Here is a 121,896-nt window from a genome sequence, read left to right as displayed (position 1 = left end):
TGTCTCTCATATGGGAGTAATCACTACAATACAGTGTAGAGATGCATTTTGAGACACAGGCAGTGATATGCTGGTAAACTGATGCTCAAAAGCAAGCAAACAAACAAAACCCCCCTGATTTGTCATTTGCTGATTTCCATGGTGGTGTAAATAGTCCCATCACAGCTGATTTCAAGTTACCAATGGTTTAAAAACGGACTTGTAATATTCCTGAATATTAAACAGCTTTTCAAAGCTGGAATGAGCTGGCTCTAGCCTATCACTGAAAGAGAGGTCAGCATGGGTGCAATGAGAACCCAGGAAAGAACAATTAGTTCATCCTGGGAGAGCTCAGCAAAGGCTTCCTGGAGGAGGTGACACTTGATTTGTGTTTTGAAGGTTGGGTATGTTGGCTCAGGCCCTTCGCCTCCAAAGCGGCTAACACAGCCCTGCTGCCAGTAGCCCATGTTCAAATGTGCCTGGCTCCTCTACTCAGCTAGCTCATCTCTGCTTGCCCGGGAGTTATCACCTGACGTAGTCCAATCCTCAGAAAATCCTTCCATGAGCCTGGTATCCTACTGGTTTGCTTCGAATGCAGCAGAGTAAGACAGAAGTTAGTCAAGGGAGAAAGGGAAGCGTTTTCCAAACAGAGGAACAATTTATGCAGTTCAGCATTTCGGTAAATCTAGAAGTATATAGGAGGCAGTGGGAGGAGATTAGCTCCTGACAGGCTTTGTTCGATATGCTGATTCACACCATAGGGTGGGTGGCAGAGGGAAAGGGAAAGGAATTGATTACTTTTCCTGCATAATAATTCCTGCATAATTCACAGCTGGTAATTGTGGGGTTTTGTTTTTGTTGGTTTCATTTTTTTGGTATGGGATCATTTGATTAATATCTATCTCTTCCAAGAGACCATCAACTCCACAAGGGCAGGGACTGCCTTGTTCACTATTATTTTCTCAGTACTCAGCACAAAGCCTGGTATATAGCATCAACCAAATACATCTTGCTGAATGACTGAATCATCTGGGGAATGTTTAAAACATGCCGATATCCACCTACCCTGAAATAAGATCTGCTATAAATCTCTCTTCTCTGAACCTCCGAACCACAACATGTGTAAGGATGGAGAGTAAGTAGTGGGGCTGGTGTCCATATTTTGTAAAAACCACTTAGGAGGTTCACTTCCATTTCTCTTCCCAAAGCCAATCAAGTGGATCCTTTAAATGCTTTAACCAAAAGTGTGATATGATTAATTTTTGCTGGCTGCATAACTAGGCCTGATGGCAGTAGGGAGGACTCAGAGGTGCTGAAGTGCTGGGACCAGTAAGGAAGCCCACGCTGTGACCAGGTAAGAAATGAGACGGGTCTGATTTAAATCTCTGGCAGTGGTGTGAAGAGGGAGCAGATTCAAGAGATACTCAGGACATAGAATCTACACAATTTGGTGCCCATTTGGACATAAGTGGATGAAGGAGTGAGACAGAGGGAGGAATCTAGGTTGAAGGTTGGAGTGAATATTAGTGAATAGGGAGGAGGGAAGAGTCTCTTTGAAATTGCTACATTTGAGATGCCTGTGGGACATGAAGGGACACTTAAATATTAGTGTTCTCCAAGAATTCTTGTGAACACTAATATTTAAGAAGCAGGTTAGAAAAAGAATTGTTGAAGGAGACTGAGAAGAATGACCGGAGAGGAAGAAGGAAAACCTGAATAGTGTCAGAAAATAAGTGATAATGTCCAACAGCGTCAAATGGTGCCTAAATCTTAAGTTAGATGACATGAGTGATGGCAACAAGACCACTTTCTGTGGGGGCAGAAGCTGCCGGATAGAGGACGAAGGAACCGGAGACAGCGAGTTTAGACTAATTTTTTCAAGAAACTTATCTGTGGAAAGAGGAGGGATGGTATGATCGAGCTGTATGTGAGGAGATTTGAGCCCGTTTACAGCTAAGACGTAGGGGAAGGGTTGAGCAGACAGGATCGCAAACATCTGCCCTCTCGCGCCATTTTGACTGCCTCCTCCTCCCACGTGACCGGGAGGCGGCCCGCGGAGGCCGGCCTCGCGGAAACTACAGCCCCCAGAAGGCCCCGCGGCGCTGGGGTGGGGCGGAGCCGAGGCCTGGCGCGCGCCCCGACGGCGCGAGCGGAAGAGCTGGAACTTTGAGGAGGCGGCGGATGCGGGGAGCGACTGTGCCGCCGGTAAAGATCCTCTCCGCGTCCTTGTCCCTCCCTCTCGCCGCACCCCAGGCTGGGGCTCGTTGCTTCCACTTCTCTCTCCACACTTGGCACAAGCTTTCTTTCCCGTTTGTTTGTTATCGGTGTTTTTCTCAAGTGAGGCGTGGGGCCGGCCCCCTCCTGGGGCGGAGGTTACTGGGAAGCTCCCGTCCTTCGACCCCAGCGGGCCCTGGGTTGCTGGGGACCCTCTCAAGGCCCTTTTTACTTCCCAGGGCTGCGTGCTCGCTTGGGGCCCTCTCCCCAGTTACTGTCTGCGGAGGGGCCGTTCCTTTCCTGGTTTCAACAGGTACTGAGCGGGGACGTGGCGACCCCTTTCTCTCCCCAGGGGTACGGGGCTGTGGACGGCGGGGGCAGCCCGAGACGACCCCGGGGCTGCCGGCGATTTCTCTGGAGCGAGTCTGCTGCACTGCCAGGGAGCCCCGGGCTGTCGGCTGGGAGTGAGCGGTCTAGTAGAGAGGGTGTACTTCCTGGTTTTCTTGGGCCGCCCTCGGAAAACTCCAGGTCCGATTTTTAAAGTTTTCTTTATCAGTAAAGCCTCCTCTCAGGGTTGAGTAGGGAAGAAGCACGGGATTTGGAATCTGATGTGCTGGGAGGCGTTTCGGGTATGTCACTTGCTGGATCTGTGGTCCTTTGTAGCACATTTACCGCAGCCTCGTTTTCCCAGTCCGAAAAATGGGGGTAATCGTCTTTGGCCTGCCTGCCTTCCGGTGTTATGGGGTTCAGCAGAAGTGACATGTGCGAGAAAGCACGTTTCAAATACAGCAAGCTCACTATCTTTCTGTCTACACACACACACACTCTCTCTCTTTCGCTCGCTCCCCTCTTGCTTTGTTATAGCCGTCCTTTCCTCAGTGCTACACAGGTACGAGTATCCCAGAGAGCGCTTAATGTTCCTCACTTGCGCTAAGCTGATGCCTGTCTCTAGATGGTCTGCTGTCTCTTCCCCGTTTTCAGATACTGCTTGTGCTAAACCTAGCTCTGATTCTAATACGGTACCACTATCCTGTGTATACTAGCTGAAACAAGAACTATTGGGGTTATTTTCACCTCCCTAGGTATGTGTGTTCGGAGTCTGTGTTACCTAACAGTTAGAATTCAGAATCTAAACAGCCAATATTCCAGTCTAGTTTTTATTCTGGCTGTTCAGCTCTGAGACTCCAAGCAGGTGGCTTTTTGTGGTATTTTTCCCCTTGTAGAGAGAGAGGATTTTACAAACAACTTTTTGTGGGTTTGGAGGTATCGTAATGAGGTAATCTTGTATTTATTCTGCAATCATTGGTTGAAGAATACCTGAATGTGGTTCTAAAAACAAAGAGGATGGCAGTACAGTGACTTAGTTGAATATACAAAGTTGAACAAATTTGAGTTCAAATCCCAGTGCTGTGACTTCTAGTTTATGACTTTTGGCAAATTATTTCTCCTCTCTAAGCCTGTCTTACTAATTTCTAAAATGGAGATGATAGCATTTACCTCACAAGGTGTCTGTCTATAAGGATTAAACGAGATGTGAATATAAAGTAGTGTTGGAGTGAGTATGTGCTCATTATTTTGTTGCTGTTGTAATTGATGACTATGATGATGGTAAAAAATGACGATGATAATTTTAGGTAAAGTATTTTCTTGAGATTCCATTTCTTTTTTGTTGTTGTTTGTAAAATGAGGATAGTTATCCTTAACTGATAAACTTTAAAAAAAAAGCTGTAAATAGAAGTGCTCAGATTGCAGGGTTGTTGTTTTTAAATTTTTTTTAAGCAATTGCATTTTATCTAAAGATTATATTAGGCTATTTTTTACTTTTAGAGGTTTCCAAAATGCTCTTGTTGTTGGGGTGTGCTGTTGGACTGCTGCTTCATTTATAACCCATAATAAGAATGCAGTTTTCTGTCTGTACATTGGAGCTTGTAGCAGAACAATTATCTGTGTTTATGACTTAGATATTGACTATTTACTAGGACAGAGTTGTTTTTTTTTTTTTTTACATCTTTATTGGAGTATAATTGCTTTACAGTGTTGTGTTTCTGCTGTACAACAAAGTGAATCAGCTATACATATACATACATCCCCTCCCTCTTGAACCTCCCTCCCACCCTCCCTATCCCACCCCTCTAGGTGGTCATAAAGCATCGAGCTGATCTCCCTGTGCTATGTGGCTGCTTCCCACTAGCTATCTGTTTTACATTTGGTAGTGTATGTATGTCCATGTCACTCTCTCACTTCGTCTTAGCTCCCACCCCCACCTTGTCCTCAAGTTCGTTCTCTACATCTGCGTCTTTATTCCTGCCCTGCCCCTAGGTTCATCAGTACCATTTTTTTAGATTCCATATATATGCGTTAGCATACGGTATTTGTTTTTCTCTTTCTGACTTATTCACTTTGTATGACAGACTCTAGGTCCATCCACCTCACTACAAATAACTCAGTTTTGTTTCTTTTTATGGCTGAGTAATATTCCATTGTATATATGTGCCACATCTTCTTTATCCATTCATCTGTCGATGGGCACTTAGGTGGCTTCCATGTCCTGGCTATTGTAAATAGAGCTGCAGTGAACATTTTGGTACATGACTCTTTTTGAATTATGGTTTTCTCAGGGTATATGCCCAGTAGTGGGATTGCTGGGTCATACGGTAGTTCTATTTTTAGTTGTTTAAGGAACCTCCATACTCCATAGTGGCTGTATCAATTTACATTCCCACCAACAGTGCAGGAGGGTTCCCTTTTCTCCACACCCTCTCCAGCATTTATTGTTGGTAGATTTTTTGATGCTGGCCATTCTGACTGGTGTGAGGTGATACCTCATTGTGGTTTTGATTTGCATTTCTCTAATGATTAATGGTGTTGAGCATCTTTTCATGTGTTTGTTGGCAGCCTGTGTGTCTTTGGAGAAATGTCTATTTAGGTCTTCTGCCCATTTTTGGATTGGGTTGTTTGTTTTTTTGATATTGAGCTGCATGAGCTGCTTGTATATTTTGGAGATTAATCCTTTGTCAGTTGTTTCATTTGCAAATATCTTCTCCCATTCTGAGGGTTGTCTTTGTCTTGTTTATGGTTTCCTTTGCTGTGCATAAGTTTCATTAGGTCCCATTTGTTTATTTTTGTTTTTATTTCCATTACTCTAGGAGGTGGATCAAAAAAGATCTTTCTGTGATTTATGTAGGACAGAGTTTTACAGAGCATTTTTTGTTGGTTCCCCATCCTCCCCACCTTTCTTTTTTTTAAAGCCAGAGTATTTGACTGTAAAAGTTCATTCTAGGGGGTAGTGTCCAGAAGATTTGGTGACCGTCATTTTTGAAAGTGGAAACACTTAGTGACAGGTGCTGATGGTGGCACTGGTGTGTGTGTGTATCTGTAAGGAGTGAGAGTTCAGAGAAACCAAGGAGGAATGCCTAATAGAGAAAACTGATGTGTTGGTCAAAGCAAAGTCTTAGAGTTAAGAATTGAAATGTTTACTTTTCATTCCTTCAGATGCTGTGTTGACTACAAGATGTCTGCAGATGCAAATGTTTCCTTTACTGTCTTTCTTGATGTGGTTTTCCCTGGCTCTGCTTTGCCAGTTTCATCCTGACATATAGTTAAGAATCAGCAAGATAACTATTTTTTTTTACTACAGACTTGTGTATAAACTATGACAGTAGAGAGTCATTTCCATTAAAATCTACTTTGTGTGCAATAATGTGTTATTTTTTCCTTTATGTTTTAAACATTTTTGTTCTTGATTGGTTTTTACTTGAGTTTTTGGAAGGTAGACCCATTTTCAGGCTTAGTGAAAGATCGTATTATTATTATTACTATATTTAATTTTATTATTATATTTTTTCTTATACTCATGAATTTTGATGATACATATATATTCATTCCCAAAATGCTTCACATGATCACTGTATTTTTTTGTTAGTCAAGGTTAAGTTTGTTGACTGTGACCATTGAACCCTGAAAAACAGCAAAATTAATTGGCTAATATTTTTGAATCTGTGACCCTGTCCTCATTAGCTCCATAAGCTCAGTGTTCACAAAATATCTCACCAGAATGAATGATAAGACTGGTATATTGTTGATTTGGCACCTGTGCACTCATTAGATATCGTAGAAGTAAATGAACTAGTGGCAGCAGTAAAAGTATATATTTTTAATTATAAACCTATAATACAAGAGTAGCCGTCACACTATGTATAAAACTGGTGACCTGTAGGATGATCTTTGACAATCACTAACCTGAACTATAATTTAGACGTTTCTTTTAGTTGTTGAAGTGTACTGGTTGCAGGCTTCCCACCCACAGGAGAAGTGAGAAGAAATGGAACTAGGCTGTTCATGTCTTGAAAGAGAACCCTACTTCTACTGTGCCACCCACCGAAAATGTGCTCTTACCTAGTGGGGAAAAACATTTAGAGTTTTCTGTTAATGAGCCCAGTAGGATGGATGAAGCCCTGGTAACTCCTAAGAGCTTATTGAATTACAGAGAAATTCCAGTTGTCAGAGGTTTAGATAGGAGAGAAGTTATAGGGTATTGCTTTGCAGAGGTAAGCCTGCATTTGAAGAGGATTTTCTCCTCTCAGTAAAAACATGGACCAGTTTCTCCCAGTTTGTGGTGTGTATTTTTCACGATCTCATGCTAGCCTTCTGTCTAGTTTTTCATTCTTCCAGTTTGCTCTTCAGTTTCATTACTATCTATTGTCCCTCTTGTATCTCTTTTTTTTTTTTTAAGTCAAACATGGCTGGTTTTGGACTAGGGATAAAAACAGACAAGCAGAGAAGCACTGTTGGAAACAGCAGATTCTGGTGTCTAGTATTCTGAGGTTCCCAAATAACACGGGTTAACCTGTGCATATGATAATGGATTTCTGGAATGGGCAAGTGGCTGACAGTTCATGACTGTTTAACCTGGTGCAGAGGCAAAAATATGGGCAAATGGTGTGTGGTGCTCCTTAATATCAGGTTTGCCTCTAAGGAAAAAATATGTGTAGTGTTAATACTGGCTTGCATCTGGGCTGTTTCAAGTTCTTTGCCATGGAATACCAGAAGAGTATTAAAGAAAGAAGGGAAGCACTTGGATTTAAATCTTCATCTCTCAAATTTATACCAATAATCCTGTTTGTTTTTCTTTATCATCTGTAAAATAGAGTTAATAATATCAAGCCTGCTTATTTATAAAGATTAGAGGGAAAAGTTAACAAGAATTTCTTGGAAATTGGGTAACTATAGGGGAGAGACTTATAGAAAGGCAGAGTCTGAGAGGGGAAAACACACACACTGGGGTGGGTCACTTAGGGAGAGATAGAAAGAGGAATACACACACACCAAAGGCAGAGAGTTAGGGTCAGTCAGAGATAGAGAGGGGACATTGGAAACACAGAGGGACAGTCAGACTGAGGCATTTAGAGTTAGAAAGAAGGGTAATCAGAGATGTAGAGAGAAGGGCTGACTTAGAAATGACAGGTGGATGCAGGGAGGGAGCTGGAGAAAGAGAGACTGTGAGGGGGAACAACCAGGAGGGCATGACCAAGAGATGGGAGCTTATTGAGTTAGTTTTTGTCTGTTATTTGGGGAGATCTTGTAGACATTTGTAATTAGCCAGGAAAGGGAAGAAATGCAGATATTAATAGTAAATCAAGAAACATGTTTATGCAGTTTTTATTACACTAAAATTTTCCCTTAAACACTAACTTTATTTTGCATATTAAACATATAAACACCAAGCCAACTTTTGTTACAGGCTTGTTGACTACTTACTTGACCCCTTCATAGTATAGTTTAAACACATTTTAAAAAATGAAATAAAATGGTTATTTTCTTTTTTAGAAATATTTCTTCTTAAAAATATCTAATATATGCTTACTGTAGAAAACTTGGGAGATACAGAAAAATTTAAAGAACAACAAAACTCATAATCTCGCAATCTAAGCAACACACAATGAGGCCTGCATTTTTCATGTTTACTTACAGTCTTTTTTTTTTTAGGTATTTATTAAAGCTCTTCTTCTTTCCTAACAGAACCAAAAAGCTGTTTATAAGTCCAAAATCATTTTTTAAAAATTAATTAATTAATTAATTAATTTTTGGCTTCGTTGGGTCTTCATTGCTGCATGTGGGCTTTCTCTAGTTGTGGCGAGCAGGGGCTACTCTTCATTGCGGGCTTCTCATTGTGGTGGCTTCTCGTTGCAGAGCACGGGCTCTAGGCGCATGGGCCTCAGTAGTCGTGGCACGCGGGCTCAGTAGTTGTGGCACACAGGCTTAGTTGCTCCGTGGCATGTGGGATCTTCCCGGACCAGGGCTCGAACCCGTGTTCCCTGCATTGGCAGGTGGATTCTTAACCACTGTGCCACCAGGGAAGTCCCCCAAATCATTTTTAAATTAACTGTTTGTGGTGGAGTTAACTTTATATTCCTATTTTGGCACTTAGGTACTTCCATAAACTATAGTATTTGTATACCTATTTTTATTTCCTACCTCCCTAGGTTAGATTAATAACTAGGCTATCTGTTATTCATATTTGTGTTTTAGACTAACGAAGTGTCTTACATATAGTAAGTACTCAATATATTTGAGATGAATTGTTAAGTTCTCTAATTAGAAACTTTCCTATTTAAATAGTTCTGTCCAATTTCTCATCGGCAGACTGGATCTTCCTTAATGTTGAGAAAAGCTTGATTTTAGGCTGTGTGTGTGTGTGTGTGTGTGTGTGTGTGTTTAATATGAAGTTACTGAACTAGGAAAGGGGTGCTTTTTCCGGTCAGCTTTCGTTATGTAGCAAGCTACTCTGAAATTTAGTGATGTATCAATAAAACAGCCTTTTATTATGCTATGGATTCTGCCAGAATTCAGACAGGGCAGTGTGGAGATGGCTTGAACCTTAGCTAGAAAGGCTTGAAAGCTGGTGGTAATTTTGTGGCTGGAAACTAGAATCTGGAGCCTTCTCCACTCATGAGCCTCATGATTGAAGTTGACTGTCCCCTGGAACACTTACATATGGTCTCTCCACATAGACTTAATTGGGCTTCTTCACAGCATGGTGGCTGTGAAATTTTTGACATTGAGTTGTACGAGTTTTTCATATATTTTAGATATTAACTCCTTATCGAACATATCATTTGCAAATATCTTCTCCCATTCAGTAGGTTGTCTTTTCATTTTGCTGATGCTTTGCAAAAGCTTTGCAAAAGCTTTTGAGTTTGATGTAGTCCCATTTGTTTATTTTTGGTTTTGTTGTCCTTGCGCAAGGAAACAGATCCAAAAAAATATTGCTAAGACTGATGGCAGAGAGCATGCTGCCTGTGTTTTCTTCTAGCAGTTTTATGGTTCAGGTCTTACATTTAAGACTTTAATCCATTTTGAGTTTATTTTTGTATTTGGTGTAAGAAAGAGGTCAAGTTATATTCTTTTGCATGTTGGTGTCCAGTTTTCCCAACATCGTTTATTAAAGAGACTATATTTTCCCCACTGTGTATTCTTGCCTCCAGTGTCATAGAGTAATTGACCGTATAAGTGTGGGTTTATTTCTGGGCTCTCAATTTTGTTACATAGTCCGGTCAATCTTTGCAATTCTTCCCATTCTACTAGATGAACTGTATGTTGAGGAATGCAAAATATAGCAGTATCTATTTGAGGTTATTAGGGCTTCAAGCAAGAGGAGGATCTTGAAGGAAGTGATAGAATGACAAATTGACTTGAGAGGACAGAAGAAAATTCCACATAGGGTGATGAGACGTTAGAAGCCAAAAAGTACAATATATGTGAACTGAATGAGACAAAAAGGGTATTTTAAAAATATTGCACAAATGGAAGGTTTGATTTTACTGATGATGATGAGTAGTAAAGAGATGTGATTTGTCAGGCTTACATGTCTGTGGGGGTAGTGAAGAATTAATGGGAAGCTTTGAAGGCTAGGCTGAAGAACTTAGATTTGATCCTATAGATGATGGTATTTTTGTTGAAAGTCATATGATGAAAACAGTATTTGAGAAAGGTTGTCCTGGTAGCTTTGTGGGATAACGTCAAGCAGGGAGTGGCTGTAGGGTATCTCAATAGGACAATCATGGAATAATATGGAAATAGAAAACATGATAGCTCTTGTGAAGGAAGAGCAGTAAGAATGGGGTTAGAAAAGCTGAAAGAGTCGGAATACCTCAAAGTTTTGAGCCTGACAAATCAAGTGTATCGTGGTGTCTTTTTTTTTTTTTTTTGCGTTATGCGGGCCTCTCACGGTTGTGGCCTCTCCTGTTGCAGAGCACAGGCTCCGGACGCGCAGTCTCAGCGGCCATGGGTCATGGGCCCAGCCGCTCTGCAGCATGTGGGATCCTCCCGGACCGGGGCACGAACCTGTGTACCCTGAATTGGCAGGCGGACTCCCTACCACCGCACCACCAGGGAAGCCCCAAAATTACCAGTAGATAAAGATGTTATGGACATGAAGTCTTTTTTTTTTTTTTTTTTTTTTTTTTGCGTTATGCGGGCCTCTCACTGTTGTGGCCTCTCCCGTTGCGGAGCACAGGCTCCGGACGCGCAGGCTCAGCGGCCATGGCTCATGGGCCTAGCCGCTCTGCGGCATGTGGGATCCTCCCAGACCGGGGCACGAACCCGTTTCCCCTGCATCGGCAGGCGGACTCTCAACCACTGCGCCACCAGGGAAGCCCCAGGTGTCTTTTTTTTTAAGATCTGTTTTGATGTGGACCATTTTTAAAGTCTTTATTGAATTCGCTTCTGGTTTTTAATGTTTGGTTTCTTGGCCTCGAGGCATGCGGGATCCTAGCTCCCTGACCAGGGATTGAATGTGCACCCCCCCTGCATTGGAAGGTGAAGTCCCAACCACTGGACCACCAGGGAAGTCCCTATTGTGGTGTCTTGATAATGACATTATCTGAGAAAGGATCTCAGATAGGTCTAGGGAGAAAGATAATGAGTTCAACTGCTAATACAAGTTTTAGGTATTGGATAATTTGAGTGGCAGTTGAAAAAATCTGGTGCTTTAAAAATAAAGAACTTAATAATATAAATGAATGCTGTCCCTTTGAAAGTAATCCATTTTTAAGACCATGCATTTATTTTAGCAAATAAATATTCTTTGGAATTTGTCTTTTGGAACTGCTTTCAGAACCAATAGAACCATATAAGAAAACCAGTCTCATTACTTTATGGTCATATCTTTTGTGCCCAAGAGTATTATCTTGCTTGATCACTCATCTTATCTACCATTTTTATTTCTAAGTGATATTTGACGGTTCCTAAAAGTTAATCTGCAGAGACATGAAATTTATTACCATGGTGAATATTTAAATAACTATCATCGTTGCTGAGGACAACCTTAAAAAGCTGTGACAGCATCCTTAGAAAAGGTGGTAGTGCATGCTGGTTAAGAGGGTGGGTTCTGGAAGCCTAGATTTGAATGATCTCTTTAGTACATTAGTTCTGTGTATTGAGTAAGTTACTTAACTTGTCTGGGTCTCAAGTTTCCTCATTTTTATGATGAGGATGGTGATAATATGCCCTACTTCATAGGATTATTGTGAGGGTTGGCTCTTAGAACAATGCCTGGCAAATATTAAAAGCTCAGTAAATATTAGCTGTTTATTACCATCACAACAACTACCACTACTGCTACCACCACCACTTTGGCTATTTATCTTTTTTGTTTTAAAAATCACTTGTGTTCCTGTTTAATTATGTCTTGTACAAATGGAATGATAGACAGCTGGAGATAAAAGTAGACCTCAAATAAATGATCAGACATATAGTGATGAAGTTTTATAGAATGTTTGACCTAGAACTTAGTGGGAGGAGAGCAGAAAAGACCAAGGATGGAATATTGGGGAATATTCATAGTAACGGAGTGGGAGGCAGAAAATGAGCCGGCAGAAGGGCAGTGGAAGATTGTTTAGAGAACAAAAGAAAACAAGGAGTGTACATTAGTATAGAAGTTATATTAATTAGGATTAGATTTGTTTGCAACCAAATAACAGAGACTTAAGCATGATAGATTTCATTTCTCTCGATGTCATGAATTCCAGAAGTAGTCTAGGACTGTTGTGGTTTATCATGGTGTCATGTTGTTGCTCCACTGTGCATGGATTCACTTGATGGTCTAAGATGGCTATTGGAGTTCCAGCCTTTTCATCCACGTTCGAACCAACAGAAAGGAGGAAGATAAGAACATATCTCCCTCCCTTTAAGGATACTTCCTAAAAGTTATATATACCACTTTTGCTCATATTCCATTGGTCACATAGCCACATCTTCCTGCAGGAGAGGTTGGGAAATGTAAACTATTTTGAATGGTCAGTGCCTGGGAAGAAAAAACAGGAACAATAAGGATAATCCAAGGGTAGCTAGATGAGGACTATCAGGTAGATAACAGAGTTAATTGTCTTTAGGATAGTTTAATTCATTATTGGTAATCCTTGATAAGAGTTTCAGTACTTGGCGAAACTATGAGTATGAAACTACTCTTATCAAATTGCATCAACAGTACTTTATTTTTAGGGTATAATCCCTTCATGAATCCTTACTTCATTAGGATTATCAGTCTCTTATAACGAAAAAGATTATGGGTATGTATATATACGTGTGACATAGACATATATATTATATATATAATGTATATATCGTCTCGCTTAACATTAGTGTTTGCCAGAATTTCTTCATATGGCAGCAGCATGCAGTAAAATTGATGATAATTAAGCCTCTGATATCTTTCTTTAGTTGTTTTCAGCTTCTAATTTACCTAGCCTTCTATCCACTCTCCAATTTGGTTGTTTTGGGCCACTGTTTTTAATCTGTCTCTGTCCTTTTATATTACCACTCTCTCTCACTGCTGTTAATACTTCCCAAAATAGATAAATGAGCATATTTAATTAAATGTGTTATTTGCACTGTCCTGATCATTAATCAATTTGTAAGTAAGGTCGGACCTACAATCTTCCTAGTATTACCATGACTGAATTCTCTATCCACTAAATTGGTAATTATTTGCTTTAGAGTTTTTTTTTTTATTTTTAAAGCTTCCATATTTTGTATGTTTATGTTCTTTTAGTGTTGGAAATATGAAGGTCTTCTAACAAAAAGGGGACTATGTTTTCCCTAGGATTTTTGTCCCTTTCAATTGAAAATGTTTTATTTATATATTTTTGAACGATGAACAATATATTTAAGATAAGAAATTCATATGTTGCTATTTATATTTTGTCAACAGACATATAGTTTAAAATAGATATAGTTTAAAAAGGGTTTGTAACAAAATATAGTGAATAGTTACCGTGTCATTCCTGCCCACTCTCTCTAGTCCTCTCCCTAAAGGTAAACACTTTCAATTCCTTAAGCTGTTCCTTCTGGCATTTACAAATCTCCGTGTTTTAAAATAATATGTGTGTAATGCTGTCTTTTGATTCACCAATTTATTCATTATATGTTGTGTTTCTGTTATGATAAAGTTTTATTGTTCTTATAAATTTATTTATTTATTTATTTATGGCTGCATTGGGTCTTCGTTGCTGCGAGCGGGGGTTACTCTTCGTTGCGGTGCAGTGACTTCTCTTGTTGCGGAGCACGGGCTCTAGGCATGCGGGCTTCAGTAGTTGTGGCACGCAGGCTCAGTAGTTGTGGCTCACGGGCTCTAGAGCGCAGATACAGTAGTTGTGACGCACGGGCTTAGGTGCTCCGTGACATGTGGGTTCTTCCCAGACCAGGGCTCGAGCCCGTGTCCCCTGCCTTGGCAGGCGGATTCTTAATCACTGTGCCACCAGGGAAGCCCAGTTTTATTGTTCTTAAACCACAATCACCACTGCTACTCCTCCCCTGGCCTCGCAGTTTCTGTTACAATATTTGGTTAAATCAAATAGTTAATGTTGTGTTTACATTATGTCTGTGCAAATTTTATTTGCTTATAGTGTCTTAAATAGTGGCCTCTAAGTGCAGTTTTCCACAAGGTCAGTAACAGTAATCTGTCATTTCAAATTTTCTTTCTTTTTTAAAAAAATTCTTGGAAATTTCTCTTCTGGAGACTTTCTTTGTCCTCCTGTCTGAGCCTACTCTTTGGGCCTGCTGCACAGCTCTTTTCCTGGGATGATTTTCCTTTGTTGTCATCCTTAGACTTTTCTCTGTTTTGGATATGATTCCCAATATTGTTGGAACTCTTATCTTCTTCATTCTTCATTTACCCTCTTGCTTGAGTGGAGCACATCCTCTAGTAGTTGTGTTGTATTAAAAAGATGGTACTATGGCGGAGAGCCTGGGGATGACTGCCTTCAACATGCCTGTCTCTGTCCCAAAGCTTTAATCTGAAATGGTTGCATTCTACTTCTAGTTCACAGTTAGCATCCTGGAATTCCCATTCACCAATATTCCTTCACTTCTCTCTTGTGTTGGATATCCTGTTTTCCATATCCCGTGTCTTTCTTTGTTTTGATTTATGTATTTGATTTATGTGCCAGGTACTGTGCTAACATCTTTCTTCTGTTTAATTCATGTTGACATTATTTCACACTACAGAAAATTACAAGAATGAACAAAAAATTTACCCAGATACCCCAAATGTTGCCACTTTACTGTATTTCCTTTCTCTGTCTCTTCCCCCCAACCTGCAATATTTGTTTCTTGAACTGTTTGAGAGTAAGGTACAGATCTATTCCCCTGTATACTTAAATACTTCAGAGTGCATTTTCTAAAAACAAGGACATTCTTGTATGAATGCACAGTACAGTTGTCAAATCAGGAAATTAACATTGATTTAATATTATTATGAAGTCCACAGACTTTTTCACATTTCACTCATTGTCCCAATAATGTACTGTTTTATAGCAGAAGGAAATTCTGGCTCATGAAGTGTATTCAGTTGTCATGTCTCTTTAGTTTCCTTTAATCTGGAACATTTCCTCAGTCTTTGTTTTTGCATGAGATTGACATTTTTGAAGAGTACAGGCCAGTTAATTTGTAAAATGCTTGTAATTTGGGTATATCTGCTGTTTTCTCATTTCTGGCACGAGTACCACAGGAGTAATGTTATGCTCCTCAGGGCATCATGTCAGGAGGCACAGGATGTTGAAATATTAGTAATGTGATCTTGGATCACTTCATTAAGGTAGTATCTGCCAGGTTTTCCACTATTTTTCCTTTTATAATTTTTCTTGGTGGTAAAATATACATAACAAAATTTTATCACTTTAACATTTTTTTAATTTATTATTTTTTTAACATCTTTATTGGAGTATAATTGCTTTACAATGGTGTGTTAGTTTCTGCTTTATAACAAAGTGAATCAGTTATACATATACACACGTTCCCACATCTCTTCCCTCTTACGTCTCCCTCCCTCCCACCCTCCCTATCCCACCCCTCTAGGTGGTCACAAAGCACCGAGCTGATCTCCCTGTGCTATGCGGCTGCTTCCCACTAGCCATCTATTCTACGTTTGGTAGTGTATATATGTCCATGCCACTCTCTCACTTTGTCACAGCTTACCCTTCCCCCTCCCCACATCCTCAAGTCCATTCTCTAGTAGGTCTGCGTCTCCATTTCCATCTTACCCCTAGATTCTTCATGACCTTTTTTTTTTTTCTTAGATCCCATATATATGTGTTAGCATACGGTATTTGTTTTTCTCTTTCTGACTTACTTCACTATGTATGACTGACTTTAGGTCCATCTACCTCTCTACAAATAACTCAATTTCGTTTCTTTTTATGGCTGAGTAATATTCCATTGTATATATGTGCCACATCTTCTTTATCCATTCATCTGTCGATAGACACTTAGGTTGCTTCCGTCTCCTGGCTATTGTAAATAGAGCTGCAATGAACATTTTGGTACATGACTCTTTTTGAATTATGGTTTTCTCTGGGTATATGCCCAGTAGTGGGATTGCTGGGTCATATGGTAGTTCTATTTGTAGTTTTTTAAGGAACCTCCATACTGTTCTCCATAGTGGCTGTATCAATTTACATTCCCACCAACAGTACAAGAGTGTTCCATTTTCTCCACACCCTCTCCAGCATTTATTGTTTCTAGATTTTTTGATGATGGCCATTCTGACCGGTGTGAGATGATATCTCATTGTAGTTTTGACTTGCATTTCTATAATGATTAATGATGTTGAGCGTTCTTTCATGTGTTTGTTGGCAATCTGTATATCTTCTTTGGAGAAATGTCTATTTAGGTCTTCAGCCCATTTTTGGATTGGGTTGTTTGTTTTTTTGATATTGAGCTGCATGAGCTGCTTGTAAATTTTGGAGATTAATCCTTTGTCATTTGCTTCATTTGCAAATATTTTCTCCCATTCTGAGGGTTGTCTTTTGGTCTCGTTTATGGTTTCCTTTGCTGTGCAAAAGCTTTTAAGTTTCATTAGGTCCCATTTGTTTATTTTTGTTTTTATTTCCCTTTCTCTAGGAGGTGGGTCAAAAAGGAGCTTGCTGTGATTTATGTCCTAGAGTGTCTGCCTATGTTTTCCTCTAAGAGTTTGGTACTGGCACAAAAACAGAAATATAGATCAATGGAACAGGATAGAAAGCCCAGAGACAAACCCACGCACATATGGTCACCTTATTTTTGATAAAGGAGGCAAGAATATACAGTGGAGAAAAGACAGCCTCTTCAATAAGTGGTGCTGGGAAAACTGGACAGGTACCTGTAAAAGTATGAGATTAGAACACTCCCTAACACCATACACAAAAATAAGCTCAAAATGGATTAAAGACCGAAATGTAAGGCCAGAAACTATCACTTTAACCAGTTTTAAGTATACAGTTCAGTGGGATTAAGTGCATTGACATTTTGTTTGTAATTTTGAGGCATCTTTGCAAAAATACTTTGAGATTTTATAAATATCCTGTTACTCCTTGAACTTTTACTCACTAACTTTAGTATCCATTGGTGATTTCTGCCTGAATCATTTTCATGATGGTTCCTAAATGGCGATTTTCTAATTCCATCATGTCTAATACACTTATTTATAATACTTTATTTCATTATTTATTTTGACGCTGTTCCTGATTTGGCCAGTGGGAGCCCCATTCAGGCTGATTCCTGTCTCCTTTTGCCTTGCCCTTGTCATTCTTGGAGCACTTCCTCACTTTTTACTACAAGATGTTCTAGGCTTATCTTGCACTCTTCCAGCCTGAGTCCTGCAATAAGTTATTTCCTCAAAGAGCTCTGGTTTGTTTTAGTAGAGAATGGCTCTATAAGCCAGGTACTGGACTCTAGATGTCCATTGACAGTGCTGCTGGGTGTCAGTATCATTGCCTTTAGGCCCTTTCAGTAGACATCTAGGAAATAGAAATATGTGATATGTGTGTGTGTCCACTCACGCTCATATACATCTTCATCTGTCTACTGAAAGCAATGAGTTTATATTGATACCTCTGATTCCATTCCAACACTACAGGGTTTATTCATTCTGTATTTATAACTCCCTGTTCCAAAAGTGAGAAACCTGCCCCCATTATTCATGTTTTTACTTATTGGCCTAATCCTGGAATACCAGAAAATAGTTTAAGAATTGCTAGCTCATACCACTACTTAAAAGACACCTAGTAAGTAGAGTTCAATATTTGTTTATAGTTTTTTCCTGTACCCTATGGGCATATAGTCTAAATCTCCACTGGCCAATAAAGTAGCCACTAACCACATGAATTGAGATGTGTTGTGAGTGTGAACTATACACAGTTTGTAAAGTTAGTATGAAATAAGAAATGTGAAATACCTCATTAATATTTAAATAATATGGTGGTTATATGTTGAAATATTTTAGATATGTTAGGTAAAATAAATTTATAAAATTAATTTTACCTATTTTTATTTTAATGTGGCTACTAGAAAATATTAAATTTCATATGTGGCATCCATTGTCTCACTGTTGGACATCACTGAGCAAGAAACCATGTTCAGAAGTTACTTGGATTAGTTTTCTCTCCCCAACATTCTTCCTATAACGTGGTTATGTTAGTTATTTGAAATACAGTTCATTTCTATTGTATTCTAAGTTTTTCTCCCCATCCTAATTGATCTTATTTATTTTTGAGCATGTGAAACATTAATATGGTTCCAAAAGTCAGAATTGTATTAAAATATATGTATATATATACTCAAAGCATTGTCACCCATTTCTTCTTCCTTTTCACCCTGTTTCCACCCATCCTCTATAGGTAACCAATCTTATCTTTCTCTGAATTATCCTTCTTGTGTGTTTTTCCCCCAGGAATGAGGAGATACACGTTTATTTTCTTATTTCTTAACTTTTTACACAAAATTTAGCATACTATGGATAGTCTTTTGTACTTTGCTTTTTTAATTTAACGTTTCACTTAAATATATTTTGGTATCCATTCCATATCAATTTGTAGAGCTTGCCCTCCCTCCCTCCCTCCCTTTGTCTTTTCCTCCCTCTTAGGGTTGCATAGTACTCTATTGTGAGGATGTTAACCATTCTCTATGGCCGTTTCCAGTATTTTGAATTTATAAACATTGCTGCAGTACTAACCTTGTTTATATATATTTTTGTACATTGGAAATGTATGTTTGGGTAAATCCCTAAAATAGGAGAGTTGGGTCAAAAGTTTAAAAGCAAATATAGTTTTCTTAAGTATTGCTAAATCCCTTTCTGTAGGGGTTGTACGAATTTGAATTCCCACCAGCAGTGCATGAGTTTTCCCACAGCCTCATCGTCAGAGTATGTTGGTATGCTTTTAAATTTTTGCTAACCTGTTTATAGTTCGAGATAGTATCTCGATACAGTTTTAATATTCACTTAGTAGTAGTTAATGATCTTTTCATAGAATATATAAAGGCCATTTTAATATCTTTTTGTGTGAATTGTCTTGTATTTTTAAATTCATTTTTCTATCAGGTTTTTGACGTTTTCTCCCTCAATTTTTAAGTGTCTTTAAAAATATATATATATATAAATAAATATATATATATTAGGTATATTAGCTGTTTATAGTGATATATGTTGCACATATTTTTCTCCCAGTTTGTCAGTTGTCTTTTACTGTGTGTGTGTGTCTGTGTCTGTGTGTCTGTGCATCTGTGCATGTGTTTGAGCTTTTATGTGGTCCAATTTTTCAGTCTTTTGTTGCATCTGAATTTTGGGTTATAATTAGAAAACCTTTCCCTTTACCCAGGGTAAAGAGGAATTCACACACGTTTTCTTCTAGTACTTGTATGGTTTTAGTTGTTACATTTGGATCCCTGATTCATTTGGAATTATTCTAATGCATAATGTATGAGTTACTAATCTTTTTCTAGATGCTAATTACTTGTTTCAACATATTTTCTTTAAAAAGTACAATCTTGCCCAATATCTTGAAATGCCACCTTTATCCTATATTAAGTTTCCATTGAGTTTATTTCTGGACTTCTGTTCTTTTATACCAGTTTGTTTATTCCTGCATCATTATCACACTTTTAATTATAGAGGCTTGATAGTATATCAAGGGCCAGCTTTAAAATTTTTTATGTTTTATTGGCTATTCTTACAAGTTTATTTTTCTGTTGAATTTTAGTATCAGCTGTCTGTCTCTGTAAAAAAGCTTGCTCATATTGAGATTTTTATTGGGATTACATTACATTTATAAATTAATTTAGGAAGAACTGACATCTTTATGATGTTGAGTTTTCCATCCAAGAATGAGGAATATCTTTCCATTTGTTCAAATCTACTTTTTGTCTTTCAGGAATGTTTTAAAGTTTTCTTTATATTGTTTTTGAACACTTCTTGTCAAATTCTCCATTTCTTAAAAACTTATTAATATGGTTTGTAGATTTTTATGCCAATATTTGTAGAACTACATTATTCTTTTATTTTAAATAAATTTATTTTACTTATTTTATTTTTGGCTGTGTTGGGTCTTTGTTGCTGCACGCGGGCTTTTCTCTGGTTGCGGCGAGTGGGGGCTACTCTTCGTTGTGGTGTGCAGGCTTCTCATTGTGGTGGCTTCTCTTGTTGGGAGCACAGGCTCTAGGCGCACGGGTTTCAATAGTTGTGGCACACGGGCTTAGTTGTTCAGCGGCATGTGAGATCTTCCCGGACCAGGGCTTGAATCCGTGTCTCCTGCATTGGCAGGCGGATTCTTAACCATTGCGCCACCAGGGAAGCCCCACGTTATTCTTTTTAATGTCTGTATTGTTTTCCATAGTATAAATGTACCATAATTTAACCTGGCCCATATAGATGGACATTAAAGTTATTTATAATTTTTCACTATTATAAATAGTTGTGGAATAAGTATCCTGTAGAAATCCAGTTATTTCCTTATGACACATTCTTTGAAGGAGAATTGCCTGGTCCAAAGGTCCTTTGATATATAAAAGATTTTGAAATATTGTTAAAATGCTTTCTACATTAATAAAATGTGTACCTCCATGAACAGTGTGGAGTCCTGTTTAGTCTGTACTTACCAAAACAGGACCTTATTGCTCTTTTTTTCATCTTTACCAGTTTGATGGGTAAAATAATATATTTATTTTGGATTTCTTTGCTAACTGATGTGATTTATTTTTTCTTTGCTAACTGATAAGTTTTATTTTTTATTCATCCATCCAGCCATCCACTCAAAATATTGTTTGTTTTTTTTGTTTTGTTTTGTTTTTTTTGCGGTATGTGTGCCTCTCACTGTTGTGACCTCTCCTGTTGCGGAGCACAGGCTCCGGACGCGCAGGCTCAGCGGCCACGGCTCACGGGCCCAGCCGCTCCACGGCATGTGGGATCTTCCCGGACCGGGGCACGAACCCGTGTCCCCTGCATCGGCAGGCGGACTCTCAACCACTGCGCCACCAGGGAAGCCCCACTCAGCATATTCTTATTGAACATCCACCATGTGCCATCCTAAAAGTTAGAACTATAGTAATGACTAGAAGTTGAACATCTTTTTGTGTTTTGATCATTTGTATTATTTTCTTATCTCTCTCTCTCTTTTTTTGATGGCAGTTAGATGTTTTGTCCCCCTCAGACTAGTTCTCAGAGGACTGAGAATGAGAGAAGATGACATTTCCTTATTCTGTTTTGTTGTTGAGCTTCTAAAAATTGTGTGTTTATTTTCAATGCACTTTCTATGGTAAATCATTGTGTTAAACTGTTAGTATTCATGAAATGAGATCATGAAAGTTAAATGCACAGACAGGTGTCAAAGAAGTGATAACTGCATATTTTTATAAAAATAATTTTTATTACTGTTATTTTCCAGGTGAGGCTGCTATCTGTCAGAAGGGAACTTTTTGTACCATTTGCCTCAGACACGGTCTATCTGCACGTTCTAGAGTTTTATTATTCAAAAAATAAATGTCACTTATTTGGTAAGTCAGTTAACTATACTTATGTATATTTTAGAAATATTGTTTATTTACTCTGTTTGCTTATATTTTGTTTTTTAAGTGTCATTTTATTTTGTAACTCTCATGTAAAACAAGTTTGAAAGTGGCAATATCCTGAAAGGCGTTCGGGGTCTTTTGAAGATTTTCTTGCTTCTATTTACTGTCTTTCTTAAATTTTGGTTTTGTTGTAGAGAGAACAGGGGCTGGTTAAATATTGGAATTATTTCTCAAAGTTGAATTACTATCTTTGCTCTTTTCAGTCTCTTTCTACTGTAAGAACTGAGAATTAACATCCTTCCTGTCCAGCTCTAGCTTCCCTGTAGTTCAGTTAGGGAGCAGCAAAGATGCAGTTTTATTGTAGAGGTTTGATGAACTGATTCGGGAAGACTAGATGGGCAATTAAATCCTCAGTACAGCATAATAAAGCAGAATGAGTAATGCTATCAAAGAACTTAGAAATGAAAACTAATTAGATAACTAGTAAAACTGATTTTAATTTTTAAAATATTACTCTATAGGTGTTTATTTTTAATTAATTCCTTTTATCTAAGAAGACTTAAGTTGATATGACCTGCTGTTTTGCGAGAGGTTTTTCTTCCCCACATCCTCTGATGATCTTTTCAGTCTGTTCCAGCTTCTGACTCTCATGTGTAGCCAGTGGCAACCGGGAAGCTGATATATAGGATGAAGGATTTTTCAGAGGGTCAGGCACAGCAACTGTCAGAAGATGACTGTACTTGTGTGCTGCTGAAGCACATGGCAAAGAATTGGATGGAAACTATAGTGAAACGACACTGGTGATTTCCAGAATTTCCTTTTAATGTTAATATTGAGAGCTGAGCTTAAAACAAAGTACTGTCAGATAAAATTTAAGGATGAGGAGCCATAGGCACAGAAAAAAGGGGAAGGAAGATTCTCCTTTGATATGTTTTTTGGTAGCCTCTTTGCTTCTGTTAGCATTGGAAAGCTGACTTCAGATGTTCCTAGATGATGTGCATGGCTCGTGTGAGTAGAGGCATGGGATTTTATCGTACCTGACTCTGAAACGGCCCAGATCTCAGAGCAAACCAAGTGAGTTTTAATCTTGGTTATTTAAAATCTCCTTGTACCTGTCTTATTGAGAGTATTATTTTTTTTTAAGAAGAAACTAATTTGCAACTGGCTATAAAGAGCGACATTGTGTCCGGGCAAATGCTGTCCTAACACACTGCGCTGTCCCACAGGGGTAATTCTCAAGTCCCCAAACACAGTGCTGACAATCTGTGGCAGCCTGTGAATTGTTGGGCAGCAGTTGGGGAGGATGGACAGCAGAGTGAGGTGGTCGTGTGCAAGTTACAGAGGAGATGGGAAGGGGGAGAAATGAGAGAAGAGCAGAGCATCTCAGGTTCTGTGGGCAATTAGAATGGTAGCTATTCTCCTTGTTAGCTCTGCTGATACAATTGTGAAACGAACAGCTGGAGTTGGTTTTGGTGGGGTAGAAGTAGTGTGTTTTACTTTTCCTTTCAAGCTGTTATTGTTTCATTCTGTCTTCAAAACTGTAAGGTTAGATGTTCTGTTGATGAGAGTAGGGATTGGATGGATTGAAAAGTTTTGAAGAGACTAGAAATATCACTTCATGCTGGAAAATGAAACTATAAAAGTCAGTGTAATGGGGATGGGTCTTATCTTTTCTAGGAACTGTTACAATGGTAGTAAGGCCAGTTACCATATTTAGATCCAGAATGACTGGGCTTTTATCTCAGACAAATGTATATCCTGTTACTTATTTGTTTATTAGATTTTATACACATATACATATATCACCAGCTATTTGTTTCAGAAACACTTGGCCAACTATAGGAGTCTTCATCAGGTATCAAGGCATGAGTTTCTGGGTATTATTTGGATTGTGGAGTAGAATATAATGTGGGGCAGGCTTTGGTTCAGTTCTTTCTCTGGTTCTGAGAATGGCTATACAAAATAAGTGTATTTGATTGCTCCCCTAGATGTAATGTTTGTTACTGAGTATGGGATTAGACTTGGGGCACATTGTTTTGGAGCCCATCCCTCCTGTTCATCCTGTTTCTGGGTTTTGGTTAAATGTTACACTTGCTCATTGATACCATCGGGTTAAGCAAGCATAAGAGAAATGTCAGTGTTAACATTGTGTGCTGTCTCATCACATTTACCTGATGGTACCTATTAAAAAAGATGACAGGGTAAATGAATGGGCAGATGGTGTAAGGGAAGGTATGGAGAACTAGAGACACAGTAATAGTATCACTTCTCAGGAATTGTCTGTATGGTCTAGACTTGAGTCTCCATTGCTTGGGGTACTGAATGTCTAAACCTAGTGTTGAAGGCCCTCCAGGCTGAAAACAATCTTTCTGGCAGAATGTTCCACACTTTCCTATATTGAACCTTGGCTCTAGTAGTTTCTGTAGCTGTCTCCAAAATAATGCTTTTTTTAAAAAAATTTATTTTTTTGATTTATTTATGTTTGGCTGCGTTGGGTCTTCATTGCTGCACGTAGGCTTTCTCTAGTTGCCGCAAGCGGGGGCTACTCTTTGTTGCGGTGTGCAGACTTCTCATTGCAGTGGCTTCTCTTGTTGTGGAGCACGGGCTCTAGGTGCGTGGGCTTCAGTAGTTGTGGCACGCAGGCTCAGTAGTTGTGGCACACAGGCTTAGTTGCTCAGCGGCATGTGGGATCTTCCCAGACCAGGGCTCAAACCCGTGTGCCCTGCATTGGCAGGTGGATTCTTAACCACTGTGTTACCAGGGAAGTCCCAAAATAATGCTTTTTGCTTACTGCGTCTTCAAATTGTTCAGGCTATTCCTTTTACTTGGAATATCTCCCTTCAATTCTCAGTCTACCTACCAGCTTCCAGTTCCTCCTACCTTATGACATCTTCTTCAGCTATTCCAGGCCCTAAGTGATAGCTCTCTTTTTATCATTTACAACTTTTCTCTTTGTTTGGCAATTATATACTACCTTAAAACAACTTTTTTTGTTTTTCTAAAATTTCTTATCTTCCCAATTAAGTAGAGATAACTTAAAGAGGAGGCTACATTATTCATGTGGTTCAAACCATGTTCTTACCTGTGGTCCAACTTTACAGTTTCCACTGTCCCAGCATAGGTCTCAGTACAATATGTGCACTTAATAAATATTTGTTTGCTGCAAGAAAATACCATCACCTATTGTTAGCTTTTACCAACCTTTAACATTTATCTTGCTTTTTGTATCATAAAAATAATAGATTAGAATAGGATTTAGTACCTGAGCCATGTTTGTTCAGTAGATTATTCTACTTTGAAAACCTTTTGTAGCACTCTGTACAGTCTTCCTGATCCTTAAAGGGGCAGTTCTCTGAAGATATCACTGTATTCTAAGATAATTGTTTGTTATTCTTGAAACTCTAATTAGTAAACTTTCAATCTGCGTATAAGAGAAGCTTTTATTAATTATCTGATGTTTTCTTTGCCTGCTTTAAAATGAAGCTTGCTTCTTTTGGTGTCTCAGTTTCTTAGCCACATTTGGCTTTCACACTTGGTACTGTAGCTACAAAGAGGAAGGAGACATAGAGTTGTTGTAACTATATCTCTAACATAAGTACTCCATCTCCTTTACAATTATTCTCTTTTGTTATTATTGCACTTTGGTATTTCTGTTTTTTAAAACTGTGCTATGCTTTGTTTTACCCCATTTTTTAGAAGGCATGTATTCTAGTCTACTGTAGTAGTTAAGTGCAGGGACTTCGAAATTCTAACCAACACTTGGAAGCTGTGTGATCTTAAGTAAGTTTCAGATTTCTCATCTGTAAAATTGAGAAAATAATAGCTACCTCTTAGTATGTACTTGGGGTCAAATGAGATAACATATATAAGACACTTAGCACAGATTAAACCTAGTAGTCTCTACTTTCAAAATTTACTTAATGGTTTATTAGCTTTAGTTTGTGAATCCTAAAGGGGAAAAAAAATCAAGCTTAATGTATGTCAGGTTTGAGGCACAGCCCTGAAAGCCTTATTCATTTCAACTCTTTTATTGTCAAGTATAGGATATCAATGCAACCCAGGATAGACCCAGGAGAGGAACTAATTTCAAATAAGTCTAGAAGGACAGACCAACCTCCAGATGTATAGTGAGGGAAAGAAATTTTAGGAGGGAGTTTTCCTCTCTCCTCCCTACCACCAGGTATATATACAGAGCAGGTAGCAGACTTTTCTCTCTACATTTCTGTTACATATTATATTGCTGTTGTTCAGTTATATTAAAGCTTTGATCTGACTACCTTTTGAGGTGGTCAACAGTAGGTGCAAACATTAAATTTGGAACAGTTAAGTTGGTGAACCATGGGGTTACCACATCAGTGGAGTGTGAAAGAGACTAAGTTGCGGACTGTTTCCCAGCCTGTAAAGCATGAAATCAGTTGGTGCCAATGCATGGCGACTGTGGCCAGTGGAGTGTAAAATAAGTTGGGAGCGTGAATTGTGTTATGTTGTAAGAAAAACCTTTTCATGCCATAGTTTGTTTACATATTTTGGGGCCCTCAAGATCCCGTTGGAATCATCTATCCAGACAATCATCTTTCATTGTCTTGATACTCAGATTTTTTGTGAAATGTTTCTTCCAGTTATGCAAGCTATATTCTTTGTTCAACTGCATGCACAGAGGCGAAGGCTGTAAATGTCTGAAGCAGACTAATATTAAAATACTGTAACTGTTATATTCTGTTTAAGATGACATCTGAAAATACCTTCTGCAGCAGGTATTTTATGTACAAGTTTCTTTTCTTTTTAGATTCAGATTTGAAAGTGCACTCTATATTCTGCTTTGAAGGCTTCTGCAGTCTAGGAACTGTGTCATCAGTTTCACTGGTCATTGTTCCCATGTTCCCATGTGCCTCTGGAGAAAGGGAAGAATGTAGAGAAGGGTAACGTTTTCAAATGGTCAGGGGAGTTGGCAGGAAGAAGTATAGAGATTATTCTTACGGGGAATAGAAGAGAGGGAATTCCTCTCCTGACACCTGGTGAGGTTCTTCACCATATGGCTTTGAGGATGAGGCAAGGTGAATGAGGAAGTTTCAGAGATAGTAGTAGATTATTATTGTCAGCACTTTTAAGTCTGGAAGGTTATTGGGAGTAGTCATGCCATGAAAGCATTAATCTTTCATTCTTATCCTAGTTGATTTTCCTGTTTTACTGCAGCAGTCTTTGAGCTCTCTTTGGTTGCTATGCATTTATACAGATTCTAAGCAAATTGTTGATATTTATGAAATTAATAGATGATTGTAAGAGATCATCTTGCTGAATATCAGGCAGTCTAGTGTAGTAGTTAAAAGCAGGGACTTTGAAATCCTAACCAACTATGAAGCTTATGTGATCTTGAGTTAGAAGATCACTTAGAAGCTATGTGATCTTGAGTTATTTAAGCTTCAGATTTCTCATTTGTAAAATTGAGGTAATAATATTTACCTCATAGTATTATAGTTGGAATCAAATGAGAAATTAGATATATGAAATATGTAGCACGGTCCCTGTCATATCTAAGTCCTCATTGAATGGTAGGTAGCTGTTTAATTTTTCTTTCTCTTCCTCTGCTACTACTGTTGGTACTACTTTGCCACTACTTCACTTTTGCTTGTAGAGCCTACACCTTAATGGAACAGAAAACGTAATTAGATGTGATTCACAGCAGCAGATTTTGAAAAATATGTCACTGTTCTCTTGCTTAATCTATTACTTAATAGATCTTTCTTAACCAAATAGAAACTCTATAAAAAGACTTTTTAGTGAAAGGAAAGGATCTTTGTGTTGGCTTGAGATAGCCTTGTAAAAAAATTGATTATTCTAAAGTGTATTTGGTTAATGCAAATAAAACAGCTTTTCTATGAACTTAGGGAGTATATGGAAATAAAGTAAGAGTTTAAGGAATTGTCATTCCTTATTATTCACCTAGCACCAGTTATTTTTTCTGAGGAGTTGCCTTTTTTTGAATTCCTAGGAGAAATGTTTTGTCTGGTCCTAAGAATAGTTGTAGTAGAGTTCTTGTCCAATGTTCGAGGACATTTTTGTGGGAATGGGAGGGAAAAGTCATCCTGATCATTTACTAATGAAGATGTGCCTTAGTGTGAATAATATATTTGGTTTTGATGTGTATTATGTGTTTATTTTTTTTGTATTTTGATGTGTATTATGTGATTATTTTTGCAGCACAATTGACTTCCTGATTAAACTTTGCTCAGCTAGTATATCCTGAGTATATATACTAGGTGGAAAACCGGTTAAGGCAGCTATGATGGTGATAAAACTACTTAGTTTAGTTGATGGGAGATCTGGGTTCTGGTCTCACTTACCACTCAAACAGCTACAAGTCTTAAGTAAATTCCTCAAACAGTTTCCTCATCTTTAAAATGAGGAGGTTATAGGACATGATTTTCCAAGGTCTTTTTCAGCTAGCTGTAAGGTATAAAGATCTGTATGGAGTAGCTTGACAATCAGGAAATGCAGCAGTGACACATTTTCACCAACAGAGGGTGAAGTCCAATCAGTCAGCTTGTGCTCTGTATTTGACCAGTATGTGACAACCTTGGAAATTAAGAGGACACATTGCTCCTCTATCCATTTAATTTAAGTTGTGGAGCTTCTTGCTGTTACGATTCTACTTGAATTTGACATCTTTCTGCTTTTTTTCTTTTCAACCTTCTAGGTAAAGAAGGGAGAAGAGAAAGGTAGCGGTTTCTAGTTGTCAGGGATTCATCTAATTTTGTTCTCTAAGGTAGAGAGTGAGTCTCAGATGACCCATTGGCAACTTTGATGGGAAGCACAATAGTATGAGTGGCTAAATTTAAATTACTTGTAGACACCTTCCTCCCCACAAACACACAGGCACACATACAAGTGACATTCAGTCCTTATTACCCTCACTCCCTCTGAAATCCCAAGGATGAAAGTGGGATGTCTGAGAAATATAATAAAGTAAGCACAATACTTTTAATTGAAATCTGGGTTCCAGTTTTGCTTTGCTACTTAGTATCTATCTAACCATGCACATTACAAGCTCAGATCCTCAATTTCTTTATTTGAATTCTGACCTATACAATCTTTTTCAATAATGTAATTTAAGATTCTGTAAAAATTCTTTAATGTTTATGTGAAGGACACTGCTATTCTTTTTTTTTTTAAACATCTTTATTGGAGTATAATTGCTTTACAATGGTGTGTTAGTTTCTGCTTTATAACAAAGTGAATCAGTTATACATATACATATGTTCCCATATCTCTTCCCTCTTGTGTCTCCCTCCCTCCCACCCAACACTGCTATTCTTGATAAGACATTATAATTAAGCAATATCTTATAAAAATAGCACATGATTTTTTTCTTTTTCTTTTTGCTAGGAATAGAACTATAGGTGTTGTTAAGGCACAAATATTAAAGTATTAAACTAAACTACCATTATGGCAAGAAGAACGACAATTGCCACTCCACTGAGACATTTTTCTAACCCCCAAAACAAATACAAACAAATTCTCTGAACATTGGCTCAGAGTGGCAGTGAGTCAGTCAAGAAGGGCAGGACCAGGAGCCAAGCCAAGCTGATATGGGGTATAGTTGATAGTGAAGCATTTAGAGAAGTCATCTGGGGATGAGTGAGCTTAGAAAGAGAGGGCATGTGGGGTCTAGGAATCTATATCACAAAGCTGGATTCAGAGTCCATTTCTTTAACCACATGAATGGAAGTAACTTTGATATAGAGTCCAGTTGTATGAGTCTGAGGGCACAGGATAACATGGAAGGAACAAAGAGGGCATGTAGTCCAAATAAACAAGCTGAGATAAGTGTCTAGAAGGTGACAGACAAGTGGATGTAAAAGTGTGCTTGTGAAAACAGGCAAGGATTAGTACTTATGATTTGATATGTACACAAGAGAGTAGAAGCCAGCCAGGCGAGCTAGATAGAAACAGCATTTTAGGATTATGTGCAGAAGACAAAATTTTAATCTATCCTGGTTTTAATCACCCTCCTTGATGTTGGTAGTCATGCCAACTTGGTATATCCAGGGCACCACACGTTTGAGGCTAGCGATTACATATCATTGACAAACTCTGCGTGGTTTGTATGCTTCTAATAGCTTCACACTCCAGTGGATATGCATAGTCACAGATCTGTTCACTACAACTGCAGAATTCATTTCACAGAACTGGCTAGTAAAAAATTTGGCAGGCAAGTTAGCTTTTCAAGTGCTCCTAGGAATGGAGCCCAGCTGTTGGGCTTTGAGCTGTTGGAATTCATTGGGTTAGCAGCTAGAAAGAATGGACTGTAACATTTTCAGCCTAGTTCCTGACAGCAAAGCAGAGGTGTTAGAATTTCTGTTCTAAAGGTTTACACTGTAAGTAACTTAACCTTATTGCGTGTCTTAATATTCCTGGGCTTCTGACCGTTGAAATATGGCTTGGATCGATGGTGGTTTGGAGAAAGTAGAAAGAGGGCTATCCATCATTCAGAGGCTTCATAGAAGCTGCCTGATAATGCTGCTTTCACCAAGCAGCCATCTGTCCATCCATCCATCAGTAGGATGAAATGAGATTTAGCGGAACAGGCAGCCGTAACTCTGAGACACTTTCTAACCAACGCTTGCAGCCCTGGCCTTAGTCTGACCACAGAGCACCGCGCTGGGGTCTGGCGGGATGTGACAGCAAGTGCAGTCACATTCCCGCCACTGCCAGCCTAGAGTGTGTTCAGTACGAGGCTGAGCACAGCCGAATCTCCCATACAAATTTGACTAAACTTTGGGTGACGAGCAAACAGTAATTCTCTTTCAGGTCCATTCTGTTTTACAAGTTGAGCAGACTCTTTTGATGGAGAATGTTTTGTTTGACTTGGAGAAGAAATAGAATTAAGAGCTGATTTAATTCTCTGGAATCCTACCACACAGTTTAGCCTTTAACCCATGTCGTATATTGGCAGGCGGCTTTGTAAATGCTAATGAATCAGGAAGATCACCTTTTTCTCAATTGTAAACACTGTGGGTACTTCTGCTGGCAATTCTCAGTTCGTCATGGTAATGAAGGATGAGGCTAAATTAAATTCAGGGATAATTCAATGATTTTATTTTATACAGATTCTTTTTCCTCTAAAATTGAAATTTTTACCTAGGTTGTTAGAGAGCAGAAATTGCTTATTTCTCTCTACTCTGTATTAGTGGTGCCAATATGAAAGAAAGGAAAATGTGGACAGGAAAAAGGGTAAAAGATTAGAAGCAAGAACCTGGATTACCCCTAAAATAGATAATCAGACTCTGAGTATTGAATGTTAACTGTTATCTTCCTGCTTTTCCAGTGCACTGAGATTTCTGAGAGCCTCTTGGTCAGTATAGCTCTGTGCTCATGTTACCTATCCTGGTGACTTCCCTAGCCATGGCCACGTTCCTTGACTGTTTTCTTGCAGTGGTCACTTTAGACCTCAGCTCTTGCCCTTTGTTCTGAAGGCTTGCTTTTCATTTTAGATTGGGGGAGGGGTCGAGGGAGCCTAATGTACCGGAGATGCCTCGGAAATGAGAGCCTTGGATGAGTTCCTGGGCCTATTGATCCACCGGCAGTTTATGCATCCTGACATTCATAATCTCAGTAGGCTGCTGATGTTCCTGATTAATGGGCCCAGGGGCTGTCCATCCGTCACTTCACATTAATTACCGAAGAGGTGTTTTTCCAGTGATTTACCTGACAGCGGGCTGTGATAAATACCCCTAAGCAGAGTGGGCAGTAATTTATCACAGGGCCACCCCCCCCACCCCCACTTACCCTTCCACCTAACCACGGGACAGCATTGGGACCTGACCAAAGAGTGCCCCCTCCCCATAAGCTATCTATCTCCATAATTGCTTGTGGATGCATATTTATTGGGGCATGGGAGCTGGCAGATAGCATTCTAGAATTTGTGCTAAAGATGATGAAAAATAAATCTTCCTAGTAGGAAGAGTAGTAACTGGTATGTTTTTTCATGGGGCAGAGAAATATATATAAGCTGCCTTTCTGTTACTTTTAAGAAATCTGATGGAAATATTGCCTGCCCTACTGTGCATGTCCTGTAGTAATTGCTCTGTGAGCTTTAAAGAGGGGAGAAAGCACAGTTTTGTCTTTTTGATGTTTGTAGTCTGTTCAGGGAGAATCTGAAGAAATATGAGAAATTAGAGAACATTTCAAGGCACTAATATAATCTTGGGGGGATTGGGATAGAACTCCAGGGTTCCATTTCCTACTTTGTGGCCTTAGAAAGTGAAATTTAGTTAAATATTTAAATATCTGAGCGTTTTCCATGTGTCAGACATTGTATTCAACTCTGAAAATATGAAGATGAATGTGATATAGCAGCAGACCTCAGGGAGCAAAGTCTAGTGCCCCCAGCTTTAGTCTCTCAAGCTATAAAGTAAGCTTTTCCAGAACGTTGTGTAAGTATTTTAAATTAATTTAAAATTAATCTGAAATTAAAGGGATTTAAAATTAATTTAAAATTAACTTCCACATTAATTTTTTTTTCTAAATATTTGTTGAGTACCTTTTGTGTTCCTGAGGATACAAGAAGCATTTGAGAAACAGTATCTGCCCTCAAGAAACTATTATAGAGTATGAGAATGACATTCATAAGTAAAACAGGAATATAAGGTTGTTTATAATGACAAATGAATACCATAGGTAATGAATGTGCATGAATTCACAGAAGGGTGAAATCAGCGTGTCTTCAAATAAAGATGTAAGTCTTTTGAATGACTAGTAACTAGGAGTGTTTAAGCTGAGATAATTCATGGAGGATATTTCAGAATTTGGAATGAACAGATCATGAGGCCATTTGGTACAGAATGGAGGATTTGTGTCTGAGAGTGGAAGAAATATGACTGGAACAGCAGATTGACACCAAATCATGGAGAGCCTTGAATGCCGGCTAAGTTTAGTGACTCTAGTGAATCACTAAGGTTTTTGAGCAAGGAATTATGAAAAAAGGTGTTTTAGAAAAAATTATTATATATTCATGTGCCAATGTCATTTGGAATTGCCAGAGTATCTTAGAATACACCCTTCTTTTCTAAGGTTGTTCAGAATCAGAATATCCAGATTTATATAGCTCCCTGAATGCAATGCAAAGAATTGTGTTTTGGTTATATATGGAGTAAATAATAGACAGTCAAAGGAGACCAAGTTTTACAGTTTTTACTCATGCAAAGTTGAGAAGACAATGGAAGTTTTAAGTAATGACTGCACAATTAAATTAGAAAAGACTGTAGCCTGAAATCCTGAGCGAAATTGATCTTTAGTCATGCTAATATAACATCATTGAGGCTGCACTGCTTACTGACTGTATAAAATAGGTATATTTTAAAGGCAAGAATCAAAAATTAAAGAGTCAGTGGGGTCAGCTATGTTTTGGTAGGAATTTCTAGAGAATGTGATTATTTTTCATTTAAAAAATTAAGATATAATTTATATGAAGTTCACTTTTCTTAGAGTACATTCTGTGAATTTTGACAAAAGCATAGTCATATAACTCCCACACAGTTAATATACAGAACAGTTCATCGATCCAAAAAATTCCCTTGTGCCCCTTTGTAGTCAACCCCTTACTTGAACCTGAGCTTCTGGCAACTGCAGATACATTTTCTGTCCTTAAAGTTTTGCCTTTTCCAGAAGTCATATAAATGGAATTGTATTTCCCTACTGATATATATGATGTTGAGCATTTTTTGATCTTTATATCTTCTTTGGTGAAGTATTGTTCAAATTGTTGTTTGTGGGCTTCCCTGGTGGCGCAGTGGTTGGGAGTCCACCTGCCAATGCCGGGGACACGGGTTCGTGCCCCGGTCCGGGAAGATCCCACATGCCGCGGAGCGTCTGGGCCCGTGAGCCATGGCCGCTGAGCCTGCACGTCCGGAGCCTGTGCTCCACAATGGGGAGGCCACAGCAGTGAGAGGCCCGCGTGCTGCAGAAAAAAAAAAAAAAAAAAATTAACAAATTGTTGTTTGTTTTTGGATATTATGTTTTAAGAGTTCAGTATGTATTCTGGATAAAAGTTCTTTCTCGTTTATGCAGTTTGCAAATACTTTCTCTCCGTTTGTGGTTTGTCTTTTCATTCTCTTTTAACAGTGTCTTTGAAGAGCAGAAGGTCTTAATTTCTCTGAAGTCCAGTTTATTGATTAATTTTTTAAATGTTATGAATTATGCTTGTGTTGTATTTAAGAAATCTTTGCTGAACCCAGAGTCACAGAGATTTTTTCTCCCATATTTTCTTCTAGTAGTGTTATAGTTTTAGGTTTTTATTTTGTTTGTTTTGTTCATTTGTTGTTTTTTTTTTTCCCGTGCCCCGGTCCGGGAAGAACCCACATGTCGCGGAGCGGCTGAGCCCATGAGCCATGGCCGCTGAGCCTGCGCGTCCGGAGCCTGTGCTCTGCAACGGGAGAGGCCGCAACAGTGAGAGGCCCGCATACTGGGAAAAAAAAAAATACTATATAGGCATTTGTTTGTGTTGGTTTACCTTGGGGTAGCGTAAGGATAGGGAAAACTAGGCAGATTAAAGAGATAAGCAGGTATGAAGATCAGTGGAATTTGTCGATTGAATGTAGAGGGTGAGGGCAAGGGAAGACTTGAAGTGTATCCATAAGTCTTGATATGTTTTTGCAGAACCTCCAAATCTTCTTCCTCTTTTGAGAGGGAGAGTAGAAGAAAAGATCCTTGGTTTGCTTTAATAAATACCACCATTCATGGCCCATGCATGATTCCACATTCATTGAGATTTTGGGTGAAAGTAAGTCAGAAAAGGGGAAAAGGAAAATATCTAAATCATATCTAAGTCATGACAAATAAAATTTTCTTCCCTGGTCGTTTTTGAGTGTTGAGAAAAAGAGAAGCAGTTTGATACCTTCAATTTTGATGTTTAGCCTGTTGGCATATAAACAAATAAAATCTGCAAACTGGCTTTCTTGTTCTTTTGGAACAAAAATAGCATACAATTGATCTTCTCAAAGAGCTGGTCCATGCAGAGAGAAACTTACTGTATTTAATCACATAATTTCCTTGTTTTTCCCAGACGTTTTTACTCAGCATTTATTGTGGTAGATATTTTAGAAACTGTGTTAGAGAGTTCAAGTCTTCTAAGACTCCAGAGTTATCTAAGGTAGTGACCAGCACCACTAATAGCTGTGGCAAGTTTTATACAGAACAGTGTGTGGGTGCCAACAGTGTTTTCCTGGTATAGGAGGGACAAAGTCTAATTTTCAGAGAAGGGAAAGTTAATGATAAACAGCACCCCTGTGATTCAAGATTTCAGTGGTTAAGGTGGGACGGTATTTGTGGAGCTCATAAAGGTAAACAATTTTACTTCTCAAAGTGATGAAGTTAACAGTAACCATGGTATGTTAGCACAGTGTTAAAGTTAGGCATGTATGATTCAGAAAATTCAGAGTTGTTTTGTTGAGGATATACTATGGGAGGCATAGTTGGAAGCAGTCAAAACTTGGTTTCACTTATGGCTCCTACATGCTAGTTGTGTGACCTACAGGTTTAGTTACCTTATCTGTGAAATGGTAATAATAACTATACATACCTCAAGGAGTTGTTATGATGGTTAAGTGAGATAATATATGAGCACTTAGCACAGTGCTTCCACTCATTGACTTCTTTAGTGCAGGACAAATACTCTGTAGTTTTTAAGATCCAATATACTATAAGATTTTTTATAATCTCAGAAATATTCATAGTCTTAGTGCTTTCCAGTATTTCTTGTGATTGGGATATGTCTCTGTATCTACCTGTAAAAATGGGTAATACTTAAAAATGTAGAGCATCATTTCTTTAATGGTGGCAGGACATTGTGGTTTTCAAGAGTGAACCAGGTACAGGGGACAGGCCTTTAATCTGGCTATAGTTTGATTTTGCTCTCACCATTAGTTTGCACATAAGGCTTCTTTCTGTAAATATATTTATATCATGTGTCACATATACAAGTTAAGAAGGGTCTATATTAGTAGGAAAATAACTAATGAGTTGAATTAAAAAAAAAAAACACAACGGTAAACAATTCTTAACTTTGATCAAGAATACACATACCTTTCATCTATTCACAGTCTCAAGTTAAGGAGAAATATCTGAGTTGATATTACTTTGTGTTAGGAACATTTGTTTTTATCCTCATTTTTTACCAAACATTTATTGAATGCCATCCATGTGCGAGGAATGGTGTTGTGCATTGAGGATTTAAAAATGATAAGGCATTTCTTACTTTCAAGGAGTTCAAGGTATAATTGGAGTCAGACAAGCTAACAGTTTGGTATGACAGTAGGGAGTTGAAAATACCTAACCCATATTTTCTCAAAGAATATTTATTGAAATCTACAGCATGCAGCAGGCATTCAGAGATCATTTAGGGCTGTATCTCAAAAGGAACAGTCCAAAACGATCCTAGGCAAGTAGGTCTTCAAATGGCAATGGGCAGTATTGGGGTTGGATTCACTATAGGACAGGCACAGTGTAATCCTAGACAAGGTTAGACCCCTGAAAACTTCCTGATCAGTTTTGTTGACCCACTGGTGTTCGTCTGGCTTTTCACTTCCATGGCTCCATTATGTCTTTTGGAGTAGCTTTTGAAGAGAAAGGAGGGTGGTTAAGGTTTCTCATTTCTGAGACATCAACTGATTGATACAGTTATTCCTAATATTTTTCTTTCCCAGAGCACTGTAAGATATTAAAGTGGAGGGCATTAAACACTGTTGTATTCATATTGCCGTAAGGCAGTTATGAGCACAAACGCTGGAGTTATATTATCTAGATTAGAATCAGGCACTTTCTAGGTCCTTGGCCTTTGACGTATTATTTAACATCCTATGCCTCCTTTTCTCATCTGTAGAATTGGACTGGTAATAATCTCACTTTGTAGGGTTGTTGGGAGGCTTCAGTGAGGGTGTTAACTATTTCGAATGTCATCAAGTAAGCTACATAAGATTTGGTAAGTGGCCAAAATAGGTATCATAAAGTTCATATATTAAAGTTCATAAACTTTGCTCAAATAAGAAGCATCTCAGATCCTTACTGAGAAGCCTTTTTATTCTTATTTTGTATATAATTTGAACACGCTGGAATTTACAGTACCTGTTAGATTCAAAAAAATAAAAATGCTTAGAGTGGCAAGAAGTGACAGGTGGTGAAGAGACAGAGACAATAAAAATCCTGTACTCTGCTAAAATATAGTAAACTGAGGTCATAATATAGTTGTGTTGTCTGTGAGGTGAGAACACATTCTTTCACAATGAATAAGGCCTTGATGTGTCACTCAACAAGTGGCCAGTTTAGCAGTTTGAATAGGGCTGTTTGACTCCTCATTTGCTTCCCATTAGTGAATCTGTTTACCTTTGAGTAAGGGCCTCTAAGTGAATGTTTACCTGATTTAAAACCTTTTTTCTCTTCAGTCCAGGTATGTTAAAGAGAAGGCCTAGATTCACTAATGTCACACATTATTGTCTTTATTCTGTTAATTTAAATCACAGCATATATTTTATAAACCTGGTTTGAATGGAAGAATAAACCAGGTGGATGTAGAAATTATTTTGTGTTTTCAAGTGTGAAATATGTCATTGTATTAACTAGTGCAAGTGCATTTATGGAAGGATACATTAAGAAAACTACAGCAGAATCAATTGTGGTTCATTAACAGATTTTATAGTTTTAAAAATATGAAACCATTTCTTTGCTGTCCAAGTATAATTTATCATGTTATTATATCACACACAAGTGTCTCTTTGTTGTGTTTGGATCAGGTTTTGTTTTTTGTTTTTTAAGTGAAGCCCTTTTGCAAAGGGAGGACATTTCTTGGTTTCTTGTTTGTAGAAATGTGCTTGACACTGGGAGTGCTGGAACTTGAAAGTATGCAAAGATTGGGTATATCCCTCATTTTATTATTTTACTAAAGACTTCTGGTCAGGTGATATAATCTGCTAATTTTTCACTCATATTTTACTTTTTCTTTTATCTTGCTCCACAACCAAAATTGCAAATCAGTTGAAATAGAGCATGTTTTCTATCCCTGCTGTGAAAATTTCTGACATTGAATATGCTGTTTTAGAATAGTTTTTCAATCAAGTGAAACAACTTAGTGAATAAATTGATTTTAAGTTATAAGAATCTAAATATTTTTTTAATTAAAAAAGTGAAATGGAATAGATTTTAAAAAATAAGAGCAGTGCGGGAACAGTCATTGACAGGAAGACACTGGAACTCACCAAAAAAGATACCCCACATGCAAAGACAAAGGAGAAGCTGCAATGAGATGGTAGGAGGGGCGCTATCACAATAAAATCAAATCCCATAACTGCTGGGTGGGTGACTCACAAACGGGAGAACATTTATACCACAGAAGTCCACCCACTGGAGTGAAGGTTCTGAGCCACATGTCAGGTGTCCCAACCTGGGGGTCTGGCAACGGGAGGAGGAATTCATAGAGAATCAGACTTTGAAGGCTAGCAGGATTTCACTGCAGGACTTTGGCAGGACTGGGGGAAACAGAGACTCCACTCTTGGAGGGCACACACAAAGTAGTGGTCTCCTATCGGGACCCAGGGGAAGGAGCAGTGACCCCATAGGAGACTGAACCAGACCTACTTGCTAGTGTTGGAGGGCCTTTTGCAGAGGCGGGGGGCAGCTGTGGCTCACCAAGGGACAAGGACACTGGCAGCAGAAGTTTTGGGAAGTACTCCTTGGCATGAGCCCTCCCAGAGTCTGCCATTAGCCCCACCAAAGAGCCCGGGTAGGCTCCAGTGTTGGGTCGCCTAAGGCCAAACGAGCAACAGGGAGGGAGCCCAGCCCCACCCATCAGCAGAGAAGCAGATTAAAGTTTTACTGAGCTCTGCCCACCAGAGCAACAGCCAGCTCTACCTACCACCAGTCCCTGCCATCAGGAAACTTGCATAAGCCTCTTAGATAGCCTCATCCACCAGAGGGCAGACAGCAGAAGCAAGAAGAACTACAATCCTGGAGCCTGTGGAACAGAAAACACATTTACAGAAAGATAGACAAGATGAAAAGGCAGAGGGCTATGTACCAGATGAAGGAACAAGATAGAACCCCAGAAAAACAACTAAATGTAATGGAGATAGGTAATCTTCCAGAAAAAGAATTCAGAATAATGATAGTGAAGATGATCCAGGGCCTCAGAAAAAGAATGGAGGCAAAGATCAAGAAGATGCAAGAAATGTTTAACAAAGACCTAGAAGAATTAAAGAACAAACAAACAGAGATGAACAATACAATAACTGAAATGAAAACTACACTAGAAGGAATCAATAGCAGAATAACTGAGGCAGAAGAACGGATAAGTGACCTGGAAGAGAGAATGGTGGAATTCACTGCTGTGGAACAGAATAAAGAAAAAAGAATGAAAAGAAATGAAGACAGCCTAAGAGACCTCTGGAACAACATTAAACGCAACAACATTTGCATTATAGGGGTCCCAGAAGGAGAGGAGAGGGAGAAAGGACCCAAGAAAATATTTGAAGAGATTATAGTTGAAAACTTCCCTAACATGGGAAAGGAAATAGCCACCCAAGTCCAGGAAGTGCAGAGAGTCCCATACAGGATAAACCCAAGGAGAAACATACTAAGACACATAGTAATCAAATTGACAAAACTTAAGGACAAAGAAAAATTATTGAAAGCAGCAAGGGAAAAATGACAAATAACATACAAGGGAACTCCCATAAGGTTAACAACTGATTTCTCAGCAGAAACTCTACAAGCCAGAAGGGAGTGGCATGATATACTTAAAGTGATGAAAGGGAAGAACCTACAACCAAGATTACTCTACCCAGCAAGGATCTTATTCAGATTCGATGGAGAAATCAAAAGCTTTACAGACAAGAAAAAGCTAAGAGAATTCAGCTCTACAACAAATGCTTAAGGAACTTCTCTAAGTGGGAAACACAGAGAAGAAAAGGACCTACGAAAACGCAAAACAATTAAGAAAATGGTCATAGGAACATATGTATCAATAATTACCTTAAACGTGAATGGATAAATGCTCCAACCAAAAGACACAGGCTTGCTGAATGGATACAGAAAGAAGACACATATATATGCTGTCTGCAAGAGACCCACTTCAGACCTAGGGACACGTACAGACTGAAAGTGAGGGGATGGAAAAAGAAATTCCATGCAAATGGAAATCTAAAGAAAGCTGGAGTATCAATACTCATATCAGATAAAATAGACTTTAAAATGAAGAATGCTACAAGAGACAAGGAAGGACACTATGTAATGATCAATGGATCAATCCAAGAAGAAGATATAGCAATTATAAATATGTATACACCCAACATAGGAGCACCTCAATACATAAGGCAACTGCTAACAGCTCTAAGAGAGGAAATCGACAGTAACACAGTAATAGTGGGGGACTTTAACACCTCACTTACACCAATGGACATATCATCCAGACAGAAAATTAATAAGGAAACACAAGCTTTAAATGAGACAATAGACCAGATAGATTTAACTGATATTTATAGGACATTCCATCCCAAAACAGCAGATTACACTTTCTTCTCAAATGCGCACGGAACATTCTCCAGGATGGATCACATCTTGGGTCACAAATCAAGCCTCAGTAAATTTAAGAAAATTGAAATCATATCAAGCATCTCTTCTGACCACAACGCTATGAGATTAGAAATGAATTACATGGAAAAAAACGAACAAAACACAAACACACAGATGCTAAACAATACGTTACTAAATAGCCAAGAGATCACTGAAGAAATCAAAGAGGAAATCAAAAAATACTTAGAGACAAATGACAATGAAAGCGCAATGATCCAAAACCTATGGGATGCAGCAAAAGCAGTTCTAAGAGGGAAGTTTATAGCTCTACAAGCCTATCTCAAGAAACAAGAAAAATCTCAAATAAACAATCTATCCTTACACCTTAAAGGAACTAGAGAAAGAAGAACAAACAAAACCCAAAGTTAGCAGAAGGAAAGAAATCATAAAGAACAGAGCAGAAAAATGAAATAGAAACAAATAAAACAGTAGCAAAGATCAATAAAACTAAAAGCTGGTTCTCTGAGAAGGTAAACAAAATTGATAAACCATTAGCCAGATTCATCAAGAAAAAGAAGGAGAGGACTCAGATCAATAAAATTAGAAATGAAAAAGGAGAAGTTACAACAGACACCGCAGAAATACAAAGCATCCTAAGAGACTACTACAGGCAACTCTATGCCAATAAAATGGACAACCTGGAGGAAACGGACAAATTCTTAGAAAGGTATAACCTTCCAAGACTGAACCAGGAAGAAATAGAAAAAATGAACAGACCAATCGCAAGTAATGAAATTGAAACTGTGATTAAAAGTCTTCCAGCAAACAAAAGCCCAGGACCATATGGCTTCACAGGTGAATTCTATCAAACATTTAGAGAAGAGCTAACACCCATCCTTCTCAAACTCTTCCAAAAAATTGCAGTAAGGAACACTCCCAAACTCATACTATGAGTCCACCATCCCCCTGATACCAAAACCAGACAAAGGTACTACAAAAAAAGAAAATTACAGACCAATATCACTGATGAATATAGATGCAAAAATCCTCAACAGAATACTAGCAAACAGAATCCAACAACACGTTAAAAGGATCATACACCATGATCAAGTGGGATTTACCCCAGGGATGCAAGGATTCTTCAATATATGCAAATCAATCAATGTGATACACCACATTAACAAATTGAAGAGTAAAAACCATATGATCATCTCAGTAGATGCAGAAAAAGCTTTTGACAAAATTCAACACCCATTTATGATAAAAACTCTCCAGAAAGTGGGCACAGAGGGAACCTACCTCAACATCATAAAGGCCATATACGACAAACCCACAGCAAACATCATTTTCAATGGTGAAAAACTGAAAGCATTTCCTCTGAGATCAGGAACAAGACAAGGATGTCCACTCTCACCACTGTTATTCAACATAGTTTTGGAAGTCCTAGCCCTGGCAATCAGGGAAGAAAAAGAAATAAAAGGAATACAAATTGCAAAAGAAGAAGGAAAACTGTCACTGTTTGCAGATGACATGATATTATACATAGAGAATCCTAAAGATGCCACCAGAAAACTACTAGAGCTAATCAATGAGTTTGGTAAACTTGCGGAATACAAAATTAATGCACAGAAATCTCTTGCATTCTTATACACTAATGATGAAAAATCTGTAAGAGAAATTAAGGAAACACTCCCATTTACCATTGCAACAAAAAGAATAAAATACCTAGGAATAAACCTACCTAGGGAGACAAAAGACCTGTATGCAGAGAACTATAAGACTCTGATGAAAGAAATTAAAGATGATACCAACAGATGGAGAGATATACCATGTTCTTGGATTGGAAGAATCAATATTGTGAAAGGACTGTACTATCCAAAGCAATCTAGTGAATCAGTGCAATCCCTATCAAGTTACCAATGGCCTTTTTTACAGAACTAGAACAAAGAAATCTTAAAATTTGTATGGAGACACAAAAGACCCCGAATAGCCAAAGCAGTCTTGAGGGAAAAAAACGGAGCTGGAGGAATCAGACTCCCTGACTTCATACTATACTACAAAGCTACAGTCATCAAGACAATATGGTACTGGCACAAAAACAGAAATATAGATCAATGGAACAGGATAGAAAACCCAGAGATAAACCCACACACCTATGGTCAATTAATCTATGACAAAGGAGGCAAGGATATACAATGGAGAAAAGACAGTCTCTTCCATAAGTGGTGCTGGGAAAACTGGACAGCTACATGTAAAAGAATGAAATTAGAGCACTCCCTAACACCATACACAAAAATAAACTCAAAATGGATTAGAGACCTAAATGTAAGACCGGGCAGTATAAAACTCTTAGAGGAAAACATAGGAAGAACACTCTGACATAAATCACAGCAAGATCTTTTTTGATCCATCTCCTAGAGTAATGGAAATAAAAACAAAAATAAACAAATGAGAACTAATGAAACTTAAAAGCTTTTGCACAGCAAAGGAAACCATAAACAAGATGAAAAGACAACCCTGAGAATGGGAGAAAATATTTGCAAATGAATCATCAAAGGATTAATCTCCAAAATATATAAACAGCTCATGCAGCTCAATATTAAAAAAACAACCCAATCCAAAAATGGGCAGAAGACCTAAATAGACATTTCTCCAAAGAAGACTTTTCTCCAAAGAAGACATCCAGATGGCCAAGAAGCACATGAAAAGCTGCTCAACATCACTAATTATTAGAGAAATGCAAACCAAAGCTACAATGAGGTATCACCTCACACCAGTTAGAATGGGCATCATCAGAAAATCTACAAACAGCAAATGCTGGAGAGGGTGTGGAGAAAAGGGAACCCTCTTGCCCTGTTGGTGGGAATGTAAATTGATACAGCCACTATTTAGAACAGTATGGATGTTCCTTAAAGAACTAAAAATAGAATTACCATATGACCCAGCAATCCCACTACTGGGCATATACCCAGAGAAAACAATAATTCAAAAAGACACATGCACCCCAATGTTCATTGCAGCACTATTTACAATAGCCAGGTCATGGGTCGACCTAAACGTCCATGGATAGATGAATGGCTAAAGAAGTTGTGGTACATATATACAATGGAATATTACTCAGCCATAAAAAGGAACGAAATTGGATCATTTGTAGAGACGTGGATGCATCTAGATACTATCATACAGAGTGAAGTTAAGTCAGAAAGAGAAAAACAAATATCGTATATTAACGCATATATGTGGAACCTAGAAAATGGTACAGATGAACCGGTTTGCAGAGCAGAAATTGAGACAGATGTAGAGAACAAACGTATGGACACCAAGGAGGGAAAGCGGCCAGGGATAGGGGTTGTGGTGTGATGAATTGGGACATTGGGATTGACATGTATACACTGATGTGTATAAAATGGATGACTAATAAGAAAATAAATAAGTAAATAAATAAACATTAAAAAAATAAGAGCAGTGCGAACAGTAGGGGTAAATATGTATTTTATGAAACTTTTTTCAGTCACGTATAAATATGTGAATCTGTGTACTGTGTCATGATGTGAAATGTTTTTAACTGGAGTGCAGAAAAAAGTTTAAAAAAACTGGCTCAGAAAGTCTTTCTATACAGGAATCTGTGCTCACAGCCGATCAGTTTCATTCACAAAGCTTTTTAAAAAATATAAAAATATCCAGAAGCATATAGTAAGGTGTTTATAGTGGTTATCTCTGTAAAGTGAGAACACAGATTTTTTTAAAATTTATTTTTAGGTTTATTGCATGATGCTTTTGTATTAAGCGGAAAAAAATCACTTTTTTTGGTTAGCTTTACACTTCATTAAATTTTTTCTTAAAACTAGATTTCCCCTCTTTTATAGACCTTTGAGCCATCTATTATCCTTTAAGAAAGGGTTGCCTGTTTAAGGAAATCCCATTTTTTCCTACCTGGAGTCTTCAGGCCATAGTGTCCAAGTAAAAGAACTTTGTAATCCAGTTTTGTCAGCAGAACACTGAACACTCTCTAAAAGTTTGTAAATGAATATTTACTGCTACATTCATAAGATTACCCATACTCCAAAAATGTATGTATGTGTATAGTGGCCATTGCTAAAGAAGCAGAATTCATTTGTTTGTGTTTCTTAGATTGAATTCAGATGCCTGAAGGACTGATTTTCAGTAGGCTTTAATAAATCCTGAAATTTGCTAAGGCAAAAATAACTTTAAAGGGCTTCCCTGATGGCGCAGTTGTTGAGAGTCCGCCTGCCGATGCAGGGGACACAGTATCGTGCCCCGGTCCGGGAGGATCCCACATGCCGTGGAGCGGCTGGGCCCATGGGCCATGGCCGCTGAGCCTGTGCTCTGCAACGGGAGCGGCCACAACAGTGAGAGGCCCGCATACCACAAAAAAAAAAAAAAAAAAAAAAACTTTAAAGAAAGATGTTGAGTATGTAAGCTTAATTTATATATGAAATACTGAGGCTCAAGGTACCTTAACTGTCCTGAGGTGAATATTTGAGCAATTCAGAGTATCATATTCTATTTAATACTCCCCTTGTGTTTCTAATAATATGACAAAGCTGGTATTGATAGAATTTCTAATCTTATAATTGCCAACTTTTTGTTACAGGATTTAAAAACTATTGTAAATATGCCTTTATTACAGTTAAACTCCGCATCTCCTATTTTCATCATCAGTTTCTCCCTTCCTATTGGGTCATTCTTCCTCACCTCATTCCAGTGAGGTGTTTATCTCCCCAGCTCCACTGAAACTATTCCAGTGTCACCAGCAACCTCTATCCTGTCAAATCCAATAGAAAATTCTCAGTTCTTACTACTTGACTTTTCAACATTTAATGCAAATGATTACTCTTGCCTTTTAAAGAAATTTCCTTCATTTGGTTTCTGGGATACTACATGCTTCTGTTTTCTTCCTATTTTCTTCCTCCATCTCCTGTGCTTGGCTGCATCTCCCCTTCCTGACCTCTAGAGTTGTAGTTCCCCCATGACTCAATTCCCCCAGCCTTTTCTCTCTCTGTCACTCCCTGGGTAGTTTTATTTCTGTTCTTGGCTTGAATCTTTATGGTGATGACTTCCAAATTTTTATCTCCAATTCTTACACCTCCCCTGAGCTTCAGACTTATATTTCCAGTTGCTTCCTTAACAACTGTACAATGTCCAACAGGCATTCAAATTTAAAGTGTCCATGTCACAACTCCTGATTCCTCTTTTCTTATTTCCTTCCCCAGTCTTCCCTATCTTAGTAAATTTAACCGTCATCACCCAGGTTGATCAGACCGAAACTCTCAAAGTGACTCCTCTCTTCCCGTTACATCCCATAGAACCATACCACCAAGTTTTTGTTAGCTTTGCCTTCAGAATATATGATTAATCCAACCTTTTCTTGTGACCTCCTTTGTTACTACTCTAGACTTGCTGCATGTCTATTGTTAGACTTGCAGATTTTCCTCCTCATTTCTTATCCGTTATTGTCAATTCCTCACATTTTTGCTAGAATGATCTTTAGCAAAGGTTAAGTGAGATCTTGTCATTCTCTTGCTGAAACCTTGCAGTGATTTCCCCACACATTCAAAATAAAATCCAAAGACCTTGTCTTGGCCTGCAGGTCCCTGTTTGTTCTGGCCCTTAGCTGTCTTACCAACTTCGGTGCCCCTTTTTACTCTGTTACCGCACTTGTTTCCCGTTATTCCGGGAACATTTCAAGCTTGACCTGCCTCATAGCTTTTGTACTTGCTCTTCTTTTTTTCCTGGAATTCTCTTTTCCAGATAATTTCTGTGACTCACTGATTCAACTCAAGTATAAACTCAGGTATTAAATCCTCAGAGTGGTCTTCCCCACTTTTCCATATGGTCTTCCCTTCTAAAGTAGCCACACACCCATCACTCTGTATTCTTGTCCCTCCTTCATTTCACTCCACCACATTTACCACTGTCAAACATTATAATATATATTTAAATGCTTATTTTTTATCTCCACCATTACAGTGTAAGCTCCATGAGGCCAGACTTTGTTTTGTTCATTGCTGTGTTCCCAGTGTCTAAGAGGGGACTTAGCACATACTAGGTATTCAATAAATGTTTGTGGAGTGAATGGGACCCCAAATCTCAACTGGGGGTTGGGAGAGCATCACCTATTGAGAAGTCTTACTTGCCATGTTTTAACAGATAGTATTTATTTAGTGCCAAATGCAGTGCTATGAGACAAAAAGACACTAACCCTACACTGAAGGAACTTACTATTTAGAAGAGAGCCAGACATGCAAACACATACCTGTAAAGCAATATGATAATTGTTTTAATGAAGGTATTTGTAACGATATGTAGTGGGAACTTATGGGCAGGACCGTAGTATATCAGGGAGTCAGTGATGAAATTATAGAGGAGGTGACCTTTAAGGTGAGATTTGAAGGGCAGGTATGAGAGTATCAGGCAGACATCAGACTGAGAAAATAATGTGTGTTAAATCACAGAGATGTGAGAAGGCAGCTGGGCATGTTTCTAGTACTATCAGGAGTTGGAATCAGTGGACTCTAAAGTCTGATATTAGGAGCGGCTGGAGTTGAGACAGCCCGCTGAGGGCAGCTAGGCAGTTTTAGTGTGGCAATGGAGCTAGATCATGTAGGGCCAAATCTGCTATGCAAGATACTTTATGTACGTGATAAAGAGCCACTGAAGAATTTTGAACAAGGAAATGACCAAATCTGACTTGTATTTTAGAAAATCATGGGAAGCAGTATAGAAGTAGAATGAACAGGGCTTGTTAATTGATTGAAATGTCATAGATAATGACTTCCAGGTTTCTGGCTTGAACTGCTGGGTTGATAGTGATACCATTCACCAGACTATGAAATTAGGGAGGGAAGGACAGTGAATCTTCTGAGGGGATGCCTAGAAGTTAAAAGTGTATAATTATATTTTAGTGCTCAGAAATCTATTGGTTTACGTGTGTCACTTAATATATTTTGTATATTACATTTAATTATAAACGTACTAAATCTGCTTTTAGGATACTTTTATTCCTTTACAGATGCACATATATGCTACCGAACTGAAGGATGTTGGCGTTTCTTAGTTTTGCCCGCTTCTAAGTAGACCAGTGAGAATGTGAATGCTCTTGATAGTCCAGTAAAACAAAGGCAGTTGTTAAATGATTCTAAATCTAAGGCCCTGCACAGTTTTAAACATATATGAAAAAATGCTCCTAAATTTGTTGAGGGTAGATTTCACCACATGGGAATGTCCAATCAGTCTTATTTTCTGATTTATGAAATATAAGTAGACTTTACTTCTTTTGATGCTTTATTTTTTTTATCATTATGAAATTTGGGAAAATTAAATTGTTTGTACCGAGATAAGCTTATCTATACATTCATGTTTTAGTTGATTCCTTGGTTTGGTACATTCCCTTTTTGCTGAAAGTGAAAAAATCTGAAACAGGCAAGACACAAGAGGAAAAGCCAGACTGTGTTCTTGTGGCATTAAGGACGTGGCAAGATCTTAGACTAGTGCAACGGTTCCATTAGAAATATAACACAGACCAAAAATATGAGCCACGTATGTAATTTTAAATTCTCTAGTAGCCATATTAAAAAATATAAAAATAAACAGATGGAATTACTTTCAATGTGTTTTATTTATTAATCCATTATATACAAAATAGTATTATTAAACATATAATCAATTTAAGAATATTAATGAGGCATTTTACTTTTTATTTGCTATACCAAATCATTGAAATCCAGAGATATTTTACAAGCACAGCACATCTTAATTTAGACTGGCCACTTTTCAAGTGCTCAGTAACTGCATGTGGATAGTGGCTAGTGTATTGGACAATGTAGTTCTAGATTATTCTTAGACCAAAAAGTAGAGGTTGCTCAGCATTCTGCAACATTTGTGAGATTATCTTTCCAATGTCAAGTAATTTCTGTGCTGTTTGTTTTATTATTCTATGAAGTATATTAAAGAGTTGCCCTTTTCTCCATTCATCATTTTCCTACTTATAGTAATTTTGTCCAATAAAGATCTGTTTGTCAGTTTTCATTACCTTTGCTTTCTCCTACACCAATTTATGGTAATGGCCTCTTATACTAAAGCAATAGCATATCTTTAAATTTTAGTGATTTTGTTTTTAATTACAAAAATAACTACATTTATTGTAACAAATTCAAACAAACTGAGGTAAATGTATAAAAAGATAGTAATTCTTAATTCTTTTCCCTCTCTCATTTTCTGCCCTCCCAGATGTAACCACTGTTAACAGTTTAGATGATAGCCTTTCTCCCCTTAGGAATATATATTTATGAGAAAACTTTGTTAAATGAGAAAATTGGTACTTTGAAAATATGTCTTAAAGTGGACCTATTTAAAATGGAGACTAAAGTTTCATAATTATTAATGAAAAAAAACCTGTTAGGTTTTTTCTTTCTGACATGAAAATGTTTATTTTACCACATATTTAATAAAATTGAGGTTGTAATTGTGCTATATATATATGCTATATATATACATATGCTTTATATATATATATGCTTTATATATATATTATATTTATACATATAATATATATATAAATATAACAGATATAATATATATATTATATTTATATTATATTTATATATATTATATTATATATATGCTTTATATATATATATATAAATGCTTTCTTTGTATAATTTTTTTCACTAAAATTGTGTGATAGTCTGATAGCATCCTTTACTTTGATTTTCTTAGTATTTATCATACAGATTAGACAAGAGCTTCAGTTTTACCAAAACTGTTGAGAGCTTTAACAGTTTCTCAAGAGATTTTTCTTTAGCCCTTGACATTTCCTTTCTTGATTCCTGTCCTGTCATCATCCTTGTTAGATTTTCCCTTCTTCAGTTGTTCACTGGTTTGATTCTGCCAGAACTTCATTCCCCAAGGGTTTTGCTCTGAGATGAGTACTTCCTTCAGTGTTTTTATAGACTTCATGAAATCCTGCATTCTTTTCAACATTTGTATTTTCACTTTACAATTGAATTGCATTGTGTTTACTTTGTATTATTGGATGCTTACAACATTAGACTATTAGTGAGAGATTGATGGGCAAGGCCAGGATATATAGTTGCAGTAGATGTTAGTGTCAAGTAGAAATGGATTTTATATGTGATCAAGGCACATTTTGAATATTATTGTATTATAAGGACTTTTGATTCCTTGTGTAAACTTGTAACTTAAGGAACTCAACTGCCTATTTAAATAATAGCTAACTTTTATTGAGACTTTTAACATGACTAGCAAGTTTCTATATGTGCATCATTTAATTAATCTGTTCAATGTGTCTATGATATAGGTCTGTTGTTATCCTCATTTTATACTTTGAGTAAACTAAGGCTTAAAGTGGTAACTTCTGCCACAATAAAATTAAGTAATTTGTCTGATATAAGGGCTAGTCAAACGTTGGGCTGGGAACCATAGCGTATACTTGATGGTACACTTTTGTGCAAAAACAAACAAACAAAAAAAATGAATTGGATTGTAATTTTCTTGTTTCAGTTAGTATTATGTTTTGGATATCAACCCATTATGTGGATGGGCTGTAATTTTAAGACAGTTCCCCTATTTAGATTTTCTTTACAGTTTTTATTTATTTTTTATTTTACTAATGTTGACGTTCTTGGTAACTAAGAGGCTTGGATTTTAATAGCCATGTGGGAAATAAGAGTGGAGGCATTGGCCTGAGAGAGATGAGTTGGAACTGAGTTCACCACTTAAAGCCTTAAATCTCAAAGTGTTATACCCTCATTCAAAGAGTAGACTAGGGAAAAAAAATTATTCAGAGTTACAGAAAGAAAATAAGGACGCTTGTCTGTTCTCACCTGGATTCTGAGTGAGGGGGGAATGTTTCCTGAGATTGTATAGCTACTGTTTTACTCTCATCTGGGTTTGTGTTTCATATTTATATTTACTGTATCATTCAGAAAACTTCAAACTTAAAAATTCACATTAATGAAGAATCACTGTATAGAGGAATACTTATAGTCTGGCTGTATGGAATTCCCACTGATAAAGGCGCATTGATGCTGAACTCACTACCCAAAGTTACAGCACCGCCACCACCAACAAAAGAAGACAGTGCTTTAAGTAAAAGTCAGAGACGCAAGAGACAGCAGAGTTAAATCCTCAGGAACTTCACAAAGTAGAACTATTGAATAATAAATATTTAATATTAAATAATTAAAACCAATTAAAAATTAATTTAAAAGTAAATGCCACAGTTATAATAATGAACATTAAATAATAAAATAGAAATGTTAAAAATGATTAAAGATAAAAGAAGAAAACAAATAGAAGAACAACAAAACTATCAAAAACATAAGGCCAGGGAGAACAGAGGCAGGGTGGAGGATAAATAGGACTTCTATAATAAAACTTTAGTCATTAAAATTTTTAAAAAAAACTGATTGGATAAGATAGAATGCAAAATAGACAAATGTGAAGAGAAAACTAGTGGTTTAGAAGATGGATCTGAAGATACTGCCCTGAATAAATAGAACTGGTAAAATTCAAAAGCATAGTGTTATCCCAGTAGAAAAATAATACAAAACACAAACTAAAACACATAGTACACACTTGAGAACACCATACACATAATAGAATATCTTGAGAATCATCAGAGAGGAAAGAGAGACCACTTAAAAATCAGTGACAAACTGACAACAGATTTCTTAACAGTAACAGTAGAAGTCAAAATCCATTAAAGAATGGGAGCAATGTAAAGATATTTTCAGACAAAAACTAAGAGTATATATGAAGGGATTGTAAAATAAAACCATTGTACAGTTGTCTAGGAGACAGATACAAATAATGATCAACTTGAGATATTTAGACAAGTACTCATGTTATTGATAAAATGATAAAGAACAGACTAGGAATATAGTATAGAGCTTTCTGAGCAGTAGAAGAACTCCATCAACCTGAAAGAAAGCAGGAAAAGAAGAAAACTACAAAAAATAGGATAAATGGAAAGGAAGCACAAAATAAAAAGGTAGAAATACTTCCAGATGTATCTATTATCACAATAATGTTAATTGACTAAATTTGACAGTTTGACATTGACAGAATGTCAAATTTGATTGACAATTTGACAGACATTAAATAATTCATAACTTGATTGTATACTGTTTGCAAGAGATACCTGAAACATGATGACACAGAAAGTCTGAAAGTAAAAGGATAAGAAGAGATACCTAACTAAGTAATATAGTTGCTATAGCTATATTACTTTCAGACAAAATAGACTTTTGGGTCGTTCCCCCCCAACCCCGCCAATAGAAGGGATCCCCTTTAGGGTCACCAGTAGAAGGGATCACTTCATAATGGCAAAAGTAACAATTTACCAGGAAGACAGAACAATCCTAAATGTAAGTATCTGATAACATTACTTTGACAAATTATATAAAAATAAATATACAAACGTAGAGAAATCAATAAATCCACAAACACAGTGGGTATTTTATCCATACTTTGCAGTGATTAAGCACAGACAGTAAATAGTATGATTTGAACAATACTTTAATAAACTTGATTTTATGAATACACATACACAGAACCCCAAAATTTAGCTGTTATACATTATTTTTAGGCACAGATGAGACAGTTACCAAAATTGACCATTTACTAGACCATGAAACAAAATCAACACATTTTGAAGACTTGATCTCATTTATACCACAGTGTAATTAAGTTGGAAGTCAATTTAAAAGTAATTAAAAATACATATATACATTTGGCAGACACTTCTAAATAACTTATGAGATGAAGAAAGCATGGAAATATGTATTTTCATTATCATGTCATTGCAAAAATCAATGTGAGATGACTATGAGATCTGAAAAGGCTTAGACACAGTGACTAACCAAGTAGCAGTGAATTCCTGTAGTGCCCATGTTAAAATACTATTTTTCACTAAAGTGAACTAGGGCTTCTTGAAAAAAGTGGCTGATTCCAGCTCTGGTCTAGTATGACAAGCTGTCATACTACAAAGCAAGGAACTATCAAGGATAACTTGGGCTTGTGTAGAAACGACCTTGAAGGGGCTGCCATTGGCCAAAGATAGTTTGAGCTTCAAGAGGAATAATTATTGCACTGGATTGAAACAAAATAAGTGAAAATCTGTGAGGTTTTTTGGTTTTGTTAAAATCAACAACAACAACAAAATGTTGGTCATGGAACCAATTCATTTAGAAACTGGTAAATAAATAATCAAATATTCTGTCTTATCTATATAAACTGTACCTCAGAATCACAAAATAGTTGATGAGGGAAAGTTTACTGTAAAAGAATTCCAGCTAATAAATGCACAATGAATGTCAGAATTAGAATGTCATCATTTTGCAAACCCTGATGAAATAGTGTATCTTGGCAGTATTCCTCTAAAGCTATTAAAACCACTGGGTAAAAGACTGAGAGGGAACTTTATAGTGGGCGGTTCAGGCTGATGGACCTGAACCCACTGATCAATGTGTATTATTACAAAAAGGAAATAATCAGACATTATTGCTATCTGATGTGATGCAGTAGGAAGTTCATAGCACCATATATGACATATTCTTGCTATAAAATAATTAAACCCCAATTTTATCAAGACTCTAGATCAACCACTACTTTTTAGGAAGCACAGAGATTATATATAAAAACTTATTAATGCTAAAGAGTACAATGAGCAAACTCGAGAATGTGGGAGATTCTAAAGGACATATAACCCAGTTTCTTTAACAAATGAATGGCAAGATGGGAAAACAAAAACAAAGCCAGTGCGACAGGCACCTATGAAAGACCAGTGCGGTGTGTAGATCTTTTTGGATACTGATTTTAACAAAACGGCCAGTGGTGGTGTATTGGAGCATCTCCTACTGGTGTAAGAGCTAACTGTTTAGGAATTTTTCAAACTGATTATTAAACCTATCCATTATTAAAAATTAAATTATAGCTCATTATTAAATAAGTGACATTTATAAAAAGTTAATAAATATTTAAAATTCATCACTTCCTAATTATTTCATTTTACTATGATCTGTGCTCTTGAAGTTATTTATGTATAGTGTACCTTTATGGTTGAAATACTGTGTCATGGTAGGCTACTGTGTGTCCTTTTCCTAACTCCAGGTTCATTGATAACACCACATTGGTAGCTTGAAATTAGCCACGGTAGGAATATTTACATCACAGAGATCAGCAAATGCCATAAATCACGGTTTGATTTATTGCTTATTGATTGTCTAGACTTAAAGTGATGGAGAAATGGTAATAATGCTGACTTACAAAAGTGCTATGTCTTTAGCTATTTATTATATTGTGCATAGCTCAAAAAATTGAGAATATATTCTTTCATTCAAAAATGATTATCCACTTCCATAAAGAAGTCACATCACTCACACTGGTGACATCATTGATGTAAGTGAAAATAATACTCCAAACTACACTTGGAAAGCCAGTTGCTAAACATTTACCAGCACAGTGCTGGATGGGCATAATTGAATTCAGTGCTTTGGTAAGAAATAGATAATACTCTAAATTTATTATACTGTTATTCAGCTTTTGAAATAACCATGATGACATGTAGACATTAACTAAGAAAAAAAGAAGGTAGAGTTTTAAAAGCCATTTGCTGTAGCACAAAATAATTTTAAATTTGAAGCCTTTGATATATGTCTGTTGTGTATGACAAATAGAATCATAGAGTTTGAAGAACACTTAAAATTAATCCAGACCAATCTGCCTTACAGATAGAAATTCTTTCTCTAGTATTAGTCCATTGTCTAGATTGTATTTAAATTATTCTAGAGACAGAATACCTGATAATGGCGTTGGAGAACTCTAAAAGTAGAGTTCTTTTTTATATTGAGGTAAACTTTGTTTTCTTTTAATTTCTACCAGTTGGTTCTGGTAACTGACTTCTGAAGAAATATGGAACCAACCAATCCCGTAGAGCAACCAATCTTCACGTATAAAGGTAGCTGGGATGTTTCCATTTAGACCTTTTTGGGTAAGGAGTATACCTTTAGTTCCTTTAACCATACCTTGTGTTGTATATTTTCTAGACTTTGTAATCTAAGACTGTTGCCTTTCTAAACATCCACATCACTATCTTTTGGCTTTTATTGACTTTGTAGATGAAGTAAAAGCCTTCAGATCTTTTTTTTTTTTTTCTGTACAAATTATATATTTTATTCTGTGTTGCTTGATTCTTTTTTTTTTTTTCTGTTAACCCAAAGCAGGTCTTTGTATTTATTCATTCCTAGTCTTCATATTGCTTTCAGCACAGCATTCCAGATTATAGAAATGATATTAAATTGTAATTTAATCATTTTTGTTATTTATTAATCCTGTCGATTTTGTGTCGGTTCACATTCGATAAACACTGTGTTCATTGTTTGCATCCAAATTATTGTTTAAAATGTTGAATTTTAAAGGGCAATGGGAACATAGTTCTCCGTTACATAACCCTCTCTAAATTTGCTTCTACCCATTATCATTACTTTTTATTGTGAGTCCACCTACCAGTTCTTAGTAGCCCATATTTTACCATCTTACAGTTCATCATGATATATTTTGTCAGGTGTTTTGCTACCTGAGATCAAGATACATTGTGTCTATGGCATCCCCTCCAATGAAATATACTTTAGTACTCCTATTTTGAAAAATAGACGTTTTAAAAAGATTTGGCATGGCTAAATGTTGAAGTCATATTCTTCCACAAATGGAAAGATAGAAAAGCCATGCAGAATGATGAGCTAGATAATAATTAAGACATCAAAAGAGAAAAGGAACAGGTGGATCACTGGAGACACTTGATGATCAGGGCCATGGTATATCCCTGGGCTGAAAAGAAAATTGCCTGGCCATGAAAGTGGAGCTTCTTCACTGAGGAAGTATTCTGATCAGGTGAAATTTTAGGGATCTGTAATAGAGTGGACAGGATTTGTTAGCCTTTCCCTCTTACTGTCTTTTTCCTTTGAAAGGTATGTGGTGAAATATTAACAGTGGGTGCTTCTGAGTGTATATGGGTGTTTCTTTGCTATGTGTAGGACCTTCTTATTCTCTTTGCTCTGGGCAAACTAGTATGTACTTCACAGTGTTATTTTGAAGATGAAAAGAATAACTCAGTATGAGATTGTCTAGTGCATTTCCTCATATTTTGTAGATAGTAAATAAAGTTTTATTTAACCTTTGTTAAATTTTTTCTCCTTGTTAAATTCCATCGACCAACCATGGTAGAGATTGTCAGGGAGTTACCAGTGAGTTGTCCCATCACATTCCTTGGCCTCCACCCTCCTTTATCCTACCCAGACCCATTTTATTGCTACTAGAAGGAAGAAAAATTTATAGTAGGTCACTTGATTAAATAGTGTTAATAGAATGATGACTTTCTCTTTCCCACTACCTGTTTCTTTCCTAAAAATCATAGTGCACAAGCAGCATCTTCTAGAAAGCAGTCCATGATTAGTTGTCTCATTTTCTAGCCCACATTCAAGTTACTCTCATTCATATGTTACTCTTAAAATCATACTTATGTATATATATTTATGTTGAACAAATGTGCTTTTAGGGGTTCTCCTTGAATGTATTCTTCAGTGTAAATTTTGAGCTCCTAAGATGGTTGTGTTTTATGAGTACCTGATAGCCTGTAATCACTTTTCTCATCTGTTTTAATTCAGCTGAAGACAAGGCTACTTGTTAAAAAGTAGAGAGAACTTGGAAGGTAGAGGAAAGAGGCTATATGGATAAAATTCATGGGCTCATGAGTTATTTTGGAATTTACTCTGCTTAGTTGCTTACCTGATTGCATTAATTATTTTATGGCAGGTTTTACTTTTTTTTAACTTAAGGGTTTCTATAGGATGGATTAGTAGGCCCTCTACCTAGTCTTTTAAAATCTCTTGGCTCAATACATTGTAATTAGTTTTTGGTAATTGAATCTTTCTCTCTTTTTTCTTGCAGATTGAGGGGGTGCCATGCAGCGAGAAGCAGAGAGATGCAGAGTTCGAGTCAGGAGGCCTGACATGGCACTTTATGTACCCAAAGCTCGAAGGGGCATAGTAGTGCACAAATCAGGTGATGAGGGAAAAAGCTGTGGTCCACCTAACTCCGTGGTAAAAGAAGAACAAAAGGACGATTCTTTCTCTCAAAAGGGGATCATTAGAGACAAGCGTGAGGCTCAAAGACTAAGTATTAATCCAGATAAAAAGGAACACAATCATAGGGAAGGAAAGAAATCTTCAACAAAATTTAAGAAAGATGTGTGGCTTCAAGAAAGAAATAAAGATAGTGTTTGTACTAAGAGGGCAACCACAGAATCCAAAAAAGTATTATCCCAAGGACATCAGCAAAGAGTCCCAAATCCTGGGATTATACCTATCATACCTTTACAAAGACATTTTAAACCAAAGAAGGTAGAGTGTTTGGAGGTTGAAACCAGAGATGTGACAGAACAGGATGGGTTGCTTCAATCTCAGTCTTGTTCAGAAATCAGTAAGGCTCAGGTTCCAAACAAACCATTCCAAAATGTGGAATTCTGTGATTTCAATAGGCATGAACTAAATGGGGAAACATTTGAAGATAGAAATTTGGAAAGCAGAATGGAAACTGATGCCAGGGTTGCAGAGATACTATCCCAATTTCCTGGAGATTTTAGTTCTGTGGTGAAACCTGAGAGTATGATTGCACCAGTAAAACCAAGCTCTGATTCTGGAATTGTACAACAAGGCATGCAGACATCGGGTGGAATGCTGAAGCGCAGCAACGGAGGCATCACCACTGATTCTGTTCCTGGAAGTCCAGTTGGTATCATTGATCAGACTTGCATAGACTTGGATGCTGAGAATGTTGGCGATACAGCCAACAGTACAGATTTCATCTTGGGTCAGAAAGGTATAGATTCCATTCCTGAGACTATGGGTCACATCTCTCATCAGATGACTACAGTCAGCAAATTAGAGAGCATAAATGGCATTTTTGATCCAACAATGATTAGAGAGTGTGAGGAGAATGACAGCACTGCTGATGAGTTATGTGTAAAGTGTGAATCTTCTGATACAGCTGTCCTTGCTCATGAAACATATACAAATAATGGATCTAAGAGTGTAGGTGACATTACCAATAAGACATGTATGATGGACATTACAGATATCATATCTGATCAAATAACTGTAGTTGCTGTTAGAGTAGCTCATGAGGCCTGTAGCAACACAAGTAGTTTCTCAGACTATTTCGAAATAAGTGCAGATACATCCCCTCTTCATGTAGCTAAAAGGGGGAATGACACTGAACATTTCAGCAACCTGACTGCTTGCTCAGATATTTATGCTGAGAGTGTTTCATCTAGTTTCACAGAGTCAACAGGAAAGTTGATAGAGAGCTTGTCAGATTGTGCTTCCTCCTTACCTGTAAAGAAGATTGCTGGTAGTAATTGTAACACTTTTTTGGACTCTGAACTCAGTATGTTAAGTGGGACAAAAGTATTTTCAGACAGTGCTTTGGGCAGTGATCAAGATTGTACTGGTGATATAACAGAGGCATTGCAGGAACTTAAAACTGCTGAAGAGTTCAAAACAAAAGAAGAAGATGGCTCAGAGACTACAGAATTTGGTGTAACCTTTCCTGATATAGAATCAGTGTCTGTGGAAACATCCATGGAATCGAAAGCAACTGATATGTCTCACACAGAAGCAAGTGCTGCTACTGAGGAGAGCTGGGAGTCTATGTTTAATGATGATGGTGACTGCCTGGACCCACGTCTTCTACAAGAGGTATGTTTTAGTGGAAACTGGTTGGCTCTTAGGTGGTTCATCAATTCATAGGACCTAGGATTTTAGGGGTAATTTTGATAGACATATTTATACATTCACACACATTACATCCAATGTAACAGTTTTGCAAGAAACTGTTAGGTTGGCCAAAAAGTTCGTTTGGGTCTTTCCATAATATCTTACGGAAAAACCTGAACGAACTTTTTGGCCAACCCAGTAATAGGATTGTAGATTGAGAAAAGAATATCTGATAGATCTTTAAGAAACAAAGCATACAGTGTTGAACTATATCTATTATAGCCAAATCCTGAGAGATCTTACTGAATAGGTTAAAGATGAATTTAATGGATTCTGGCTAACTGTTGAGAAGATACAGAGGGAAACTTCTTCCAAAGGGCTTTTCTGTGTTGACAAGATGTATTTCACACTGGCCTATTTGAGGGGAGAAGAATAATTTATTATTCATATTTATTTTATTTTTCCAGCAGATGTTGGAATGATGTTAGACACTATAGAGGGAAGGGAAGGGTGTAATAAAGGAAGGTATGATTGTTTTTTTAAGGAGTTTGTGCTGAGTTGAAGAGTAAATGATTGTTGAATATGCTGGCTAGTTAGAGTTCATAAATACAAAATGTTGGATTTGAAGGCATCTTAGAAATTATTTAGTTCAATTTTTTTCATTTTCTTAGTTTAGACATTCCCTCTTCCAGCATTTAAATTCCTTACCATAAATAAGAATCATTGGTTTTGAATAGTAGAATCATTCCCCCTTTTATTCCTTACACCTTTGCCCAGAAGGGGAAAAAATGATTTTCCCTATAAAATCTCCAGTTTTGTAAATGGGGAAATTGAAGGTTAATGGTTGTATCTTTAAGACAAGCGGAATCAGTATTTCAATCTACTTCTGTCTTAATCCAGTTTATATGTTCTTTCTACCAGACCACTTCCTCCCCTATAAAATAGTTTTGTTTGAGTGACTCCATAGAGCCTTTTAAATACTAAGTGATGAGTCTTTTGATTCTGAGAGTTGAACCAGAAGTACAGAAAAATGTTCACAAGCATGTATAAAAGAGACACGTGAGACTGAAGAGGGCAGCGCATTGGACAGAATTGACTTTCCAGTACCATGCACTTCCTCCTTATTCTTAGGAGGTGTTTGCATGCACATTTGTACCACAGTTAGTACTTCTTATGGGCGAGTCAGGAAACAGCAGGTCTTAAACATTTCTTAAAAGAATATAGAGCAGAAGGCACCTACAAATTAACATTCATGAATCCTTTGAAATTGCATGCAGACTTTTGTAGGTAAGTGCAGTTTTTCATAACTTTTATCGGATTCTCAAAGGTGATAGTTCCCCAAAGTATGGTCCCTGGACCAGCAGCATAAGCAGCACCTGGGAACTTGTTAGAAATGCAGACTCTTCAGCCAGGCTGTCTTTATGTTTATGAGACTGTCAAGTGATTCTGATGCACATAAAGTGAGAATCACAGCTCAAAGACAACATACAAACTTAAATTATATCAAGATGTGAGTGTGGTAACCAGAAGTGGCTGTCAGCTCATAATCAGAAAGCAAAACACTGTTCAGCAGAGGTTTTAGACCCAAATCAGGCTAAGATGTACTAATAATATGGTAAGTTAGGTGAATATAGAGAAGTTAATAAGGATCCAGACATTGGGAGAAGGCCTTAGTCTGGGGAAGGAAGCAGTGTTCTTAGGAGTTGGCAAAGGGACTGCTTAAGGGGGTAGGAGAGCACAGGTGTACGTGGGAGAGAAGAAACAGCTTCCTACAAAAGAAGGGCATGGGACACAGAGCCTTTTGTACATGGTAGACCTAGTAAATATTTACTGAATGGATGTAGGCAGTAGGGCAGAGTTGCTTTCTGCCTTTTTAGGTTAGCCTCCAGGAGCTTTCAAAACATCATTGCTGCCGGAACTTGGATTCTGTGTGGTAGGTTAGGGATATGGCTTCTGTATTGGCGGGAGGGAGGTTTAGGTGTGCAACTCTGTTGTTCAGCTCTTAACACTGTTTAGGTGCAAAAGAATTTAGGCAACTGAGTCTTTTGAGAAGCATAGTAATATAGCCAGAGGACACTAGCCTGACCTAAAGCTGGGAATGGCAGGAAAACGGAGCAGGTAGTGTTTTAAGCTGAAGACAGCCAGTGCCTGGGTATTGCGTTTGTATATCTTCTGAGGTGTTTGGTAGAGATTGGAGTCTGTGTGGAGGCATGAGGATAGAAGAGAGCAAGAAAGAAGTTGGATTGAGAATGCAAGTAATGGATCCAACTCCAAGCTATTGCCTCCTGTGCTCTGGGTTTTAGAAGATGTAATAATAATAATGTTATTAAAAGATGTCACAAATCCAAGAACATTAATAGCTTTGGTGACTATTACTCCTAATTTATTATTTATACTGTTCCAAATGTACGTTATTAAAGGCTAAACCAGAGTGTCTGTCTACCTTGAAAACTTTCCAACCAAAGATTTTTGGCTCTTTTCCCAGCTGGCCTGTTTCTTTGTTGACAATGGCTAGCCATACAGGTATGCCTAGTACTTCTAATAGGCAGGGAAGCATGCTCTAGAGCAGGGTGTGGTAGCCATTGGCATGTGAAGCAGTTTCCTGTGACATTTGAACTTCTGAAACTGCCTGAAGGGTTTAGGTCATTGTTGAGCTCCCAGAACTGCAACTCTTGATGAGTCTCCAAAGATTACACATCTCCTAAAACCGTGGTATGGGATGCCCAGAAATTGAAGTTGATAATTGATAAAGAAAAGGATGTTGGCATGACTTCTTTTAACCCTTTGAGATCTTGGTACCAGCACACAGGAATTATTGTTGTCTAGATAAAACTTCCTCTGCTGCCTCCTGTACTGATCAGCAAACCTATTGGTAGGAGGGTTAGTAAGATACCAGCAGCATAACATTGATGTTGATAGACACTGACATCTGGTCCCTTCACTGGCCATTTCTGGTCCTGATGTGTGTTTTTAGATAGCGGTAAATATTTAGGTAGGAGTTTCCTTTTGTTATAGAAGGTTGCTAACAAGGTATGACCATGGAAAAGAGAAAAGGAACACCATTCATTCCCAAACCATCTTCCTTCTGTGTGTGCCTACTCATGTTCATACTTCATCAGTGGTATCTTTCCATCTGGTCTTCCCAATCATGCTGGGAAGACGAGGAAATCCAGATATGTCTCCTCGGCTTTCTCAGTCTTCCTCTTGACTAAAATTTAATCTGCCACAGTGTTTTCACTGTTCAGTCTGGATAGCATCTTCCCAAGAATGCCAGCATCAGTTTGCCATATTAACCTTTCTGTACTGTCTAAATAGGAGCCAAGTCCAAGTTGGTTCAGGATATTCACTTGGTCCCTGCCCATATATTCGTGTACCGTATGTTACTATTCATTAGAGGAAACTGGAGCTCTCAAATTTGTCCTCTGGCACTGGGGTCAGTAAGTGATCATCTGACATGCTTCATTATTGTAGCTTTCTTTTTTCTTCCTTTGGTTCTCCTTTTCTGCATTCTTATTCACTTTTGCCCTTTCTTCTCTTTTACTGTACCTTAATCCAAAGCTATGGCCATGGCTTTCTCTCATTGATGATAATCAGTGATATTGAGATGTTGCTGATACCTATTCTAGAGAAATATTTTTTTTAAGATTTATTTATTATTTATTTATTTTTGGCTGCGTCAGGTCTTAGTTGCAGCACGTGGGATATTCATTGAGGCATGCAGGCTCTTTCCTTGTGGTGCGTGGGCTCTTCGTTGCGGGCTGTGAGCTTCTCTCTAGTTGTGGCATGTGGGTTTTCTCTTCTCTAGTTGTGGCACGCAGGCTCCAGGGTGCATGTGCTCTGTAGTTTGTGGCACGCAGATTCCAGAGCGAGTGGGCTCTGAACTTTGCGGCATGTGGGCTCTAGTTGTGGCACGCGGGCTTAGTAGTTGTGGCACGCGGGCTTAGTTGCCCGGCGGCATGTGGGATCTTAGTTCCCTGACCAGGGATTGAACCCGCATCGAACCTGCATTATAAGGTGGATTCTTTACCACTGGACCACCAGGGAAGTCCCTAGAGAAATCTTTAGATGGCACCTTGAATGGCATTCTACTCATTCCGTGTTAATAAATTTTATGAAGTCAAAGTTTGCATTTCTGGCCTTGGTTTCTTGATAAGGTCAGTGGAGGCATAGCCTAGATATATTAGATAATTTTATTTGCAGATAGGAAACACCACTGAAGACATTATCTACTCTTATATTTAATGTATAAAATGTTATGTAAAGCAACTATACTCTAATGAAAATTAATTTTAAAAAAAGTTGGAGTTTAAAAGTCTGAATGTATCCTTCTGCTGTTGTAAAGGATTTATGCCCAAAGCAGTATAGAAAAGGGATGAAAGCCATAACTTATGCTGTATATTATACACTGTAGTTTTATTATCTTTTAAGGGAACTCTTTTTGGATGTGTTAGAACTTAGGTCATGAAAAATTTGAAAAGGCTTGAAATACTTTTAAAAAAATAGTGTTATTTCCCTATTTGCCAAAGATAGGAAGTTAAATGGGTGAAACATTTTAATTCTAGCTTTTGATTTATTCACAGTACCATGGACAAACATGAAAAATTTATTTTCTTCAGTTTCTACTGAAGAGTAGAAACTGAGTTAGTAAGCAGTTAAGTAGCTACAGGGTAATAGTGGAAGAGAAAATAGAAACAAAAGGTTTGAATAACCTAACCTACATAATTGAGAATTAGCTATATGGGTTAATTCTGTAAGTAATTATGTAAATAGACATGGTGATATTTGAAGCAACCGCAGTAATGTTATACCATTAACTCCTGGTCAAGTCTCTGTTGTCCATGTCCCTGTAACCCCCTGATATCCCTAATATTTAAATTTGTTATAGCCACAACTATAGTTTAAAATGGTTTATTACGTTTAATTAAAAGTACCTGGGGCTTCCCTGGTGGCGCAGTGGTTGAGAGTCCGCCTGCCAATGCAGAGGACGCGGGTTCGTGCCCGGTCCGGGAAGATCCCACATGCCGCAGAGCGGCTGGGCCCGTGAGCCATGGCCGCTGAGCCTGCGCATCTGGAGCCCGTGCTCCCCGACAGGAGAGGCCACAACAGTGAGGGGCCCGCGTACCGCAAAAAAAAAAAAAAAGTACCTACAGAAGTGTTCTTATTCCTACCTTCCAAGATCAGAGGCAGGATTATAACATAGGCCTTGAACAATAAGGACTAAGACCTGGAACTTTAACCTGTCTAAGAGAGAAAACTGTACGTCTTTTTTAAAAAAGTGGAATGTTAGCATTGAAAGGGACCTGTAACATAATGTTTTATGTTTACCTCTTGCTTTATAGCTAAGGCAAGTAAGGCCCAGAAAGGTTGTTACTGACCTAGCTAAGGTTAGTGCCAGAGTTGGCACTAGAATCCCAGTCTCCTGGTTTCTAACCCTGGGCTTTTTCCATGACAGTAAGCCTTTGCCTCTACCTAAAGCTCTCAGCCAATCAACAGACATTGTACAACCGTACTGTGCCCAGCTCTGATATTGGTGATATGAGGGATAAAAGAGAAGGATAAGAATGTTTAAGGAGTTTATAGTCTTGTGGAGCTGATGAAACTTATTCTCAGAAATGTCTGGAAAAAAATAAAGAAGTATTCTATCTCATTGAATTGAAAATGCTGTTGATTGTGAAATATATCATTATTTTATGTATCACTAAGAAAGAAATTAAACTTTTACACAATGCTTACCCTTTAGAATTTTAATTTTATACATATGGAAAGAGCTCTTAATTAGACATAAATTTTTTATCACATGTCATCTCTTACATAAAGAAAATGTAGGTGAAATAAATTGGTTCTCATTTCCTAAAACTTTGTGTTTATAGTCCAACTCTTTCTAATGATTTCTTTTTTTTTGGAATTAGAACCCAACTGTTCCTTTTTCTTCCTTTTTTTTTAAATTTAATTTTATTTATTTTTTTTGGCTGCGTCGGGTGTTAGTTGCAGCACGTGAGATCTCCATTTGAGGCATGCAGGATCTTTCGTTGTGGAGCATGGGCTTCTCTTTAGTTGTGATGTGCAGGTTTTCTCTTCGCTACTTGTGGCGTGCAGGCTCCAGGGCACGTGGGCTCTGTAGTTTGTGGCACCTGGGCTCTCTAGTTGAGGCACGTGAGCTCAGAAGTTGTGGCGTGCAGGCTTAGCTGCCCCATGGCAGGTGGGAACCTAGTTCCCCAACCAGGGATCGAACCCATGTCCCCTGCATTGGAAGGTGGATTCTTTACCACTGGAACACCAGGGAAGTCCTAATAATTTTTTGACTCAGTCATTGATACTGATGTCTTTCCATCCTGTTACCATCTTCTGTTCCATCAACAACTTTGATGATACAGCATTTCTTAAAAGAATACATAAAAGAAGCAAAAATCATTGTTGCTGGATTCTTAAGCCAGCTTTGCACTTATATAGGGCTATTCTTATATTCAGATTTTCTTCCACCCTGCTGACCACCCTTTCTGCAAATTTTGGTACTGGTGCTTTTGGTGCTCATTCATATTCAGACAAGCAGTGACAATATGCATGATTAAGATGCATACTGGTGTTGGAGATGTTAAAATGTGCATCTTAGAACTGATGAAATACGGTATATATCCAACTGCCAAGGGTTATGATATGGTAGTATAGGGAATGGAGAAACCATCAAAATAGAGTCAATAGGGAACGCTTCAAGAGGAGATGAAGATTGAAGCTGGTGTTAAAAGAGAAGGATCAGGAGCAGACAAGGCATTCCAGGCTGTGAGAGCTTGTAAAAAATATGGAACGTTCCCAGGCTTAGGTCCTGAATTTGTCACTATCAGAAGTTTAGATGATCTCTTTTGAAATTTTGTTTTTGTTGTTGTTGTTTTCCTTTTATAATTTATTAAATTGGATTTTCTGCATGATTTATGTAGCCAGAACAATTAAAGTTTATTGGCAAAGGGAAATAAAAAAAGTGTCATTTTCCCCCAAAATTTCAGAATGCCATCCAGAATCATTTAAAAAATATGTATTTCATAAATCAAATTCTTATTGATGGGGGCTCTATGTAGAATCAGTCTCGATAAGCATGCATTTGGACAAAGTAATTAACTTGGGGCATGTGCATTTTATTCATTCCACAAGTATTTTTTGAACGCCTAGTTTGTGCAAGGTAACGTGTGCAGGGGGGGAATATAGGGATAAATATGACACATCCCTTGTAGTTGAATTATAGAATCAGAATATTGATGAGGAGACTGAAACTCCAGCCTTTCTTTCCAGCCTTACTCCCTGTATTAGTTTGCTAAGGCTGCCAGAGCATAGTACCCTAGACTGACTATGGCAAAGTACCACATAAATTTGTTTTCTCACAATTCTGGAGGCTAGAAGTCCAAGATCAAGGTGGCAGCAAGGGTTAGATTCTTCTGAGGCCTCTCTCCTTGGTTTGTAGATGGCCATCTTCTCCCTGTGTCTTTACATGGTCTTCCCTCTGTGTCTGTGTCCAAATTTCCTCTTTTTGTAAAGATACCACTCAGATTAGGGTCTACCCTATTTTAACTTAATACCTGTTTAAAGGCATTATCTCTAAATACAGTCATTTTCTAAGGTACTGGGGTTTATGGCTTTAACTCATGAATTTTGAGAGGACACAATTAAGCCCATAGCACTCCCCCAAGCCCTCACATTATTTAGTGTAACCACACTGAACTGTTTAATGAATACCACACTCCTTGCATGCCTTTGCACACTTCTGCCTATGGTACTTTTCTCTGTATAATTTCTTTACTTGGGCAGTGAACGAAACAAAGTTCCTTCCCCTCTATCCACTGGTAATACCTTCTTCATTCTTATAACTTTATTACATATTAAAATTCTTTGTTCAAGTTCTTTCTCTAATGTTATGTTCAATGTACATTAAATGTTGGTTAGGTGGTCAGGTTGAAGTTGGAGGAAGAGACAGGTCTTATTAATATAGGGTGTTATACAGTGAGTACTGTAAAAGTAGTGCAGATGAGGTAAACACTGTAGAAGTCTAGAGGAAGAGTCAGATTATACATGTGACCAAAAATAATGTGATCAAAGCAATAGGCAGGAAGAAGCAAGATGTGTTTAGGCATAGTATTACTCTTTGGTTGGAATGTAGCATATTTTAAGGGATGACATGACATAAAGCTAGAAATGTATATATTTTAGTACACTATTAATGAGGTAATAAATTACCACAAACTACTGTCTTAAAACAACACAAATTTGTCTTTTACAGTTCTGTAGGTAGAAGTCCAAAATGGGTCTCACTGGACTAAAATTAGGGTATTGGTAGGATTGTGATCCTTTCTGAAGACTCTAGGGGAGAACCCATTTTCTTACCTTTTTCAGCTTCTCCTACACGCTGCCCACATTCCTTGGCTCATGGCCCCCTTCCGTTTTCAAAGCCAGCAGTGGCCAGCCAAGTCTTTCTCATATTGCCTCACTCTGACACACTGACTCTTCTGAAACAATTTGCTTTTAAGGACCCTTGTGATTATATTGGGCCCACCTAGATAATCCAGCATTATCTCTCTATTTTACAGTCATCTGATTAGCATCTTTAATTCCACCTGCTACCTTAATTCTCCTTTGCCATGTATCATGTTCATAAGTTGAGGGAATTAGGACATGGACATCTTTGAGAGGCTGTCATTCTGCCAACCACAGGTAGGTTGGGTCCAGGTTATGAGCTTTAAATACAGCCATTGAAGATTTTTAATCAAAGGAATGTCATGATCAAAGCAGTATTTTGGGAAGTTTAATCTATAAGCTATATGGTGTCTCGAATATAGGACTGGAAAGAAATCAGCACCCCTGAGTTCTTTTCAGCTTTGCCATTGATCCTCCCTCCATCCCTCCTTTCCTCCCAGAACTGCTTGTATCCATAAATCCTTAATCAGAGGGAATTAGTTGTCCTGAACATTGATATAGTCACCGTTTCTGATTCTGTTCACTGTAAGGCCATTTCATCATGTTACGGAAGGAATACTAGACTAGCGGTCAGGACCTGAGTTATGATTCAAACTTTATCAGTAATTTGATTTGTAACCTTAGGGATGTCCTTTAGTCTCTCTGTGATGTAATTTTCCATCCTTATAATTGGGATAACAGTAGCAGCTGATCTAACATGCCCATCTGACAGATATAAATATAACTTTATCCCAAAATAATGTAGCATATATTTATTTTTTGTTTGTAGAGAGTAACTTGTGACTTCAGAACTTTTTGTTTTTCCTTTTGTATCTTGAAGAACCTAGTATCAAACAAAAAATAAAAAGCTCAGTGATCCATGCCTAGTTGACCTTCTGCTCTCTGCACCCTTTTTGTCCCCTTCTACAAATAGGAATCAGGCAATTATGTCATAGCAAGTCAGGTACTTTTTTTTTTTTAACATGTTTTTTGGAGTGTAATTGCTTTACAATGGTGTGTTAGTTTCTGCTGTTATCACAAAGTGAATCAGCTATACGTATACATATATCCCCATATCCCCTCCCTCTTGCATCTCCCTCCCACCCTCCCTATCCCACCCCCTAGGTGGTCACAAAGCACCAAGCTGATCTCCCTGTGCTATGCGGCTGCTTCCCACTAGCTATCTATTTTACATTTGATAGTATTTATAAGTCCATGCCACTCTCTCACTTCATCCCAGCTTACCCTTCCCCCTCCCCTTGTCCTCAAGTCCATTCTCTAGGTCTGCATCTTTATTCCTGTCCTGCCCCTAGGTTCATCAGAACCATTTGTTTTTTGGTTTTTTTTTTTAGATTCCATATGTATGTGTTAGCATACAGTATTTCTTTTTCTCTTTCTGACTTACTTCACTCTGTATGACAGACTCTAGGTCCATCCACCTCACTACAAATAACTCAATTTTGTTTCTTTTTATGGCTGAGTAATATTCCATTGTATATATGTGCCACATCTTCTTTAACCATTCATCTGTCGGTGGACACTTAGGTTGCTTCCATGTCCTGGCTATTGTAAATAGTGCTGCAATGAACGTTGTGGTACATGTATCTTTTTGAATTATGGTTTTCTCAGGGTATATATGCACAGTAGTGGGATTACTGGGTCATATGGTAGTTCTATTTTTAGTTTAAGGAACCTCCATACTGTTCTCCATAGTGGCTGTATCAATTTACATTCCCACCAACAGTGCAGGAGGGTTCCCTTTTCTCCACACTCTCTCCAGCATTTATTGTTTGTAGATTTTTTGATGCTGGCCATTCTGACTGGTGTGAGGTGATACCTCATTGTGGTTTTCATGTACATTTCTCTAATTCCTCCTGTGTGTCTTTGGAGAAATGTCTATTTAGGTCTTCCACCCATTTTTTGATTGGGTTGTTTGTTTTTTTGATATTGAGCTGCATGAGCTGCTTGTATATTTTGGAGATTAATCCTTTGTCAGTTGCTTCATTTGCAAATATTTTCTCCCATTCTTTTTTTTTTGATAAATTTGTTTATTTTATTTTATTTATTTTATTTATTGCTGCATTGGATCTTCATTGCTGCATCTGGGCTTTCTCTAGTTACGATGAGCTGGGGCTACTCTTCGTTGTGGTGTGCAGGCTTCTCATTGTGGTGACTTCTCTTGTTGAGAGCACTGGCTCTAGGCACGCAGGCTTCAGTAGTTGTGGTGCAGGGGCTTAGTTGCTCCGCAGCATGTGGGATCTTCCCAGACCAAGGCTCGAACCTGTGTCCCCTGCATTGACAGGCGGATTCTTAACCACTGTGCTACAGTCTTTTCGTCTCGTTTGTGGTTTCCTTTGCTGTGCAAAAGCTTTTAGGTTTAATTAAGTCCCATTTGTGTACTTTTGTTTTATTTCTATTTCTCTAGGAGGTGGGTCAAAAAGGATCTTGCTGTGATTTATGTCAAAGAGTGTTCTGCCTATGTTTTCCTCTGAGAGTTTTATAGTGTCTGGCCTTACGTTTAGGTCTTTAATCCATTTTGAGTTTATTTTTGTGTATTGCTTTAGGGAGTGTACTAATTTCATTCTTTTATGTGTAGCTGTCCAGTTTTCCCAGCACCACTTATTGAAGAGGCTGTCTTTTCTCCATTGAATATTCTTGCCTCCTTTATCAAAGATAAGGTGACTGTATGAGTGTGGGTTTATCTCTGGGCTTTCTATCCTATTCCATTGATCTATATTTCTGTTTTTGTGCCAGTACCATACTGTCTTGATTACTGTAGCTTTGTAGTATAGTCTGAAGTCAGGGAGCCTGATTCTTCCAGCTCTGTTTTTCGTTCTCAATATTGCTTTGGCTATTCGGGATCTTTTGTGTTTCCATACAAATTGTGAAATTTTTTGTTCTAGTTCTGTGAAAAACGCCATTGGTAGTTTGATGGGGATTGCATTGAATCTGTAGATTGCTTTGGGTAGTATAGTCATTTTCACAATGTTGATTCTTCCAATCCAAGGACATGGTATATCTCTCCGTCTGTCAGTATCATCTTTAATTTCTTTCATCAGTGTCTTATAGTTTTCTGCATACAGGTCTTTTGTCTCCTTAGGTAGGTTTATTCCTAGGTATTTTATTCTTTTTGCTGCAATGGTAAATGGGAGTGTTTCAGATTTTTCATCTATTCCTATTCATTAGTGTATAGGAATGCAAGAGATTTCTGTGCATTAATTTTGTATCCTGCTACAAATTCATTGATTAGCTCTAGTAGTTTTCTGGTAGCATCTATAGTATCTTGTCATCTGAAAACAGTGACAGTTTTACCACTTTTCCGATTTGGATTCCTTTTATTTCTTTTTCTTCTCTGATTGCCGTGGCTAAAACTTCCAAAACTATGTTGAATAATAGTGGTGAGAGTGGGCAACCTTGCCTTGTTCCCAATCTTACTGGAAATGGTTTCAGTTTTTCACCATTGAGAACAATGTTGGCTGTGGGTTTGTCATATGTGGCCTTTATTATGTTGAGGTAAGTTCCCTCTATGCCTACTTTCTGGAGGGGTTTTATCATAAATGGGTGTTGAATTTTGTTGAAAGCTTTTTCTGCAGCTATTGAGATGATCATATGGTTTTTCTCCTTCAATTTGTTAATATGGTTTATCACATTGATTGATTTGCGTATATTGAAGAATCCTTGCATTCCTGGGATAAACCCCACTTGATCATGGTGTATGATCCTTTTAATGTGCTGCTGGATTCTGTTTGCTAGTATTTTTTTAAGGATTTTTTGCATCTATGTTCATCAGTGATATTGGCCTGTAGTTTCCTTTTTTTGTGACATCTTTGTCTGCTTTTGGTATCAGGGTGGTGGTGGCCTCACAGACTGAGTTTGGGAGTGTTCCTCCCTCTGCTATATTTTGGAAGAGTTTGAGAAGGATAGGTGTTAGCTCTTCTCTAAATGTTTGATAGAATTTGCCTGTGAAACCATCTGGTCCTGGGCTTTTGTTTGTTGGAAGATGTTTAATCACAGTTTCAATTTCAGTGCTTGTGATTCGTCTGTTCATTTTTCTATTTCTTCCTGGTTCAGTCTCGGAAGGTTGTGCTTTTCTAAGAATTTGTCCATTTCTTCCAGGTTGTCCACTTTATTGGCATATAGTTGCTTGTAGTAACCTCTCATGACCCTTTGTATTTCTGCAGTGTCAGTTGTGACTTCTCCTTTTTCATTCTAATTCTGTTAATTTGAGTCTTCTCCCTTTTTTTCTTGATGAGTCTGGCTAATGGTTTATCAGTTTTGTTTATCTTCTCAAAGAACCAGCTTTTAATTTTATTCATCTTTGCTGTCGTTTCCTTCATTTCTTTTTCATTTATTTCTGATCTGATCTTTATGATTTCTTTCCTTCTGCTAACTTTGGGGGTTTTTTTGTTCTTCTTTCTCTAATTGTTTTAGGTGTAAGGTTAGGTTGTTTATTTGAGATTTTTCTTGTTTCTTGAGGTAGGATCGTATTGCTGTAAACTTCCCTCTTAGAACTGCTTTTGCTGCATCCCATAGATTTTGGGTCATCGTGTTTTCATTGTCATTTGTTTCTAGGTATTTTTTGGTTTCCTCTTTGATTTCTTCAGTGATCTCTTGGTTATTTAGTAGCATATTGTTTAGCCTCCATGTGTTTGTATTTTTTACAGTTTTTTTTCTGTAATTGATATCTAGTCTCATAGTGTTGTGGTTGGCAAAGATACTTGATACAATTTCAGTTTTCTTAAATTTACCAAAGCTTGATTTGTGGCCCAAGATATGATCTATCCTGAAGAATGTTGCATGAGCACTTGAGAAGAAAGTGTATTCTGTTGTTTTTGGATGAAATGTCCTATAAATATCAATTATGTCCATCTTGTTTAATGTGTTATTTAAAGCTTGTGTTTCCTTTTTTATTTTCATTTTGGATGATTTGTTTATTGGTGAAAGTGGGGTGTTAAAGTCCCCTACTATGATTGTGTTATTGTCGATTTCCCCTTTTATGGCTGTTAGCATTTGCCTTATGTATTGAGGTGCTCCTATGTTGGGTGCATAAATATTTACAATTGTTATATCTTCTTGAATTGATCCCTTGATCATTAGGTAGTGTCCTTCTTTGTCTCCTGTAATAGTCTTTATTTTAAAGTCTATTTTGTCTGATAGGAGAATTGCTACTCCAACTTTCTTTTGATTTCCATTTGCATGGAATATCTTTTTCCATCCCCTCATTTTCAGTCTGTATGTGTCCCTAGCTCTGAAGCGGTACTGTTTTTTAGACTTGTTTTCAAGAGCAGGTTACTAGGCTTATAAGAGTCTTAAAACCCTCACTTTGGGAAGATAATTTAATTTAGTTGATTTTGTGGAAGCTGGTTCTACATATGAAGGACTACTCAGATTTCACTTATGCTTTATAAACAGCAAGCAGGCCCTTGGTAAAAATCATAAAATATTTGTGATTCATAACTCAAAATTATTTGCTGAGTTGTTTGCAAACTTTCCTTTCCTGTGGACTGTAATAGATTAGAATGAATCAAATTGTAAACCTTTCCCCTCTATTGTTGCTCTATCAAACATTTATTAGCCATATGAAAGAAAAATATATGAAGGTTGGTCATAAAATATGAAGGTTTCACATTGACAGTTGTGACAAGTATTGTCTCAATACATGTGACTCTTAACAGTAAATGTTTCAGTTGTCTACAGTAGAAATATGCAAACTACAAATGTGAGCCATGTATATAATTTAAAATTTCTATGAGCCACATTTAAAAAGGTAAAAATAAACAGGTAAAGTCAAGAACGTATTTTTAATATATCCAAAATATCATTTCAACATGTAATCAATATAAGAAATTATTAGTGAGATCTTTTATTTTTTGTATTAAGTCTTTGAAATTTGATGTGTATTTTATACATAAAACACATCTCAATTCAGACTAGCCATGTTTCTAGTACTCAGTAACCACATGTGGCTGGCAGCTACTGTGTTGGACAGTACAGGTCTACTGCAAAAAAGTCATTGCATCAAATCTTAGGGCCTTTCCTGAAATACATCTGTATTACTGTGTCTAACCCCTGTCTGATAGTGGTCTCTACCCTACCCGCCCCCACTCCCCTCTCACAATCATGCTCTGATCCTCACTTTATACCATATTGTCTTCTCTTAGGCATTTCCCCCTTCTGTGCCACATATTCCTTTCTCTTTACCCTGTCAAGGCCCCCTTGAATGTTTTGTTGAAATTCTCAGGAGAAAACACCATTAATAGTATGGCCTGCTACCTCTCAGCCTACCTCCCCCCAAAATGTGTTGCCAGTAGACATGAAAGCTGATTCCAACAATATCAGTACCATGGGAGTATGAAACAAAGTTCTCCTCTTAAGAAAAGTTAGGAGTCCCTGATAATAGTGGAGTCTTGAGTGTTATAGGAAAAACTAGTCAGGAGTATGTTACTTGTAGGCTTTATATCTATTTTCCCATGAAATGTAGAGTAGGAATTGTGTGTTTTGCTATTATTTACACTTTGCATTTAATCAGTACCAGAAGCTGAAGTGTTTAATAATTACCTCAAAAATGGGATGTAAGTATACAAGTTCAAATTTGCTGACCAGATTAGAGCAAAGGGCCATAATCAAATTTCCTTGCCAGACTATCCTGCCTCTCTTTTTTCTTCCTCTTTATAATCAGTTCTTATAGTTCCAAGATATTTGTAGTTAGGCATTGTTTACCTCTCACAATGCATTATTTAGCCCCAATTTATAAATGCATGGACATGCAGTGGTTTGTTTGGTTTGGTTTTTGCAAAGTAACTCAAAAAGTCCATGCCAGAAATTCAAAAATGAAGCAAATAGTTCCAAGGACAGTAGCATTAAAAAGTTAGAAATAAATTTAACAAAAGAAGTGTAAAACTTGTACCCTGAAACTACAACACATTTTTGGAAGAAATTAAAGAAGACCTAAATAAACATCCCATGTTTATCTTCTTTAATATTGTTAAGATACTACCCAAAGTGATTAACACATCCAGCTCAATCCCAGCTGTCCTGTATTTTTTGCAGAAATTGACAAAATGATCCTCTAATTCATTTGGAAATGCAAGGGACTCAGAATAGCCAAAATGATTTTGAAAAAGAACAAAGTAGGAAGACTCAAACTTCCTGATTTCAAAACTTATAAAACAACAGTAATCAAGACAGTGTGGCACTGGCATAAGGATGGACTTGCAAGTAATTGCAGATTACCCTCCTTTCTGGGGCTCTGAGTTATTCTAAACTGATACACCAGTCCACTGTAGGCTTTTAAGGATTTGTTAAACATTTAGCTGGTATCTTCTTGCCCACTCATGTGGTGGCCACTTCTTCCCATGATCTGCCAGAGGCAAAAAAGTTTATATATTCTGTTTCTCTTCGGAGGGACATGTCATCCTGTGGATTTCAATTTTCTTGTGTACTCTGTGTTGCATACTCAGCTGTATGGTAAACTCAAGAAAAGTTATGATTTTATAGGTCAGTTGGTCTTTTCTCATTGTTACGGTGTGAGGAATATTCTCTTCCTGATTTCTACATCCTAAGCAGGGTAGAAATAACATGGTGCTTGGCCTATAATAGATTTAGCACCTAGTTAAAATATGTTTAAATTGGGTTGAAATTGAATTCTTACTTAGGTGACACGTAGTGTGCTAACACTTACTGCATCATCTCATTTAATCTGCACACCATAGAATAGTAGAATTTTAAGTATTCTTCATTACTATTAATTCCTGTATTAACCTGCTTTATGGAAATTCCTTTAGGTAGCTCTCATGCTAGGGAACTTAAATATAATTATTTGTGCCACTTACATTTGTCATAACAAATTTCTTTGTAAGCTACTGTCAACGAAAGGTAGACTAACAAAGTGTTTTTATTCTTAAAAATTTTGTTTTGTTTTTGTTCACTTTCAGAAACAAAACTATGGGTCTGATCAATAAGTTCAAATAAAACAAATGTTATTAATTCATCTCTTCAGCTATTTTCTGAAATTCATTTTCTAAGATGTGTTGTTCATAACTCACCACATTAATCAAAGTATTCCACATGTATAATATAAGCTGGGTGATAGAGCCCAGTCATTACTGTGTTCATGAACAGAGACAAATGATAAAGGTTAAGGAATAGGAACATGGAGACAAAAAGGATTGTTTATATATGGGAGGATATTTTACAATGCTCTGGCTTGATGTAACAGTCACATATATGCTTCCTCCTCTCTAGTTATCAGGGAATATGAAGAATAGAGAAAGCATCCAAGAACCTATATTTGATTATTACAACCATGAAGTTCCTGATATTGACCTCAGTGATTGTGAATTCCCACATGTCATTGAAATTTATGACTTCCCCCAAGAATTTCGTACTGAAGATCTTCTACGGATTTTCTGCACTTATCAGTAAGTACTTGCAAATGATTGGGGATGTTAGGGAAGGTGGAATGAAGTTTTCTTAAAATGTCTTCTGAAAGATCATCTTTTTTGTTTTTCTATTCCCGGCGTTTCCTTTAGCATCAAGTTTGTTTATTGTCTTTTCCAAGTCCGTTAGAAATCCGTATCAAACCACTCTTCTTCTCAGTTCCTTTAAAAAATGCTAAATAGTCTTTCTAGACCCCATTTTAGCATTTAAGAAGAATGTCATCAATAATGACTTTGGAATCTGTCTTCATGGTACATTTAGTCCATTTATATTTATTGTAATTATTGATATATTTGGATGTATGCCTGCCATCTTTTTTTGTGTGTTTACTTGTCCCATATTTTTCTCTTTTCTCTTGCCTTCTTTTGGATTGATGAGGTATTTTTTTCACCTTCCATATTTTTGGGAAATGATCCTGTTTCTATTGTTTGGTGGTTACTTTAGAAATTATAAAATGCCTGCTTAATTTATCAATGGCTAAAGTTAATATTTTTACACTCTTTCCAAACATTCTAAGGGTTTTAAACTCCATTCCCCAATTCCATTCCAGTGTCTCCCGAACCTCCAACTAATATGCTATTGTGATTTAGTATTTTGAATCTTTTTTTCTTTTTAAATTCCATTTGATGTTACATTATTATTTTATATTATCAGCATTCAGATTCATCCACTTTCTGTATTCTTCATTTATACCTTCTTGTGTCTTATACCTTTCATCTGAAATCTTTTTCCTCTTGAATGAAACATGTTCTTTAGTATTTAATTTAGTAACAGTCTGCTGGTAACACACTTAGTTGGGTTTTGTTGTCATCATCGTCGTTGTTTCTTAATGGCTTTATTTCAACTTCATTCTTGAAAGACATTTTTGCTGGGTAGAGAATCTTAGGTTGGTAATTGTTTTTCTCAGAAACTTGAAAATTTTATTCTGCTTTCTCCTGGCTTTCTTAGTGTAGGATGAGAAGCCAGCTGAAAATCTGACTATTGCTTCTGAGAGTAATCTGTCTTTTCTCTTTGGGTGCTCTTAATGTTTTGTCTTTGGTATTGTGCATTTTCAGTATGATGTGGCTTTGTGTTTCTTTTGTTATTATTATTATTGAGCTTGTATTTTTCATTGGTTTTGGAGAAGACTAGACATTCTCTCTTCAAATATTGCCTCTGTACTAGTCTCTTTTATATTCTCTAAGATGCCAGTTAAAAGTAGATTAAACCTTCTCACTTAATCCTCGTGTTATCTCTTTCATATTTTCCATTTCTTTGTCTCCATTACATGCTGAGTAATTTTTTTAGCTCTAATTTCTGCTTTCTGATTTCTTCAGCTGTGTTTAATTTGCTGTTAAATCTGTCCATTGAATTTTTAAATTTCATTTTATGTTTCTCATTTTTCAAAGTTCTCTATTTTTCAAATCTGCATGGTCATTAGTTTCTTTTTTTTCTCCAAATATTTTCAAGAAGTATATTGAACATAGACCTTCTGTAGTCTATGTCTGGTAATTTCTTTACCTGAAGTCCTTTTAATTCTCTTTCTGCAAATTCTCACTCATAGTGCCTTGCTTCTTTTTTGGAGGTTTAGTTACTTTTTTAAAAAACTGTACAGCTGACCATTTCCTTTGGAATTTTACTTATGAGAATTGAGGCTTACAGTAAAAGAAGAGGATATCTCTTGAGAGGATATGTGTTTTCTTCTGCCAGGCACCAGGGGCCCTAACAGTCCAAAAGAGCTGTAAATTAAATTATTGATTTGAGGTTATTCTGACCACCGAGATAGAAATAGTCAAGTAGAGAATGATAAAAAAATGATTGTTATATGTCTCAACCAGTTTATTTTAAGACATATAAATGTCCATTTACTTGCCAGTCTTTGATGTGGTGCCAAGGCCTTTTTTTTTTTTAAGTAACTAGTCTGTTGATGGCAGACTATCTTCTATTGAGTTCTTATATGTCACCCTGATATCACCTGTGTCTTCCAGCAAGAACTTTAATGTCCCTTCAGAGTCACCTGAGTGCAAATTCCTTATAGGTTAAAATGTTTTCTCTCTCTCTCTCTTCGTAAAATTTTTTTTTGGCTGTGCCGCATGGCTTCCAGGGTCTTAGTTCCCTGACCAGGGATTGAACCCAGGCCACAGCAGTGAAAGTGCCAGGTCCTAACCATTGGACCACCAGGGAATTCCCTCTCTCTCTCTCTCTCTCTCTTTTTTTTTTTTTTTTTTTTTAGCTCTTTTGCCCAAACATAATTGATAATAGCTGTTTCGGTTTTTTTAGTGACTTTATCTTTCTCTAGTCTTCCAAACCATAGACACAACTTTTCTTTTTCACACTCATATTTCATCGTTTTAATTTTATTTAATAAATTAAATTATGTAGTGAAAATGTAAATTAAAACTGATATAAGTGGGTTTGAGAATAATTGCACTACCTCTTATATATGTATGTAATTCATACATATGTATGAGAAGGTAAAAGAGTCAGAAGTATACCTCTGTATCTTTAGCTTATAAGAAAAAATAAGCTTCAGGAATAAAGACGTAATCCCCAAAATAAGTTATTAAGAAAAAGATTTTCAGGGTCTGGAAGAAAGTCATTACCAAGAAGGGATTATACTTTAATGCTCCAATCCTGACATTAACAATGAACCAGATCTAACAATGAACCAGGTCTGTTGTCTGATACACAAATTTAAAGTTAAAATTCAATTCATGTACATCTTGAATTAGGGTATAGCTCCCAAATTTTCCTTAAGGGTTAGATAGTAATTATTTTAGGCAACTCTGCCATCGTTGCACAAAAGTAGCCATAGACAACAGGTGTGGCTACAGACAATGAGTGTGGCTGTATCCATTGAAACTTTATGTACAAAAACAAGCACCCTGTTTTTTTGTAAAACTCTAGAACAGGCAAAACTAGCAGCCAGGTATCTCACTTAAATTTTGTTGGTTGAGGGGACAGGAGTAGCACTTATCAGTTATGTAACTAAAAGAGAGGAGGAGTGACTAGATCATGGAGGACAGTTAACACTCTCTGCCATAGATCTTACACTAAACATATAGTGTAGATCAGTCAGTCTAATTCATTACAATTATGTTAAGACTCGGTATCAGGGTCTGTTCCAGATAAAGTGCATAATAGGTTTTAAAAAGCAGTCAATGAGATTAAATCCAAAATTAGAACTACCTTAGGTTGTCATTAATAATGATGACTTTTAAGACCAAGAATTGATTTTGTTGATGTCTGGAATTTCCTGAAGATTAGTTATTTCTTAAGAATTATTAACTTCCCTTGCTTTGTTTCTTCCTAATCTTACCTGCAGATCATTTTTCTATGAAACAGGAAAACATTCTCAAAAGGGGGAAGCATTTTAAAGGGTTATGAAATTCTGAAGTCTAAAAGGCCCTCCAGAGCCCGTCTAAGTTTTTCTCTTTCTTTTGTCAACTATCTTATAATATAGACTTCCACTGTTGAACTTTCTCATAGTCTTCAACCCCTGTGGTCATTTTATGCGATGGTCAAACTGACCCTTACATTCAGGAAATTGTCTAACTAACCTTCAAAGCCTCTTTATTCCTTTTTCCTTCAAAGGAAATTTTTTCTTGACTAGTTGTTAAAGAGGGAAGATATTTTAGCAGTTGCCTTTTTTTTTTCTTTATAGTGCTTTATAAAAAAAAGAAAAGGTCATGGTGCAAAAGCGTATAATAATAATGCCTGTTGAGTCAAACACCAGAGTCAACTTCATATTTTAATCACATCTTCATCAATATTAATCATCTTCCTGATGAATATTGCTATTAATAATAAAAATAATGGGCACTATTCATTTATTAGATGTCCACTAAGTGCTCAACACTGTGCCCTTTACCTTGTCATGGATGATCCCACTTCCGTTTTCACAGCAACTCTGTTATGAAGGAACTGTACCCATTTCTACAGATGAGCAGACCTAGCTTACAGAGAGATTAAACCTGCCCATGGTCTGAAGGGGGCAGAACCTGAGTTTCCCTTTCTTACTTCACTTCTACAACTGGAAAGAAAGAATAGGTCAGCCTCTCTGATTAGAGTTGTCCCTTTTCTCCCTTATTTGATTGATTGATTGATTGATTGATTTTGCTTTGAATGACCTGTCTCCCTCTTCCTCTCTGTCCTTGAGCCTACATTTGCATTAAATCCAGGTGACCTTCCCTGCCTACCTCCTCCTCTAATATTCTTCTACCCCTCCTATGCTTCCTGTTCCACCTCTTCTAGTTCCAGTCCCCTAAAAACATCTCTTGTAAATAGTGTGATAAATACTTTACCTCCCCAGGGAACACGTGAGGATTAATTAGTTGATGTCTGTAAACTGGCTTACAATGTAAAATGCTCCCAGGTAGTTCTTTATGATGGTATTATTGCTTTTAAAGTTCAGTGGCTTCTTCTGTACCCCAAGCCATTTTGTGTGTCATTATCCCCATTCCACCTGTGTGCTTGTTGAGTGTTTCTATCTCATTATGAAATGCTTTATGAGACTCTATTTGAAAGATGTTTTTTAAAAGTAAATTTTATTTTAAGGAATAAAATTCTGTTCTTTTGTTGCAGAAAGAAAGGATTTGATATTAAATGGGTGGATGATACACACGCCCTAGGAGTATTCTCCAGTCCGATTACAGGTATTCACCCAATGGATTTCAGTGTGCTTGTTGTCCATTTTCTCCTACTTTCTCTTACAAGTAGTCTCCTAAGGACTACTTGTCCTTATTTGCTTTCTGTTCCAGCCACCTGACATTTTATTCAGTTAATACAGATAATTGGCAGGTAGAGGTTTTTGAGGCATGTTACTTTGGTACCCATTTGCTCCGCCTCTCCCTTTTTATCCTAATCCAGTGGTATTTGGAGAGAGAGCTCCTTCCAAGGTTATTTGCTGCATAGCTGTCAGTTATGATAGTGCATAGACAGATTATAGGTAAAGATTTAAGAAGCCAGTATGACTAAATCTTAAAGTATTTTTGATTCTACCCCCCTCCCCGACAAATGAATTTGCAGTAGCCCTTTAACCTGTCCAGTGAGCATTTGTAATACCTACTTTCTGAATATATGATTTGGCCTTTTCACTTATATCATTGGCCTCATGATAGATCTGATGCAGAGGCATTCAAAGAAATTAGAGATGTTGATTCCTGTCTGAATCACCTAAAATAGGGGTCTGCAAACTTATTCTGTAAAGAGCCAGATAGTAGATATTTTAGGGTATAAGGTTTCTGTCACTACTTAACTCTTGTGTTGTAGCCAGAAAGCATCCCTAGACAGTATGCAAATGAATGAGCATGGCTCTGTTTCAGTAAAACTTTACAGAAACAGGTGGTTGGCTGGATTTGGTCACAAAGCCATAGTTTACTGATCCCTGTTCTAAAATAATCACTGCCGTTTTGTTCCTTACGGATTTTCTAGAGCTTACCATTTCTTTTGCTCATGATGAAAAATAAAGCATAACATCTAGGAAATACTTTTAAGAACTAGCCTTAAATATTTTTTTGCATCACTCTTCTTCATGTCTTCTACTTCTTTATATTTATTCTCTTAACAGCTCGTGATGCTCTGGGTAGTAAACATACCATGGTGAAGATCCGGCCCTTGTCGCAGGCCACGAGAGCAGCCAAGGCCAAAGCTAGAGCTTATGCTGGTAAGCCTGTAATCTCAGGAGCTTTTTCTTGTTGATAGTGGTGATATTGTTTTTTCCAGCACTTGTATAGCATCCAGAGTTCTAAGGACATATCACTTTTATTTTTAGTGTTAAAGGAAATATTATTTTAAGGAGAAAAGGCTGTGTTGGAAGTATAGCACTGGAGTAGCCACTTGGAGAGAGTGGGAGATACTAACTGCAAGCAATGCAGCAACCATTTTCTGATGACATCCTTATCTAGTTTACCTCTGTGTTTAGCTGTTTGATAGAGTCACTATAAGAAATTGTTAATATAGATAATGAAGGCAGGGTTGTTTGTGCTTTGCCATGTTAATTTCCTCTGCTCTTCATCTATCAGGCTTGTATTAATTACTGCTGATACAGCCCTTGTTAGTCTATTTGGTATGTTAGTTACTGAGTTAAATCACTTGGAGCTAGAGTGCTTTCTCTTCCTTACTCCCTCCTGCTCCCTCCGTTTCTCCCATTCAGAGTTTCTCCAGCCAGCAAAGGAGCGTCCTGAGACTTCAGCAGCCCTAGCCAGAAGGTTAGTCATCAGTGCCCTTGGGGTTCGAAGTAAGCAGAGCAAAACCGAACGGGAAGCAGAACTTAAGAAACTGCAAGAAGCCCGCGGTGAGTTGAAGTTGATGGTGTTTTCTTTAGTCCCTTTAGAGTTCACTATAAGGCATGTGTTAAAAAAAAAAAAGAATGAAGCCCATTCCATTTCGGCATTTCCATTTCCTAGAAGCCTCCTACATATATTGAAATTGTTTTCATGCCTTATATTTAGGAGGAAGACATTTTAGAATTTGTCTGCCTGTTCCACACCAAGGCATCTTAATCCATGTTCCTACTGTTGTTTTCCAAGAGATAGGTTCAGTCCTTTTAGCTTATCCGTGGCTATTTCTATAGTTCTTGCTCCCGACTCTCAGAAAAATATTCCTATGAAGACATAATAGTCTCCCAGGCAGAAAACATTATTTGCTGTGGTTTTACTGGGCCATGATTGCCATGATATTATCAGATGGTTTAGATCTTAGATAGAAGACAAATTAAGGAGAAGGCAGCATCTGACATTGATAATAACTGTAGAAGGTAATTTTTTCTTTAAAGACAGTCCTGAGTGGCTCCATTAGAGCACATCTAGGTTAGCCTAATCTTCTGATTATTTTCCAGTACTTAAGAGTCCTCAGAATATTTCAACTGATCCACAAGCAGGGTTTTTCTTTCCCTATAGTTTGTAGTTGAGGTTAAATGTCTCTCTCCCCTTTATAGGCTGTTGACTTGTACGTAAAGGCTTGGGACTCCGGTTAGCACTTAAGTGCTTTTTATCAACCTTCAGGCTTTAGACAGTCTGATTGCCTTAGCCCTCGATCTGTGGAATCTGTGAAGACAATTTATTCTGAAAATTCCACTTACCGAAAAGTAACTTCATTTTTCCATTAAACGAATGGAAGTTTCAAACTCCTTGTTTATTGCCGGTCTAACAAGGCCATTAATACTTCCTGTCCACTCTGCTTTGGTGATAGCAGGCAGCTTGCAGACTCTCAGCTGCACTGGCCAGATAACCAGTGACAGAGGGTGTCATGGCAGGTGCTAGAGTTTCAGAGTTGAACCCAACTAATTTTTGAAACCTTAATGATTATAATGAGGCAGTTTTGATTTTTTCCATGCATTCTTGACTCAAAGGCTTCCTACAGACTATAGAAACAGGGGAAGATTCCTCTGGTTTTTATATATGGCACTGTCAGAGCTAGATTAAAGTAGAATGCGCAGTGTCCTAATTAATTAACCCTTTATTAATTGGTTATCTCTGAGGAAAATGATTTCTCTGTGATAACCACAGTTATCTCAGAAAATCAATAGAGGGTAATAGCAATGGTATCTATAAAAGGAGATGTGATTCTTTTTGCAATGTTTCCTGCTTCCCTATGTGTGTAATATCACTTGTATTTCTACAGGTCCTGCAATAATAGTTTTGTATGGCTATCACCTGAGTATCCCCCTCTGTTTCTCTGTAGGCACATCAGCATACTACTGTTCCCCTTGAATTTGTTTTAAATGCTCAGCTATGCAAAGGACATTTCAGTGATGAAATTAAAAATGAGGCTGTTGGCTAAGTGGGTACCCTGTTACTTACTTTTTTAAAGAAGGCGTTTAGTTGTGAATAGAGACCCACGGTGGTAAGTTTCTCCTATCCATTGGTCCTGAATCTTTACAGGTTATAGAGGACTCTTCCTTTATTATGTTTCAGAACTCTCCCATTCTTTATATCTGAGAAAATGCGTATGGAAAAATTCCTGATATAGCTTTCTGGCTTCTTTATGCATTGAGCATATACTCTTGTAATTGCGTGGAGCCCAAGACTTCTCACTTAAAGATTTTTTTCTGTGGAAATTAAAAGTACTGTTTAGGTATTAAACAGAACAGATACTTCTGTTCCAGTTCTTCTTCCACTGGAGGGAAAGGGGTCAGTACAGCATAGGAAATAACATTATAGACTCTGGAATCAGACTGCCTGGGTCTACATCTAAACTGCCATTTACTGGCTATGTCACCTTAGGCAAATTACCAGTTGGGTAATTACTCTCTGGAGGCCTCTGTTTCCTCATCCATAAAATGGGAATCAAGTGAGATAATCCACAAAAGATACTTAGTCATCTTTAAAAACGATAGGAACACTCTCCCTCCTGTTTCTCTAGGCCTATAATAAGTGTGTGATAAATATGAGCTGCTGCTGTTTTTAGTAATAGTAGCAAAATATCATTTTATGGTGAGTCCAGCACAGATTCCAGTACGTATTTTTTTCTTGTCATTACTCTTTTTATTTTCAATTGCCTGTGATACACTATCAACTACATTTGGAATTCACTGTGTACCTACCCTGTGCAAGGCATTGTGCTCCCTAATTAGGAAAGTTAGAGAAACAGCAAGATGTTGTTCCTCTCCATAAGACTTGCAGTCTGGTGGGGATATCTGCCTTGAGTAAGAAAGAAAATATGAACCTAATATTTTAAGCAGTTGTTTCTCCTCTCTCTTCAGTTCTGAAGATTTTAAGATTAAAAGCCACATAGAGGTTTTTGCAATTAAAAGGATTGGAAGGCAATTCCTGGCAATATCACATGTTATGATAACTCTGGATGGGGATGGTATTATCTCCAGTTTAGAGCTGGCCCAGAGAGGTGAAGTAGCTGATCTAAGGTCACCCAACTGGTAAATTGAAAGGAGACATTTGAACCTAGGCCTCTCTAATTAAAACCCTTGTTCCTTTTATAATAGTGTAATCCCTTTTGAAGGAGTTTTGGGGTAATTAACATTTTTTTCCAAAAAAAAAAATTAAAACATTTTAAGGTCTTCAGAAAATAAAATATGACAGGCTTCTTTTTAGTTATCCTTTCCAATGGTTAGAGCTTTTACTGTCAGAAAATTCTTCCATAGGTCTAACTTAAATCTGTACAATAGTTTAAAACAGTTTCCTCTTCTTTTTTATTTAGTAGAAATTCAGGAACATCTGGACATCATTCTGTTCTAACAGCCTTTAACTGTAAAGATCAGGGCAGATCATTTAGGAGTGAGAGGATCTGGGCTATAATAGAGTTTTTGCCGTTAACTAGCTATATGGCCATGGGCAATTTTCTTATACTTCTCTGTGCCCCAGTTTCCAACAAAGTGAAAGCAATGCCTGACTTACCTAACCATGGAGAATTTTTTGAGCAACATAAGTTAACATGTATAAAAATGTTTAAAAGGTGCTTTACGTATTTAGAATACTATTATTTATGTGACTCTTGGGAAATTAGTATTCATTATAATAATATAAGCCAGTAATGACAAATGTGTACTGTGTACTGTTGCTCCCCATTCATTATCCATGACAGACAGTGCTAATCAGTCATGACCTCTTGGTGAGTTTTGACTTGACCGTAGCCAATAGATCAGAATTAGCATAGAAATCGAAATTGAAATCTTTGTGCCATCCTGATATAGGTACTTTTATTAATAATACTATAGAATAATTTCCTAGCCTTTCTTTTTCCCACTTCAAGAGTTCTGCTGTCTGGCACAGTGCCTAGTTCATAAAGAGATACTCAGTGTGCATATTCATTGACTGAATACATGAATGACATTTGTTACTCTAATTTTTCTTCATATGTCTTATTTCACTCATGATTCTACTCTGAACCCTTTCAAGTCCTCCATGATTTTCTTTATAAAATCCAGAGTTGAACATTACATATGGAACCCTTCTAATTGATGAATTTGGAATTTGGGATTTTGAGGTATAAATACTTTCCTGATAACTTCCTTTACCCTACTTTGGTCTTCTTATCCTTTTATTGAGAAGTCTTTGTCTTAATCCTTAAAAAGGAGATTAAGAAATTAAAGCTACTCTGGGGAGAATCGAGAAAAAGGAAGTACTCAAATCATTTTAAGCAAATCATATTTTATATATCTGGAAAATAAGAACTTTAGACACAAGTCCCTGAGTGTGAGGAACAGATAGATCTTTTAGTCTAGCAGAGCGCATGACAGATTAGAACTATACTAAGAGTGGGAAATGAAAACATAAATCGTCCTTGAGTACTTTGTATTTGACTTAATCACGTTTTAAATCAAGGATTCACACTAAATGATAAAACCACATTTTAAAGACCAGACTCAGGAATACGTGTAAAATTTCCCCATGTTCCACTTATCAGAACATTTGATTCCCACCTAAAGTTGGAATCAAAGTTTTCAGAATAAGCCACTCTCATTTTCAAAGCCTGCCATAATTTTATTTCATAACTTTGTTCCATTTTATTCTTGGGGGGTATATGATTAATTGGCTGGTTCTAAAAGGCCATCTTTTGGGTCATAGGCCTGAGAGGCAGAGTTAGGTAAACAATAATTTGATCCCTTAGTTTGATTAATGAAATCACTGAGAACTTAAAAGTAAAATCATCTCTATAGGATACTTAGTCAACTGTAATAAAAATTTAATCACAGTCAGCTGCCTTCTGAAATCCTTTTTAGGAATTCCATTATTCTGCCTTCAAGAACAGTGCTGCGTTGCTGACTCATAATCTAGGTCTTACGGCATTTTCTTGGTGTCTTTTCTCCCTGGACGTGAAGTTCCCTTCATTTCTAACCACATTTCCTTTCATTTTAATCTGACCTTTTTCTGTGGAATGCAGTATTTATCCAATATTTTTGGTGTCACCTGCTGTTTAGTAAACTCACGTCTCTGGCCTATATCAGAGATGAAAATGTTTATGGACTGACTGACCATTTCACCAATTATTGCTAAGTAAATAACACGTGTTATACTTAATACATTGATAATCATTCCACCCTCTAGAGTTAAATGCTCCCTTAACACTTACGTGAGCCAGACTATTTTTTCCCAGTATATTAATGATTAATACATACTTGGTAAGCCTGAAATCTAAAACGAAGAGGTCATTTATGTTACCTCTCCTTGATCTACCAGGTCTGTCAATCCATAAAAGAAGGCAGTTAGATTAGTTTGACCAGACTTGTACTTCAAGTCTTCAGGTTGATTATTACTCTGTAGGTGGCTACAAGTGGATTTTGTGATGATTTTTCTTCATTATTTTCTTAGGTGTAGAAGTAAATTTTGAAGGTTTTAATTTCCATCCCTTTTCTTTATTTTTGTAAACACGACACCAAACTGGCCCCTTTTTCATCTTTAGCACTTTCTGTTCCCTCAGTGAGAAGTCAACTCATTTAATGTAATCGTTTCTGCCAATTTATTTATTATACTGAGAAATAAAAGTCTTCAGGGCCAGCTTACGTTAGTGCTTTAGGTTAGTCATTTCATGCTAACACTATATTCTTCTTTAGTTCCTTGCCCTTATGGCTGCTGTTGGGCTTTCTCTTACTTTTTTTAATTGGTGGAGTTAAAGTTAATAGGAGCTTTTTTAATACAGTCTATCAGCTATTACCTACTTTCTTTTCTCTTTGATAAAGTGGAAACATGTTTATTCTTTATCTTTCGCAAAATACTTTTTTTCCCCCACATTTGTTCCTTTTCTGTGTAAATATTTTCAGATCCTCTCTTCAGAGGTCAGGACAGTAGAAAGTATGCTGATTTAAGAATTAAGGACCTGGGTTCCAGCTTCAGGTTTTCACTGATTATGTAATCGTAGGCAAGTTACTTAACACCTCCAAGCTTCCATTTTTTCTTTTAAGATGAAGAAAATATTTTTAGGTCTCATCCTAACCTGTATTTCTGTATTCTGTTCATGTTCTATATTTATAAATTTAAGCCTCACATTTTCACTATTTCTTTGTGCTTCTCAGTTTGTCTCTCTATTCTTGCTGACTTTATCATATGGTTTACCACCAGAATTTCCTCTTATATTTACATATATTTGGTAATACAGATCTACAGTCTTTTGTTGGAAAGCATTAGTGTAGGAAATGTTTCAGAATTCTAAACTTTTCCAATTTTAGAAAAATAATATATTAATACATGTTTCATAACACCAAAATCGAACACATTAGCATTAATATTTCTGTGGCCTTATGTCCTTTCAGGTTATATTTACCACCAAAGGAGTTTTGACCCCAAACTTTTTAAAAAACAAAAAACTTTTTTTTCAGTGCTACTTCGATTTTGAAATCGTGGATTATGGACCAGTCATTCGTTTTTCTACTGCTCCTGGATTTCTTTTCCTAAAGCTTTCCATATTGCCTCTCTGGTTTAAGTTTCTGAGTTTATTGAAAAATCTGAGTTCTAATAATTCACTTTTCTAGTTTCTTCACTTTTTCTTGGAACCCAGGACCACTTTTTGATTGTTTTCATCCAAGGTTGCCTTTGCCTTTAGATCCTCTCCTAACTTTTCTCTGAATCAGAGCCACAGTCAGCCTTCCTAAGAAATCCCAGAATCCTTTAGACAAGCCAGTTATCCTTCGTGCTATCTCCCTGGAGAACCTCAACCCAATTTAAGCCTGCCTTAAAGCTGAGTCACATGACACTGAGCCTTCAGTTTGGAATTTACTGACCCCCATTTTCTGCCTCTTGTAACTTTGCTGCTATTTTCAGATAATGCCACAAGATGGTGCCCAAATAGCAGCAAATTTCTCTTTCTCACATTTCCAAGTGCCAGTTAGCTTCCTTATCAAGTTCTTTGCCCTTAAAGTTGAGTCAAATACAGTATAGGAATTCCGTAAGGGATTCTGCTGATTTGGAAAGATATGTCAGAATAGCAAGAATTAACTCTAAACTCACCTTGATTTCTGTAATCCCCCTGGTTCATGACTTGCAAAATCTCTTAGTCGAAATAATTGCCCTTGGAAGGAAGCACTTAGGCGTAATCATCTACATTTTATGGTGTCAAGATCAATGACTGACTAGCCATGAAATTAGAACTGGTATTGTGGCATCTAGTGAAGTACTTGGGTCACCACACCGTGTAAGGTCTTTATTGTCTCAGGTTTTGGTGAAAGTGTTAAATGGAAACTAAGCTTCTGTGTTAAAATTTGAAGATGGATTGCCCAGATTTGTGCATTTTTTGTTTTTAGAAACAGTTCTTAGTTTCCCTCCATTATATGTGGTCATTTTTCCATGTTGGAATTGGTGTTCCAGAAGATTTCTGGCTCCTGAAAGTGCTCTGAAAATATTGAAATTTGATTTTCCTGTGAAATTTTTTTTTCTTTCTTTTTTTTGTAGAATTGTAGTAGAGAGAGATGACTAAAGCCCAGTGGCTACTATTTCCATTTGAGCAAAAAAGTAGAAGAAAAATATTGAAACATATTCTTGATGCCTATTGAAATATTTATATAGATCAGTAGACTGGGAATAATGGGCAATTTTACTGAAGCACTAACACAGTTTAGAAAGATAATTAAAATAAATATATTATCAGCAAGACAAAAATCTGGATCCTGCTCGGTTCTGACTTATTCCATATGCTTTTTATTTCTATTAGCCACAGATCTTTCTCTTTTTATTATATAGTAAGAGAAACATTGTTCCCACTTACAAAGCACTTGGAAAGTTAAAAATATTGACTCTTGGAATCAGGTAAGAGAAAACCAGGGAATTCACCTGTCTCATGATTAAAGTTTGCCTTGTAATTCAGATTAAGTGAAAGTCACTGGTTATGTGAAGTTATACTTAACCATCTTAACACTGCCCTTATTTACAGAGAGAAAACAATTGGAAGCCAAGCAACGGGAAGACATCTGGGAAGGCAGAGACCAGTCTGCAGTTTGAACATCATTTGATGACAGGGATAATTCCAGGAATTCAGAAAATATTTCCAGTCTTCAGAGGATTTTTCCAGAGCTCTGTGTACATGCAGATGTGCATGTTAACGAAAGAAAGAGATAAGCGATCAAGACAAGGGCTGATGAGGTATAGGAGGAAGACAGACTCCTGTGTGTCTTCACTCCTAAATGCAGTTCTTTGGAACTGCCTTAACTGTGTTGGACGTGGAAGGAAGCCATCAGCTAGGAAGAAACTTGGAAGATGTGACTTCCAAGAGTCCTCTGGACAGGGCAAGTCACACTTCCAAGATGTTTTAAGCAAATGCAAAACAGAGGATTCAAACCTGTGATGATGGGAGATTAAGGCACCGCAAAGGCAGGGTGTTCCTTAGTACCTCACAAAGCTGAGAACAGCAGTATTGCAGGGGGCGGGTGAGGTGGGCGGTCAGAGGGGAGGGAGCTGTTAGTACAAGGAGATGGAACGGTATCTGGAGTGCTTGGTATTCACAGAATCTGCACTGCCGGTTCCAGAACCCCAAAGTTGGTGAACTGCAGCAGGTGTAGGTATTTGGACTCCAGAGCTTGTACTAAGCTGAGTGCCTGGGGCTGCTCCAGCCGCATGGCAGCCTGGGGCGTGCCCGCTTCATTCCTTACAGGAAGCCGGTCTTGGGAGCTGTGTGCCAGTTCCAGTTTAAGCAGTACTATCACGTTGAAAGAGAAAGACATTAAAGCCCATTTTATGACATGCATCACTCTGCTGTTGGCCAGTTTTGTCATGCCCCTAAAGAAATTAGAGAGCAGTTCTTCCCTTATCTTCACCCCGTAATGCTGTGCGTGGATTCGGTGGATCTGTTGGTTTTATTGATCAGCAGTAGACTGCTGATCATCTCTGTGCCCCAGAGTATACTACAAAATACTCTCCTGGCATTGGTATGTGGTGGCTTCTCTCCCCTTCTTGCCCTCTTTGCACATCCCCACCCCACCCTCTTGCCTTTCGCCATTTTTGTCCAATCTGACATCCTGCAGGAGGCATCTGGCACACAGCATGTTCTTGGTATGATCTTCTCTGCCTTTGCCAGAGGCATTTGGCAAAAGCCATACCAGCTCGTCCATTATAGTGAAGAGCAGCGAGTCACACACCTCTGGGCAGTAAGAGATTTCCTAAAAGACGTGGACAAGTCAGAGCAGTCAGCTCAGGCTTTATCCTTCTCATATCTGCATTCTCAGTGTTTTTGAAGAAATCGTAGTGGTGGACCTCCAGATGCTGAGAGAGCAAGAAATGATGTTTCATTGTGCTTTCAGTGAGGGCAGCAGCCTCATTTTTGTATGATTCAGTGCCCGTGACAATGATGGGTTATAGCATTGCCTAGACGATGGTGTAGTGGGGCTCCGTCCAAACGTTCCTCAAATGACACTGGCCGTGGGTCTTGATCCCTGCCGCTGTTTCGGTCTTAGAGCCCTCTTACAGTTCCTCAGCATTGTTTTTCTCATCCTTTGTCTGTTCTGAAACTGTCCCTTGTTCATGTTCAATACCTCCATTCCAAGTTTGGAGGGGTCATTAGGTCCTCTCGACCCTCTGCCCCAGCACTGCTTAGGGCAGCTGGCTGTACAGCTTGTGCTGTCATCGTAGAACACAGGGAAGTCTGTTTGAACAGTATGGCTGCCTTTGAAAGGAAATGCAGGAAACTAGCCAGGTTTCGTACTGAACAGTATACCTCTGAGGTAGACCTTTGCTCTGTTTTGATTCTTCAAGGCTGAGAATGGCCTTGGGTGGTAAAAAAAAAAAAAAAAAGTGATTGTTCCTATCACTTGCCTTTGAGGGTGCTTCCCCTTTCTGGCAGCATTTTGGCTTCTAAGGGCATTGTTGATGGTAACACATAGTCCCGTGTTTATTACCCAGTTTTCTTGTAGTACTCATAATTTCAAGAAGTTACTTTTGTCCTCATTCTAATGCTGTGTACTTGGTGGCTAGTAACTTACACTTTTTTTCGGATAACAGTCAGCCACCTCTAACTTTCAGATTTATCCTTATAAGTAGATCCAGAGAAAGGATTTTTTTAGCCAAAACTGAAAGCTAAGGAGTGCTCCTGCTTCGGCCCTTAGTAGAGAATGTGCTTTTTAGTTGTATTTTTCCAGTAGCTGGAATTGATGTATACTGGCTGGAGGTAAGAAAGAGCACCTGCCCTGACCCAGCACGGACTACTTGAGCTTGTCCAGACAGGAATCAGATCCTTGGTCATATCTACACCATGCCTTTGTACACTGAGCTAACTGGAGAGCACCCTGTAGCTGCCACTGGCTCCTTGGGTAGATATTTGAGAAGACAGCTAACGCACTCTGCTGTGTGTTATATGTTGCTTCATGTATGTTGAACTTCTGAATCCCAGTATCACCTGGAATTTATAGTAGATAGAGACATTCCCCTTGAGTTCCAGTATACTCCTCATGGAGTGGAAGTCTTTGTGGAATAGGAATAAATTAGGCATCTGAATGGTAAGCTGAGGTTCCTAGTACTTCAGTTTCTCTGAGACAAGAATGCCGAGGTGAAAATCATCAGACATTTTTGGTTCTGTCTGGAATTTGGTGGTTGCTATTCTGTTAACATTCCTCATCTAGTTACAAGTCATGCCAGCCGCATCTTCCCATATCCTTCCCTTTCAAGTCAGAGGTGTAACAGCACAACCCTTGTATAGCTTTTTCCAAGAATTAGAACTGGCTGCACCTATCAAATGTGTGATGTGGGCAGCAAGACTGAGACCAGAGCCGGTGGCTGGCTGCCTGGCCTGCTTTTTCTGGCCTTCTTGGAAACTTGGATCCAGCCAGAAGCTGTAGGTAACCTCCCTGCCTGAATCTAGTCATCAGTCACCACACGCTCCCCCGCCAGCTACACGTTCTTTCACAGACCATTGGGTGCATGTGCGAGTATAATGTTGTTACTGTTTGGGAGATGTTTGCTGGATCCAACAGGAAATCAGTCCTTCCCTTGTTTACCTAAACTGCCATGCCAAAGTAAAGCTCTCCCTCTGCCCTAATGAAGGAGGTGAGGGAGTTGAGAAGAGGGATGGTAGAGGAGAAGGAAAAGCGCGCTTCTTTGTATTCACAGAGGATACCCCAGAGCGGGTCCCTTTTTACCGGCTAAGGAAGGGCAGCTCTCATATGTGAGGACGGGAGGACTATTGTAATCTTGCCCCATCTACCACCATTCACTCTGGCCTTGCAGCCTTGGTTGTAAAAGTTTACCATCTTTGGACTTTTTCTTCTTTCCTCCTACTTTTCATCCCTTAACCTTTCCAACCCATGTTTCACCACGGAGCCTAGGGAGGGAATTGCGAAGCAGACTGTAGGCTGATGTTGGAGAAGTGCAGTGGGGCTGTTGTGAGTAGTATGTGGGCTCCACACATCTTAGTAACCAGGTCACCAGCAGTGAAAAGGGGGAGAGTTAGGGTGCTGGGAACTGCCAAGAATCACAGCCAGTCTCGTCTTTGTAGCAGTCCATAGTGAGCAACCTTTATTGGCATTAGGGCATCAGACCTGTAAGGATCATCTCTCAAGTGTGTCTTAGTGGAGACAGGATTAAGAATCATGTCCAGGAAGACCATGGGATTTTATACCATCTGAGCAAGGGCCTGCCAACAGCCAGGTCAAGCAGGGATGGTGGCCTTTCCTAGGTTTAGTCCTTAACTAAATTAAATGTTCCCCTTCTGACCTCTCCGTAGTCTCCTGTCCTCCACTCTACCAGACCTGTCTTCTTTTTCCTGCAGAGATGAGCGGCCTGTTTGACCCATGTTCTTTCCACTGCAAAACTTTATTCAATGCAAAATTCACTCCAGAAGCCTGGGGGACCCGACCTTTAGGCCGGTCCTGAGGCGCACAGTGACCTTGCCTGCCGGGGTCAGGACAAGTGTTCTTCCCTTGGCAGAGGGCCTGGCAGCAGCTGGGGTCCACAGCACCCCGGGACTCTTTCTGTTCGGCCTCCTCTTGCTGCTCTGCGGGAAGGCCATATCTGGCCACTCCTGTGAATCTTGCCCCGTCTCAAGCACTCGGTAACTGGTGGTTTGGGCCCGTCAGGAGATAAGGGGATGCCTGAGGCCTAAGCTTCCAGGATATTAGAAACACCCATATGTGCAGTAGGATAAAGGTAAGGGCACTAAAGAACAGACTCTTAGAGAGTATGGTAGCTGAATCCTAAATGCGGACCTATCAAGCAAGGGACTGAAGTCACCAGCTTCTTTGCTAGTTGTGACTTTGATACAAGTTGTGTTGCACAGAGCTCCTAGCAGAGAGCTGACCTCTCCTCCTGTGTATTTCGGTCCTCCTCCAAGACATTTGCAAAGCACCATTTAGATGGGGGACTGGGCCACAGTCCATTCCTAAGGAACTGATAGCTCTTGAACCATGAACTCTGGGGCAAGATCCGGGAAGGACTGGGTCTCCTATGGAAGAGGAGCTCAGCTGAACAAAGCCCAAAGGCCATAGTCCAGAGACCAAAGGCCCTCAGGGGATAGACCCAGAGCCATCCTGAGGGAGCAGTGCCGCCCTGGTGTGGTGATCTTGCCATCAGAAGGCTTCCTGAGCTGGTTCTTGGTGCCCCTTGGCACTGGCCCCTTACCCTCTGAGTTAGGGCTCTGTGAAGGGCATGGCTCCAATAAGCTGAGGTATCTGGTGTGTGGGCAGCAGCTGGGGGTGCGCAGGGGTGCCTTCAGATGAGGTTGTTCCTGAGACGCTGCTCCTGTTCCGGGGAGTGCTCTGTGTTAGCTCGGTGTGCGTCCCCTGCGGACCAGAGGAGGGCAGGTAAGTCGTCGACCTGACCGGAGTCTCATCCCCTCCCTGACAACGTCACAAACACCAAGACATCCTGCCCAGCTCAGCCTTTCCATCAGGTTAGTCGTGGGCACAAACAATCCGTTTTATGGAAATGGATGCCAACAGATGCGTAGCTGCAGGGACATCGGGAAGATAGGCTTTTGAGTGGGAAGGGTTGTGCTGGCCACTCTCCCTCGCCCCTCCCCAGGTTCATGCTCTACCCTTCTTGTTCTCTCATGCCCTGGAGACCTGACCCCTAGAGACTGCCGACTGATGTAGGTCACTGGGAAGAAACAGCACGAGATTAGAGGATGGAAGGAGAGAGGCCAGGGCATTTCTTCCCCTCTTTGTGCAGTGATGGTCTCCTGCCCGCTGCTCCCTCCTCCTCAGTGCTAGCGCTCGCCTGGCTCCAGGACACACTTTGCCCCTTCAAGCCCAAGGTGATAACAACATTCCACTTTTGCTTATCCCTGGACGTCTCAACACTCCTCATCTCCTTAGTCCTACTCACACCTCAGTGTAGTCCTCTCGTTAAATAACCTCCTACTCTCACCTGAGTGTGCCCTGTGTTTCCTGCAAGGACCCTGGAGGGGTCAGAGCTGCGTAGTGTTCTTTCCTTCCTTGCTGCCCTGGCCCCCTTGCAGCCTGCCCGCAGCATCACGGAGACTGCCTCCACGCCGGCAGCCTTAGGTTCCAACCCCTGATCTCGCTCACGCTCCTGTCTCACTTAATGGCAGCAGCATCTACGCAGTCTCACGATTTTCAAATCCTTATATTCCTCTTCTCACTGTCTTCCATCTGTTGCCAGAGTTATCTTTTGAAAATCTGATCTGATCTCCCTGCCTCCTTGGCTGAAATTTGTTAGTGGTTCCCAGAAGCCCACGGGATCAAGTCCATTCTCTCAGCAGGAGCCACCGTAACCCTCCCTGCAAAGAGCTCTAGTAGGTGTGACTGCATAGCCCTATTTTACAAAAGAGACAGCTTCTGAGGAGGAGATTTCCTGACTGTCTGAAAGCCAGAAGGTGGTGGAACTGGATTTGCTGCCCAGTGAAGCCCTCTGAAGCCAAATCCTATGCGCCTTCTCCTCGTCCCCTCTCTGGCCTGTGCCTCTCCTTGCAGCCAGCTCAGATGTCCCTTCCTCTGCGAAACCCCGGCTGGCCTCCAGGTGGTTGCTCGGAGGGCGCTCTGCTTGCTCAGCAGTGGTTCACAGCGCTCTGGGGTACCCAGTAGGACTGGGGTTACCCATTTGCGTGTCTGCTTACCCTACCTGACACTTAGCTCTGCCTGTTACTCCTATTTCTGTTCCTAGTGCCTGGCAGTGCTCAACACAGAGGTAGGTCTTAATAAATGTTTGTGGACTAAATGAACACACCTGCCCCACCCTCTGTGTGCAAAGCGTGGGAGTGACTGCACACACCCCACAGCAAATACAAGCACTTTAAACGCTAAGGTAGAGGAACTGCTTCCTTTCTGTACAGGCAAGTGAGGCAGCCACCTCCTTACTCTGCTCCCCACTGGATTGTTGCTTCTTTGCCTGAAATTACCAATCCTGCAAGTGTCCTGAGCCCTGTTCTCCGTGGTCTGCGTCCTGTAAGCAGTGATCAGGGCTGGCGGTAGCAACACGGATCCGGGGGACTTCTACGTTTGCCTGTGAGGCAGTCAGCCTGGGATGGAGGCAACTAAGAAAGACCCTATGAAAGGAAGGGGAGAAAGAACAGGCTGGAAAGGGGAAATCCTGACATGGCCTGAAGTAACAGGAAAGATTCCAGGACAGATGGCAGACTGAGATTACAATCCAAACAACCTTAAGGACAAAGAGGGATGTAGGAATAGTTACTGGATGGGGCTGATGCAGCTTGTTCCAGAAATCTATGAACTTCTATGAAGTTGTCAAAGGCAATTCATCTCTGTCCCCTCCCCAGCCTTGTACACACACTGAAGTCACACACAGGGACACAGGGTCTTCCAGCTGCCCGAGCTCGCATGGGGCTGGTCTCACGGTGGCCCGCAGTCACCTGTGCGGCAGTCGTGCAGCCAGACCCGTTGCCCGTCGTATTTGCAGCGGCACCGCATCACGTTGTTCGAGAAATCGGACTCTGCCACCTCGAGCTTGGGGTTCACAACCACCTGGGGTGAGAGATGGGCCAGCTGAAAACAGGTGACTGGGCTTCTGAGTTGACAGTGGCTGTGACATCCTTTACATTTGTTGTCTTGCAAACTGTGCTCGTCTTCTTCATTAACCCTTACAGCCACCCCAGGAAGGAGGCAGTAAGGTCCTTATTTTATAGATGGGGACTGAGTTGTGACGTGCCCCTTGTTCACTGAATCAGGACTCAAACCTAGGTCCTGGATTCTGATCCCTTCCCCTACGGTGTAGCTCCTTCAAGCGCCAGACCTGGCAGAGATCCTATTTATGAAGCTCTCTTTCTTCATTTGACCTCAGGGAGCTTTTGGAACATCTGGAAGAAATGGACCTCCTGTGGGGAATCCCTAAGCTCACTTACCTGGAAGATATAATCCCCAGGGCCCACGTCTGTGATATCCACCCACTGGCAATCAATGTCATGTCGGTAGGTGTCCCAGCAGCCAACGGTCACTCCCTGTTCCCCAAAGTTGGCACATGCGTAGCGCCTCTGCATTCCTGTAATGGAGGGTGCTGACAGTTATTGAGTCCCTGAATTGCCAATTAAATGCAGTCAGACTAGGGGCCTGGGCTTCAGCTAAATATCTTGCCTGTTGGAGCCAGAATTCCTACTAAGCATGAATCCAGCACCATAGCAAAGCCCATCTGTGACAGAGATTATTTCTTTGGATGCACTAGTGGAAATTCCTGTTGGCCTAGGAAATGTGATTAGAAGATTCCAGCCCTACTACGCTAATTCATTTGCCCATACAACCCTGAGGAGAGCCAGTGTTTTACCATGCCATTTCTAAGGGCTAGGAACTGTGGGTGTGCGAATAGGAGTCAGACAATCAATCCATGCTAAGTCCCAAAGGACTTAGAAGTGAAACAGGTCTGCAACTATTATCCAAAAGAGAAAGCGTTAAGCATTTCAAAAGTGGTACAGTATGTTGGGAATGCAGAGGAAGTAGAGAGGGTAAGAAATTGATCTTTTTGAGTCGCCTTGAGTGCTGACTGTTGCCAGGCTGGAGTCTCCAGCTGCCTGAGGCTGTTAAGCAGGGCAGAGGGGATCCTGAGCCCAAAGGGGCCGAGGAATCTAACAGAGGAGGATATGCCGACAGGAAACCACATACCTGTAGGGCAACTTGTGTCCTCTAGACAGAAGCTGGCCTTGTGCCCCTCAGCCACCTTGGAGCCATTGAGAGTGAGCAGGTCATAGTGGGTGAAGACCTCAATGCTGTGGTAGTGCCTGCAGAAGGGGCAGAGCTGTCGGGCCAGCAGCAACAGGAGAGGGTCCTCACAGAGGAGCTGGTAGGGAAGGCTGAGGCACTAGGCCCCATCCTTACCCAGAGAGGAACGTTACAATAGCAGGGCAGTGCCCTTCTCCCCCTCAAACCCAAGATGAGTGTGACCCGTGGCCTACTTTCCTGGCACCCCTGCCAGGCAGCAAGACAGCTGCCCTCGTCACCTAGGGTCTCACCCGGGTGAGGAGAGGTCAAAGCTCCAGGAGGCTGCCTGGCTACAAGGCCTGAGGCCTGCAGGTGGAAAGAAGAGACACGTCCAGGGACCAGCCCAGGAGCCGAGTTGCTGAGTGAGGAGGGATGCTTCCTCTGCTCCCTGCCAGCCTGGGCCCAAATTGCTACCACTGTTTCCAGTTCTAATGACAGCTCTTCATGCTGCCGGGAAAGGTACTTATTTTCTCAGCAAGGCCAAGTCCCAAAGTCACTGCCTGTTCTTCTCAGCTTTCCCCACCCACGGCTGTGTCCTGAAGGAAGAAAACACCCTTTTCCATTCTGCCTTTGTCACAGACATCATCTCTCCTTCTGTCTGGGCTGGAGGCTCCTGATAGGAAAGAACACTCATTGTCTCCTTCCAGCGCCAGCAGCTCTTCCTTGCGGGCCTCGCTTTGCTGCTGCAGAAACCAGCTAGCTTTTTCTGCACAGCCAGCATCCTGGATGGGATGGCTATTTTGGGTCTCCAGGTTTCTAGGAGTCCCCACTTCACCTGGCTTTTAAAGACGAGGCCTCAGGGCCAACAGAAAAATTGTCCACTATCATTCTAACAGAGACCAGCTCTGCTGGCAAGGACTGCTCTGTTGGACACTGTGGTGGAGATGGACATGTGGGTACCTCCTGGGCAGCCGACGGAGTGATGGAGAGGGCAGGTTGATGCTCCTGGGATTCCTCACTGCCTCCCGGAGGCAAGGCCAGTGAGGCGTCTAGGAAGGAAGGCTCTTTCCCAGAGCGCACGCCCCTCCCAGGAAGGCTTGCCCGTAAGAGACCACACCGGTTGGCTCCCTGGACCCTGGTTTTGTTCCCCTAGAGCCAAGGCCTAAGCAGGCACTAACCTGTGGCACTGGTGCCAAATCCAGCTGTGGCGTCCTGTCTTGGGACGAAAGTCGGCCCGGCCCAGGTTGTGGATCTGTGAGGAGAAGCGCAAGAGGCGCCGGTGTCCGTAGGGCCAGTCCATGCGGTCAGCGGACCGGGAGAGGCAGTTCTCTTCATGGGCACAGTACAGCTGGCTGAGCGGGCGGTCCTCCAGGTAGGCCGTCTCCTGCACTAGCTGGGCGTTCAGCACGAGGTCTGCAGCACCTGGGCACGGTGGAGACCCAGAGGCTAGGAAGGCAGCCGGTTTGGCTCCCTGGCCTAGGGGACAGCCGTGCCTCCAGACTAAGCTCTTTTGGAGGCGCCGGAAGAGTAGGGCGGTTTAGGAGTCAGGAGATGTGAGCTCTAATAGCAGGAAAGCTCTATCACCTTAGCCTAAGCTTGCTGGCTTTGGGGCCAGACTGCCTGGGTTCCTCTCTTGGCTTGGTTTTTAGTTACACCATTAACTAGCTCTGGGACTTGCTCAGCCTTTTGTCTTTCATTTTCCTCATCTGGATGACGGGGAGAAGAAGAAGAAGATTAGTGTGATAGTACCTGTAACGTGCTTAGATCATGGTTGGCCCACGGTAAGCATGCGGTTGATGTAAGCTAGTATTTCTTCTGTAGAATGCGTCTCAGCCCATAAGTGCCTCTGTAGCCTAGCTCATATAACCCCGCAGTAAGCTCTGCTGACCCCTAGCTTGTTACCTCAGCTCACTCTTTCTCTGGGCCTCAGTTCCAGCAATGCGAGGGGCAGAGGGAGAGGGCTGGAGAGCTGGAAGGGTTAAGCACCGAGTCTGCCCCTGGGTTCTACCGTTCCGGTGCATTCTGCCGCAGTTCCTAAGCCTGTGCTTCTTCCAAGGGTCCTGTTCTACCCTGGTTGCTATCAGGGGTGTTCGTACCAGGGCATCCTGTGCATTCTCCTCTGAGGCATCGTGGACATTCTGGTGCGTAAAAATCCAACATGCTAGAGCCTGTGTCTCCGTAAGCTGCTCAGTGCCTCTCCCGTTCCCTTCCTGTCACGGGGGCTCTTACCCTCCTCAGAGGCCAGCGTGTTGTCCCTCACTGTGTCAGCACAGAAATGAGGAAGTGCACAGCTTTTGCATGTAACGTCAAGAGAGAAATTTGCCAGTTCTCAATGTTTGTTCATGCAAAAACTGGGTTACACTTTAGATTTGGGGCAGAGCTATCATATGGGTGAGGCTTGCACTGACGATGGTGAGATGGGAACACGGGCGTCGAGGGTGGGAGCTTATTTGCTGGATGGTGTCTGTACTACCACTAAATGCTCTTGGAATTCCTGAGGCATATTTTGGAGAGAGCTAAGGGTATGCCCACTGACAGACCCCAGAATTCCTGAGGGAAAAGAGTGCTTTCAGAGAGAAGAAGAGGGGGTAAAGGCAAGAAAGAAGGGAGAAAAATGACAGAGGAGGAATGGGGATGACCACAGAGATGGCAGGCTGGCTGTCTGTGCTCAGCCGTTGTGAAGCATCAAATGCATTTAGGAAGGACAGAGGGGTACATGTTCCTGGGAGGGGAGAGACAGGGGAGCAGGCCCCAGTGTGCTGGGAGCAAGCCCCATCGCCCTGCAGGGCAGGGTGTGCTGTAAGGGCTGGCGCTCTTCCAGCGTGCGCTGGACAGAGAGGAAGCCCTAGAGCTCGCTGACAAGAGTTAAGGATGTCTGGGCATTGAAGCCTGGCTGGGAAGAAGGTCAAGTGGCCACTCAGGTTGGTGGCAGCCTGCAGCCTTTGGACTGGATACGGTTATCCTGGCCCAGACCAGGTTGGCAGATGTCAAACAGATGCTTCTACCCCAAGAATCTGGCGGTGTGGGGCAGACCGATGCCTCAAAATGGTCTTGACCTAAAGTCTTTTGGGTAAGTCCCACAGCTCACCGTAGGCCCCATGTGTCCTCACATTTCCACACCCTCTACAACAGTTTTCAAACTCTTTTCTTACTACAGACTGTAGTAAGAAATATATTTAATGTGACACACAAATAATTCCAAGAGAAAAATATTACCCTTACTAAATGTATCACATCATTGTTTTCTATCCTGTTTTTATAAACTATTGGTCGTGATGCAACGATTGGAAAACACTGTTGTGTATCCTTACATTTTCACATATTCTCACAGTAACTCACAGTAATTCTCACAGTAACTCCATGAGATGGGCAGGGCAGGGTTTGTATCCCCGTGTGGCAGGTGATTTGGCCCCACACGTGGTAAATGGCAGAGCTGGTGTTCTGCATCCAGCCCTCCTTCCACCCCTTAACCCTGCTGGCCTTGGAGCTGGGACCAGCACTCAGGGCCCTCCCTGAGGACAGGAGGTGTGGGCTTGCAAAATTAGGGGAGCCCGGGCCAGCCTGTCCCACCGGCCCCTCCCATTACTCACTGTCTGTGCAGGAGACTCCGGCTGAGAAGTGCCCTGCACCGTGGGAGCAGTGCACCGGCCCGTGCCTTTGGCACTGCTGCAAGGCCAGCTCTGTGCCTGAGCAGTGCACCCCGCTCATCACCACTTCTCCGGCCCCCGGCGTCCCCTGCCAGTACCAGGTGTCCTAAGAAAACAGCCAGCATCACCCAGTCAGGGCTGAGATGTGCTCTTAGAGTCACCTGACTCCCATCTGAGGCTTGGACCCCATCAGACCACCCACACCAGGCTGTGCCCAGCCTTGGCCTGAAATCTTTAGTGATGCTACTCTGGACCCCTCTGGTATTAGAAATGCCTTCCACGTGTCAAGGCAAAAATCCACTGCTATGGCTTCCACCGCTGGCCCTGTTGCCATCACTCTCCCTGACGGCAGACCTCAGCTGTTTGAAGAGGAAGGTCCTGTTCCCTTCCTGTTCACTCAGGCCTGTCCCATTTCCCCAGCTGTTCTTCATACAACCCTAGATGGTCGGTTGTGCTCGGGGTTGAGCCCAGTTCTCCCGGGTGAAGTATGCCCAGTATTGCCTGGCAGGCCAGTGTGGGCGAAGTTGAAGAGGTTTCTCCATGGCAGCCATGCCCCAGGCCTCTTGATTTTGTTTCCTTGATATCTTTGGAATCTATCCACTTGTTTCCCCGGGTCCAAGCCAGCACCATTCTCAGCTGGGCTACTGCAATAGTGTTTCTCTGTACTCATGTTAATCTCCACCCCAACTGTTTGCCGCACAGCAAGGAAGAAATCTTTTAAAAGTCTGCATTGCGGGCTTTGAATGGTGTGGCCCGTCTCCTCCTTCACCCTGGCGCTTCACACCACTCCCTCTTGATAGCCGCACTCCACCCCCGGCCCCTGATTTCCTCAACAGAGTCAAGCGTTCTCCGGCCACAAGGTCTTTGCATGGGCTCTTTATTCCTCCCCCACCTCGTCTGGCTCACTTCTATTCATTTTTCCTACAGACACAATTATGTGCCTGTTGTGTGAACGTTTTATGAATGACTGCATCCCTCACTTGACTGTATGTGGCGACTGACTGCTCCGTTAGGCAGGAACTGTGTGTCCTGTTCACCACAGTATCCCAGCACCCAGCATTATATTGGCACATGGTTTCACTCATAATTAACTGTTGAGTGAATGAATGAAGGGTCAGCAGCTTTAGCACAGGAAGTTTTGGAGCACAGCAAGGACCTACCTTGATGGCATGGTTGGCAAAGCCCAGACCAAGCTGTCGGCAGGCCACCATGGCTTCGCTGAGGCCCCAGTGGTCGCTGCACACGGCCCCCCAGCGCTGGACCCCATTCACGTCCACCTGCACCTCCACCACCCCCTCCTCGGGGCTGCGTCCGCCAGCCAAGCGCACCTGCAACGGTCAGGAGTGTGTGAGGTGGGGGGGGCGCCTTAGCAGGGGAGAGCTCGGGGCTGCCGGCCTGGAAACCTGCAGCCCTGGACGTGACACTCCCCTTCTCTGGCTTAGTCTTCTCTGTAAAGTGAGGACGTTTTATCAGATAGTCCCTAACGTCCCTGCCCGCTCGAGAAATCTGACTGGGTGCCTGCACCTGGGGCTCTCACTCTGGTACTTGCCCTCCTGCTACCTGAAATCCTACCACTGATGACAATGTGCCTATTGCCAAGGGCTTTCATAGCTATCGTCTCATTCACAATGACCCTATGGGACAGCTGACCCCATTTTACAGAAAAGAACCAAGGTCTGAGGCGAGAGACTTGCCCACAGTCCATGTTAGCGTGACCCTTGAACTCTGACCACCCCACCCAGCCTCCCAGTGCCACTCCCGGGTGCTGACATCCTGTGGCCCTCTGCCCTAGGCACCGTCTCTCTCAGCTTCACAGGGGACTTGAGAGGGTGGGGTGGGAGAGCCCATGCACCTGAAGAGTCCCACTGATATTCTGACAACTCTGAAGGCTAGAACCTGGCCCTGAGGGGAAGTAGTCCAGGCCAGGGGAGACTCCCAGAGGAGAGGGCATTCCAGGCTGGCTCCAGGCAGGCTCTCGTGAACCGCTCCCCACTGGCTCCAAGCAGTGTCCCAGGCTAGCTCGGGGCTCACCTGATCCTGGAAGCCCAAGTTAGGGATGTTGCACCTCACGGCAGCATCATTGTCATGCTGGCAACCACTCTGGGAGCCTTCCAGGGAGGGGCAGTCACTGAGGGTCCGCTCATAGCCCCCGCAGCGCACCTCACTCAGGTGGATGGGCCCCAGCGCTGCAGAAGGGAGGGAGAGAGGCCATGGGAGGTCCATCTCTGCAACCCCACACCTGCGGCTCCCCCTCCACAGAAGGGGAGAACCGGCCTGGGCCCTGGCACCCCAGGACCACCAGAGGGTGGACCGGTGGCACATCCAGGCTCTCCCACCCCACCCCAGGCCTCCTCGCTCACCTTGGCCCAGCTGGGCCCCAAAGAGGGCCTCCCGAGCAGAGCCGAAGCCGAGCTGACGACACACGACGCTGGCGGAGATGAGGTTCCACCCGTGGTCGCAGACCGTGCCCCACCGGCGGTTCCTGAGCACCTCCACCCGGCCCTCGCCCACCTGGGCCCCCGAGCGGAGGCGCACCCTCGTCTCCTGCTGGGAGAAAACCCGGCCTCAGGGAGGGCCGAGGAGGCAGGGGTGGGGGCTACACCCCCGGCAGAGCCCCTTCAGGACAGGCAGCGCCAAGGCCTGGAGTTCTGACTTCTGTGGCTATTCCTCTGAATAAGCTCTTTCTCGACCTCCCCCTTCCTCGGTGACAAAGAGCGGCCACAGTAATCACAAATTCCAGCCCTAACGAAAGAGCCTTAGGAGTTGGGGGTCCCTGGGCTTCACAGCCTGCCACCTGCTCACTAGGCGAGTCCCTTCCTCTTGCCCAGCCTCACTGCTGCTTTGTCCTTTGGGGCTGAACCCAGAGCGACACTTCCGCAGCAGATCTGTGAAATGATTTTAGAGACCTGTGGGGACATGTGTCAATGAAACGCACAGTGGGCAAGTCACTTCCGTTCTAATGGCCTCCCGCCTGCTCCGATTTCATCGAGGAGACCCCCTCACATGGTGCTGCCCTGCCCCAGTGCCTACCAGCACCTGCTCATTGCTTTTTATGACGAAGGGCCAGGCTCGGGCTCCATACCTTCGGCCCTCAATGGGATGTAGCTACAATGTAATTACAGTTGTCAGCTTTCCATTTACGGTAGGGTTATAACTGTCCCTTTTAAGTAAATCCCAAAGTTCTACGTCCTGTGAGTTGCTCTCCTCCTCCCGGTCTGAACTGATGCCCCCTTGATAGGGGTGGTTCGCCGCTCCTCCCCTGCCTCCCCATCAGCGCCTCCCCGTGGGGTGGGGCCTGTGCCTCCAGGCCTGCATGGGACCCACCTCTGCCCAGGACTCCTTGCTCCCGGGCTTCTCCTTCAGAGGGCGGAAGCGGGGCCCTGCCACACAGCTGACCACAGCGTGCATGCCCCCCGGGCAGGCCGGCCGCAGCTTGCCCTGGGCTGGTGCCATCTGCACCTGGCAGTTGGCCATGTGGGGCTCTGTTCCCAGGCAGTTGACCCGGTGGATCCAGAAGGAATTCTTCTTTGTCAGGCTCTTCAGTCTGGAAGACAAGGGAGACTGAGGGCAGGGGAGGGGTTGAGGGCTGTGCTCAGGACTCAGGGAGGCCAAGGCACTGGGGAGGGGAGAGGGGACTGGAGGGGAGGAGAAGGGAGGGGAAGCAGGCCCTTCATGCCACACCCCTTTGCACCCTCCCCTGAGGGTGCTGCTCCTTACCTAGACTTGGGATCCTTCATCTTCGAATTCCAGACTTTCCTGGATGGGAACAAACAGGCGGGGAGTCGAGTGGGTGCAGAAGTCCTACCCGCCGTCACCCTGCCTCTCCATACGTGTCCTTGAGTCTGTACTAGACTCAGTTTGTAAACTTGTTCATTAATCTTACTTCAATGCTGAGCTTCACCACAGTGGAGTGGCCACCCCACAGATAACGATGATCTCCATTTTACAGGGAAGGAAAGCAGGGCGAGCAAGTTCCCTTGACTAAGCCCAAAGTGGGTGTCTCTTCTGCACCGGGCTGCCCTGGGGCAGGCAGCTCCAAGCTCGCCCTTCCCCCAGTCCAGATGAAGGTCAGCCTTCAGGGGGCAACCGGAGAAAAGGGGCCCTGGGGAAAGTCCTCTGGGGACAGGTGGAAGTTGAAGGCCTTTCTGGTGGGAGCTGCCCAGGCAGAGATACTGAGGCTATAATCAGGGCTGCCCTCCTCAGGGGAGGTAGGCAAGCCAGCCAGGCCCAGATGTGCAATTACCGGGCAGCAGGGAGTCAGGGGCCCAGCTCCCAGTCATCCCCAAGGATGGGGCCACGTGGCTGGCCTTGGAAACCAGGGTCATCTAAGTCAGAGACACGGGACAGACCAACTAAAAGTGATTGGGGATGGGCAAGGGTAGATGACTCAGATGTTTCGTGGGAGGTTTATCCCTTGATGAAAAACATACGAAGTTTTCACTGACGGAGCTGGTAGAACTATGACTCGTCATCGTTTACAGGCTAATGCAGTCTTGGGACAGTTCTGTCACGTTTCTGACAGAATATTTTTATGTTCCCTCTCCCAAATGCCGCCCCACCCCACGCCTGGCTTGGACGCAACCCAGTCAGAGCCTGGCTTGGATCGCAGTTGAGGAAATTCACTGAGACAAAGTTCAGACAGTTCCCTGCGGATTGGATAATTGAGGCCCAGATGCCCTACCAAGGCCCACAGCTCGTTGTTGGCAAAGCTTAGACCAGAACCCAGGCCATCTGTACTTGCGAGCAGCACTGTATCTTTACTAGTTAGGTCTAATTTTTTAATCAGGGACACAATTTTACATTTATTTACATTTCATTTGGGGAGTACTCTGCACTATAGTCAATTCTTTTTATCTGATTGGCAAGTACGATGTTTATTTTCTGATTGTTTCTAGAAACTTCCCAGGGTCTCCAAGTTCATCCTCACTCTTGTCTTAATTACTGAGGGATCCATAACCCAGGAAACCCAGGCACATTGCTCCACCGGGCCTGTTTCCCTCCCAATCCCAACACCCACTGAATGTCCTCCCACAGACACTACTCCTGCCAATCTCACTGCAGTCTCCAAGGTCCCACATCACACACAGACACGTGCACGCGCGCGCACACACACACACTCAGACGCTTCCACAACCCCGCCTTCCGCGCGGCCCTCCAGCCAGCCGTCCTCCTACCTGTAGTAGTGGCTGACGACAGGCGCCTCGCTGGGGAAGCCCAGCATCCCGCACACCACCCTGCTGTTGTTCCCGGTCCAGCCCTGGTCACACACCTGCCGCCAGTGGCCCTCGTACTTCACCTCCACAGCTCCCTCGGTCACCAGGCTCTGCCTCTTGGCACTGGCAAGGATGGGCTTGAGCCGCACCTCCTCCAGCCGCCGGCCCTGCGGGACGCGTGGTCACCGTGGGCCCCAGGATTCCTGCCCCCGCTGAGCCCGCTGCAGGTCTTCACGTGGGAAAGCTGGGGCTCGGAGCACTTAGAGATCACCCCACCCAGCGCCCTCATGGGACGGGCCAGGAAACAGAGGCCACGTGGCTCGGTCCTTGGGGATGATGGGGAGGCATTTGCTGAAAGCCACACAGTGAGTAGGAGGCAGAAGCTCGGTTTGTTTAGGGTCCTTTCCTCAACTCCAGGAGAACCAAGCAGAGCCATGCTCTCCTGGGGCCAGGATGGGAGCCCTTGGAGTCTGGGAGGCTTCCACCAGGCACAAGGGGGCCTTCTTCACGCCACCCTGGGGAGGGCAGAGGATGGGCACAGACCAGCTGCCTGAGACCACCAGCAGGATCCTCTGGCCCACGAGACCCCCGCCCTAACCCTGGATGACTTAGACCGGTGCGAAGCCCCCTGTCAGGGCCTGCCCCGTTCAGTGGGCCACGGCCAGCTGTCCTCAGGCTGAGGCCGTCTGGCAGCAGAGGGTAGAGTCGAGAGACCTGCCCTGCCTGCTCCTGCTGTTCGGCTTGGGCTGTTCTTAGCTTGGAGCTGTCTGTGCCAGGAAGAGACAGCAACTGTGGCCGGGCCTTGTGGCTGAGGCAAGCCCTGCCTGCTGCTGCCTCCCTCGTGGGGAGCAGCTTCAGTGATTCCGGCAGACCCAGCCTCTGATTCCCTGCCCGCCCTTTCTCAAGCTGGGGCCCTCTACCCGTGCACCTGCTCCAGGCCACAAGCAGGCCTCAGGGCCCCAGCCCGCGCTCTGCTCCCTTTCTTCTCCTTCCTCCTCCAGGCTCGCCACCTGGACGCCCTCTGTCCCCTGACCCCCTCCTCAGCTCAGGCCGGGGCCTGAACGGCCTTCTCACCTGGGGCCCAAGGGCATTGGAGACCCTCTCAGAAAGGTAGCCACGCTGGCGCTGCGGGTGGCACACCACCCCGACGTCCTCCGAGTGGCTGCAGTCACTAACGCCCCAGCCATTAGACCTGCACTGGTCCAGGGAGCTCTCTGTGCCCACACAGTGAACGTTGTCCAGCCAGATGGGTCCTGTGTGGGAGGGGATGAGTGATGCTCAGGGACAGGCACAGAGAGGCAAGTCACGGGCTCTACCTCCTGGATAGGACCCCACAGTTATCAACATTCCTCTTCCAAAGCCTGAGTAGAAAATGGGGGTGGAGAGAGGAGTTGGTTCTCCTGGAAGCTTGGTATCTACATCCCTGCCTAGTGTCTCCTCTTGGCCTCAGGTCCCATAGAATCTGCTTTTGGAAAATGCCAGGTAGGTCTGTTAATTAGATCTACCTGTTCCCTCATTCATCCATCTAGTCATTCACTCAACAGCATTTGCTGAGCACCCATTGTGTGTGATTGCTATATTCAAGGAACTGAGAGTTGAGTGGTAGTGATGGTGGTGATGGTGGTGGCCTCACTGCAAGTGAGAATGGGAGAGTAGGACAGGTCATTTGCAGCTGGAGCACTCAGGAAATGCCTCACAGAGGTGGTCACTTGAGCTGGGTATCAAAGGACTGGTGGGAACGTGACAGGTTCTATTGGAGCCTCAGGGAGTCCAGCCCCTGAGGGAAGCCCGCTACCATCTCCTCGTCATCCTGCAGGGGAGCACCGGTCACTCACCCTCCCCTGGGCCATACTTGGCGCTGTGGGCCCAGGTCAAGGCGGCTTCAAAGCCCAGCTGGCGGCAGGCCACCGTGGCCTCCTGAAGCGCAAAGTCGTCATCACACACGGTGCCCCACTGGCCCTGGTGCAGCACCTCCAGGCGGCCCTCCTCCGGCCTGCTCCCTGGGCCCACCAGCCGTAGCTTCATGGTGCTCAGTGACTGCAGCCTGCTGGGAGGGGTCTGGCCCAGCAGCAGGAGCAGCAGGAGAGGAGGGAAGGCAGCTGGTAGGGACCACATTGTGGGTCAAGGCACCTGGGAACGAGTAAATGTGACAATGATGACCACGTCTACCCCTGACCTCGGGTCTCTTCTGCTAGCAGAGACAAAGGGTAGCACAGGTCCCTCCGAGAGCGTGTGTGTGTGTGTGTGTGTGTGTGTGTGTGGTGGCATGGATTGGGTCTGGGCTCTGAGATTAGTCGATCTGGTTCAAACCCACCATTCCTTGGCCATATGACCTTGAGGAAGTTGAAGTTTAGCCTTCCCGAGCCTCAGTCTCCTCATCTGTAAAGTGGGGGTAGTAATCCTTATCTCCCAGGGCTGTTGTGAGTGTTGAATAAAGTATGGATGTAAAGTGCACACATAAAGTGCTTATCACGAGCCTGCCACCCGGCCAGTGCTCAATGAACAGCCATTTTTGATGTCGTCTTATATGTAGAAGGTGGGGGTGCCTACACTTTGAGTCATGGGGAGCCCCCAAGGGCTAGACTGTCCGAGCTGGAGGAGATAGAGGGTATTTGGATCAACTTCCTGACTCTAGACATAAGGAATTGGGACCTAGAGAGTTTAAGAGACTTGCCCAAGCCACACAGCAAGCTCCACCTCTAGGTCCACCTACATGCATAATTTGTACATTGAGTCAACGAACATTTCTGAAATATTTGCTTCAGGCCAACTATTAGGCCAGGTGCTGGGACACAGAAGTGAACACATCAGACACTACTGTCTGCCCTCACGAAGCTCAGAGATGAGGAATCAGAGAAGGGACACTTAACCAGGGCCTTGTTGGATGAATAAGAGTTCTCTTATTCCCCTTCAGAGAAGGGGAATTCCAGCTAGAGAGAACAGGATGAGGAAAGAGGGAAACAGGGAAAGAGGTGAGTTTGTGCAAGAGCAGGGAGTGCCCTTTCTTAACCCTGTACTGCAGTATTGGGGGCCTGGAGGGGACTGAGGTGGAGGGACGGGCTGGGGCCAGATGATCAAGGGCCTTGTGCACCGTGCAGAGGGTTTGCCCTTCATCCTGTAGGAAGTAAAGGGCCCTGGGAGGGTTTTAGGCAGTGACCACACACAGAAGAGGGCTCCCATCTCCAGGAAGCTGTTGTCATATGCTCTCTGGGTCCTTACAGGGGACGAGTTGGGGGCTCCCCCTCATACACTAGCAGCCTTGCTCCTAGGAGCAGGGTTGGGACGAGCACAGAGGACGGTCATCCCTGGTTGGAGCTGTTAGAGCATCTGCAGCCACCAGTGCTGAAGCTCCTCCACGGCCAGCTCTACTGCTGACGGGAAGCTGAGGCTGGCCTGGAAGTGGAGGGAGAAAGTCGGGTCCTTGGCTTCTCTTCGGTGCTTGAGGCTTAAAAGGGCTCATTCTGGGGAGACTCCCTCTTTCTCCCATGGCCACTGCTATTCTTAGGGGGATTCCTTAGCTGGTCAGTCTCGGTAGGGAGCGTCTTACAGGGCCCCCTGCCATTCCCTTCCCCACAAGCTGGTTTCTGGCTGAGAATCGGTCCTTATTCCTGGCCGCACCCAGTCCCACCCACTTCAGCTACCAAGCCGCCTGCTTTGGTGAGCCCAGGGCTGGGGGCAGTGGGCTCCTAGAAGTGCACATGATGAGCTCAGGAATGAAGCTCCACGGGAACAGGGACTTTGTATTGTGCCCCCAGTGCCCAGAGCAGTGCCAGGTATATAGGTGGCACCCCGTAGATATCTGCAGATGCGTGGGTGCAAGGTGGCATAGCACTGCGCTTAGGCGTGCAGACTGGGAGTCAGGCTGCCTGAGTTCACGTCCCGCCTCCACCAATTGGTTTCTGGGTGGTCTTGGGCAAGTGATTTAGTTTCTCAATCTCAAGTGATTTAGTTTTCTCATGGAGTTTATCCCCTCTATAAAATGGGGGTGAGATTCTTGTGAAGATCAAATGAATGAATACGCGTTAAGCCCTTAGAAGAGCAAGCTCTCATCTGACAGCTATTATTAACAGCAGCTGAAACAGCTACTACAGAACCATTGGTCGAGGTTGGTCCCAGCCTCTCTCTGGATAAAGAAGGAATGGAGGCCACGTTCCCAACTCAACATCAAGTCCCCAGTACAGCTACCCTTCTTTGCGACACTTCCTTCTCAGACTTAAGCACTGTTTTCTTCATGTCCCTCCCCACTCAGGAGCCGGGGGAGGCTCCCTGCTGGCTGTCACCACATGCAGAAGGCTCTCTGCTGCTTGGGATGTTCCCATTCCCTCCTCCCTGCACCCCTAAGGAGGAGGTGGACAGCTAGGGACTGAGCCAAACCGAAGTCACTGTGGATAGAGACCTCCCCCAGATGACATGAGAGGATAGAAAGATTGGGCTCAGGGCCCACCAGCTGGTAGGACCCAGGGGTCACATTGGGTCTGGCCTGAGAGATGACCCCACTCCCTGTCAGCAGCAGTCAGGATGCTCCTCATTCTGCCACCAAATTAGGTGACATGATTCAGATGCTTTCTTCTGAGACTCAGGTGCAACACCTCTAAAATGAGGGGGTGGCACTGGAGGTCCCCCATCTACGATATGGGCCAGGGGGTGGGCTGGGCAGGTCAGTTGTGTAGCTGTGGCTGACATCCCCAGAGTACTGTGGAGGTCTTATTAGAGGCTGTGGACACTCCTGGGCCTACAGGCCCCCTCCCCTCCAAGGGGCCTCCGTGGGGACAGGGGTGGCCTTCTGCTGAAGAATCCTGGTGCTAGATCAGCTCCCTTCTATGAAAGCCGCCCAGGAGGTGGATGGGCGGTAGCAGGAACCGAGTCATATGCAGGGAGAGCCCACTTGCCAGCCTTCCTGCCCACTGCAGCTTTCGCTCACATCACACTTGTCTTCTCACATTCCCCAAACACATCCTTCAGTTCCCAGCCTCCAAGCATTTGCTCTCACTGTTCCTTCTACTTGGGGTACCCCTTCCCTCAATCTCAGATTGTTAAATTCCTACACATCTTTCCACATCCAGTTCAAACATCACCCCCTCCATTAAGTCCCCCGCCCGGACCCCCACCTTCCTAGCACTTGGTGTCTTTGCTTCCTGTCTCCACAACCCAGGGGAGTGTCTCCCATAACTGCTCCCCCAGAGCTGAGCAAAAAGAGGACCAGGCTGAGAAGCCCCCCTCAGAGAAGGAAACAGCCTCAAAAGTGGATCTTTTCCAAAGTGAAGGAGAAAGGGCTAGAGTGAGGCTGAGGAGGAGGGCAGGCTAATCACAATAAGTTTATTATACATTTAAAAATATTTATTGAATACTTATCTCCACTTTATAGGTGAGGACACGAGGTCCAGAGAAGCTAAGTAACTTGCCCAGCCAGGATTCAAACCCAGGCAGCCTGGCTCCAGCGCCAGGCTCCCAGTCAGGAGAGAGATGGACACGGGAACAGGGGAAGAAGGAAGGGAGGCAGGGAGATGAATGAAATTCCACCCTGTTGCTGGTTGATTTATGACCCAGCCCTGGTGTGAGGGCATTGGGCTGGATGCCAGCGCTGAGTGCAACCAAGTGGCAGATCCAGGATCCTGCCAGCTTGGAGGAGAGAGGCACCTGATCCAGGTGCTGCCAGGGAACTCTGGCACCTGGCTTGACCTGGCCTTGCTAGAGAGGCTGGAAGTGCCCAAGGGTATTCAGGAAAGAGCGCTGGGGTGCTGTCCTGGTGGGAACCAGGTTCCGGAATCACTGGAAGCCTCTTCTCTCTAGCTCTTTGAGGAGGGGGTGGGGTTTCCCCTCTCAGCCCTGATTGCCTCCCTGGGACCACTGATTGTGGTGACCTGACACAGTGCCAGCAAATATCCACCTGTCCAGGCATAGGACATGTAGAGTTTGAAGCCCTCTGCCCACCCTCCATCTCTGTCCCCAGTCTCCCCCCGACCCCCAGCATACTCAGTTTTGGTCTGTTTTTTTCAGAGAGCCCGGCTCCACCCTGCCTCTTTGAACCCTGTCACAGGAATGACGTCTGAACCCACCTGTCCCTTCCCCTGCCTCCCCCTACCCTGCCCCGGGAGAGGCCAGAGAAATGGCTACACTACACGCAGCGTGTCCACAAACAAGACACGCAGGCACCCCGAGGCCACGACGCACCACCCTGGGCGGCCATGGGGCCAAGCTCACCAACTCGGTCACTTACATTGGCAGCAGGTTGGGGAGCGACTAGGGGTCTAGGCTAACTGTTCATGGGACCCCCCACGCCTGCCATTCCCAGCCTTCAGGAACCCTCAGAGACTTGCTGACCCCCAGAGAGACAGAAGTCGGACAGACAGGCAGGACAGTGAGAAACAGACCTGGCCAGGGGCCAGGCAGGGGCTCACCAGCTGGAGTGCGACGTTGCGGGGCTGGGGCCAGGGCTCCGCGGCCGGGCAGCGCTAACGGGCCTCCTGGGGCACCCTGGGGCCCTTTTATCCAGCTGCGGCCCACGGGCGCCCGCGCCCCGCCCCGCCCCGCCCCGCTCCGCCCGCCCCGCCCTCCAGCCCGCCAGCCGCGGAGGAGGCCCGCAGGCCCCGCCCCCGGGCGGACCTGGACGCGGCGGGCGCCCCGCCCTGTCCGCCCCCCCGAGGGCCCGGCGACCCCCTCCCCCGGACGCGGCCCGGGGCGGCCCGGCGCCCACTCGCAGCCCGCCGGCCCGGGAAGTCCCGGGGTCGCTAGGCTGCGGGGGTCGGGGCAGCTGTTTTCCGTGGAGGGAACTGGCGCGCTACAGCAGGAGGGACTGTGGGAAGATCGGCGTTCCCGGGAAAAGACTGCGGCTCGGCGCCAGCTGGCTGCGTTTGCGCGAGTGCCGCTGTGGCCTCGTGAGTGCCTGTCGGAGGCGCAGCTTCCTCTTCTGCAAAGCCAGGTGGTGTGGCCACCACCAGAGCTGTCCTGGGGATTACAGTCAGTGGGTCCCTAAGATGCGCAGCGCCCTTCACGTGGTAGCGCCTCACTGTCCCACCGGCTTGTTTACTTCGGACAACGCAGGCTCCTTTCGGCGGGGGCGGGCACGGGGGCGAGGTGGCTCTGTTCAGATGAGGTCGGGATGGTGGGGTGTAGGTGTGCTGTCTTTGGGGTAACAGGCAGTCCTCTCCATTGCCCTGGTCCCTCGAAGTTTATTGAGTACTGCGGGGGCATGAGGCCCCTTGTACAGTTGGGAATACTGAGCCCCAAGAGACACGACTTGCTCCCCAACGTAATAAACCATAATGGAACAAGCTGAAATCCTCCACTACAACCCCTTACAGAGCTGAATGAGGCAGCCCTGGCCCTTGACAGGCTCGTAGGCGGAGAGTGTATGCGGAGGGTGGGGTGCGGGGAGACGGTGGAATAAGACAAAAGTAGGAGGGGCTGACAGAGGGGAGTCCCATCAGTTTTGGGGGGCACCCAGACGCCTGAATCCCAGCCTGGTTCCTCCAGATTCTTTCCCCCAGTCCTGGTTCCTCCCAGTTCCTCAGTGCCCCGGTCTGTAAAATGGTCCGAGTTCCAGCCTCCCAGCTTCCTCCCTAGGCCCAGATCAGTGCAGTTTGATTCCCCTTGTTCCCCCCCACCTTGCCTGACGGTCTTCCAAAGGCTCCATCATTCAGCACATCTTTGATTTTCTCCTACTTGCTGGACAGGGGGCTAGAGTGCTAGACATTGCAGGGGGTGGATGGGAGGGGTGGATGGGAGGGGCTTCCCAGTCTGGTCCCGGAGGCAGACGCAAGTAAGCAAACATCACTATAAGGCAGAATGTGATAAGGGCTAGGGTGGCAAGGTAGACCTTTTTGATTCCTGGGTGACAGCCAGGTCACACTGACCTGGCCACTGGAGGACTAGTGTTCACCCCTGGCTGCCCATGCCCCAGATGTCCCCCCAATGCCCTGCCCCACCCCAACTGGGCTCAAAGAGTACCCTGTGATGAATCAACGGCAAAGAATGCTTCCAGCCTTGGTCAGTGGCAGCAATAGTGGCCCAGCCCCTCCCCCAGGGACAATGAGCCCGCTGTGGGCTGGGGTGCCAGGTATGCCTCGGCCCCCTCCGCATGCCCAGCCACCTCTCATGCTGAGCCAGGAACAACACGGGAAGCTCGAAAAACATGGGCTCCACCTGCTGCCAATCACCCTCCCAGGCCTGGCCGCCCAGAACTAAAAATACCCTGGAGGCCAGGGCCCGGCCTGGGCTAGAGCCCAGGGAATGAACGGATGCTGCCCAGAAGTCCTTTAACCTACAAGTCTGGGCAGAGGCTGAGGCTGGGGAGCAGTGGAAGGAGGGACTTCCCAGGGGGTCAGTGTGAGCCCCCTGCTTCAGAAGTCAGGGGCTCGGGTCCCAGGCCCAGCTCCATGACGTGCTAGTGGTGAGATTTTCTCAGCTGAGGGCCATCTCCTCATCCTTAAATGCTGTTGCTCTGGGGGTCAAATGGGACAATTCAGTTCATCTCAATAAGCTTTGACTTGATGGAGACTGTCCGCTTCCTCCTTCGTGCCTGACTGTGCTCACAGCCTCAGCTGCCGCCAAAACCCTCTGCTGTGCTCTTGATATACAGGTCTGTGTCCACCTTGACTCTGGGGCCCCCCTCGAGCTTCTTATTTATCTCTAAACGCAGTTCCTATCACAGGGCTTAGCACCCATAGCAAGTGTTTGATAGGTGCTGATGGATTGAATAAATGGGCTGCTTTGTGCTTTGAGCCAGACCTGGTGGAGAAGCAGACAAGCTGGATGTGAGATCCCTGTCCTCAAGGAATCTGCAGAGTGGTGGGGGAGACAGACCCACAGTCAACCAAACAGATGAGGCGTCATCGTCATCATCATAACAGCTTGCAGGTGTGGAGCTGTTGTTCCCTGTATCATCTTATTTAATCTTAAAATCCCTGTGGACAATGCTTTCATTACCCTCCTTTTACTAATGATGAACTTGGGGCACACAGAGGTTAAGTGAGTTGGCCAAAGTCACACAGCTCCTATCGGCAGAGGGTAGCAAGTGGTAGATTGGAGCCTAAGCACAGGGCTGTGAGGTTACAGAGGAGGGAAGTCTGAGGATTGAAGCCTTCATGGAAGAAGAGCCTTGGAGGGTGGCTATGATTCACTAGCTAGAGAGGTGGGAAAGTGGGGTGGTCATGAATAAAGCTTTGGAAGTCATGGAGCACTTTACAGATGTCAGGAATTTCCCATGTCCTCTCACCCCTCACCCAGTCCCCCAGGGCCCCAGGTGTAAGCTTTGCCATCTGCCCACCCCTCTGAGTGAGGAGCTGAGAGATTAAACAGTAGCTAACACGAATCCCTTCCCCACGGGGTGTTCCTCATCCCCGCCCAGATCAGAGCCTGGCCTTTCCTCCCAAGTGGGAAGGCCCGAATCTCCTGCGCAAAGCTGTGATCTCGCACGTTGCCAGCAGCCGCCCGGGGAGAACCTGGCTAGAGTACCCAGTGCCATGCCCGCTGGGCAAAACTTCCTCCTCAGCAGCCTTTGGGACTCAGCCCCACCTCCTTTGAGACTCAGTATGGAGGAAATTGTACATCTTGGGAATTGGGGACCTGAATTCTAGTTCTAACTGACTGAGCCATGTGGCGTCAGGCAAGCCATTTTGCTGAGGCCAGTGTACGGCCTCCAGCATCCATTTGTCCTGCCTTTGCACTCCTGCCCTCTGACATCCCAGGGCCAAACTGCCCTCCTCTTTTCCCTGCATCTCGGCTGACCCTGACTTCAGTAAATCCTGCGCGGATGGATCTTCCTAACGTGTTGTCATGCCCTAGCTCAAGAATCTTCAGTGGCTCGCTGTTGCCCACAGGATACAGTGATTCCACTGTTGCTTCTCCTGTCCCCTCTGTTCCTTTCTTCTCCTGACTTCATTTTCCACCTTCTACCTGTTCTCCAGGCCTAACTCCAATTCTAACTTCTCCACGAATTCGTCCATGAAACCTTGCATAAATGGTCTCAAAATATAAGGCGCTGGCCGAGTCACGGCGCTGAACCAGACACAGTCTCCGCTCACCGCCTAGTGGGCGAGATGGCTCGAAGACACAGCAGTGGTGGAGAGCAGACCGTGATAACACAAAGCAGGACAGATGCAGGAGGAGAGACCATTTCAACAGAGGACAGGTTTTCCCTTTGCTGAGAGCTGTTTATTAGGCTTGTGTTTAGAGTGGGGTTTGGGGAGTGGGAGCTGAGGGGACCTTAAGAAATCTTAGGGATGGGGGAGCGAGGAGGTGGATCTAGCCAGGCTGGAGAGGCTCACCAAGGAGATGGGCCCTGGGGAGACAGGAGCAAACGGTCTGCTGGGTAAGGGGAGGGCATGTGAGGGAAGAGCTGGCTCAGTGGAAACGTTAGCAAGCTTTGCTTTGTGATATGGAATGTCGTCTTCCTCCCTGTTCCTCTGAAAACTTCCAGAAAATCTCTATTAATAATATTTGCAGGGCTTGGTCATGAGTCAAAGGGGGCCTCGTACCGTATGTCCACGTATCTAAGAGTTAAAAATCAAACTCACTCACTGTCAAATAAAACATGGTCTGTCCTCCTGCCTTGACAAATACACCTTTGGAAAGCCCTGGAATAGGCCAAGTGTGAATCCAGAACTTTCTTTTTTTTTTTCAGAACTTTCTACTTCTTGGAGTTCTGTGTCAAACATGTTATTACAAGGAGTATCTACCCCTGGCCCTGAGCCCCAGCCTGGCCCACCTGCCTCCCCCTCCCACCCTCTGCTCCATCCCACACGGCAAGGGTCCTTCTGCTGTGACAGAAACATGAGCACACCAGGCCCTGTCCAGACCTCTGCAGCCGTGGCCCTTTGGCCCCCTGAGCCTGGGCGCACAGCCTGGGTGAAGTCTACCCTGAGGAGGAAGGGCTGGGAGCTGGCTCGGGCCTCTTGGGCAAGAATTCCCCGAGCCTGGGCTTAGAAATTGGGTGTGGGCTCCAGTGGGCACATCCCCTTGGCCCTGTGAACGCCACGTCCTCTGGGGGACCATGATTGGACAAGGGCCACAGTGATGCCTCCTGAAGCAGGGAGTCCTTGCCCAGTCTAAGGACAGTCTTGGGGGCGGGGGGAGGAGGTGCCATGAGGAGGCGGGGATGTGGCTTCGAGGTGGGCTCTGGGGCTGCGGATGGGGTATCAAGTCACTCAAGCTCTGCTTAGAGAGCCTTGGGCCGGGCTTCCCTGGTGGCGCAGTGGTTGAGAGTCCACCTGCCGAGGCAGGGGACACGGGTTCGAGGCCTGGTCCCAGAAGATCCCACATGCCGCGGAGCAACTGGTCCCGTGAGCCACAACTGCTGAGCCTGCGCGTCTGGAGCCTGTGCTCCGCAACGAGAGAGGCCGCAACAGTGAGAGGCCCGCGCACCGCGATGAAGAGTGACCCTGGCTCGCCGCAACTAGAGAAAGCCCGCGCACAGAAACGAAGACCCAACACAGCCAAAAATAAATAAATAAAAAGAAAGCCTTGGGCCGTCCAGCCCCAGAGCCAGGTGTGGGCCCTGCCCTACCTCGGCAGGTGTGGGGCCATGGAAGCTTTCCCAGGAGGGCTGGGGGTGGGTTTGATTAGAGCTGGGCTGTAGGAACCTTAATCTTTCCGGTACTATCTTGAGCTGGTATAACTCTTCACGGATTCATAGCTTTTGGTGGGAGGGGGTAGGGCCTGGGAAAGGCGGGGAGCTGGGGCGAGGACAGGGAGGATCTTAGTAACCAGTAAGCTGCTAAAAGGCAGAGAGCCCGACTGAGACTCCCCCGTTTCCGCCTCCACCTCTGCATCCCCAGCGCAAAGGCCCTGAGTTCCCACAGATGTTTGGCTCTTCATCTGATTTGACACCAATAGTTCTCCCTCATCTTTGCCCCATAGCCTTTTTTCTGCCACCTCTGTCCGCAGGAAGACACGTGCTCTCAGCTCATTATCTCGCGTCTCAGGTTAAGTCCTAGGCTGAGGAAGGCTGTCATCCTCACCATCGTCCTCCTCCCCACCCATCATCATTCCCTCCCTCTCCCTCTAGACCCCTCCCCACGCCCTGCTCCCCCCTTTCCTTTTCTCTCCCTGCCTCTTCCCTTTCAGCCACACACCCCTCTCTAAACTCTCCCCCAGGGAATTCCCTGGTGGTCCAGTGGTTAGGACTCCACGCTCTCATTGCCAAGGGCCCGGGATGGGTCTTCTCCAGGCCCCTTAAGAATATGACCCCATCCCGTTCTCCTTCTTCCCCCCAGTTCCACCTGCAAACCCCAGGTTTCCCTGTCTCAGCAGCTAAACATGGGCACAGTGCCTGGACGTGCTTCTACTCAGGTAAATGGAAGTCATAAGTTCTGGGAGAAATGAGATGCAATGAAGACTCAGTGCCACAGTCCTGAAGCCCCCGAGGTCCCTTCAGAATCTCACGCAAGTCTACTACGCTGACCTTCTCACCCGCCAGTAATTGAACCCCTTTTTCCTCAAGTGACACCAGACAAGTTAAATTAAAAACCATTTCTTATTCCGTGGTATTTTCCTGGATCTCTTAAAATGACTAATACAGTAACCTCATTGCTCCTCCAGGTTTCCTGTGGCAGGTGAGGTCAGCTGGCCTTAGTGGGCTAGACCGGGAACCTCGCAGTTTGCACAACACTCCCTTACCCAGGGCCTTGCCTCTTCTTGGCCCCTTTGGCAAGATCGTTGACTACTTGGGGGCCGAGCCAAACTGAACGCGATAGTATTAGTTACCACTCACAGCCCCAGATCAACCATTTGTGGATTATCTCTGGAATTAATTGAGGCCGTCAGTGAGAAATATGAATGAGTTCTGGAACAGAGCTATAGACCAGAGAGAGGTACACGCAACCTAAACACGGTTTTGTATTCTGTTGCATTTGACTCTGTTGATCTAGAGCTTTGCACACGTTTTGAAGGTTCTTTGTGAAGAATTGGTTTTATCTCCCCAGCTAGAATGTAAGATCAAGGCTGGGACTGACAAACTACGACGAAGGGTTAATTTTCCACGCACCAGCCAATGTTCAGCTTCCAGGAGCCAGGAGGGGGCAGCAAGGAGCTGTCCCGTGGGGAATTTCCCTGACCAGGCCTGCCCCAGGGCAGAGGGTGGGACCTGCCACAATAGAGGTCAAGGGAAATCCCTGGATGAAGCAGGAGCTAAGCCAAGACAGGCCGAGAGCCAGAGGTGACACGGGGAGCCACGGGCATCAGGGCGGTCAAAGGCCAAACCAGCGAGTCTGGGGGCCAAGGGGTGAGAGACAAGCCGCACCAGAAGGCAGGGCTAATCTGTTCAGACAACACCAGACAGGGCAGGAAGCAGGCTGGCAAGCTCAGCTCCAGCCCAGCAGCGCTCCGAGTGTGGTCCCAGACCAGCAACATCAGCGTCACCTGGGTACCTGTTAGAGACGCCAGTTATCAGGCCCCACCCCAGACGCACTCCATGAGGAGCTCCCTGGATGCGGCCCAACATCTGTGTTTTAACAAGTCCTTCAGATAATTCTAATGCCTGCTAACATTTGAGAACCACCTCTAGACCACACCCTCAGAAAATGTTTGCCTGACGGAGTCTGGGGCTCTGTGGATGCCATTTTCCTAGGAGTCTCAGACCTGTCTGGTGGGTCAGCCCCCTCGGCGCCCCTCCTGCATTATGAAGGACCCACTCCTTGTACGACGGGCTGATTTTTGAGGGTCACAGTCTTCTATATCGCAGTTATTCCCAAAGGGATTTCAGTCCCTTCATGGTGGGGTGGGAGGGCCGTATCGTCTGTCCTATGTAGAGTTCTGCCAGAACCTCCGTGTCCCTGAGGAGCACATCATTGGCGTGTGTGGTGGTGGATTCCTCGTTATGTCCTTAGGAGGCCCTACGTGTGCTGGGCCAGGAGTGGGAGGTCAGGCCAGCATCTAGCTTCTGGCAGACTCTTCCTCCATGACAGGAAGTTCAACATCTCTCCAACCCCACAGAAATCTACGCCGTGGTGAACATAAGACTGAATGTCTGGGGTTGGCTAACAGGTGTCATTGCCGTCCATCAGCTCTGGGCAGGCAGAGGGACCTGGAGCCCCGTGCAAATGCCCTCTCCTTCCCCTTGTAGGTCTTGGCTTTCATAATGCACAGTGAATCCTGAGTTGCAGGAACAATTCTTAGTCCTGGACCATTCTGGATACACCAGTGGCCAGAGAGGAGTTAAACAGTTACAAGGTTGTTGATTTGTTCACAAAGGAAACTGCCCAGAAAGAACAACAAAAGCTTCATTTCCTAGCCATTAACTGAAAACCACTCTTCCTAGGACAGCTTGACCCCTAAAGTGTTGACTGAACTATCCAGAAAAAATGTAGATAAATGATGTCTCCTTTTAGCACTGAGTGCTAGTAAACACGGTGGGAGAGAAGGAATTCCACCAAGATATCAGCAGAAACTTAACTTCTTAGGGGAAATAATTTCCTCTCCTCATTACCAGTTAATGAGCATATGATTCTGCCCACCAGCCCTCTTTGAATTACTGTCACTGTGGTGCGGTGGCGTGCCGGGAGCTTGGTGTTAACGCCTTATGCTTTGGGCAAGGATCTGTAAACCGGAGCTAATGGGTGAATGTATCATTCAGATGGGAGCATTATCCTGTACGAAATGTTAGGCGTGGATCTGTCATATTTGCACAGAGAACACATTGCTAGGCACAGGCAAGGGGCAGACACAAAGGCATAAAGACCCAGTTCCTGCCCTCAATATAAGTCATGAATTATATTTATATCCTGATGTGAGTTATGTGAATTCCATCAGCCAGTGCCATCTGTTTGTGTGGATCCGATGGTTCATTTACTTGTTTGTTCAGTGATATTTGCTAAGCACCTATTATTTATGTAGCCACTTTGGGAAATCCAGAAAAGTAAACTTAACCCAATTTCCCAGGCTCCAGGCTACTGCTGGGGTCACAGTAACAGTAAAGGCCATATTTTCCAGGTTCTTCTCTCTATTATTCCGGTAACACATTCAGCACCCACCCCACCCCCCCAACCAATCTCACTCAGTTTACATCTAGGAGTTTTCAAGGTGTGGGCAACGTGCGCTCATAAAGCAGGCTGTAAGCTACAGTTAGGTTGCAGCATCTTCCATAATCTTCCACCCAGCTTTACACCCCCAACCCTGCCCACCACCACCACTGATGTCCATTACCTAAGAAGCTTCTAGAAAAACTTTTCACGTATTTGTAGCTAGTGCTCATGGGCCAAAAATGCTGAGCTCCAAGCCAGAGGGGCTACTTGTTGATGCTTCTAAAGCAATGGTGCTACCTGCCCTCAGAGTGAGGGAACGCCTCTCCCGGACGGGGCTGTGCTGTGTTCCCTGTACTGTATCCTGTTTCCCTGGCCTCTGGCCTATTTTTTCACCAATATCACACTGTGTTGTCATCGCTTTAGAGTAAGTCTTACAACGGATAGTGACTCTTCCAACTTTGTTCTTTTTCAAAATTGTTTTGGTTATTCTAATTCCTTAGCCTTTCCGTATATATTTTAGCATCAGTTTGTCAATTTCTACCAAAAATAACCTGCCAGAATTTTGACTGGGATTGTGCTGAATTTATAAGTCAGTAAGGAGAAGTGGTATTTTAAGAAAATTGGGCCTTCTAATCCATGAACACGGTATAGGTCTCCGTTTATTTTTCTCCTTTTATTTATTTAAGCAGTAATTTATAGTTTTTGGCATAAAGATCCCACATATAACATACATTTGTTAGATTTATGCCTCAGTATTCCACATTTTGGTACTATTGTAAACGGCACTTAAAAGTTTTTCAATTTCCACTTGATCCTTGCTAGCATATAAAAATACAATCAAGTTTTACATATTGACCTTGTATCCTGTGAAACTGGCCAAATAAGATATATCCAAGTCCTAACTCCCTGAATCTATGAAAGTGACCTTGTTTGGAAAAAGAACCGTGGCAGATGCAATTAGGTTAAAAACCTAGAGATGAGATCATCCTGGATTTAGGGTGGGCCCTAAATCCAATGACTGGTGTCTTTATAAGAGAAAGGAAAGGGAGATTTGAGACACACAGACAGGGAAGAAGGCCATGTGAAAATGAAGTCACAGATTGGAGTTAGGCTGCCGCAAGTCAAGAAACCAGAGCTGCCAGAAACTGGAAGAGCCAAGGAAGGATTCCTGAGAATCCTCGAGAGGGAGTGTAGCCCTGCCGACACCTTGATTTCAGACCTCTGGCCTCTGACTGTGAGGGAATAAATTTCTGTTGTTATAACCACCTAGTTTGTAGTAATTTGTTACGGCAGCCACGGGAAGCTAGCACACCAGCCACGGACTAAAACTTTTGCTGTGAGAGGACCAAGTACCCCAAAGATGTAGCGGCTACC

General features: G+C 41.9%; 2 protein-coding genes across 10 annotated transcripts; one reads left to right on the top strand and one right to left on the bottom strand.

Annotated features, from left to right (window-relative positions):
- The first annotated feature begins 2,096 nt into the window (after positions 1-2,096).
- Positions 2,097-89,021, top strand: R3HCC1L (R3H domain and coiled-coil containing 1 like). 7 transcript variants are annotated; one of them, XR_013824242.1, is made up of 8 exons: positions 2,097-2,184; positions 21,384-21,492; positions 56,053-57,860; positions 74,559-74,734; positions 79,317-79,387; positions 80,302-80,397; positions 80,887-82,577; positions 88,551-88,580. XR_013824242.1 is itself a non-coding variant. In XM_079899898.1 (8 exons), exons 3-8 carry the CDS (start codon positions 56,067-56,069, stop codon positions 88,616-88,618), a joined length of 2,346 nt encoding a protein of 781 aa, XP_079756024.1. In that variant the 5' UTR covers positions 2,097-2,184; positions 21,384-21,492; positions 56,053-56,066; the 3' UTR covers positions 88,619-89,021. The 7 variants fall into 7 exon arrangements, 6 of the variants coding, with proteins under 6 accessions (XP_079756024.1, XP_079756025.1, XP_079756022.1 ...); XM_079899898.1 differs by having other exon boundaries at positions 80,887-81,027; positions 88,551-89,021; XM_079899899.1 differs by lacking the exon at positions 88,551-88,580 and having other exon boundaries at positions 80,887-81,027; positions 82,416-88,534.
- A 189-nt stretch (positions 89,022-89,210) lies between these two features.
- LOXL4 (lysyl oxidase like 4) lies at positions 89,211-112,155 on the bottom strand. 3 transcript variants are annotated; one of them, XM_079899900.1, is made up of 15 exons: positions 111,964-112,155; positions 107,401-107,695; positions 106,640-106,818; positions 105,527-105,732; positions 104,070-104,108; positions 103,677-103,896; positions 102,713-102,896; positions 102,384-102,538; positions 101,513-101,680; positions 100,296-100,458; positions 97,884-98,127; positions 96,670-96,785; positions 95,919-96,055; positions 95,430-95,541; positions 89,211-93,381 (listed from the first exon to the last, which is right to left on the bottom strand). In XM_079899900.1, exons 2-15 carry the CDS (start codon positions 107,678-107,680, stop codon positions 93,311-93,313), a joined length of 2,274 nt encoding a protein of 757 aa, XP_079756026.1. In that variant the 5' UTR covers positions 107,681-107,695; positions 111,964-112,155; the 3' UTR covers positions 89,211-93,310. The 3 variants fall into 3 exon arrangements, with proteins under 3 accessions (XP_079756026.1, XP_079756028.1, XP_079756027.1); XM_079899902.1 differs by lacking the exon at positions 111,964-112,155 and having other exon boundaries at positions 89,507-93,381; positions 105,527-105,688; positions 107,401-107,530; XM_079899901.1 differs by lacking the exons at positions 89,211-93,381; positions 95,430-95,541 and having other exon boundaries at positions 95,939-96,055; positions 96,670-96,877.
- Positions 112,156-121,896: the final 9,741 nt, after the last annotated feature.

Source organism: Stenella coeruleoalba (genome assembly GCF_951394435.1).
Source record: "Stenella coeruleoalba genome assembly, chromosome: 16".
In the NCBI taxonomy this organism is placed as follows: Eukaryota; Metazoa; Chordata; class Mammalia; order Artiodactyla; family Delphinidae; genus Stenella; species Stenella coeruleoalba.
This window is presented reverse-complemented; position numbering and strand designations above follow the sequence as displayed.

Excerpts from the sequence above, each read along its gene's own strand:
- LOXL4 (XM_079899900.1), bottom strand. The coding sequence starts at position 107,680 with ATGTGGTCCCTACCAGCTGCCTTCCCTCCTCTCCTGCTGCTCCTGCTG. Across the intron at positions 105,733-106,639 it reads CCAATGCCCTTGGGCCCCAG|GGCCGGCGGCTGGAGGAGGT; the intron begins GTGAGAAGGCCG and ends CGCGTCCCGCAG. Across the intron at positions 102,897-103,676 it reads GCAAGGAGTCCTGGGCAGAG|GAGACGAGGGTGCGCCTCCG; the intron begins GTGGGTCCCATG and ends TTCTCCCAGCAG.
- R3HCC1L (XM_079899894.1), top strand. The coding sequence starts at position 56,067 with ATGCAGCGAGAAGCAGAGAGATGCAGAGTTCGAGTCAGGAGGCCTGAC. Across the intron at positions 57,861-74,558 it reads ACCCACGTCTTCTACAAGAG|TTATCAGGGAATATGAAGAA; the intron begins GTATGTTTTAGT and ends CCTCCTCTCTAG. Across the intron at positions 80,398-80,886 it reads CAAAGCTAGAGCTTATGCTG|AGTTTCTCCAGCCAGCAAAG; the intron begins GTAAGCCTGTAA and ends TCTCCCATTCAG.